Source organism: Phyllobates terribilis, unplaced genomic scaffold, assembly GCF_046119375.1.
Source record: "Phyllobates terribilis strain yellow unplaced genomic scaffold, ASM4611937v1 Scaffold_11__3_contigs__length_659146591, whole genome shotgun sequence".
Lineage (NCBI taxonomy): Eukaryota > Metazoa > Chordata > Amphibia > Anura > Dendrobatidae > Phyllobates > Phyllobates terribilis.
The window spans coordinates 507,519,443-507,663,621 of NW_027362771.1; the positions used below are offsets into that span (position 1 = coordinate 507,519,443).

General features: G+C 44.5%; 2 protein-coding genes, 2 long non-coding RNA genes and 1 other non-coding gene across 5 annotated transcripts in view; 2 read left to right on the forward strand and 3 right to left on the reverse strand.

The window, feature by feature from the left end:
• Positions 1–17,527: 17,527 nt before the first annotated feature.
• CUNH2orf42 (chromosome unknown C2orf42 homolog) lies at positions 17,528–42,977 on the reverse strand. The gene is made up of 9 exons (XM_073653591.1): positions 42,845–42,977; positions 39,604–40,436; positions 37,622–37,747; positions 36,430–36,522; positions 35,596–35,700; positions 33,285–33,392; positions 32,637–32,737; positions 23,227–23,386; positions 17,528–21,897 (listed from the first exon to the last, which is right to left on the reverse strand). The coding sequence occupies exons 2-9, from the start codon at positions 40,421–40,423 to the stop codon at positions 21,686–21,688; spliced, it is 1,725 nt and encodes a 574-aa protein (XP_073509692.1). The 5' UTR covers positions 40,424–40,436; positions 42,845–42,977; the 3' UTR covers positions 17,528–21,685.
• A 16,474-nt stretch (positions 42,978–59,451) lies between these two features.
• TIA1 (TIA1 cytotoxic granule associated RNA binding protein) lies at positions 59,452–83,854 on the reverse strand. Its single transcript, XM_073653592.1, has 13 exons — positions 83,589–83,854; positions 72,482–72,578; positions 70,274–70,372; positions 70,126–70,180; positions 69,760–69,792; positions 67,334–67,421; positions 66,384–66,459; positions 65,961–66,069; positions 65,575–65,670; positions 65,413–65,497; positions 64,374–64,497; positions 62,015–62,160; positions 59,452–59,702 (listed from the first exon to the last, which is right to left on the reverse strand). The coding sequence occupies exons 1-13, from the start codon at positions 83,837–83,839 to the stop codon at positions 59,576–59,578; spliced, it is 1,386 nt and encodes a 461-aa protein (XP_073509693.1). The 5' UTR covers positions 83,840–83,854; the 3' UTR covers positions 59,452–59,575.
• Positions 83,855–84,021: 167 nt separating this feature from the next.
• TRNAG-CCC (transfer RNA glycine (anticodon CCC)) lies at positions 84,022–84,092 on the reverse strand. Its single transcript has one exon. It is a non-coding gene; the product is annotated as a tRNA-Gly (tRNA).
• A 51,050-nt stretch (positions 84,093–135,142) lies between these two features.
• Positions 135,143–140,109, forward strand: LOC141165261 (uncharacterized). The gene is made up of 4 exons (XR_012251122.1): positions 135,143–135,271; positions 136,231–136,259; positions 138,100–138,144; positions 140,024–140,109. It is a non-coding gene; the product is annotated as an uncharacterized lncRNA (long non-coding RNA).
• A 1,909-nt stretch (positions 140,110–142,018) lies between these two features.
• Positions 142,019–144,179, forward strand: part of LOC141165262 (uncharacterized) — a 3,444-nt gene continuing 1,283 nt past the window's right edge. The window contains exons 1-2 of the long non-coding RNA XR_012251123.1: positions 142,019–142,106; positions 143,528–143,682. This is a non-coding gene — a long non-coding RNA (uncharacterized lncRNA). The remainder of the gene's footprint in view (positions 142,107–143,527; positions 143,683–144,179) is intronic.

The window sequence follows — 144,179 nt, forward strand, 5'->3', positions numbered from 1 at the left end:
CAAAAATCAATAGAACAAGTGATTCTAAGAAGATTTGTAATGTATTTTCAGACACTTCTTCCCCTCCCCCCTGCCTGCTGAACTCACCATTCGCTGTGAAACAGCAGCTTACATCCATCTTTCTAAGAGAAGAGGACTGCAGATGTCATGTGACACACCGCTCCGCTTTGCTGTATAATATCTTCCAACTTTTGTCTGTGAGCTAAAAAGTGAATGAAGAGCAGACATTCCCCTTTCTGTGCTGTGCGGTCTATGGGAGAGATGACTGCAGCTCGTCTCCTCCCCCCAGTAAACAATGGATTGCAAGTTACAGATAGAGGGAGAGGGAAAAACTAGCAAGAATGCAGGATATAAGTCACATAACGGCCAGAAATGGTGTTATTCATCATGTACACAGTCAGCCAGGCCGGTGTTAGGGACCGGCAAAAGGAAAGGCAAACTAGGCATTTTCCTAGGACCCCCACTCCTGAAGGGGCTGCTATGGAGCCCGTGAGTCAGGGGCTCACCCTCCCATCCCCGTATTCAACTGTATCGGCATCATAGATACCAATACAGTTGAAAGCAATGATGGAGGAGGGAGCGTCATGTGATGCTACCTCTCCCATCACTCCCCCCTGCGTCTGACGCAGCGGGCGCAATGATGTAACTTCATCGAGCGCCACGCTTTGTCAGGCAGTGAAGGCACTGAGGTGAGGAGACGCGCTGCAGAGACCAGAGCGGCGGAGGAAGGGTGAGTACTGTATTTTTTTTTTTTTAAGAACTGTGAGGGCTGCATTATACTATGTCGGGCTGCATTTTACTATGTTCGGGCTGTATTATACCCTATCAAAGACTATGGGGTGTGCATTATACTATATGTACTATATGAGGAGTGCATTATACTATATGGAAGACTATGGGATGTGTATTATACTGTATGGAGGACAATGGAAGTGTTTTATACTGTATGGAGGACAATGGGGAGTGCATTATATTATATGGAGGACTATGGGGTGTGCATTATACTATATGTACTATATGAGGAGTGCATTATACTATATGGAAGACTATGGGATGTGTTTTATACTGTATGGATGACAATGGGAGTGTATTATACTGTATGGAGGACAATGGGGAGTGCATTATATTATATGGAGGACTATGGGGAGTGCATTATACTATATGGAAGACTAGCAAACAAGCAAAATGCTGCCTATTCATGGGGTGATTGGATTGTTTATGGGGAGCAAAAATCATTGTTCTCAGCAGCACATCGCCGGTGAAAACTGCAGATCTGCTGCTGATAACACGATACTGTATGGGGACAGATTGATCCCCTAGCGATTGTTCTGTGCCCATCATTCTTCCTCAGCCGGTGTAAAGAGGCCGGGAAAGAAGAGCCGAACGACTTCAATATTGTCGATTAACGCTTGTTTAATGACCTGAACTCAGAACATATAAATGCAACCAAAATGTTTCTGTGTGATGGTGCAATATGTTAGCATATGGGACCCCACTTTAAAGTTTTGTCCAGAGGCCCACTTTGTCTAAAACTGACCCTGCATGCAAGACACCTCATTCTGAATAATTAGTTGAAAGCAGTGTTACCCTTTAAGCAATGGATATAATACTAGCATTTTTTAGAAGTTTAAAAAAAAAAAAAAAAAAATAGAAGACGCCCAGGCAGGTAGAATGGACATGTCACTTTTTTAATCGTTTTTTGTTTTTGAAAGCCCGAGGCATTTAAAAGACACTCCAAAGCCTGAACATCTGAATATTGGGTTTTTCCATAGAAATGAATAGAAAGATTCTTTTGAGTGTTTTGTAAGCACTTTTTCTTGCGTTTTTAGGAGTGGCCCATTTAAAAGACACTGGAAATAGATGCAGTGCGAACATACCCAAGTCCAGTGGGAGGCAGAGGAGATTAGTTGTAAAAGAATTCAAAGATTTACATTTTACTACCGATTTCAGATGAAACCGCCGCACTGGAAGACACTGCCCTAGGCACTGGACCTCCAGTACCAAGTGGATAATGTGGACCTGTATTTAACCATGAGGGTTATCAAGCACACTAAAATCAATTAAAAACCTCTAACTGCCATAATGAATAATTGATATTTTTCTTGTAAAGAGGCACACAGTGAAATAACTATGACGAACGCCATCTCTAGGGAGGTTTGTTAGGCAGCTGCAATAGTGGAGGAAATAGAGATTTTATTATTCTAGCAGTGTAGTAAACAGAAGTGCAGAGATGGGAGACATAAGAGGAATAGACAAAGACAAATATGGCGCGTCATCATTCTCCAGAGCCTCAAAATGAAGCAAGGTCACAGACCAGGAAAGGTCAAAGGAGAACAATCAATAAAACTCAAGAAGAAGACAGTAATGAGAATTCTGATCCAAAACGTACTACAAATATATTGGTTTCATTCATGGTAGACACTTAACAATATCTACACTTTATCTCGGTGATGGCCAGAAGAGCTCATATGGCACAGAAATGTTCCACTATGATGCAAGTGAATATAATTTATCAAAATAAAAGCAAATATTAGACCAAACTATGCGGAGTCAATGGTGGGGTTGAGAATTGGAAGATGTTTTGATGGCCATTGACATCACACTGTGTATGCCAGTTTCATTTGTAGGAACAGTCATGGCAAACCTGAAGGTGTCCCATTTGGATTTCATAGCTACAGCAATGAACAAAAGTCAGACATCCATGGCGTAGTATGGAGATACTAAATACAGTGTCACATAGAATATATAGAACACGTCATACTGTATATGCTGAAATGCAGCGGCTTGCGGCATTACTGTAATGGTCCAGGGGGTGTGCTCTAGCTGACCATTTACCTCTCCCTCAGGTGACTGATCACATGACTGTGACATCATCGCAGGTCCTGTGTGCACTAAAGGATATATAAATCCTGGTGGTTTGGAAACAGGGTGAAAGGTGTGAGGCCTGATCCCTATGTGTGGGACACCATTAGCCTGGAGAGGCTGGAAGAGAGAGGCCTGGTGAGGCCTGGTGAAGCCTGGAAGGCAGAGGCTGGATCTAGGATACTGTAACATACCTGGTGGCGTCCTTGCATAGTGGTCCATCTCCCACTGTGCAAGAGCGCGCACTTGATCTTCAGTCCAGAATGTCTCTCTGGCTTCCCTCCATGCTGTCTGTTTGTGTCTGTTTCTGCTGCTTAAGGGCGGCGCCCGATCACTTCCTGCTTTTTGTACCTGCTGTGGGTCACACCCCTTATGCGTCCTCAGCCTATTGCTGTCTGTCACCTGGTATATAACCCAGCTACTCCAATCAATCCCTGCCTGAGCATTGTGCTTCATTCAGTGTGTGCTTGCACTCTGAAGGTGCCAGGTCCCGTTCTGTGTTTCTCTTGTCTGCCTATCCTGGAGGCTGTATTTCCAGGCCTGTCTGAACACGCTCCTAGCCTGTTCCTCCCGCCTTCTAGGGGCCGATTACCTAGACCCGCTCCTGTATCTTGTCTGTCCTGTCTGAACACGCTCCTAGCCTGTTCCTCCCGCCTTCTAGGGGCCGATTACCTAGACCCGCTCCTGTATCTTGTCTGTCCTGTCTGAACACGCTCCTTGCCTGTTCGTCCCGCCTCTCTGGGGGCCGTATTCCCAGACCCGCTCCTGTATCCCGCTGCAGTGTCGGTCTCTTCCGTACACTCAGTTCCAGTCTGAACTCTCTCCTATCCTTTACCTGTTTTGCCTCTATGTCCGTTCCTTTCCTTTTTCTGCAGAGTCTGAACTTGTACCTAACTCCAGCTTGTTGTCTCTGTACTCCCGTTTGTGAGTTTGTGGTCCACTCGCTGCTTCACTGCGGGTGCCCTGTGGGTGTCTGGCTCTGCCTTTCCCTTCCTGTCTGTTCCGTGTGAACAGAGCCCTGTCCGTCCTGCTCTGACCCTTTTGCTCACTGCTCCGGCAGCCTTGCTCCGCTCTGACCCTTTTGCTCACTGCTCCGGCAGTCTTGCTCTGACTCCTTGCTCACCGCTTCAGGCGGTCTCGTCCTGCTCTGTTCTTGCTCACCGCTCCAGGCGGTCTCGTCCTGCCCTGCTCTTGCTCACCGCTCCAGGCGGTCTCGTCCTGCCCTGCTCTTGCTCACCGCTCCCGGCGGTCTCGTCCTGCCCTGCTCTTGCTCACCTCTCCAGGCGGTCTCGTCCTGCCCTGCTCTTGCTCACCGCTCCGGGCGGTCTCGTCCTGCCCTGCTCTTGCTCACCTCTCCAGGCGGTCTCGTCCTGCCCTGCTCTTGCTCACCACTCTGGGCGGTCTCGTCCTGCCCTGCTCTCGCTCACCTCTCTGGGCGGCCTCACTCTGCTGTGTTTGTCCACCACATCTGTGGTTCTGTTCCAGAGTCCCAGTGTGTACTGGGTCCTATCCCGCCTGTGTTCCTACCTGCTAGTGTCTTCCTGTCTGCACTCTAGCCGTGCTTGCCTGTACCCCCCTGCCTGCATACCCGCCTGCCTGCATACCAGTCGTGCCTGCCTATTCCCACCAGTCTGTGAGCCAGCCTAACCAGTCTGTTCCTGTATTCCCCTGTGTGGGTCAACAGCAGTGTCCGGGGTCTGTCCTGGAGTAGCACCTGGTCCCTCTGCTCGGTTCCTCCTTGGTGCACTGGCGTCGTATGCCGTCGTGCGACCCTGGTCGGATCGGGTGAATACCTAGTTATGCCCCTCCAGGCATTCACTCTCCGGCACGGTCCAGTGGAATCACACGCACACGCCGCTCAGCCCGGGCGTGTGCATTACAGATACCAGTAGCCTTTTGAAGGCACGTGGCTTGGAGACTAAGTCTGAGAAGCCTTAAAGCCCCTGCAGTGGCAGAACCGAGCTGAGCGAAGCAGCTAAAACCCTGCAAAGGTAAAAAGGCTGCTTGATGTGGACATTAATATTGTTACCTTGCTGAAGGCTGTATCTGGAGCCAAGTGGACATATCTGTCACTGGAAAGGCTCTTGGACATTATATGTGTAATATGTCGGCGAGCCACTGAGATGGACTCTGTTATGTGCAGTCTATGATGTGTAATAAACTGCTGGACTGTGAAATACCGGAAAGACGTTGCATGTGTGCTTTAACTGATCCGGTGAAGCGAGTACCCCCAGCGTGATGAATAGCGCTACCTCACAATGTGCAATGATCTCCCCTATGGAAATTATTTTTTTTTTTTAAAAGACTGTTCCCATAATGAGTTTTTACACTGCCTATCTTAACTTATCATGGGGTTTATAGAAACCCTAAACTAATCTATGGGATTTATAGAAATCTCATGCCCAATGTATTTTCTTTTATGCTGCGTAAACTTACCTGCGGTGGGTTTTTGAAGTCCGTAACATGCCAATTTCTCTTTCAAGTACTCTGAGTTTCATGTGCAGATTTTTTCCATAGAATTGCATTAGACGCAGAAAATCTGCAGGTAAGAAAGGCTTCGACGATATTAGTATGTTTTCATTGCGGAAACGCACTAAAACGCATGTAATCTGTACATGATGGAATGGATAAAGTTTTGGCAAAGCCAAATGCAAGGCGATATCAAAAACAAAGCTGTTTTATTTAAAACATGACATTGGATTGTTCATGATTATTGTACTTGTTTTTTAATATGTATACCCCTTCACGTGTAAAGCGCCATGGAATAAATGGCGTTACAATAGATAATAATAACACCAACAAGAGAAAAAAACACAAAGTAAAAATTGTGATAAAAACGAATGTAAAAAAAATGCATTAAAAAATGCAATGAAAAAAACCTCAGTTCATCAAATTTAGCTAATCGGTGTACAGTAGTGTTCAAAATAATAGTAGTCCAATATGACTAACCAGATTAATCACTGTTTTTGGTATAAATGATATTACCACATGTCAAACAATTTACCAGTTGGTGCAGTAAATTCTATGAAAACCATCAGACTCTGCATTCATGATCTGCAGGTTTTTGAGTCTGTGTATTTGAAGAATTAATTGAAAGGGGGTGTGTTCAAAATAATAGCAGTGTGGAGTTCAATTAGTGAGGTCAATCATTCTGGGAAGAAACAGGTGTGAATCAGGTGGCCGTTATTTAAGGGTGAAGCCAGCACATGTACAGGCATTTCTCCTTGAAAGCCTGAGAAATATGGGTCATTCGAGATTAAAAAGTTGATTGGAGATGGTAAAACTTATAAAGAAGTGCAGACAATGATAAGCTGTTCAGCTAAAATGATCTCCAATGCTTTACATTGGAAAGCAAAACCAGAGACGTGGAAGAAAACAGAAGACTACCATTCGAATGGATCAAAGAATAGCCAGAATGGCAAAGGCTCAGCCAATGATCAGCTCCAGGATGATCAAAGACAGTCCCAATTTACCTGTGAGTACTGTGACAGTTAGAAGACGCCTGTGTGAAGCTAATCTCTTAGCAAGAAATCCCCGCAAAGTCCCACTGTTAAAAAAAACCAAAAAAAAAAACATGTACTGAAGCGGATACAATTTGCCAAAGAACACATCAACTGGTCTAAAGAGAAATGGAGAAACATTTTGTAGACTAATGAAATTAAAATTGTTTTTGGGTCCAAGGACCACAGACAGTTCGTCAGATGACCCCAAAACTCTGCATTCAAGCCACAGTACACTCAGAAGACAGTGAAGCATGGTGGTGCAAGCATCATGATATGGGCATGTTTCTCTTACTATGGTGCCGGACCTATTCACTGCATACCAGGGATCATGGACCAGTTTGCATATATTAAAATACTTTAAGAGGTCATGTTGCCTTATGTTGAAGAGGATATGCCCTTGAAAATAGAATTAGTCCTTACCGGTAATTCGACAGCATTGGAGGATGTTGTCCACGCCCTATTAGGGGACAGGAACATAGAGAGATTAAAAGCCCCTCCCCACCATCAATCCCCAGTGTTTACCAAGATCACCTGGAAAAATGGTTACCTGACAGTTATGCAGAATCCAAAGGGAGGGAAATTTGTGCTGCCGTGGAAGGCTTCTAGAAACCAAATTACCGGTAAGGACTAATTCTATTTATTCAATACGCCTTCCACGACAGCATTGGAGGAATACCAACGATATTTTATTAGGGAGGGACAATAGCTTTTAGGACTTTCCTACCAAAGGCTAAATCCCTAATGGACGATAAGTCTAATCTATAATGTTTAGAAAATGTGTGAAGGGAAGACCACGTAGCTGCCCAGCAAATCTGCTCAGTAGAAGCGCCCGCTCTTTCGGCCCAAGAAGTTGATGTGGATCTGGTAGAGTGAGCTTTTAAGGCGATCGGTGGATCCAACTGTTGATTGACGTAGGCTTCCTCGATCGCTTTCTTAATCCAGTTTGCTATAGTGGATTTAGCTGCCTTCCTTCCCCTGTTATGCCCTGAGTGTTGTATGAATAGATTTTCATCCAATCTCCAACACTCAGTCTGTTGCAGATAATAAAGGACAGCTCTGCGGACATCTAAGAGATGGAACTCTGCTTCCTTTGAATTAGAAGGCTTCTGGCAGAAGGAGGGAAGGATGACCTCCTGGGAACGATGGAAATCTGTAACAACCTTTGGGAGAAAGGGAGGGTCCAAACGAAGAGTAATTCTATCTTCAGTCACAATCATGTAAGGTTCTCTGATGGAGAGAGCTTGCAGTTCTCCTACTCTCCGTGCTGAAGTGATGGCTACTAAAAAGGCAGTCTTAGGAGAGTCTGTATTGTGCTGGAGGATAGAGGCTCGAAGGGAGAGAGGGTTAGACCCCGGAGCACCACATTAAGATCCCAGGATGGGACATGGGATCGATTTTTTTTTTGGGTGAAGTCAGAGTGCCGAAGTTATGAATCTTTTGATCCATCTGTGAGAGGCCAAATCTTGGTCAAATATGGAACTTAGGGCTGAAATCTGTACCTTGAGTGTACTAGGTTTCAGACCCAACTCCAATCCATTCTGTAAAATCAAGGATCCGAGCAATGTTGGGGTGTGAGGTGTCAGGAATATCCAGGGCATACCATGATAGGATTTTTTCCATATTTTGCCGTATATAGCATTGGTTACTGGTTTCCTACTTTGGTGAAGAGTTCTTATAACCTTTTCAGAGAGACCTTTGGATTTTAAGATCTCGGCTTCAGTAACTAGGCTGCAAGGTTTAGCCACTGAGTATTTGGGTAAAATAAGTGACCTTGTGAGAGAAGGTTGTTGACCGGTGGAAGTATCACGGGACCGTCCAGGCAAAGTTCCGTGATGGCGCCGAACCAAGGTCTTTTGGGCCACAGAGGGGCCACTAGAATTGTTGCCACCCTCTCTAACCTGACTTTCTGGATAGTTCTTGCTATCAGTGGAATTGGAGGAAACGCATAGACCAGTTTGAAATGCCAGGGATGGGCTAATGCATCTAGATTCATGGCATTGTCTCTTCTGTCCAATGAAAAGAAGAGGGGAAGTTTTGCGTTTAGGCGACTGGCAAAGAGATCTACTTCGGGGAGACCTCACTTTGCTACCAGTGACTGGAATATTTGAGGATTCAAGCTCCACTCTCCTAGCTGAATGTCTTCCCTGCTTAGAAAGTCAGCTTGAATGTTGTTTGAGCCTTTCAGGTGAATTGCCGAAATTGACAGATGTTGTTCTGCCCAGTAAAATATTCGACTTGCGATTTGTTTCAGGCTGTCTACCCTTGTACCTCCCTGATGATGAAAGAAGGCGACTGTAGTCACATTGTCCAAGAGTATCTTGATGAGAGTACCCTGGATTAGGTTGACTGCTGCTCTGAGTGTTTTTTTCTACTGCCTTCAGCTCCCTGAAGTTGGAGGATCTGGCACTGATCTCGGGACTCCATCTGCTTTGAAAAGGAGTCTGGGCCACCATGGCATCCCATCCTCATATACTGGCGTCGGTAGTCACTGTGATTAGAGGGTCCTGGGTCCAAGAAATCCCCCTCCGAAGATTTTGGGTGCTTAACCACCAAGAAAGGGAAGCTTTTACCCGGCCAGGAGTCCTGGTCTGTTTGTTTAATGAGTCCCTTTGTCTGTTTCATGATTTTAGGATATGATCCTGGAGAGTCCTTGAGTGGGCCTGAGCCCATGATACTGACTGGATACAGGCCGTCATTGACCCCAATACAGACATTGCCGTTCTCAATGTTGGATTCTTCTGCTGTCTGAAATTTGAGATCTTGGTTCTGAGAGCTGTCTAATGCTCCAATGGAAGAAAGGACATTTGTCTGTTGGAGTCCAGTAAGACACCAAGGAACTTCTTCCTCGACGAAGGAAGGAGTTCCGACTTTCCAAGGTTCGGAACCCAACCTAATGAGCGGAGGGTTTTTAGAGTTATGGAGACATGAAGATTGAGAATCCCCACTGAAGGGGCGACGATCAGCATGTCGTCCAGGTATGGAATTATGCAGACCCCTTGTTTTCGGATGAATGCAATGACTTCCGCCATAATCTTTGTAAATACTCGAGGTGCTGAAGAGATGCCGAAGGGCAGTATGTTGTACTGGTAGTCTTCTGTTATGTTGTCCCTGGAAATCGCAAAGCGCAGGAACTTCCTGTGGGTCGGATGAATCGGCACGTGGAAGTATGCATCTTTTAGGTCTATGGTTGCCATGACATAATCCTTCCCTATTAGGGGAAGTTGACCTTATGGACTCCATCTTGAATCGCCTGTATTTGATGTAATGGTTTAGGGATTTCAGGTTGATTATGATGCGTGGGATGCCTGACTGTTTCTTTATTAGGAAAATTTTTGAGTAGTGACCTGTACCCTCCAAGCCAGGGGGTACCGGAGACACTGCTCCGGACTTTAGCAGGTTTTGTAAACCAACTGAGAGCAATTCCCAAGCCCCCCAGAGAGGGAAGAGACATGACCCTCAGGAACCGAGGGGGGCGACTCTCGAATTCCAATAGAAGAACCCTCTTGATAGTATTGAGGATCCACTGGCAGGAAGAAATTGCCTGCCACTGGGGAAAGAAATCCGAGAGACGCCCCCCTACACAGCCCAAGTCATTGCTTGTCCTGCTGGTGGTGCTGTTGCTGGGGAACAAGGATGTTAGGACCACCGCCGCCCTTAGGATAGCTCCAGCGATCAGACTTTCCCTTTCCCCTACATTGTGAAGGTCGAAAGGGACGTTTTTTAGGTTGTTTCTGTTCAGGAAGGGTTTTCTTCCTATCTGAGGCCTTCTCCAGGATATCATCCAGTGCTGGCCCGAATACATATTTCCCTTGAAATGGAATGGAACAGAGTTTAATCTTAGAGGTGACATCCCCACTCCATGTTTTGAGCCACAGCGCACGGCGGGCAGTATTGGATAGGACAGCTGCCCTAGCCGCGATCCGGACTGACTCATCCCAGGCGTCCGCTAAGAAGCCCGGGGCTTTTTGAAGGAGAGAGATGGAGTCTAGCAGGTCTGCCCTGGAGGTGCCCTGAGACAGATGTTCCTCTAGTTGGGCCAGCCACTTGAAGAGGGATCTGGCCACACAAGTCGATGAAATATTCGTCTTGAGAGAGGCAGAAGAGGTTTCCCATGATTTTTTAAGGCCACTTTCCATTTTTCGGTCTAATAGATCCTTCAATTGGGATGAATCCTCAAAGGGAAGTGAGGTTTTCCTCACTACCCTTGCCACCTTAGGGACGTCCCAATCAAATTCCTCACCTTCCAATGGAAATCTATGCTTTATTTCCGAAGGGGTGGTGAGACGATTTTCTGGGGGATTCCCATTCCTGTCGGATGAGATCTCTAATGACCTCATGAACAGGAAACCCAGTCTGCTTTTTTGATCTAAGGCCCCTAAACATTTCATCTTGAACGGAACAGGGGACCTCGACTTCCTCCAGCCCCATAGTGCCTCTAACTGCGTCCAGTAATTCTTCTAAGTTGTCCGAGGAAAAATAGTATCTTCCGGTTTCAACTTTTTTGGCAGGCCCTATGGATGCTATTTCATCCAAATCGTCAGAGGCAAAGCTACTAACATCAATAGAGACTACATCTGAGTCTAACTCTTGGATCTTCCTCTTCTTAGGGGGAGATGGCCTGGAGGAGTAGTAGACAGGCAGCGCAGCAAAAGAGGCTTGGACCTCCTGTCTAACTACTTGGACCTCCTGTTTAACAAGAGATCTAAGTTCCTCAATTAGAATAATTAAAGAAGAAAATCCCTCTCTATCTGTACAGGGCCGGCACAATTCCTTCTTATAAGATGAGGACTTTTTAGCGCAGATGCCACATCTACGGGGCTGGTCCTTATCCTTCTTAGAAGGGGGGCCTTGTCTTCCTAAGAAAGAGGAAGAGAAGGGGACCCATGTAACTAGAAGGAGGGGAAATCTAGTGTCATCTAAAGGAGAGGCTAAGATAACTCCTTAGTGACCACCCAGGTACTACTCACTGTAGCCGAGGACGGGCTGGGCTCTGCAGATGCAGGGATACTGGATCTGTCACCTTCCATGGTGGAGATAGCCTTACCTTTGGTGTCTTCAGGCGGGTTTTTATAGGGAAAAACCGTGCCTCCCAGCAAGGAACCTCAGTCCCCTCCCCCTTCCGGTCACTTTGAGGGCCACTCTGATTCGATGTGGGCCTTGCCGGCCCTGGGACGCACTCAATGTCAGCGTCCCGGCATGGAGCACACAGGCCGGAAGCAGGACCTGCGGTGACGTCACCCAGGTGCACGCGTGCCCAGACCGCGCCTGCTGGCTCTGGGAGCGTCCACACCGTGCGTCCCAGTGTGGAACGCACAGGCCGGAAGAGACAGGACCTGCGCTGACGTCACTTCCGGTGCGCGCGCCCAGAACACCGGCGGAAGGAGGAGATGCCGGGGAGCTGGAGCAGGCCCCCGGCATGAAAACCACCCGGCTTGCTTTACCCTCTATTGGGCGCAGGAAGCCTGAAATGGTCCCAATGGAAGCAGCATGGAGGGAGGAGGGAGCGCCCCGATCGACCACTGCCCGGCAACTATAGCCTGATACAATGCTGCCTGCTGGCCCAACAGCACTGCAGGACCTCTCCATGCCCCCAAGGGGGACAGGAAAACACTGGGGATTGATGGTGGGGAGGGACTTTTAACCTCTCTGTGTTCCTGTCCCCCGATAGGGCGTGGACAACATCCTCTAATGCTGTCGTGGAAGGCGTATTGAGAAATATTGGTTCCAGTCCAACAAAATTGATTTTATGGCGTGGCCAGACCAATCCCCAGACATTAATCCGATAGAACACTTGTGGGATGACATAAAAAATGCAGTTTCTGAGGCAAAGCCAACAAATGCCAAAGAATTGTGGGATGTAGTCAAAGCATCCTGGGCTGGAATAGCAGCTGACAACGGCTTGAAGTTGGTTGACTCTATGCAGCATAGATGTGAAGCAGTTCTAAAAAAAAATGTGGGTACACAACTAAATATTAGGTTAGTGATTCACAGGAATGCTAAATCCTTAAAAAAAAGAAAAAAAAAAAAAAAAGGAGTACGTATGGTGAGTTTGTGAAGACAAATGTAGATACTGCTATTTTTTAGAACAGTCCAATGCTAATTTTTTGTTATTTTCTGTAAAGTAGCTAAAATTATATACATTTCTCTTCCTGTTTTGAATTAGAAAAGAGCGTGCAATGTTCTCAATCATGTTTTTGAGCACATTGCTTTTATTTTGAACACTACTGTGGGTGCAGAAAATCTGGAGCATCAAAAACTCACCAAATACTGTATTCATCATGATAACATATCATTGGCTGGTGAGGAAACACTAAGGCTAAGTGCAGTATTGCGCGATACCACATTGTCATCTGACAAAAGTGCAGCATGCACGGCAGAACATGGCAAATAAAATCATCTTGGGGCTTTGACCTTATAATGCCAGGAAATTGTTTTTTTTTTTTTTTTATTGCAGCGCTGTTGTAGTTCTACTAATCCAAGTTCCCTGCTCCTAGACTTATACTTACCAGCCACCGTCTTTTTTATCGGCGCCGCTCAGGTCAGTCTCCAGCAGTTTATGACCTGCTGGATCGCTCCATGTTTGCTGGGCGATCTGAAATTCACAACTCAATGCAAGTCTGAGAGCCAGAACGAGGCCCTCAGACTTACACAGAGATTGTGACTGTTACCTCTGACTTCCGGCCAGTCAAAAGTTGCAGTGACAAGATGACGACGTGGGATCACAGTGGCGCTGGGAAAGCTAAAGACAGCGGCTGGTAAGTATATTGCTAGGGTCAGAGCACTTAGATTAGTAGCACCACTCCAGCAGTGAAATAAAAAAAAAAAAAATATGGAGTGGTGCTTTAAATATTACCCTCTTACATTCTAAATAGGGAAACAATACTAGCTGAGAAAATAAAATCTCTGTTAATTTTCTGTATTAGGGCGCATTCACATTGCGTTTTGTTACACACTCGGTGGCTTATGTTCAAAACCCCCCACAAAACAGGATTCGGACGTATGCCCGATGGGATCATAGCCTATAACGGTAATGACAGAATGAGTTCTGTTGTGCATCAGTTTTGGGCGTACATGCCAACTGGAGGTAGAAACTCAGATGCAGTCTACTACGTCTGGGTGTCCGCCTCCAGTAGGCGTATATGCCCAAAAATGATGCATGATAGTGCACACTTTCATTCTGTCGGCACCATTATAGTCTATAGCCCTGTCAGTGAATAGACCCAAATCTCATTTTGCAGGGGGGGGGGGGGGGGCGGTTGGACATAAGCCACAACGGGGCCACCGAGCATGTAACAAAACGCAATGTGAAAGCACATTTACCAATATGTAAACGGCTTTCAGGTTCTGATAAGAAATGATCCATATAGTATATTCAAACAGTCTGTGCATGGGAATTCCTGAGCACGAGGGGAGGGTGGAAAGCAGAGAGGGGAGTTTGAATATAATGAATGGTTCTGGCTGAGCAGCAATTGAAAGCAGCTTCTGAAGGAGCATGAACTGGGCATGTGGATGCAGCTATGGTATGTCTCCTTTAACACAAAGAATAGTATGAAGAGCCAAGTATGAAGATAGAAAATATTCATTTAATTTTTACCGATATTTAGAATGCAAAATGTGGAACACTGCAAGCCGCACAGCCAGGAATGCTCTGGAACGCCCCAAAACAGTCCACACTCCATCGTGGTTTTGCTACACTATTCCTCTTTTCTGATCTGGTAAAAGGGATTTAACCAGCAAAAATGGGAGGGTTGCGAAGTATGCCATTTCTAGAAACCACCGGAAGGGGGAATGAGAACCTCAGATATTTGGGTTATACACATTTCTGGCTGCACTACATGTAAGGCTGAGTTCACACGATGCGTATTTCATGTGTTTCCGCGGCGTTTTTGCAGTTGCGTAAACGCCACGGAAACGCATGAAAAACGCATGGTAGAAGGGAAGCAATGTTCCCCAATGGAAATCCGCATGTGCTGTGCCCATGATGCGGATTTTTCCGCAGCGTGAACGCTGCGGTCAAAAATCCGCAGCATGTCGATTAATTTTGCGGAAACGCGGCGATTTCGCCGCCATTGACTTGCATTAGAATGCGCCAATTCCGCAAGACCGCATCTGTACTTGCGCTATTGGCGCGTTCTAATGTGCGGATGGTACCCGGGTGTGGAGGAGAGGAGAGTCTCATCCACACCCAGGTACCATTAAAAAAGCTGTAAAAAAAGAATAAAATAAAAAATAAATGTATACTTACCTTCTGTCGGCCCGCGCAACGCTCCCGCTTGGTTCCCGGCACTTGCAGTGAGTTGTAGGACCTGCGCTGACGTCAGTCATGTGACGGGTCACGTGACGCTGACGTCGGCAGGTCTTTCAATTCAAAGTTGCCGGCAGCCGGGAACTTTGTAAAGCAGGACAGCGCGGGCCATCAGAGGTAAGTATAGACACTCTCTCGGGTCACACTATATAAATCCATGCTGTTTGCATGGATTTATACAGTGTGACCTAGTTGTCAAGCACTTTCCAGGTGATGCTAAAATCGCCTGGAAAGCGCTTGTCAATCTGCATGCGGAAACGCATGTGAATCTGCATGTGGATCCGCATGTATTCTGCAGGAAAAACGCATGCACAATCTGCATGTGTTTTTTCTGCCAGGGAGATGCAGAAATGATGCAGAAATTTTCTGCTTCATTTCTGCATCGTGTGCACATACCCTCACACATCCGCAGCTGCCTAAGGAGGGGTTGTTTTTGGTAACAATAGTAACATTTTGCTTTCACTCTGATGGGGAAGAAATGCAGATCACAGACCTGAGTGCTAATTGGCAATGGGTGATTCTACCAAAATTCGAATTTGGCAGATCGGCTTGAATTTGGTCGGTTAGTTTGATTCAAACTAATTCAATGCAAATTTAGTTTGCCATGTAAATTCACCTGTCCAGACCCCAAAGCATAATAAACAAAGGTGCTAAAGTATATAACACTTCTGCCCGGCCTCACCTGTTGCACCACTCAGCTTGCTCCAGTTCCAATCACTCTTGGGTGCCTCTGGTGCTGACTGTGAGTGCCAGAAGAGCTGGAAAGAGCTACTCTGCAGGACGAGTGAGGGCTGGGAAGAGGTATTATTTATTTTTTTACCCTTCTCAGCCATAAACGAATCCAGGAAAATAGTGGCCTGCTGTCGGACATATTGCTGAATTCGAATGAAGAAAATTGAAAAAAAAAATGTCCTCAAGTCCCAAAAATTTGTATTCTGGCAAATAGGATTTTCTTTGCAATATTAGATTCTCTACTAATAATTGGTGAATCTGGCCACATACATTTAATATCTGCAGGTCAAATGAGGGTGTCACAAGTATACAAGGTCACACCCTCTGGATTTAAATGAATATGTATAATAAAAATATCCAAGGGAAAGAACAGCAGAGAGCACCTAGGTCCCTCTTAATCTGGGATGCAATTGGCTTGGACCCACACAAATCACACATTCATGCCATATCTAATCTAAACTGCTCCAATGGACAGCCCCTTTAAGAATATAGTAAATGTTGAGGCATAGTACAATTATCCTGTCCGCTATGCTGCTCAGAGATAAAGGCTTGTGCCAGACGTGAAAGGAAATCTCATCTTTAATTTGTGTAACAGATCTCCGGGGATTGCAAGTGAGCGGAAATGAGCACTCAGAGGCCTGCTGTTCTGCTGCTTTGTTTCTTTATGGCGTCAATAAAAAGGTTCTAGAAATAACTTGTAATAAACCGAGCACAAAATGGAGCTGAGCGATCGTTCTAATTAAAAAAGACCTGACGACACCACTACACAGACCACAGGGGCAGAAAATGCTTATAGAAGAAAGCAGTAGGAAAACGTGCTGACCTCAGGATGGACAAGCAAGTGAGGAAATAGACAAAGTATCAAACAAATTATCATCACGTTTCAATCAGGGAGAAGCATGATCACCTGGTTCTTCTAATCCCTAAACTAAACCTATGAAGCTTTATTAAAGGGGTTGTCCAGGCTTGGGGCTCATGTGACTGACTGCAGCCTTGTGAATCTTCACAACATGCACAGTGCGTACTGTCAGGATTCTCCGATATCGGGAAGTCAAGTGACCAAAAGTATGCGATTTGCATATAGCCGTCCACATTCCGACTAGACGTGTCCAGCCTCACTCAGTTCTCTTGTATTGAGTGAGGCCGCACACATATAGTCAGCATGTGACCGCATGTATGCAAATCACATACTTGCGGTCACAGTCAGTGTGAGGATTCACAAGCCTTTAAGATGCTGGCGCACATGCAGTTGTTTTCCTTTGTGAAGCCGCTTTAGGAAAAAAGATGGCAATTTTGTTCGTGACGCAGCTTTGTTGGTGGTTTGTCGACGTTTCTGCAGCAGCTCCGCCACCCGCATCTTTTTTTTTTGCTATTTAAACTTTAACTAGTGAGCAAGAATAAGCATGCTACTTCTTTTAAAGCGAACCTGTCAGTAGGATTGTGCTAGGCAAACTACATACACTGTCAGGGGGGCGCCGTTATACTGATTAAAATGATACATTGGTTGATGACATCCGTCCTGTGGTTCTTTTTTAATCTTTACCTTCAGTTTGGAGATAATGATATGCTCGTGCTCTGGGGGAGCCTGTGGGGGGCGCTCTATCTGGTGCTCTGCTTACATATTCATCTGTATGCTCTTATGACCGCTCACTGTGCCTTCACTGACCTGCTTCCTATTTTACATAATGCATATACTATTGTGGGGTAAAAAAAACAAAACCTACATTCAGCAAAATGGCGTTGGCGCCCATGCATGCGCAGTAGCATCTATTGCTTGCCGATAGATGTTACTGCGCGAGTGCCGCCGGTGGCCCATATTGCTGCAGCCCAATTTTTTTTCCTCTAACAAATGGCGTTTGTGCAGTAGCATCTATCGACAAACAATAGATGCTACTGTGAGAACGCCATTTTGTTGGAGGAAAAAAAAATTTGGCTGCAGCATTATGGGCCACCGGCGGCACTTGCGCAGTGGCATCTATCTGCAAGCGATGGATGCTACTGCACAAGAGCGGGTGCCATTTTGCTGAATGTAATTATTATTATTATTATTTTTTTAAATACAACACAATAGTACATGCATTATGTAAAATAGGAAGCAGGTCAGTGAAGGATCAGCGAGCTGTCATAAGAGTATACAGATGAATATGTAAGCAGAGCACCAGATAGAGCGCCCCCCACAAGCATACATAGATGGGATTCATCACCCAAAACCAGGACTTCTCATTCTTTGTGGATATTTGGACACTTTTCAATGTACCCTCATTTTCCCGTCCTGAAGTGTGGGAGGTTCTGCCATCAGACCTCTCCTCGGCATTAGATAGGAAGGAATTGGTTTTTATTTTCTCAAACAGTTCAATATGGTGCAGAACATGGAGACAATCTTGCTCCTTAACTCCGAGTTTTCCACACAAGCTTTCCTCACATAGCGCTCTGGGTCTATGCAAAATGAAACTTATCCACGACGAGGATGATTCCACCAAACAATCAGACCCCACTGTTTCCTTAGGTCAGAGTGAGCTGACAAACTTTTTTTTTTTTTTTTTACTAGAGATAAAAGTGAAAATCATGTCTTCCACATAAACCGACCATTGCTGGTAGAAAGAAACTGCAAAATGTTCTCTCCCTGATATAGGTGTTATGTATCTCTCCATTTACTGGACTCATAGGTATATTTGATGGGATTGTCCATGTCTCCACCCCTTCTAGGTGATCTTCTCCTTGCATGAAGGCTTCTCCTGAGCGCTCTCTCTAAAGCAATGAAGGGTCTTTTTAATACGTTATTATTGGAGAGGTTCCCTAGATATAGGAAATCACACTCCATCCTTTCCATAATGGAGTTTGTAGAGCACTGAAATAACTAATCGATAATGACTTGTTATACAAGACTGGCATCTCCCCTCCCCATTGGCAAACTCCTCTCCACGTCGGGTTGCCAAGTATCATGACCCAATCCTGTGGCCTCATCCTGCTGGGTCATACAAACCGGCTCAGACAGATGGCATCCTGCCGCTACTTTGTACTGGGACTCCATTACTGTTCCAGTTCTGCTACATCTGCCACCACAGTTCCAGCTTCGCTACATTGGTTTCCACTTTAATAACTAAATCCAGGCTACAAAGAGTCTCCATTTCTACAGCTTAGTTGCTCAACTTTGCTACACCATCACATTGACATCCCCGACCAGCTCAACTTCAACAACTCATAATCTGCTGCACCAGCTCCATCTGTCCGTATTGCTGACAATCTACACCAAAGGCTGCGAGGCTCCAACTCAGCAGGCGAGACAGAAGACTGCTTTGCTTACTTCCCTGAAACATGGTATTACTAGATGTCTTTTCACTTCCAGCATGGAGTGCAGAGCAGTAGATCATAAAAGGGCGCTAGAAGCATCTATTAAGTTCCCCTCTCTCCTTTTTTTTTTTTGCTTCTGCTACTCACTTGTGACCACTTGCACTTCAGTTACAAGCATCCTAAGTATATTATAGTATGTACCTCAAGGACTGTTGTCTGACATTTCACTTGAAGGGTCTTTCATTTCCATTCAAAATGTTAATAAAAAAGCAATTTACCGCAACAAAATAATAAACATGTCTGCTTTCTTCCAGAAACAGCGCCATTCTAGTTCAAGGTATTTGTCTGGTATTGTAGTTCAGTCCTATTCACTTAAAAGGGGCTGATATGCAATAGCAGAAAATTAGGTAAGCTCACCGTTGTAGGAATCCACCATCGCATAGGTAAAAGAGATCCAGCAAGCTCCTCGGCGGCCATGTGCAAATAAATCCAGTAAAATCATGGCAGCTTTATTACATTTCCATTAACTCCTTCACGACATGTGCCGTACATGTATGACACTTGGCATCTCCCTTTGGAGCAAGCACCTTTCTGGGCACATGACAGCTGATCTGACAGCTGCAGGTGTTAACATGTTAAATGCTGCTGTCAATCGCTGACAGCGGCATTTAACATGGTCGCAGCAGAAGGATGTCACTGGTCCTGCTCATCGGCGTCCGTGTCACAGGACCGCGGGTCGCTGATGAGTTGGCATGATAACCCGGGGTCTGCAGGAGGAGATCCCTGTGTTGTCCTTGCCAGGATGCTATCAACGCCGCCCAGCACTCATACCAAGTGAGCAATTCTGCTACACACAGGTGATCTGACGATCGCAGCTTCTAGTCTCCCATGGAGACCATTGAAGAATGTAAAGAGTAAAAATAAAGTTTTTAAAAACATTAAAAAAAAATATAAACAGTTTACGTCACCCTTATTTTGTCCCATTCAAAATAAAACAAAAAAAATCAAATATGCACATATGTGGTATTTCTGAGTTCAGAATCGCCCGATCTATCAATATATAAAAATATTTAATCAGATCAGTAAACGGCGTAACGAGAAAAAAATCAAAACGCCAGAATTACTTTTTTTTTGTAGCTATAACATTGCAATAAAATGCAATAACAGGCGATCAAAATATCCGCACGGGTCTCGGAAAATGGTGGGTTTTTTTTAAAACAAAGTTTGGATTTTTTTTTTCACCACTTAAATAATCAAGAACCTATACATGTTTGGTATCTATGAACTCGTAATGACCTGGAGAATGATGATGACAGGTCAGTTTTACCATATAGTGAACATGGTAAAAAAAAAAAAAACAAACTGTGGAATTCACTGTTTTTTTTAAATTTCACCGCACTTGGAATTTGTTTCCTGTTTTCCAGCACACGATATGGTAAAACCAATGGTGTCGTTCAAAAATACAACTCGTCCCGCAAAAGACCAAGGCCTCACACAGCCAAAGTTATGGCTCTGGGAAGAAGAGGAGTAAAAAACAAAAAAGCAGAAACGGAAAAGGGCTGCGGTGTGAAGGGGTTAAAATCAGGTCACAAAACAGGACAGTGCTCTAGTGTTGATGCGTTTCATCTTTAGTAGTCTTAATCGTATGAAACGCGTCAACACTACAGCACTGTCCTGTTTGTGAACTGATTTTGCTGGAAATGTAATAAAGATGCCAAGATTTTTGTTATATTAGCTGATAAGCAATGCCGACATATACAAGCGGCACACACAACTTTTGCTTAGCACAATGACTATAAGCAGATCCCTGAAATAAAGCAAATAATAGGAACGAGATCTTAGGATTTTTGCTCATTTTAGTTTGTGTTTAAGATTCTCATTTTTAGTCTTCACAGGAAGTTTGTGCTCTTTTGTCCGATTAAGTTATCGGTTACAATTCTTCCGTCAGAATGATCAATCATCGCCTATGGTTGCCCGATATATTAACTATATACACTTGGAATAAAAAAAATAGAGTTTACACAGGCAGGCAGATAAAATAACAGAGGGGGAATCTATAAAAAGGTTGCACTGAAAGAAACACTTCATGGTGATCTTCTTTTGCCATTTTATATTCTTTATCAGAGGATGGTCCCTGTCAACCCTCTACCAATGTGGCCACTTTAAAGTACTGTTCCAGAGTAGCTTTTATTTTACTGCTGGAGTGGTGCTGCTAATCTAAGGCCGTGTCCCTACTGTCATACTTACCTGCCGCCGGGTACACCTTCTATCACCACCGCTCCTGTTGATCTCCAGCAGTTTGTGATCTGCTGGATGGCTCCAGTGTTTGCTGGATGAGCCGGAGGTCACTTGTCAATGCAAGTCTATGGGAGCCTCATCTGATCCTTAGACTTGCATTGAGTGCTTGTGAGCGTTACTTTGGACTTCCGGCCTGTGAAAACGTGCGGTCACAAGATGGCGCCGCGGGATCGGCACTGATAAAAGATGAAGGCAGTGGGGGGTAAGTTTTAGACTGGGTCAGGGACCTTAGATTAGAAGCACCACTCCAGTGCTGAAGGAAAAAAAAAAAAAAAAACACAATGCTGGAGTGGTGCTTTAAATGACAAGGCTCCTGTATCACGGCTATGGATGAAGGGGTCATAAAAACTTGAAAAATTAATTTTTCAAAAATTGATATTTAAAATACGGCTTCTCAACAAATTCATAGTGACGATCTGAACCCCATTTCAGTCCAGTCTTGTTTCCTCAAAACAATATTCTGTTTTATGAAGACAAGAAGGATGCTTGATTTAAATACACACAAAAGACAGTGTACCATAGCAGCAGATTACATTAAAAAAGAGAAACTCTGCATATTAAAGCAGGAGAAAAGTTCATGGTCCTGAATGTGTGTCCCTGGATGAAGCACTCCTCCTTTGGCAGCTCACTAAACAACAAACCAAGATGGCAGCTGCAGCGGCGTCATCCTGCTGCCCCCTACTGTACAGAATTACTAATCAAAGGTAATGGTGGTCAGAGGTGTGATCTCTAGGGTGTGCTCCAGGGTGTGGGGAGCGGGATCAGTGAATTCTGGCAACGGTCCGTTTCGATGGTGGCCATATTCAAATTTAATGCGCAGCTCTCCAATCTTGGACAGAGGAAGAATATCTGGGATCCACTCAATAGTGAATGGGGTGGGCTCCTTCTGGTCTGGGGACGTGTTACCTGCAAAATAAAGAGTGTTAAAGCCTAGGAATTACCCCTGTCAAGTAAACGTTTTTTTTTTTTTTTTTTAAGATTTAAAAAAATCCATTCTGACTCATTTTCACCAATTTGGCATTATAAAAAAATTAATTATACACAAATATTTCAATAGTTTATCAAATAGAAGTAAATAGGGGTCTTCTGACCCTCATCATAAGTCTGTCGTAGATTTCACCCATAAAGGTGAAATTTGCAGCAAATCCCTCATTAAAGTAACCGTCATTTCATAAATCAATAAAATACAAGAAAATAAAAAACTTTGTAATATATCTTATCAGAGAAATCTAATCCTTGCTCCTCCAGGATTGATCATTCATTCCCAAAATTCTCAATTCACAGGTAAAATCTGTATTCAGTGAAGACAATATGTTACATTACTGAGATAGGATCTTATCAGTAGCATCTGCCATCTCCTATATAAAGAGGAGGCGCTAGAGGCAGAGCCCCGCCCTTCTACCTAGATGGGAGGCGCTAGAGGCAGAGCCCCGCCCTTCTACCTAGATGGGAGGTGCTAGCGGCAGAGCCCCGCCCTTCTACCGAGATGGGAGGAGCCAGAGGCAGAGCCCCTCCCTTCTACATGGAATCTTATAAGCACCAACTGTCAAATCTCAATCTTGACAGAGAAAGAAGCAGATTTCTCAGATATATTATATAACATACAGTACAGACCAAAAGTTTGGACACACCTTCTCATTTAAAGATTTTTCTGTATTTTCATGACTTTGAAAATTGTACATTCACACTGAAGGCATCAAAACTATGAATTACCACATGTGGAATTATATACTTAACAAAAAAGTGTGAAACAACTGAAAATATGTCTTATATTCTAGGTTCTTCAAAGTAGCCACCTTTTGCTTTGATGACTGCTTTGCACATTCTTGGCATTCTCTTGATGAGCTTTTATTTATTTTTTTTATTTTACACTTTTTTTTATTTTATTTCCTCCGTATACTGTAGTATATACAGTATATAGTTCAAATATGAAGCTTCATAGGAGGACCAGGACAACAATGACCAGTGCTTTCAGTAGGCCCCCAGCTGCTATGGCAGCCCATCAGCACCACATGAATGTCACTGACCAGGATGGACAGTGCCATCTAAACGGTTAAACAGCAGTGCTAGATGTAGGTGTCGGCTGCAATGTATGGATCGGGCACAGCTCATACCAGCCGGCACTATATGGAGAGGGCACAGTTTCTGAGCCTTCTCCATACACCCACAGCCGAATCCCTAGGACGTACTATTACCTGCTGGGGTGTTAAAGGGTTAATTATTCATAAAACATACCAACTTTCAGGAAGGTTTTTAGTTCAAGAGGGCGTATAGGCTGTTTTTCCAGTCTGCCGTATGTTTCTGCTATGTTTTCCACTTCCACTTTCGGGCATTTAAATAAATCGAATGTCCCATCTCTGTTCTGGACAAAACTTCGGGTAATTTCTAGGGGCATCTGAGCAGGAGAAAAAAAAAATCCATTAGTGCTTTGTAGTGTTGAGCGAGTATGTTCTGTTAACCCTTTCGCCGAGTATGCTCGGGCCGAGCTCCGAGTATTTACAGCTGCTCGGTGATATGTTTGAATCTCTCCCGTGTGCATGATTTGCGACTGTTTGACAGTTTTATTACATGGGAGGAATGTGTAAGAAATAGACATTCCTCACATGTATTAAAACTATCAAACAGTCGCAAATCATGCACACGGGAGCGATTCAACCATATCACCGAGCAGCTGTAACTACTCGGAGCTCGGCCCGAGCATGCTCGGACAGAATATACTCGCTCAACCCTAGTGCTTTGTAATAATGTGGCACCCCTGCGGGGGATTACCACAAGATCCATAGGTGCAGGGAGAGATGTATACTTGGGCACACACAACACCTTCCACCCCAGGTCTGAGGGGAGGAGTCAGTTTCCAGGGAGACAGCAAAAGCGGCAGTTAGTCTAGAGAGGGATGAAGGAGGAGGGAGACAGAGAGAGCTGATGGCTGAGGACCAGTTAAGCCCTGAACTAGGAAACTGGTCTGTGTTGTGAAGCGCCCTAGAGAGAGGGACGGAGGCTAGAAGGAGAAAAAGAGATAAAACTATTATCCCTTTAGCTCACCCGAGATTGCTATTAATTCAGGAATAGCATAGAAAACCCAGACAGATCAGGAGGATTTACTCCCCCTGAAGAAGAAGGGGAAAGAGTTGCCAAACTTGACCAAGTATAGGACCAGGGGCCCAGAAAGAGAATTGGTAGCCCCAAGGAAAGGTCCTCATTGTCAGTTGTGGAGAAGGACCCCAAAGAAAGTAAAAGGTGGCAGGCTCAGCTTAAGGCAGGACTGATCCCAAACAACGCACACAGTGTTAGAGGAGGCCTCACAAATCTCCAGGGTGAATATCTCTACCTGCACCGAAAACCTGGTTACCCTCCTGAACTGTACCTGTTACCGGACATCAGTAAAAGAAAGGTACTGAAACAAAGTCTTAATGTGTGTGTGTGCCTACTTTGACATTACTGCCTATAGCGTTCGTACAAGCCGTATGCCGATCACCTCAGCAACCATACACAGCGCTGGTAACCGATTTTACCAGTTACCACAGGAGGCGTCAGGACAGAATACTCCCATCATCCTCACCCCCATCCCTTTACTAACGGTTCAGGGCACGGAACCGGGAACCGACCAACCGTGATCCCCACAGAAGTAACCCATCCATCCCGGTATCAGAGTACCCCTACCCCTGTCGACCGACTCAGTTTTCAGTTTGGCGTCACGAACAGGATACCTGTGTGCTTAAATTGGACTTTATTGAAAGTTTGTGTACTGTAAAACGGGCCGTCATTACTGCGTCATAGAGAAATTAAACTGCGTCACAGAGCGGAGAGAGTCGCGGGGGCGCGGCTAAAGGAGCGCGAGGATAGCCCCGCCGTTTTTTTTTTTTTTTAGTCACTAGTTACTGAAGGAGTTAATCGTAGCGGCTGGCAACAGTTAACAAGGGGGGCACCGTCATGAGTGAAGCAAACAATATCCAAGACCTTGAGGGAGGGGATGCCCAAGACACAGCAGCAGCCGGTTCCTCAGCTGGTGAAGTAGCCGCAGCATCTGGAGCGATGGCCCCGATAATGCCAATTGCCTTGCCGTATGTACCGGGGGCCAAATGGTTACCGACGTATGAAGGTAAACCCGGTACCTTAGCAGCTTTCAAACGTAAAATGTGTGCGGTGCTGGACATGTATGCAATGACAGGAAAGCAGCGAGCCTACGTTGTGCAGGGACAATTAATAGGTGCAGCGGAGCTAGAAGCTGAGACTTGGAGCGATGCTGATGGAGACTCTTATAGAAAATGTGTTTGATAAGCTCAAAGCTGCTTTTGAAAAACGTACACAGTCTGAACTAAGGATGCTATTCTACCAGTGCAAGTAGAGACAGCAAGATACCATCAGAGACTTTGCCCTACGTTTACAAATGGCACTCCGGTCCATAAAACAGGTAGATCCAGCAAGTGTGCAAGACGAAGATAAATTGCTTGCAGAACAGTTTATGAATGGGTTGAGATCAGACTTTCACCGTCAGCAGGTGCACATGTGGGTCCTACATCATCCAGATGTGGATTTTAATACCTTAAAGGACCGTGCTATAACTGTACTACGAGACCCATTAGCTGCAAAACCTGCAATCCCATCCTGGCAGGTTAATACCTCTCACATGAACTTAGAGCCTACCCCTAAAGACTCTGTAAAAGCGGTAGGACAAGCTGTCGCACCCGAATCTGCTGATGACCTACGTAATCAGGTGTTACAACTAACCAAAAACATGGACTACGTGTTAAAACTCTTGCAAGCCAGACTGGAGGCACAACCACCAAGCAAAATCCAGTTAGCTGAATCCCCTGAGGATGTTCCGTGGATGAGGAGAAAGCTCATGTCGCCCGTGCAGGGGACCAACGCACCATTACGACGCAGAGCCATGTCGCCCGTGGAGGGGGATCAACAAGTCGCCCGTTCAGGGGACCAACGCACCATTCCGACGCAGAGCCACCGAACACACGGATTCTTCAGGACAACCTGTTTGCCTTCGTTGCAACAAACCGGGCCACTTTGCAAGAGGATGTCGTTTAAACCCGAGATTCCTGGGTCCGCGGGCCAACCCCCAGGAATAAAACGGCAGGGCCCATATGACTGGCGTAGTCGGTATGTGGGAGGCCGCCCGTACCTCAACATTACGCTACAAGGAATCCCCCACATCAGCCCTATTGGACACTGGGTCACAAGTCACCACCATCCCACATATCCTTTACAAGCAATTTTGGTCTGATGCTGATCTTAGCCCCACAGACTCTAGTCTTGTCATTTTAGCAGCTAATGGTCAACCGCTGAATCAGGTGGGGTTTAGAGAAGTGACAATAAAGCTGGGGAGGGTGGAGTTGAGAGGCCAAGGGTTATGTGTGGTAGAAGATGACCCCAATAACAAATGTCCTTACATGGTGCTTGGTACTAATGTGATTGAAAACTGCCTTGAAGAAGTGATGTTTTTACTCCAACAGATTACAGAGACTGCTGGCATTGGGCGGAGGAGAGTCCTTGAAAGAGAAATCCGTGCCTTAATTCAAAAGCAACAGGTAAATCTGTCTGGGGGGGGATTGGCAGTGCGCGGGTAACAGACCCGTTTCCCATTGTATTACCACCAAACAGTGAAATGATGATATGGTGTCGAGCAGCTATGGGTATCAGAAGAAAGGAATACCAGGCAATTGTAGAACCGGTATATTCAGAGCATAGACCTACACTGCTGACAGCTAGAGGGGTGGTGGATGTACGCAAGGGAAGAGTACCAATCCATGTGTTGAATTGTGGTGAGGAAGAAGTGAAACTACCCCGGTATGCTACTGTAGCAAAGCTGTACACTGTCAGTAATAACAACATACAGACACTAGAGCCCTTGCCCCCGTCAAGTCAGGCGGAGGACAACAACCCCAAAGGACAGCTGGAGGAGTGGTGTCAGCAGTTGCACATAGGGACTGATGCCACTCCCGACCACCAGAAGCAAGGAGTTTACCAGGTAGTACAAGAGTTTAGCCAAGTATTCAGCAAGCATCCATTAGATTTTGGGAGGATAAAAGGGGTACGCCATCACATACCCACAGGAGATCATCCCCTGATTAAAGTGAGACATAGACCCATCCCACCAAACCACTACCAGTGTGCTAAACAGATGCTGCAGGACATGAAGGAGGCCGGGGTTATAAGAGATAGCTGTAGTCCTGGGGCGGCCCCCTTAGTCTTAGTCAGAAAAAAAGATGGCACTGTGAGGATGTGTGTGGATTACAGGGAGGTCAATAAGATCACTCACAAAGATGCTTACCCGTTACCCCGGCTAGAGGAGTCTCTTGCTGCATTAAAGACTGCTAAGTATTTCTCCACATTAGATCTCACTAGTGGGTATTGGCAGGTCTCCGCTGAGGAACAAGACCGGGAGAAAACAGCATTCACAACACCAATGGGCCTATGCGAATTCAATAACATGCCATTTGGGTTATGCAATGCACCGGGGACATTTCAGAGACTCATGGAGTGCTGCCTGGGACACCGGAATTTTGAGACGGTACTTTTATACCTGGATGACGTCATAGTGTATTCCAAAACCTACGAAGAACATCTGGAACACCTAGTGGAGGTATTTACAGCTCTAACAAAGTATGGAATGAAGCTCAAACCATCTAAATGTTACCTGCTAAAGCCAAAAGTCCAATACCTAGGGCAGGTGATCAGCGCGGATGGTGTAGCGCCAGATCCGGAAAAAGGGACAGCTATCCGAGACTGGCAGAGGCCGACCACCATCAGAGAGGTACGTCAGTTCTTAGGTTTGGTTGGGTATTACAGAAGATTTATTAAGGGCTACACGAAGATGGCAGCGCCCCTACAAGATCTTCTAGTAGGCCAAGCTAAGAAGAGAAGGTCTGCAGAGCCGCCGTTGGAATGGGGAAAGAAACAAGAAGACTCCTTCCAACAAATGAAACAGGCCCTGACCGGTGAGGAAATCTTGGCGTACCCAGATTATAACCTACCATTTGTCCTCTACACGGATGCAAGTAATGTAGGCCTGGGAGCAGTACTGTCCCAAATACAAGGAGGCAAGAAAAGAGTAATTGCCTATGCCAGTAGAAGACTTCGACCTACCGAGAGGAACCCGGAAAATTACAGTTCCTTTAAGTTGGAGTTCCTGGCCTTGGTCTGGGCAGTCACGGAGAGGTTCAAGCATTACTTAGCAGCTTCAAAATTTACCATCTTTACGGACAATAATCCGCTAACACACTTGGATACTGCAAAGCTTGGTGCATTGGAGCAGCGCTGGATGGCCCGGCTATCGAACTACGACTTTACCATCAAGTACCGAACAGGCCGTGGAAATGCAAATGCTGATGCCCTCTCCAGAAACCCTCAAGTACATTTGCAAGGGCTTGAAGAAGAAACAGATGACTTGGAGGAAATAGAACTTCCAGCTTTCCATAAAAGTAGAAAATGGAAAATGACAGAAACCCATATCTACCAGAACCGTCAGGATGTTGCACTAAACCCGCTGCCTCATTATGGATGGAAAGAAACCCAAGACAGCGATCCGGCAGTGAGCCTAGTGAAGAGGCTGGTAACCCAACTGGATTCCAAAATTGAGAAGAATGCTCCCCCAGAGGCCCAATACCTGTGGAAAGAAAGAAGCAGGTTATTTATCTATAAAAACCAATTGTGCAGACGGTATATCAATCCAAGGACACATGAAATGGTATGGCAAGTTGTGGTTCCAAGGAGAGACATCCAAATGGTATTGGAAGCGTACCATAACGGAGCAGGACACTTTGGATGGAGAAAACTGGAAATACTGTTACGTGAGAGGTTTTATTGGATTGGCATGAGGTCTTCCATAGAAAAATGGTGTAAAAATTGTGGCCCATGCTCATTAAGAGGAGATCGTAACAACCAGAAAGCACCACTCCAGCCTATCATAACCAAACAGCCCTTGGAACTAGTAGCCTTGGATCATGTCAAACTCACACCCAGTAGATCAGGCTATACTTATGCTTTTACCATGGTGGACCACTATTCCAGATTCCTAGTGGTAGCTCCTGTGAAGGACTTGCCAGCTCAGACAGCAGCAAGAACCTTTCAAGCTTATTTCTGCAGGCCACATGGATATCCAGAACAGGTATTGACAGATCAGGGTCCTGCCTTTGAAGCGGAAATATTTCAAGAGTTCTGTAGCTTGTATGGATGCAAGAAAATTCGTACCACGCCTTACCATCCCCAAACTAACGGAATGTGCGAAAAAATGAATCACGTGGTAATAGACTTGCTGAAGACTCTACCCTTGGAAGACAGAAACAGATGGCCAGAGAAATTACCAGATCTGATTGACATCTATAACAACATCCCAGTAAGCTCAACTAATTGTACCCCGGCATACTTGATGAGAGCAAGACCAGGAAAATTGCCAGTGGACTTTGAAATGGGCATTGTAGTTCCTGAGGAAGACCCCTCAAGTGCAGATTGGGATACTAGAAGAACAGAACAATACAAGAAAATACAGGAGTGTGTTGAGAAAAGTCTAGTAAAATCCAGAGAAAGACAAGAAACCAATTTCAATAAAAACGCACAAGGAATCCCGTTAACCCCCGGAGAATTGGTTTTGAAAAGGAAAAAGAGGACTTCATAAGCTAATCAATGGGAAGAAGAACCATACACTGTATTGCCATCCAATTTTGACAACCAGAAAACCTGTCTAATCAGCAAGGATAACGGAAAAACAACAGCAACAGTGTCCCGAGACCACTTAAAGAAGTGTCCTCAACCCTTACAACAAAAAGAATATATCCCTTGTCCCATACCAGAAGAAGAGACGCCAAGGACAATTAAGACAATCTTAGGAGAGTTACCCGCAGATTGGCCCCAAATAGAATGAGCATATTTAATTCCCATGTTGACATTCCCACAACCAGTAGAAGGATCAAGAGCAGAAGAACCACCTGCTGCAGTCAAGCTAGGGAATCCTGCAATCGGTGTACCTGCCATTCCCACGAGGGGAGTGGGATGACACTCCGGCATACCTGTGCTACGTAGACCAACACATGAGTCAGTAAGTAGTGTTCGCTCCACACCAGGCTTACGCACCAGTGGGATACCAGTTTTACGGAGGTCATCACGTATTAATTTTGGACACCCACCACTCAGATACAGGGAGTAAACCATAACAAAAGGGAAATGTAAATAGGTTCAAAAATGTAAATATGTAGTTAAAGTCAGTATATAGAAGGGTGACGAGTAGACCAAAACAGGTTACACCAGGTACAAAACATAAAAAAAGGGGTGAGTAGAGTTGGCGTAAGAAGCGGTCTAGGGAGAGCAAAATCTTGGCCAATAGGTGACCCCAGGGCCAAAGGGCCTACAGTGCTTATGACCGGGAGAGGCCCCTGCAGTACCTAGGACCCTTGCGCCGAGGCTCACGTAGTAAATGTTTTGTTGTGTATTGTGAATTATTAAGTCTATTTGAATCTTTAAGCCTACAGAGACTTTACCTGTTTGGACGTCTGAAACTTTTTGCAAATTTTTAAAAATGGACCGGTGGTGGCAAAAAGACTTTCCCTTTAACAGCCTGCAGCAAATGGACTAGCGTTGTATGGACTGGTTATCCATCTTTCCCATTATCCATGGTTTTTGTAAATTTTATTTTTGAGACTCTGTTCAAATTACAAATATAAATGTTAATGTTATGTTATCTTTGTTAAAAAAAAAAAAAGTTTCAGTCCCGGAAGACTGAAGTTAACTAGGGGGGAATGTGGCACCCCTGCAGGGGATTACCACAGGATCCATAGGTGCAGGGAGAGATGTACACTTGGGCACACACAACACCTTCCACCCCAGGTCTGAGGGGAGGAGTCTGTTTCCAGGGAGACAGCAAAGCGGCAGTTAGTCTTGAGAGGGGTGAAGGAGGAGGGAGACACAGAGAGCTGTTGGCTGAGGACCAGTTAAGCCCTGAACTAGGAAACAGGTCGGCGTTGTGAAGCGTCCTAGAGAGAGGGACGGAGGCTAGAAGGAGAAAGAAAGAGATAAAACTATTATCCCTTTAGCTCACCCGGACACCGGAGTCCGAGATTGCTATTAATTCAGGAATAGCATCGAAAACCCAGACAGATCAGGAGGATTTACTCCCCCTGAAGAAGGGGAAAGAGTTGCCAAACTTGACCAAGTATAGGACCAGGGGCCCAGAAAGACAATTGGTAGCCCCAAGGAAAGGTCCTCATTGTCAGTTGTGGAGAAGGACCCCAAAGAAAGTAAAAAGGTGGCAGGTTCAGCTTAAGGCAGGACTGATCCCAAACAAAGCGCACATTGTTAGAGGAGGCCTCACAAATCTCCAGGGTGAATATCTCTACCTGCACCGAAAACCTGGTTACCCTCCTGAACTGTACCTGTTACCGGACATCAGTAAAAGAAAGGTACTGAAACAAAGTCTTAATGTGTGTGTGTGCCTACTTTGACATAACTGCCTATAGCGTTCGTACAAGCCGTATGCCGATCACCTCAGCAACCATACACAGCGCTGGTAACCGATTTTACCAGTTACCACAGGAGGCGTCAGGACACAATTCTCCCATCATCCTGACCCCCATCCCTTTACGGACGGTTCAGGGCACGGAACCGGGAACCAACCAACCGTGATCCCCACAGAAGTAACCCATCCATCCCGGTATCAGACCACCCAAACGTACTCTTTTCACAAACATTTTGGTGTTGAAAGCCCATGAGCATGTCAGAATAATTAGCCAGCTTATAGCTGAACGTTCAACGCAAATGTAAACCTCGTCTGAATTAAGATTAAAAAGTGAATAAATGGTCACATTAGGGCCTATTTTTTTAAATTAAATGATATATAAAAAGGTAACTGGCCATGTATACTGCTCATAATAAAGTTACATGTGGTTCCAGCTTTGCAAGGAAGCACATTTTCTTGAAGTCATTTGTCTCATGCCAATCATTTAGAAAAAATACATAACACTTCTTTTTAATATCCGTTATTAGTGGGAGGTTACGTCGTCCCCTCATGCAGCTTTCTCCGTTTCATCTTTTTCTGCCAGGAAGATCTGTGTAATTGTTGAGAAATCTCTTAAGCCAGTAAGGGTCTGATCACAGGCGGCACGATATGACAGCTGATAGCTATGAACTCTTTGGTTTACAAAGGCAGATCAAAGCAAACTATGCAGCTCGGTAGCGCAAGGCCTGTTTACACAGGACGATGTGCTGCCGAGAACGATGATCTTTTATGTTGCATAAGATCATTTCACCCGATCAACAAGCATTTTGCTCATTCATTGAGTGATCTGCAGCCAGTTTCAATGGCAAGATTATCACGAAATGTGAGTTTTTAGCAATGATATTTCTCAATTATCATGCATTGTAAATTCTTAGTTGTAGGTAAGGAGGAGGGGGATGCAACTGCAGTTATAAATTATGTGTCTGTGGAACGGCATGCTGTCAGAATGGAGGGGCATAGAAGTGGGGATAGATTTATTGGGAGGAGCAAGTATGATTTCAGAAGAGCACAGCCGCTCATGAAGAGAGAAAATAGGGATGTTCACAAGAATGCAGGTAGATGAAATAAAGACCCCAAATCACAATGTCTACAGCGTCCCCAATGTCATAACTTAGGCAGCTGTAAAACAAAAGTCACAATTTCCTACCTCTGGTGTGTCAAAGATCTGTTTAACATGTAAAATGTTAGTGATGTGCCAGGTATACTTGGAGAAAGTTCCCAAAGGAAGGGCGTCTTTTCTTACGAAGGCTGAAAAATACAGAGATGCAATGCACCAGCTCAGACCATTCTTTATACAGCAGGTACTGCTAATTTACTCTTTATTATCCCCCTTTTTCAATCTGGAACTTCAAGTCACTTTTTCACATTTACAAATAAAACCTAAATTATTAAAATCTAAAAATCATTGTACACCCACATTCCGAAATTTATTTATGGGAAAGAAGACACCTGGCACGTTATAAAAAGGTCACACCCAGCACTTTACACCCTTTGCTGCAATTTTTATGGCCAAGTCACATTTCATATGTGGATTTCACCAAGTACATATCATCTCTGATTGGTAAGGGGAGAGGTGATAACATGAAGACAAGCTCCTGTACGACAACTGAGGCCCCTGAAGGCTATACAGTGGGAGACGTGACAGTAAAGGATTGCATCCTTATTCATGATCTCAACTGCAACTCAATTATTCCCTATCAGGTGCATCTGCAATGTTACAGTGAAATATACGGCTCTGTGCACATGAATAGGTATTGCAGCTGCGGTGTGATGCGTGCACATTACATGACAGTACCTGTAGTGCAGTTGGGAAGGCGCATCCTTACATTCCCCATGGACAATCTCTGTGACAGGGCATCAAAGAAAGATTGGGGAATGTGAAACACCAACGGCTCCGGTTTACCTAGGAGAATGATTAAATGAAGAGATTAATTCGTGCGTAGGGCGTAATCACCCACATAAAACACATCCGCCATAACCTCTATTATGGGCGGTTTATGAAAGCCTGTCACTGTGATGGACAGAAACTTATCAATGGACCCGACTGAAAAGGGTTTGTACGAATCCCATCATTTTGATGACAAGAACAAAGTGATTAAAATCTCAATGAGACCGACAACATATTCTTGTTGATGCACATGTGAACACAGCTTTTATATTAATTTATACACATAAAAGTAGTGAGCCTGGAAATACATATATTGGATATAAAAAAAGTCTACACACCCTTGTTAAAATGCCAAGTTTTTGTTTTGTGAACATCCTCTTCTAACTGGGGATGTGGCTGCGTTCAGAATTAGTCAGTCAATCACATTAACGTTCATGTTACATAGTGATCAGTACTTGGCTGCCATCATTTACAGTGATTCGGATTAATTCCATATAAAGTTTAGCTGTTCTAGGAGGATTTTCCTGACATTTTCTTAGTTGAATATTACAGCAAAAAACATGATACATAAACAGCTTACAACACAGCAAAGGGATCTCATTGTTGAACGTTATCAGTCAGGAGAAGGGTACAAAAACAATTTTCAATGTATTAGATATACAATGGAAACTGTGAAGTCATTTATCAAGAAGTGGTTTCAATTTGGCACAAGAATGATATCTTAAATTGGATGTCCCTCAAAAATGTATAAAAAGACAAGAAGAAAATTGTTCCAGGGGGCTGCTAAGAAGCCTAGAAAACATTAAAGGAGCTGATGGAAATTCTGGCAAGTACTGGTTGTGTACTGCATGTGACAGCAATCTTTATATGTCGGGCTTGTGGGGTTGGGTGGCAAGACGGAAGCCTTTTCTTACAGAGAAAAAAATCCAAGCCTGGCTATGTTTTGCCAAAGCCTACAACAAGTCTGCCAAAAGCAGGTGGGAAAATATGTTATGGTCTGATGAGACTAAGGTTGACATTTTTGGCCATAATTCCAAAAGGTATGTTTGGCGCAAAGCCAACACTGCGCAATCACCCGAAGAACACCATAATCACAGTGAAGGCAGCATTATACTTTGGGGCTGTTTTTCAGCATCTGGAACTTGGTGTTTAGTCAAGATGGAGGGAGGGAATAATAATCAGTTCCAAATATTAGTCAATTTTGCAACAAAACCTTCAGGTCTCTGCTAAAAAGCTGACAATGAAAAGGAACGACACTAAGCATACCCCCAAATCAATACAAGAATGTATTTACCAGGAGAAGATCACAGTTTTGGAATGGCCCAGATCTGCATCCAACTGAAAATCTAACAGACCTGGAGCTACAGCGAGGAAAAGTGGAGAAAGATTGCCAATTCCAGATGCTCCAAACTGATAGACTCCAACTCAAAAAGACTGAATGTTGCCATAAATTCAAAGGGTACGTCAATAAAATGTTAGTTCAAGGGATTATTTTTATTTTTCCACCCAAAAACATTTCAGTTTATTTTTCAATTGAATTGTACATATTATGGCTGACATCAAAGGTGGAAAAAGTTCTGAAATGATTCTTCTTGATAGGAATTTTTTTACATGACAAAAACCTGGCATTTTACCATGGGTGTGTAGACTTTTTATATCCATTGTAATGTTACTTCTATTGTACTGCTCTTAAAGGGCTTATTTTTCCAGATTAGTGTACGGTATCTGCTGCATAGACTACATATAATAAAATCACAACCATGTGTAGTGCAGACATTGATCAAGCAAAGGCTGGAAGTTTTCAGCTCTTAAACCTTGAGAATTTTAAAAGCAGCTCTAGATAATAATATAGGCTGTACGTTTGGACCATGTATAATGTATTTCCAACATTACTCCATGTTTTATGGATATTAATTCTATATATTAACTGGAGGTGTACATTGACGCTACCGGGAACCAGCTCAAAATCTGTAACAGAGCCCCACGTACCCTGTGCCATTTATAAGAAGGGTGTCTACTTATATTGCAGAGAGACCTTACATGAACAAGTGACTGGGTGAAACGGCTACCTCAACATCCCCTAAACTACGACCAAAATATCTGGAAAACGATGTTCAAAAGTGACCTTGTACATTGTTAAATTAATGTAATTATGCCCACACTCACCAATGAGAAATGGACTTGCCACATTTCTACCCATATGTATACTGCTACTTACCATCAAACTGGAAATGCATGGTCTGATGGATCCGCTCGGTCACACTGGCCAGCCAGTCTAGGAAGGTCAACGACACCTGGCTCTCGTTCATCAGCTGATTTGGCACTGAGAAAAGGATGGAAGGTATCATTAAGAGTTATACTGCTTAGTCTAAGTTCACACAAACATAAAAAGTTGTCAAAGTTTCACCCAGAAAAAAATGACACATTTGTGTGTATATGAAAAAATATATATATTATATATATTTTACACCCACACACATATTTCTGTAGATACACACACATAATATATATTACAACCATTAATATACATATATGTAGAGAGAATGAGAAATACAGAAATAGTTCTTTATGTAGACCCTCAGGATACATTATAGGAGGGAATGAATTAGGGGGTGCCCACATACCCACATCACGTGGAGTCCCCCCCCCCCCCCTCTAATCTAGTATTCTAGGTGTGGAGTGCTGGGACTTGTGTTTAATTAAAAAAAAATAAATGCCAGTTCCTCTTTAAGACAGAGCATCAATGTCTGACCGCAGGGCCGTGCACTTCACGGATTACCAGGTACAGCCCCAGACAGTGGCAGTGCCATGAATTACAGCCTAGTCGCAGTCACTTGTATAGGCCTGAGGTGCGGTACCAGGCAATGCCACTGCTAATGATCAGATCCGTGGCTGATACACAGCGGAGGACACCGGACTTATGGCTCCCCGAGTGCTCACACTTCCATACAGTGATACACACTATGACAAAAACAAAGACGTTCCACTCTATGGCTTTTAGTCATTTTCTTAGATTTTCTTTTTTTTTTAATGTTTTGCAATTTCAGATTACCGGGTCTCTTTGTAGCGGAGTTGATTGCTGGCTTTTTCGGAGTGGTCTTCTTCAGACTGGGCGTTACAGCATCCTGGACTAAAGAGTTTGCGCCTGACACAAAAAAATAAAATAGCAGCTGAATCTGAAAACATCATTGCTTTATTACCTAAATGGTAGAGAACTACTACTATATGTGTACATTAGGCATGTGCACAATTAGCCAACTGGTTTCTCTTCAAGTGGTTGTCCACTTAAAAGTTCAGCTTAATGTTAACCTAAATGCATGTATCTTAGGCTAAAAAAAGACTTCTTGAAATTGGACTTTTGCCTCCTATAGCCGTATTGTTGTCCATTGCTGGCTGTAGAATGAGTTAACTGAGAATCTGTTAGCAAGCTATTCCTGACACAGTGACTCAAGAAAACCCAATGGCAAAAAAAGTTCATGGATTCAAGTAAAACAAAAATGCCTTTAGAAAGTGGAAAACCCCTTTTTGGCTTCTCTATTTCGCGTTTATGTGGAAAGAAATTCCGTTCGTGTCCTAGTGAAGCACCGGCTCCTTTATCAAGCTATGAATATATAATTTTGCAAAGAGGGAGCCAGACTAGATTTTTCTGCTGCCCACAGTCCTGGCGGCATAAAACAGTTGACATGTTCCCCTTAATTTGATAACAAAATCCAGTAAGGGTCGCCAAAAGTATGGTTGCATCTCTTAGCAGTTTTGCAGATGTCAAAGCCTGAAGAGGTGACAAGAAGCATGCATATATACACAACAAGTCATTTTTACATTGCTGTGCATATGTTCACTATTTTTGGCACTTTTTTAGGGCTTTTTCAGATGGGTTGCAGGCATGATCTGCCTGAAAAACACATTGTGTGCACAAACCTGAATATCAAAACCTGAGCTCTTACGAGAGGCAATAGAAATATTCATTATTGCGATCCGGTCTATCATCCAGGCTTTGTGCTATTGTCTGCGGTTGATCCTGCGAAAAATTATACAGAAGTGATGCTAAGAGTGAGCACACACGTGGTTGGAGTGAAGGCTGGCTACATGATGTCGTCTCTCATTAGCCAGCAATAACACACCACTGGCTGTCATTTAATATTTGCATTTCATTTTGTTTTGCGCTGCTGGGTGAACCCGCTTATGCCCATGGCATCACATTGTACACAGATGACTTCTGTGACTGAGGTGTGCAGGATCTTTACCTGGAGACTCCTCATTTCTTGGCTTCTTGGGTTTGAGCAGTGGCGAGGATTCTTCATGTATCTGCACCACGGTCTCTACAGTGTCCATCTTACTGTCCGTCTCTAACACTGTGATCTCTTTAATTCCTGAGGATTTACAAGGAGGAAATAGTGAACAGTACAATTAATGTGGCCTGGGCTTCACAGTTATAGCTCAATCGTTAAAACTAGAGTCTATAGGGGAGCAATGAGTAGCACGCGACACGAAATATTTCACTGCACTTCAGCTTAAAGGGAAGGTCATAAAAAAAGGTTTTCAACAATAGATACATTAAAAGTATTAATGCTTTAATTTAAAAACTTACTATTTTTTTAATGGTATAAAATATGAAAATGTAAACAGTTTTTGATATTTTCATTTTTTAGAACTAGGGGGAGCAGCTGCTATAAAAACCTAGGGTACTGCTAGTGGTAAAGTAACCTGGAGACGTGGCCCTTACAGTGGCCACCAGACAGCAACGCTCCTGCACCGAGTAACATTCAAGTGAATCACATTTCTGCCACAAATGAAAAGACAGAATAAGATACTGCTGCACTTTACTGATGTCCGCTGCCCCTTCCTTGCTGGCATCAGTGATCAAATCATTCATGGACAGGGTATCTAAAAAAAATACCTATGGTGCAGAAATATCACTGTACATGACTTGTCTCAAGGTTGGCCCCTTTTTGAAGAGATAATGTGAAGCGTGGCTCAGTGGTTAGCACTGTTGCTTTGCAGCGCTGGGGTCCTGGGTTAAAATCCCATCAAGGACATTTGGAGTTTGTATGTTCTCCGCGTGTTTGTGTGGGTTTCCTCCAAGTTCTCCGGTTTTCGCCCACTCTCCAGAGACATACTGATAGGGAATATAGATTGTGAGTCCCAATGGGGACAGTGATAATATTGTCTGTAAAGTGCTGCAGAATTAATGGAGCTATATAAGCGAGTAAAATAAATCTGATTCGTACTGCCCAAACCACGAGCAACATGAAACAGACCCAAGCTTATACATTTTGTTCCGATAGGCTGTGTCGTTTCAGAGAAAACAATAATTTGAAAAGCTGTTGTGGACCATGTGTGTTGGATGACCAGGTCCCTGGTGGCTTCTCCCCACCCAACTACCCTAGCTGACATGTTTCTACTTACACACACATAGGGAGCGACAAAGGGAGCAGGGCAGGGAGGAGCCGCAGAAGACCTGCTTTGGACTAGTCATCCAAGACACACTGGGCCCGATTAAGAACGGTGTTGGTGAGGGGGTGTGCAGGAGTCAGACGCTCATTATCCATGAAGAAGTGCACCCCTCTACACAAATTTGGATCGTATGAGGAGTGACGTGCTCCACCATGTGCTACACCAGAAACCTTACTCCAGTCAGGGACTTGAGTGACATTTCTGTAGTACGTCATGAGTTAGATGTGCTGTGGCGTTACGCCTCCATCCTGCCCATTTTAGCGGAGCTGGGAGAAACTGGCATGAAAACGCCAAAAGTCAAACTTTGGGCACAACTCCGAGTGGAGTCTAAATTTTGCAACTTTTCGAAGCTTTTACACCAGAATGTAATATTATAGTAAGGCAGTAAATTTAATTGATCACAGGTTCCCCTAAAAGGACTAATTAAAAAAAGTAAAGAAACACAAAAAAATATAAAAAAAGTCTGGCTTCATAGGAGTTCAAGCATGGCAGACACACGACCTTCTAAAGGTCCCTGGCTGCCATATCAATCAATCAGCAGCCAGAGATCATGTTACGCAGGGTGCCGGTAGACACGAGGTGACAATGCTATTTAAGAGGTTAAACTGATGTGATCAGAGCTCGCTGTCAGGTGCTGGTGCACGGCCGACACATGCACTTCATGGAGCGGGCTCAACTCCTGAGCCTGCCGCCACATATAGTGATACCACTAACGAGTTACATGAATATGTCATCAATGTCCTTTATCCTAAACTAGCACTCTGTCCCTTACCTTCAGACATAATGTAGAAATATTCAGTGAATTCCTCAGTAAGGGTATCATCGCTGGCAAAAGCCCCCAGGCAGGTGTAGAAGTGCACACACTTCTCATTTTCACCCCTTGACGACGTGGCTTTTGTCGTTTTCTGGGTTTCACAGGAACAATGAAAAAGGTGGTTAGCTCCTTTCTGAGTGCCAGTTTTTTGTGTGAAGTACACATGGATGTAGCCAAGGCTGTTCTGTGGGCTAGGCTTGCACCGCACTACCAGGACAGATTTGTTCACCCTCTGAACCAATGGCCCCATGCACTCACTAGCGAGTACCCAAATATCCTGCTTAATTTCTGTTGGCATCTGCATAGCATTCAGCACAGAGCTTTTTAGTGGCAGCGGCTCAGCTTCAATATGGCAGGTCACCGCCTGCTTAATGTGCTGGCACTGATTCTCTACCACCCCTCGAACTGCTGCTTTGAGACAAGACGGCGCAAAACAGCGTCCAGAGCTGATCTGGGTAATGATTGTCCCCTCTGCAGTCTGTATGGTGGTCTCAGAAATACCCAGGACCACAAGGCATCTGTGATCAGGACCGCGGTCCCGTTGCCTCACGGAGAATATCTGCATATCAGATCCAGTAAGAAGCTTCACGGCATCTCGAGGAGGAGGCTTGTTGTTTCGACACCGGAAGACGGTGCCACAGCTCTTGTTCTTGCAGCTCAGGCCACGGGTCCCGTTGTAAGTACCACAGTGTGGGCATTTCCGAACACCTCGCAGGGTAGGTTTTCCCAGGTTAGAAAGGAAATCGGGGACTTTTGGTTTCCCAGGACTTGGCTCCATACTGATATATACCCTAAAATGACAAAATAATCACAATTAGATAATCCATTATTTCCTAAGATACTTGAAGAATGGATTGTGAACCCACTGTAAGGAAAAGGTCACTTTACTAAATGTAACAGCAGCTGCCAGAAACTTAATCCTATCCCAATATGTAGTAGGTGTAATAATAATAATATTAGCAAATACCTCCAATTAGAAATGTAGTATAGTTCTTCTGATTTGCTTAGTCTCTTTCCTTATGTGCAGGCATTGCAGGACATTAGGTATTCATGGTTACGACCACTAGCAACTAGCTAAATCATATCAGAGGTCTTAACCATAGATACCTAAGGTCCTGCAATGCCTGCACATGAGGAAAGAGACATAGTGAATCAGAAAAACTATACATTTCTAATTGGAGGTATTTGCTATAATTATTAATTATTATTATTACACCTACTACATATTAGGATAGGATCTTGGAGATGGAAATACCCCTTTAATGACGCCTTCTCTTGGGGCACAATAAAGTAACGACAGATTAGTCAATGTCAGCAGTATGTATCACTGAAATTAGCTTACCCATCCGGACTGCTTTAATACATCATTAAAGGTCTATTCCTATATTTAGAGGTTATCAACTTTCCATAAGATAAAGGATAATTTGCTGATCAGTGGGGAGGCCAACCATTGGGACCCTCACTGATGCCGAGTATGGAGGTCTGTAGAACCACTTCTGAAAGGATCGGTGGACTGACAAGCGCACGTCTGCTTCACTCTATGGAAGAGCTGGAAAAGACCAAGCGCTGGACTTATCCATCTCAGAGACCCTACAGATCAGCCATTAAGCACATATTCTGAGGATTTGTATGATGGGAATAACCCTTAAAGGATTCTCATATATTCATAACAAAGAAACTTTCCTGTACAGTTTGGTTCCCCTCATCCATATACATGCAAGGCACGGGGGGGGGTTATCCAATACTGCTTATCATAGGGGTTCAACCCACATCGATCCTGTTGCCAGCTTATTCTATTGGATGACCCGTTAGGGCACGTTTCTGGAAAACCCTGATCCTTTATAAAATATAGAGAACTATATGTATTCATTGAAAGCAGGGCGAATCCGCCATGTTATTAATCCATTTCCTATTGTGATAGTGGATCCTTCAAATATGTGATTGGTGCGGGCATCTGACCTCTAGGACCCCCACAATCCTAATAATAAAGGGGCTTTATCATTGGTAATACCCCATGTCCCGTTCAGTCGTCCCTGAACAGCATCACTCCTGCCCACACAACTCGGCTCCATAGACTTGGAGAGTATTGCAGACTGCACAGACCTGAAACCCCCTCTTCCTCAGGGTTAGTGGGGGTTTGGGCAGTTGGTCCCCCACTGATCATGATGATGTATCCATATGAGATGCCAATGCTTTGGTCTTAAAGGGAACCTTTCACCATAAATAACACTATTAACCTCCAGATATGTGCCCCTGACCCTGACTGACACTCCCTCTAAATTGGGGCCTGCTGTCAGTCAGGGCCGGGGGCGCGCTTAACCGCATATCTACAGGTTAATTGCGTTATTTCTGGTGACAGGTTCTTTTTAAGCTACAAGTCTGCAGTCACTATGTGGGGAGGGAGCATGACCTCAAGTGTGTGATTTATATACATGCGGTCACATGCCGACTAGATGAGTGCAGCCTTTCTCAATGAAAGTGTATTGAGCGAGGCCGGATACAGTCTAGTCTGAATGCAGCCGGAAGAATGCAAATCAAATGCTTCAGTCACATGACTGCTGGTCCCGGGGAATCCTCACAAGTCTGCAGTCAGAGTGACTGCAGACTTGTCGCCTAAGGCCTGAAGACCCCTTAAAGGTCAATTTTCACACAACCAATTTTTATGGTCCAGGTATGACCTGTGATGTCGGAGCCGGCCACCATCTCCTGACCCCAAAACAACGGCATCAGTGGTCTAGGAGGCTGCTGCGCTCCGGTCAGGAGACAGCCGGCTGGGATGGGTGTCGTGGTTCATTCTCGGAAGGTGAATGTTGGACATGTGAATCTGCCAGTATGACACTTCCATTTACACCGCGACCATTAGTTCTGGTTGAGCCACAAACAACAACCGCATTGTGTAACCCATAGCAACCATCACAACACTGCTCCAGCCCGGCTGGTGTCTATACTGCCTGCTCCTATTACCCGGGTCACTGAGCCATACTGTATACATAGGTGGTGCCTACAGGAGCCCACCAAGAACACAGAAGCCCCCTCCTCCTCCATACAGAAGCCCTAGGGCAGCAGCACCGGCTGACGTCACTTCCGGCCCCTGAGCCCGCTCCGCTGGTCCCGCACAGTGCCGTTATATATCACCCGCTATTGCCGCCTCCGTCCCACTACACCCCGGTGGTCCTTCTACCCCTATCCCTGCTCTTACCGCCGGCCGGGGGCCCCTCTGTGCTCTGCGGGGCCCTCGTCTTTCCTCGGACGCTGCTCCGGAGCTTCTTACAAACACAACGCAGTGAGCGCTGTAACAGAGGAAGTGATTGCACGGCGCTGGTCACGTGGAGAGCGACGTCACCGGGGGACGACGGGAAATGTAGTTCATTTCTACTCCGCTGTGCGGCTGCAGCTGCTGGGGAGGAAGGTCTTGTGCTACTACTGCTCCCAGCCAGCCCGGCTGCTGCACGTTGTAGTATTGGTGGAGTTTCTTCTTTGTCCACCCACATAGACATAGGAGGAGGGCTTGTCTTTTGTAGTTGTAGTTTTGAATGACTCCATTCATTTTAACACATAATGTACTGGAAAATAGAAAAAATAATCCCCCTTTGTGATGACAACTGTATAGTTTCTTAGATCCGACTTTCACCTTTGTGGTGACACAGGATATGCATTTTGTCAGGGATGACATTGGAGAGTTCACGCAGATCCCACCGCTGCCACCAGTTTGTCAGGGAGACACAAGTCTGCTGCCTCCAACAGTCAGGAGGATTACACGCTTGTCTGACTAGTGATGGACGAGGCCTCGGCTGCTTCCACTACCTGGCTGGTTATTGGGGGACTCACAGTGAGCGCATGGTATATACACCTCCAATTCCAACGCATGGAGAATAGGTACAGGTGCATCTCACAAAATTAGAATATCATCAAAAATTTACCGTATTTTTCAGACTGTAAGGCTATGTGCCCACGATGCAGAAACGCTCCGGATTTTTCCTGAGCGTTTCTGCATCTCCCTGGCAGAAAAAAAAGCATGCGGATTGTACATGCGGATTGTACATGCGTTTTCCTGCCAGGGACATGCGGAAGTGAAGCGTTCTTCACATGCATTTCCGCATGCGGTTGACAAGCGCTTTCCAAGCGATTTTAGCATCACTTGGAAAAGTGCTTGACAACTTGGTCACACTATATAAATCCATGCAACCGACTGGATGGGTTGCCATGTATACCAGGATAGGGGATCAAGGGGTGCCATAAATACCAGGAAGGGGGATCAAGAGGTGCCATGCATACCAGGATGGGGATGAGAGCCACATATACCAGGATGAGATGGGGGCCGCATATACCAGGAAGGAGGGCCATACATACCAGGATGGAGGATATTAACAGAATTGGGGGACATTACCCCAATACCAGTGTCAGCAGCAGAGCCCCTACCCCCATAATAGGGCATCATGACCACATTTTTTGCTTACATTTTTTTCTTATTTTCCTCTTCTAAAACCTAGGTGCGTCTTATGGTCCAGTGCGTCTTATAGTGCGGTCTGTTTTATAATCCGGAAAATACGGTAAGTTGTTTCAGTTCTTCAATACAAAAAGTGAAACTCATACAATACAGACCAAATTTTATTAAATTATTTTTTAATTTTTTTAAAAAAAAAACACATCAAGGAGAAGTGAACCAATGAAGGTACCTACAGTGCTAGTGGCAAATGTAACAAATCATTATTCTGTTTGACATGGCTCTCAAAGTAGGGGATCACATCACTAGAGCTAATATCAAGATTGTTGGAAGACCATTTCCGGTGACTACCTCTTGAAGCTCATCAAGAGAATGCCAAGAGTGTGCAAAGCAGTCATCAAAGCAAAAGGTGGCTACTTTGAAGGACCTAGAATATAAGACATATTTTCAGTTGTTTCACACTTTTTTGTTAAGTATATAATTCCATATTGTTAATTCATAGTTTTGGTGCCTTCAGTGTGAATGTACAATTTTCATAGTCACGAAAATACAGAAAAATCTTTAAATGAGAAGGTGTGTCCAAACTTTTGGTCTGTACTGTATATTATATAGAATCATTACATACAGAGTGATCTGTTTCAAGTGTTTATTTCTGTTAATGTTGATGATTATGGCTTACAGCCAATGAAAACACAAAAGTCATTATCTCATTAAATTAGAATACTATATAACAACAGCTTGAAAAATGTTTTTAAAATCCGGAATGTTGGCCTACTGAAATGTATGGTCAGTAAATGCACTCAATACTTGGTCGGGGCTCCTTTTGCATCAATTACTGCATCAATGCGGCGTGGCATGGAGGCGATGAGCCTGTGGCACTGCTGAGGTGTTATGGAAGCCCAGGTTGCTTTGATAGCAGCCTTCAGCTCGTCTGCATTGTTGGGTTTGGTGTCTCTCATCTTCCTCTTGACAATACCCCATAGATTCTCTATGGGGTTAAGGTCAGGTGAGTTTGCTGGCCAATCAAGCACAGTGATACTGTTGTTTTTAAACCAGGTATTGGTACTTTTGGCAGTGTGGACAGGGGCCAAGTCCTGCTGGAGAATGAAATTTCCATCTCCAAAAAGCAGAGGGAAGCATGAAGTGCTCTAAAATTCCCTGGTAGATGGCTGCGCTGACTTTGGTCTTGATAAAACACAGTGGACCTACACCAGCAGATGACATGGCTCCCCAAACCATCACTGATTGTGGAAACTTCACACTAGACCTCCAGCAGCTTGGATTGTGGCTTCTCCACTCTTCCTCCAGACTCTGGGACCTTGATTTCCAAATGAAAATTGGAACTCTGGGACCTTGTAGAGTGTGTCAATGACTGCCTTCTGGACATCTGTCAAGTCAGTAGTCTTCCCCATGATTGTGGAGCCTACTGAAACAGACTAAGGGACCTTTTTAAATGCTTAGGAAACCTTTGCAGTTGTTTTTTGTTAATTATTTTAATTTACCCTGATAATAACTTTTGTGTTTTCATTGGCTGTAAGCCATAATCATCAACAGATATAAACACTTGAATAGTGACTCTATATAATATATGAGTTTCACTTTTTGATGATATTCTAATTTAGTGAGATGCACCTGTATATACCCTGGTACGGTCACGGCCAACTCCAAAATGAACCACTACTAGCTGGCACCACCAGTTGTTTATACAGGCCGATTGGACGCCCATTACAGGTAGCGTATGGCTTCAGTGTTTTGCTTTTTTCTGCGCATTGGCTTCATGTTCCTATTGCGCAGGTGCAGCCACTTAGAAATACTGGGAGCGGAAGTACCAGTGACTCGCCGGCACCTGCGCAAAAGGAACATGAAACCAATGCCCAGAAAAAGCCTATACACTGAAGAGGAACAACAGGACTGCACAGGCGCGAGATTATAGGATTAAAACCCAAAGTCACAGGCACACAGTGATGCTGTGGAGGCGATTCACTTGATAATGAAGTACAGAGGCAGAGTTATCTCAGGCAGCATCCTCCCCAGAGTCTGGAAGAGGCCATTTATATAAAGTGATAAAAGATGATTTATCCACAACAAGGAATCTGATATGAGGCACACAGGCATCACTCTCCTCCACAGTCTATAACATATAAAATAGGAGGACACTTGAGTAATGTGGCAAAAGATAAATGTAATTTTATTTAGATACAAAATTCCAAAACATTAAAAACATGTAAAGGTTACAGTAGCAGGGGGATAAAGTGCAAAGTGCCAGAGACTGGGGAATACCGAGGGGAAACGGGCAAGTGTAAGGCTGTAAGTGTATATATACAGTCAGTAGAAACACAGGTGAGTCAATGTAAATATATGGATAATGAAGAAATTTGCAATACCAAGGAAAAGATGGCCCCCTATATCATGATAACCATCCCGCACTAAGCGGGTAACCTAATGTGAAAGTCACAGACGATGTAAATTGGCATACAGGGAGACTCAAATTGAACGTTGCATGTACACAAATTCCCCCATATTAGAGGAAAGGAGGAGATGTTAATAAAGTCACTATTCCATATGGCGCGTCAGCCTGATAACTCACCACGAAGAGACTGATTCAGAAAAGCCCACGACCCCAACAGGAAGTCCCCAGCAAGTGCGATGGGTGAAGACGCGCCCCGACGCGCATTTCGCCGTTCTTTCTCAAGAGGCGCCTTACACTTACAGCCTTACACTTGTCCGTCTCCCCTCAGTATTCCCCAGTCTCTGGCACTTTGCACTTTATCCCCCTGCTACTGTAACCTTTACATGTTTTTAATGTTTTGGAATTTTGTATCTAAATAAAATTACATTTATCTTTTGCAACATTACTCAAGTGTCCTCCCATTTTATATGTATCTATCTGAGTAGGCAATACGGACTTGGTGCCTGACACGAGGTCTAGGTATTATGGTCCGTCCAGTGTTGTACATTTGGCCATTTCTTTTCTCACAGTCTATAACATGTACAGTAGTGTTCAAAATAATAGTAGTCCAATATGACTAACCAGATTAATCACTGTTTTTGGTATAAATTATATTACCACATGTCAAAAAATTTACCAGTTGGTGCAGTAGATTCTAAGAAAACCATCAGACTCCGTATTCATGATCTGCATGTTTTTGAGTTTGTGTATTTGATTAATTAATTGAAAGGGGGTGTGTTCAAAATAATAGCAGTGTGGAGTTCAATTAGTGAGGTCAATCATTCTGTGAAGAAACAGGTGTGAATCAGGTGGCCCTTATTTAAGGGTGAAGCCAGCACATGTTGTACATGCATTTCTCCTTGAAAGCCTGAGAAATATGGGTCGTTCGAGACATTGTTCAGAAGAACAGCGTACTTTGATTAAAAAGTTGATTGGAAAGGGTAAACCTATAAAGGAGTGCAGACAATGATAGGCTGTTCAGCTAAAATGACCTCCAATACTTTAAAATGGAGAGCAAAACCAGAGAGACGTGGAAGGGAAGAAAATGGAAGACTACCATTCGAAATTCGAATGGACCGAAGAATAGTCAGAATGGCAAAGGCTCAGCCAATGATCAGCTCCAGGATGATCAAAGACTGTCTCAAGTTACCTGTGAGTACTGTGACAGTTAAAGACGCTTGTGTGAAGCTAATCTCTTAGCAATAAGTACTGAAGCAGATAAAATTTTCCAAAGAACATATTAACTGGCTTAAAGAGAAATTGAGAAACATTTTGTGGACTGATGAAATAAAATTGTTCATTTTGGGCCCAAGGGCCGCAGACAGTTCGTCAGACGACCCCCAAACTCTGCATTCAAGCCACAGTACATTTTGAAGGCAGTGAAGCATGGTGATGCAAGCATCATGATGTGGGCATGTTTCTCTTACTATGGTTCCGGACCTATTTACCGCATACCAGTGATCATGAACCAGTTTTCATTTAAAGAGGTCATGTTGCCTTACGCTAAAGAGGATATGCCCTTCAAATAGGTATTTCAACAAGACAACGACCCTAAACACACCAGTAAATAAGTAAAATCTTGGTCCCGGTCCAACAAAATTGATGTTATGGAGTGGCCAGCCCAATCCTCGGACCTTGATCTGATAGCATTTTTGATGTCACCACAAGTGTTCTGTTTCTGAGGCAAAGCCAACAAATGCTAATAAATTGTGGGATGTAGACAAGGCATCCTGGGCTTGAATAACAGTTGACAGGTGCCAGAAGTTGGTTGACTCTATGCAACATAGATGTGAAGCAGTTCTAAAAGACTGTGGGTATACAACTAAATATTAGGTTAGTGATTCACAGGAATGCTAAACACTCAAAAAAGAAGAGAATATATTGTGAGTTTGTAAAGACAAATGCAAAAACTGCTATTTTTTTAGAACAGCCCAATGTTCATATTTTGTTTTCTGTAAAGTAGTTAAAAATTATATACATTTCTCCATGTTTTGAATTAGAAAATGTTCCCAATGCATGGAAATAAAAACTAGTATAATGATTTTGTGCTTTACTCATGCTTTTGAACACACTGCTATTATATTGAACACTACTGTATTCCCATATTAATAGTTTAGATAGGTCAAACGTGGTGACAGATTCTCTTTAAATACCTCTGTCAGCGAATTATAGCGACATTAGAGCTTGTGTGCCCACATATGAGTTTTTGGCGCTGTGTATTTTCACTGTTTCAAAACGCAGCGTGTTACAGTTCCAGCAGAGTGGATGGGATTTATTGAAATCTGATGCCCTCTGTGCTTCTTTTTTGACGTGACGTAAAATGACCTGTGGTGCGTGTTTCATATCCGCTGCATGACAATTTTTCTTGCGGATTGTCATGGGTATGTCAAAGTGACAGGCAGTCGCCCTGCAGTTGGTTGCAGGAGATCTCTGCGTTTGGCATTACAGACATCTTCTTAGATGAGAGGCTGTTTTTAGGACCCAGCGGCTACCTCCCTCTGGCTAATTAGCTCTCTGGCCTGGATGTATAAATACCTGGTGTGTCTGAGAGGGAGGTGCTGGCTATATTCATTTCTACTTGTGAAGGCTTAGCAGGAGCAATACTTCATCCTCTTTGGAGATTGAGGCCGTGTACACATTTGGAGTCATCTAAAGCTAATCAGTCCCCCTGTTTGTCTACCCTTGTTGTCTATAGAGTTTAGTGGAGATCGACTAGTGCTCATCTCCTTCCATCCCTAGCCTTAGCCATACGCCATGGAAAGTTAGGACGAGGCACGCGTGTGGCGATTGGTGCAGAGCCAATATAGGGACGGTAGTTGAGACAAGGTGACACTAGACCAAACTAGGAGATCTCCACTTCCCCCTATCCCTAGAGTCTGGGCTCCCTTTCCCTCTGTGTTGCACTAAGTCTTTCCCACACCTGGCATGACAGAGATAATGTGGGGTCTTTGCACAGTGTGGGGGCGATCATACAGTGTTGGAGACATCAGTTTGGAGGCTACTTAGGGGTCAGTATACTGCGTGGGGGTACTATACAGTGAGGGGGAATTATACTGTGTATAAGAGAGCATCATACTGTGTAGAGGGGAGCTGTACATAGGGGGAGACGCAGGACATTATTAAATGTTAAGTGGGCACTTATTATAGCAGAACACAGGTTATTATGACTGTCAAAGGGGCACACAGAGGGCACTATTACTTTCTAGGGGGCAAAATGTGGGCACTGTTTTCCAGGACACCTACACACAGGATTATTATATTCCAGAGAGTTGTTTTACCATTTAGAGGGCACACAGTAGGTGCAGTAATAGGGACACGTACAACAACAGAGGCTCAGTCTTGAGGCATCAGCAGGATGAGGAGTTTTTTTGCAGGTTGGGAATAGATGGGGACGGTGCCTGAAATGTAAGGAGTCAAATGTGTCTAATTTGTGATCTCTGCGGACCTGAGACTCTGAGTCCTGGCTGGAGAAGTCGTTGTGTCGGTCTGGGCCAGATGGAAAAGTGAACAATTTAATGAGAAAGAACGTCAGCTGTAAGTTACTGTATATAACTGTACTGTAATCTCTTATATGTTCTGCAGGTACCTATCAATATGTGGTCACTATATACCAGTAATATCAGCGCTGGTCTTTGTATAGAGATTATTTTGAGTAACAGCGCGGTTATCTGCTGAGGTTCTCCTACATTCACTATCTTGGTGCGCCACCATAGTTGTAATCATAGTTACCTGGTTAGGAGCCCACTCAGAAGTTTCGCCTCTCCCCTTCCCCCCTGAACCAAAACCCTAGCTACGCCTCTAGATCCGGGGATGAATGCTATGTAGGCCTTGATATCGTCACAGAAATGGGCACACAGGATGTAAAGTCCCTTCTGTTCCTGCATCACAGGACTTAATTACTTTGACTCCACTACTCCCTAGACCTGTGAGATTGTGTCCTCCAAAAAAATCCTGCACAGATGGGGGTAAGAGAGAGGTCTCGGGTCTAGAGCCTGTGTTCACAGACTCTGATCATGTTAAGGGTGGGGGGTTAGAGCACATCCCTTGCAACATTTGATGAATTGCCAGAACAGGATTCCCCTCCGCCTCCCACAGACTGGATAAGGTACTTCAGTCACCTTCTAGAGAGGACTTTAAAACTCTAAGGCTGTGTGCCCACTATGCGTTTTTTAAGCGTTTCTGCAGGGGCAACTCTGCTGCAGAAACGCTTAAAAACGCTTGGTAGAAGGTCTGCCATGTTCCCCAATGATAATCCGCATGTGCTGTGCACACGCTGTGGAAATTTCCGCTGCAGATTATCATTGCGGAGAAATCCGCAGCACTACCAATTATTTTGAGGAAGCGCGGCATTTTTGCCGCCATTGACTTGCATTGGAACGCATGGAATGCGCATCACTGCCGGGTTTGGAGAAGAGGAGACTCTCCTCCGGACCCGGGTACCATAGTACCTGTAAAAAAAAAGGAATAAAATAAAAAATAAATATTATACTTACCTTCTGATGGCCCCCGGTGTCCTTGTCTTGGCTTGCCGGCAGCTCGCGTAGACTAAAAGGACCTGCGGTGACGTCATCTAGTCATGTGATGGGTCACGCGACCGCTGACGTTGGCAGGTCCTCCAGTCCATCGCGAGCTGCCGGCAAGCCAAGACAAGGACTCCGGGAGCCATCAGAAGGTAAGTATATATTTATTTTTTACCATTCTTTACGGTCACACTATATTAATCCATGCCGGTTGCATGTATTTATATAGTGTAACCAAGTTGACAAGCACTTTCCAAGTGATGCTAAAATCGCTTGGAAAACGCTTGACAACCCGCATGCGGAACTGCAAGTGAAGAACGCTTCACATCAGCATGTCCCTGGCAGGAAAAATGCATGTACAATCCGCATGTACAATCCGCATGCGTTTTTTCTGCCAGGGAGATGCAGAAACGCTCAAGAAAAAATCCGGAGCATTTCTGCATCGTGGGCACATAGTCTAATTACAGAAGTTAAAGAAACCTATCGTTCCGAAATTGCTTGTGTGGAACAGGACTTGCAGCACCTTACAGGTAGATTGGACACTCTGGAAGAGGACCATGATGTTACTAGGTCACATGTGACAGTTCTTCATTACTTAATAATATCTCAAAAGATATTGACGACCTTGAGAATAGGGGAAGTGCAATATAAGGATATGGGGTGTTCCAGAATAAGACTGCCAAGAAGACCTTAAGATCCTGCTACAAACAATCTTTAACTCCATTTTAGGGGACCCTTTTACTTCATCTATCAAATTTGACTAAGCTCACAGAGCACTGAAACTAAAAGGCTTCACACCCCTTCCACGGCCCATCATATTCTGTTTCCATGCGTTTGAACCTAAGGAGAGAATAATGATGACAGCCAGATCTCTGAAGTCTTTAACCCATATGGGTAATTAGATAGAACTATTTCCGGATCTTTCTCGCATAACCCTTCAGAAAGGAAGGTATCTTAAACCTCTATTGAAATCTCTGCAGGACCAGCAAATTCTCCACAGATCGGGATTCCCTTTTGCCCTAGCAGCACACAGAGATGGGATATTGGTGGCTTTATGCGGTCTAGATGATCTGCCCTATTTTTGTGAGAATCTGCCTCTGCCAAAAGTCCAGCATTGGACCGCCAGAAGCCCACCACCCCCAAGTTGGGAAAAAAGAAAGGAGACGCCGAATGGAGGGAGAAGTCTCCTCTAGAGTTTGCAATCCCAAAACTTGATTATGCTGAGATCCATGAGGGGTTTCCCTTTTTTCACAGACTGTTTAAATAGTTCTGGCCTGTACTAAAGCAGGTAATTATACTTAGTGTTTAAGTAGATGTATTATTATTTTAGTGCAGGTTGTATGCACTTCTTTTCTCTTTGACAATTTTTTTTTTAGTAATGGATGTTTGGTGGGAAGCTTTGTTAGCTTTCTGTTTAATCTAGAAAGTTTGCATTTCTGTGTTCCTCCTACAACTAAAATTTATTTGGGGATTTTCGATTTTGCTCTTTCCTGTTCTGAGAGCTATATAGCCAACACTTTATTATTACGATTGTTAAGTGAGTTTACTTAGTGCCACAGTACTAACCCCATTCAAGGATTTTTCCTGGGAATATTGTTAAATTTGTACAATTTTTTTGTTTTTATAGTTGTCTTTGTCTACCTCTCCCCCTCTTGTGTCTCTTATCCCCCTTTTTGACAGATCAATCTATTCCAATGAAAGAAGGTGTATGTATTGAGAAAAAGGACAAGCAAAGCCCTTATATAAACCGGTCTTGAGACTATGTGTACATACCAGCTCGGGTGCGCCGTTATAATATTCAAGATTCCTCTACCAATAGGTTATTATCATGGTGTGCGTGATATCTCTTAATGTAAGGGGTCTTAAATGCCATAGAAAAAGAAGACTTGCTCTGCAGGAGATGAGGGCCCAAAAGGCAGACATCGCCTTTCTCCAGGAGACCCAGTATGATAAAGGAATGGGAAATATAAGGGAAAGAAAAACATTAGGGCTATTTGGTGGCTAAAAGCGTTTGTGTAACTTGTCTATGGTCATGTGACTTTTTTTTGTTATTAGAACTACTTCCATTACAACTTATTGTGCACTGTGGTGTGTGACCGGCGATAGTCTTCACTGACAAGTCATTAGATTCGCCATGTCACCCTGGCCTTGCCTTATACAGTGCTGTGCAAATTAATTGGGACAAAGCCAAAAAAAACATATTTTTGAATATTTAATAATAAAATGTTATAATGCACTGTTACATACTAATTGTAGTAAGAAATATGTCCTCCTTTAGCATATATGAGATTTTCAATGTATTTTGGTACTGATTCTACCAAGTTTTTGCATAAATTCTTCAATTCTACATTATGGAACCACACTTGTATGGCACGGTTTATCATGCGTTCTTTGGTTGTACAGTCCATTTTGCCAAGACGTCTCTTCACAATGCTCCACAAATTTTCTATAGGATTTAAGTCTGGTGAATTGCCAGGCCAGTCCAGCACTTTTACTTTATTTTCTTCCAGGAATTTCTTCACACACTTGGAATTGTGGCATGGAGAAAAAGTACACTAAACCACTCCTCACAGAAACAAGCTCTCAACTGAAGCTGAGGGGGCAGCTAGCTGTTATTTTCTGACTAAAACCAGTCAAACCACATTTTGTTACTCACGGTTCTACACTCACACCTGTTCAAAAAAGTTAAAACTGGTTTGAATCACTGACTGGTAACCAGCTTACGATTTTACTTAAAAAATGCTTTGTCCCAATTAATTTGCACAGCACTGTACTTCACGCTGAATCCACTACGGACTTTGGCTCAAAAACAGCATCAAAATCTTGGATTTTTTTTTCAAACAAATGATCTTCATAGGAATAAGGCGGCTTAAACCATATCCAGAATTTTTTTTTTTTTTGTCCGCGAACGGAATCTCACGACTGCACAGGGTCATCGCCGGCTCGCAGTGGCGCACTTTGCTCTGCTGTACTGCAGGCAGAGCCTAACACCTAACTGTGCATGCGACGGCACGTCTTTCTGGCTCCAGCTTACCGGAAGCATTTCGCCCATATTGTTTTGTTTCCTGCCATCAGAAATGGCAGAAGACGAGTTTAATTCTGGCGTCAGAGAACAAAACAATATTGGCAAAATGGTTCCGGTAAGCAGGAGCCGGAAAGACGTGTGCCGGTGCATGTACTGTTAGGTTTAAGGCTAAGGGAACACCATCTGGCCCATCTTATCCAATCAAACAGAACAGCTACTAGAGCAGAATTTTTTGCGTTTAGGACTGTGTATCCGCAGACTGTTGAGAATGTCCATACCGACCTGTTTATCACCTACAATGGGCACGAGCATTGTAACTAGAGCAATGGAGGGTGGTGGCTCTAGAATTGAACATGTTAAAACTCCCCCAGTCTTTTCCTGGTAATGGCACAATTTAAAGTAAGGTCTTGGGCAATCATTTTCTGTTCTGAACAATTAAGAAACTCAATCTCAGTTGTTATGAGACAGACATTTTGCAGATCTCTCCGCTGCTCTCACACCCACGTTCGTGAGATCTGCTCGACAGCATATCTTTTTCTTCAAGAGTGAGAACAATCATTGCATTAATGGAAATATTCCCAAAATTTCCAGTAAAAGATAACGTTATGCTTAGTACAAGGCCTGAGATGGTGATGACATCATGTACCAGTACCACTGCACAATGACCTGTGATGGGCATACACGAGACAATGGTCATCTGAAATTGTGCAGATATCTAGTTGTCCACAATAAAAGTTGAGACGCTGAAAATTTCAATGATTTGGAAGTCTCTTACAGCCATATTCACAACAGAACACAGATCAGAAGATGAACTTTGGACAGTTTTTCAATTTCATTTGAAAAAATTAACTCATTTAGAAATTGATGGTATTAACACATCTCAAAAATCTGGGAATTGTGCATAATCCGGTCTTTTTTCCAGGTTAGTAAAGTTCTGGGAAGTGAGGAGACAATTGCTGGAGTTTTGGGAGAGGAATGTTGTCCCATTCTTGTCTGATGTAGGATTATAGCTGCTCAACTGTCCTGGGTTTTCTCATCCGGATTTTTCATTTTATGATGAATCAAATGCTTTCGATTGGCAGCCCGGCAGCTCAGTGGTTAGCACTGTAATCTTGCAGCACTGTGGTCCTGGGTTCAAATCCCAGCAATGACAACATCTGCAAGGAATTTCTATGTTCTCCCCGTGTTTATGAGGGTTTCCTCCCACACTCCAAAGTCACACTGAAAGGGAATTTAGATTGTGAGCCCCAATGGGGACAGTGATGATGTCTGTAAAGCGCTGTAGAGATCAGTGATGCTATATAACCAAATTAAATAAATATTGTGAAAGGTCTGGACTGCAGGCGGCCAGTTAATCACCTGAATCTTTCTTCTGAAAAGCCACGCTGTTATGGATGTTCCTTTCATGATGTGCAAGCTGACCATGCCCTAGACACTAATGCCACCTTATACCAGCAGAGATGCAGTCTTCTGATAGCAAGTTGGATGGTCCCTCTCCTCTAGAGTCCACAGGACACGACGGCCGCGGTTTCCATAATTTCACATTTTCACTCATCTGAATACAGTTTTCCATTTTGCTTCCGTTCTTTTTCTCCAGCGTGACATTGTTTCGCAATTTCTCCAGGTTGTTGAACCTCTGACCATGTTTGCTTCCTAGAGACTCTGCCTCTCGAACATGCTGTTATACAGTCACGTGACTGTTGAAAATTGACCTGCTGCTGCTTTTCATTGGCACCACTCACTTTTCCAGCCTTTTGTTACTCCTGTACCAACTTTTTTTGAGGTGTGTTCCTGACCTTAATTTGTAATTGAATTACATTTTTTCCAACGAAACAGAAAATGTCTAACTTTCTACTTCAGATACGTTGTATGTTATGTTGCGAAGAAAATACGGCTAACAAACTTCCAAATTATTGTATTCTTGTTTTCTTTACACTCAACATATCACCCAAATGTTTCTGGGAGTGGCGATATACTTGCCTGCAATTTTTTTTTTTTTTTTTACCCATTTAAAAAAAGGCGTAGGACAAAGCTGGCATTAGTCTGTCTCCTGCAGGACCACAGAATCTGGCAAGTTGAACTAAAAAAAAAAAAAAAAAAAAAGGCCCAAATCCTTCCATCACCCCCTCATCTGTCATTGGGGAGTCAAGAGCAATATTCAACCACTAGGGCCATCTTCATGAAGTTTCTGGAATGTGTCTTTAAGAAATCATTCCTCTCCTTTGGATTATAATCTTTAATCATATCCGCATTGAATGATATGTAATAGATTCTTGACAGCACAGATGCTATTTATGGGCTAACGCACCAATATATATTTTTTCCGGATTATTTTACCCAATAAACAAGCTTTTGCTTGTTCTTCAGGTGATGGCGTGGCCGGTTATTGTGAAATGCGCATTCCTTGGACTACGTGCTCACAATAATCAAGCAGTATAAATGCAGCTTAATTGAAATAACATTTATGACAGCTGTTTTTATTGTCTTATTGTGATGAAATAGGCAGGGCTTCATAGTAGACCATCATCACTCCAGCAATACTGAAGCATTACAATATATATAGCGCCAGTGATCAGCAGAGCACGAGGTCAAGCCCCTGCTAGGGAATAAAATAAAGTGAAAAAAAGAGATTTGGTGTTGCCTTATACTTAAAAGTCTAATCTATCAATTTAACCCATAAGGGAAATGCTGTAAAGGCAAAAAAAAAAAAAAAAAAAAATCAAGAGAAAAAGCAATCAAAAATATCCCATGTGCCCCAAAATGGTTGCAGTAAAGGCTAGTTTTGCACAAAAAAACAAGTCCTCACACAGCTCTATTAACAGAAAAAAAAAAAACTTGTGCATCTCAAAAAATGGCAGCAAAATAATAAATAAAAAGATTAAGGCTACATGCACACATTCAATATTTGCAGCATAAAAATCTGCTGTAAATATTGGTAAACAGTATAAAATACATGTATTTTTTCCATGCATTTTTATGGGTGAAAGCTGCAGCAAAAACAGTGACAGAATTGACTTGCTGCAGATTTAAATCTGCAAGGAAAAAATAAGCCACGTGTGAATGAGACTTCAGGAATCTCATTTACTTTGCTGGTATTACAAAATCCGTTGTGTTTTGTGACAAATTTGTGCAGAATGAACGCAGCGTGTGCACAAACCCTAACTTATCGCCTGGTAGAATCATGCTGACAGGTCATTCTATTGCATAAATGCGTTAAAAATAAAATCCCAAAAAACAAATGGCAGAATTACATTTTTTTTTTTATCTTCTTCACCATTTCACACACTTGAAATTTGGTTTCCTGCTTTACAGTAATATAGTAAAGCAAATGGTGTTACTCAAAACTACAACTCGACCTGCAGAAACGAGTCCTGATCTGGCTATTTTGATGGAAAAACAAAAAGTTATGGTTTTTGAAAAAAGGGGGAAGAAAAAACAAATTGGCTATATTCTAAAAGGAGGTAAGAACAGATCTTAAATGGGGTGTACACTATCTGGACAATCTCTTAAATGCTGTAGTCACCCAAAAGAAGAATAAAGAACAAAAAAACCCTTATATTGCTCTTTCGCATGCGCGCTGTTCCAGCGATGTTGGCGCCGAGTCTCCAGGCACAGACCTCTGGAGGTGCGAGTCCTGGAGCCCATTAGCGGGACACCACTTGTCACATGAGCGCTGCAGACCCAGCTTCACTGTGGGAAGTGAGTAGAAGTTTTTTTTTTTCTTTTTATATATCACTTGAGGATTGACAGCATTTAAGAAGGGGTTGTCCAACTGTGTGACAACCCCTTTAAGGCCTCACAGCAGCACAAAGTTTACCATGGAGCTTCTTACTATGGAGGCCACGTGCTTAAATAAAATATGTATCTGATCTATAAAGCTACAGAATGCAGGTGTAGGGATGTAAACCAGATCCAGAATACAACCATGTGCTTGAGCCTTAGAAGGGTATTCCCATCTCCAAGATCCTATCCCAATATGTAGTAGGTGTAATAACATTAGAAAATACCTCCAATTAGAAATGTGGTATAGTTCTTCTGATTTGCTATGTTGCTTACCCCATGTGCAGGGCAGTGCAGTAGCTTAGGTATCCATGGTTATGATCACTAACAGCTAACTCACTGTCACTATATGAATGGTCGTAACCATGGATACCTAAGCTACTGCAATGCCCTGCACATGGGGTAAGTGACATAGCGAATCAGAAGAACTATACTACATTTCTAATTGGAGATATTTGCTATTATTACACCTACTACATATTGGGATAGGATCTTCGAGATGGGAATACCCCTTTAATGCCAAGATTTGCCAGACCTACAAAATACTACTGATGTGTACCAATCAATGAATATTGACATTATGCCAGGTTTTTCCTCCAATCAAGAAAGATGCAACATAAACAAGATTAAGAATTTCACGTTTCGGGGCTTTGTTTTTTTTTGTTTTTTTTAAATCTTTTAATTACACAGGAATATAATACTTCCCGTCCGTTCCCAAATAAGTCTCGTTTAATCACCGAAGATAAAAATCCTTGAGAAATAAATCCGGTGAGGATTAATTCCTAGGCACCTTCTTGACAGAAAACAAACGAAAAAAAAACAACAAACAAACCAAAAAAAAACCCCATGGAATTAGAAATATCAGAGATATTGGTTTTCACATACAGGCTCAGATCATGTCACATTTTTTTTTTTGTTTTCCTAATGAAAAAGTTTTACACGTTCAAATCGGAGAGTGATCGAAGCCCTCGACTCATTCAGCAATTTTATAAAGGCAAAAAAAAAAAATATATAGGAACCTATTAAAAATGGTTGATATTCACATGAATGTAAACAAAAAGGGGACAAGATTGGCAGACAGTGTATACAATCTGAACAGTATGAAAGCAAATTTTTTCGAAGGCTTCATCTTAAGGACAAAAAAAAAAAAAAAGGAAGAAATGTAACCTTCACAAACACAGCGTCACAAATTTTGTACAGTTAGATTTATAATACATCTCAAATCATTCTAGGAATGCACGCTAAAACTGCACACTACTTCAGTGAAAGAAAAAAGAAAATAGACTTTGTGCAATTTGCTGCCCAAAATGGCAGTGATCCCTGCATTGTATTTTTTTTTTTTTTTTATTATTATTATTATTTCAAAAGGATCTTAACCCCTTTTAATCGCCAAAAGGTGTAGGCTAGCAAGGCTTGGCTGTTCTCCTCAAGAGAGACCGGGTTAAGTAACAGTTACATATAAAAAAAAAAATTAAAATAATGAAAAAAGGAAGGCAAAAATTGGCAAACATCCAGCATCTCTAGTATTTTTTTTTTTTGTAGTTTGTGTTGTTATCGGGTGGATGATAATGTCATGATTAAAAAAATGTTACTTTCTGTTGTTTTAATAAATATTCTGTTTCTGACATCTGCACTGACATGATTACAGAATGGTATCAAAGTAAACAACTGGGCCCGCAGCGGGCCGCCGGGTGCGTATGAAGTCCTTCCTCTCATTGCGTTTGGTATCCAGCCATACGATAGCCTGTTTGGTTTGTGATCAAGGTCCCATTCTGCCCGGGGGTAGGTTGCACGCCATAATTTGGTCCCATCCATGCTGTTGCGGATGACGGTGTTTGACTACAAACAAGAAAAGAGGTATTATATAAAGTGTAAGGTTAGAAGACATACTCACCTTCGTAGTAAAACCTCATGTATAAAACAAGAAGGTGTTTGATTTGCCTACAAAACCCAGATTATGAATGCAGAAAGGAATTTATCTGTTTGGTTGCGATTGATAAAAATGATGAGGTTTTTTAATATGAGGTCCAATGCACACAATGAGTTAACCTTTGTTTAGTCCAAGTGGGTGTTAGAGAGTTTTTACTGTGTGGGCGTGTACTTCTTCTCCCTGTATGACGCAGACCAATCATAAGTAGGCAGCAACACACTAGAGAAAGAACACGCCCCCACAATAGCTTCGGTTTCTCAGTGTGAGAGATGTAATGCAGGGCTGTGGAGTCAAGCCCATTTTGGTGGAGTTGCAGTCGGTATAAAATGGACCGACTCAGACAATATATAATAAATTGGGTACAGTAATTCAATGCAATTTGTGGGGAATATATTTTCATAAGAATTTGGGAACGTTATGAAATGTCCTATAAATGTCTGTCCTATTCCTGATCTAAGGGTCTAGACTTTTAGCGGAGATGAATCTGTGCTACAGTAAATTTAGCACTTAAAACATGAGCCATGTATGAGGGAGTCGGAGTCATGGAAATTGTGGAGTCGGAGGTTTGGCTTACCGACTCCACAGCCCTGATGTAATGATACAACTCTGATCTCTTGGTCTAACCTCTGCCATGATTAGAAAGTGCTGTAAGATAACAGCACAATATGTCTCATACCTTTCAAATAGGGATCCTTTAAGTAAAGGGACAGCACAGCTGAGTTTAGCTGTGCCAGATTACAAACCCTTATATCAGCTCTTTCTCTCATAGCATTGTCAGCTCTGCTGTACTGCATCTTCCTCAACTTTGACACATGGTAAGGTTTTTAAATATTAGACAGTGTAGGACCGTCCCGAACGCGTTCACCTTGTCGATGGAGGGACAGCTTATATACCATTTTTGATCAAAAGCAGTGCTACTAAAAACCCTATTTTATTTAAATGCACTTGCTTACTTATTTATTTACTTACAGCAGGGTTTTTGTTCATTTTGCTTCTTGTAGGTTTATCTTCCTCCACACTGCCTGACTAAAGACGAGTCACGCTTATGTCAGTTGCTCTCACAGCATCTTGTAATCGCTCTGCAGTGCTGCAGTGAGAGGAGAGTCGGGCGTCATTAAATCTCACACAGGAGTAGGTTGTGGTGTTCTCACTGTAAAGCGATTACAAGTCTCCCTTAGCATTACAATGCCATTCCAGCGATTACAAGTTTTCCCTTAGACAGAAGTGTGATGATGACATTCCAGACAGGCAGTGCTACTAGTGCACTTTATATTCATGCAGGAGGTTAGACCAGGAGATCAGGGCTGTATCATTACATCTCATACTGAGACACCTAATCTATTGTGGGAAAAGTGTTTTTTTTTTGTTTTTTTTTGCTGTGTTGCTGCCTGCTTATGATCGGTTAGCAGCATACAGGATGAAGAAGTACACGCCCCAGTGAACACCTTCTGACTAGGGCATGGTGAGCTTCTGAAGAAACACGTTATAACCAAATGTTTAACCAGTACAGCAGTGCTCTGTTCATCAGTAGAACCCCATATTAAGGAGAAGCAGCCTGTAAAAGCAGTGTTGCTGCCGCTCATATATATAGCAAAAGACCACTACATTATTGGATAGTAATATCCCTTTTAAAAAAAACTTCAATAAACCTTTTGAAAACAGTAGAAAACACCCACTTTAAACCTTTATTTGAGATGCATAGAACTTTAATTATTTCTATATATGCAAATATATATACATAGCCCAAGTCTGAACATAACTAAAAATCAGCTGAAATGGGCAGATTTGTCCCCTACATGACTAAGGGTTTGTGCATACGGCATCTTAAAGGCGGTCATTTTTCTTAAGCTGATTCCCCGGTGTATTTTCAGATTTTTTACAGTGTCTTTAACTCTACATTTTCTACAGGTATAAAAAGCGGGTGTCTTCAGCTTGTATGGATAGGTCAGTTCTTATAACGCCTTCAGGGTTTCTGAACATGACATAAGATGAACCATGTGCACAGAAATGTCATTTTGAAGTTGCTGTGTATTATTGTTCATGTTATGGGGCACTTTAGCAGCTCTCATTCAAGTGGATTCCAGGAGGAATCTGCCTGAAGAAGACGCCATGTGCATATAGCCTTAGTTGGCTGAGTGCTGGCCGCATGGAGCTGGATATCCCTGCAGGGCAGAGTAAATGCACAGCAGCCCTTTACAGTACCTATTACACCATCACTTACCTAAATCCCTGCTGATTCCACGCTTGGCCATAGACTCCATAAGCAGGCACCTGCCAACCATTGGGCATATACTGGCCTATTTGCTGGGTACCTCCATACCACTGCCCCCACTGTCCATAGGGAGGAGGAAAGCTAATTTGGCTTTGCTGGGGAAACAAAATAAAAGACCGTTAAAAAAAAAACAAACAAAAAAAAAAAACACACATGAGTAATGCGGAACACAGTAAATTAATATAAAAGGCACGTGCACACTATCATTATTTGGTCAGTATTTTACATCAGTATTTTTAAGCCAAAACCAGGAGTGGGTGTAATACCGAAGTGATGATGTGTTTCTATTATACTTTTCCTCTGATTGTTCCGCTCCTGATTTTCGCTTACAAATACTGAGGTAAAAACTGACCAAATACTAAACATGCCAACGTGGCCTAAGACTTGATGGTCTAGAAATGTGGATAATCTGTCATCCAAGAAAATCCGATTAAAGGGAATCTGTCAGTAGGATCAACCCTCCTAAGTCATTTATATGGGCATAAAATGCATAGGAAGCTGAATAAAATGGTACCTTGATATCTGTGATCTGATGTCTTATTCCAGAGAAATCCACATTTTTCTTATATGTAAATGAGCGGTTAAGATCTATGGGCCGGACACTGATGTCCATGAAAATCTGCCTCCAGATCTTATTAGATATAAAAGGAGAGCTACCAGTGTGAGACAAGTAACTAACACTGAACAGAAGAAATTAAATTTGTCTTCTTGCAAACACATTTGCTGCAGCTCTCACAGCTCTGCTGTATTGTAGCCCTTTCTGCCTGTGAGCTGGAGGCTGAGAGGAACCGGCAGATGTGTCAGGTATAATCACACACAGCTCTGCAGTGAGATCAGGAGAGCAGAGAGTAACCATTACATATCACACTGGTCATGTATAATAATCCCTGGAGGCAGAGTTATCTTCCAGGCATCATCCTCCCCAGAGCCTGGAAGACGTCATTTATATAAAGTTATAAAAGAGGATTTATCCACAACAACATCTGACATGAGGCACACAGGCATCACTCTCCTCAGCAGTCTATAACCTGTATGCCCATATTAATAGTTTAGATAGGTCAAATGTGCTGACAGACTAAGGCCACATTCAGTATTTGTAAGCCAAAACCAGGAGTGGGTAAAAAATGCAAAAGGAGCGAGCTATGTGGATAACGCAGGAGGCGTCCTCCATGACAATCAGAGCAGGAGGATCGAGATCAGCAGCCGGGAGGAGGGATAGACACCTCAGCAAGGACGCCTATCGGACTGGACCGGCAGGGTTTACATAGAGCGCGGGAGAATTTCAAAAGGTTTTTAGGGGAGTATACAGGGAAGGAGGGGAAGGGGGTTATATACAACTTTATGGAATACAGCACAGGCGCTGATTATGATGCTAGTCTTAGTTAAGACATGAAAAAAAACTGGTGACAGGTTCCCTTTAAAGGAATAAAATTTGTCAGGAGGGCCTCTTTAATACTCTATCAAAAAATGACAAATGAATGATAGGTGTGCTATCTATTGGCTAACCGGAGACATTTAGAAAATGTCAAAGCACTAAAACTGAGGTTGATCTTACAGATGAATGGTAGATTGGGGAGATGCCAGAAGTGCCCATGTGACTACGGGACAGTGCCCATGTAAGGCTACGTTCACAGGTCCAGTCACCATCAGTTAGATGGGATCCAGCAGCAATCTATGGGCAAAATTTGTGCAGACAACTTTTTGTCCAGCTAAAACAACTGATTTCAACTGGATCAGGGTTTTTTTTTTAACACTGAAGTGTATGGAAAATGGATCCACTAAATAGCCATCTGTTTTCTTCCATTTGTAGCAGACCTGGTTTTTGCTTACCGGACCTGATGACTGTAGAATGGATGGGTACTTGACAGTTCCCATTTCCTGTAATCATCTGAAACTGATCCATAGACTTCAATATTAAAAAAATGGATCCAATTTCAATCAGTTTTTTAGCCGGACAAAAAAAAGTTGTGTCTGAGACCTTTTTTTTTCCTGCCAAGATAGCACTGCTGCTGGTTCCGTTCTAACGGATGATTACTGGACATGTGAACTTGCCTTACAGGCCATAGTACGGGAGCAGGCCCGGGGGTCAGTGAGGTGGTCTTATCCATACTCCGGTCTTACTCTCACTGTCATTCCTAGATTTACATTTCAGGATCAACGTTTTTACATCTGTCGTACCGTGACCGGGTCCAAATAGGTGTTCACCCATCAGTGCGTAGTGTATGTCTGTATATGGTACTGTGCCATTTGTTATTTGTATACGGCTGTCACATAACTCTTAATGCGGCCTGAACTGACAAAATCTTACCTGTTGCACAGTATTCAGCATGTCGGGTGTCTCTTTGCCCCAGTAACATTTTACCACGTGACCTTCAATGGTGGTCCCATTCACACTCACTATAGCATGGGCTGCACTTTCATGAGCATTAAACCTATAAACACAAGATTTGCTTCATTACACCCAGTATTCAGTGTGACCAGCATGACAAAAGCAAAAAAAAACACAACCTAGGATTTTTTTTTTTTTTTTACTTGTGTTGGGCTTTGAAGAAGATTAAAGGGGTAGATTGGCCACACATCAGGTGGTGAGCGGGGCTGGTGCCCTCACATAGACATTTGCCGGCCTTTGTGGGCGAGCAGTGGGCATTGCGCCCTTGTCCCACTCTGATGCGTAGGACAGGGGTGCGCCAGCAGATATCTGCAGACCTGAAGTCATCGGCCCTGGTCATGTGTTAATAAGCAGCAGCAGATTACCACTTTGAAGGCCATTTTAAAATTGATGGTCTATTCTTCAACTAGGCAGACATTATTACATTACTGGGGGTTTGTCTGTTGGCTCCACCATATAGACTGTAATGGTGCCGGCAGAGCGAACGTGCACTCTGCCGTGCATTATTTTACACTCCCGAAAATTATGCACATCAGAGGGCATGTTCGCTCTGCCGGCACCATTACAGTCTATGGCACTGTCGGCGCATACGCCTGGATCCCATTTTGAGGGGGGGGTTCAGACATATACCCCGACACGACCAGTGAAAGCACCCCAGGTCGCAACAGTTTGTAGATTATACCTATGTAGGATAAACGGATATTCCCATGTGATTGTGTGTGTAGATTAACACCACCATTTAAGACGTGGACAGAGTATACCTCATCTTACCAGTCAAATTCAGAATGAAAAGGGTTTTTTTTGCCAATAAGCCATCAAAATATTAACAGACTTCCCAAATTTCCAATAATAACTTTTGTATCCTGCTATGGCAAGCGGCAAGAAACAGCAACTGAACTTATAAGTAAATGTAAAGTTTTGCTTTAATTTCAGCTTAAAAATAATGGTCTTAACTTACCGTACAAACGAGTACCCTTTATCTGGGAAGACACGGACTTCCATTATTTGGCCGAAAGGAGAGAAGGTCTGACGCATGAGTTGTTCTAGGATAGGGACATAAGGTTAGATGCATGAACCTTACACAGACCACATAAATCAGGAATAAATATATGGCGCCTACCTGATAACCCGGATGTGACCCCTCCACAGTACACGGTGCAGTTGCTTGGGCTGGACTGGTTCACCACTTCTTCATAGGACAACTGTTTAGTATTGGCTGAAAGGGAAGCAGGAAGTTTGTTTTTTTTGTACAGAATTAAAGGGAATCTGTCAGGTGATTCATGCTGCCCAAACCACAGGCAGCATGGATCACAGCCTGGCGTATTAATCTCTGAAATGACCCAGAAAGTACAATTTAAAGATCTGACCAGACTACAAAAAGCAAACCAGACTAGTTGTGCTCCGTTTCAGACCAGCTCCACAATGCTGGTACTGTAATAGGCCTGAGATTTTACACCTGGAAACATCCACGTCCTGTGCAACATGGGGACCGTCACATACACTTACATTCGTAGGTGCTCTTTGGAGCTGGTGGTTTTCTTGTGGCCCAGTTAGTTCTTATCTGTCGACCTCCAAGCCATTGCCCTCCCATTTGTGCAATGGCGTTTTCTGCATCCTGTGGACAAAATGGAAAACGGGGAGGTAATGTCTTTGTCTTTGCTATAGATGAGTGAACCCGAAAGTCTTCTGCAATGTTAGGAGTTGTGGGAGAGGCAGGGGGGCGCAGAGAGGCAGGGGGGCGCAGAGAGGCAGGGGGGCGCACAAGCTCAGGTTCCCATTCTTTTCAATGGAATTTTGGTACAGTTCTGGTAGCCAAACCGAACTTGGGAATAAAGGTAGAGTACCAGAACTTTCATGGGTCCGCTCATCCCTAGTCTTTACAGCTCATGGCAAGACAACTGGATACAAATGAGAAAAATGAAAACGTACCCATTTATTGAAGAAGGACACAAAGCCGTAGCCTTTAGATTTTCCTGTTGTCATGTCCTTTACCACCCGCGCATCTCTGAAATAAAAAACACCTTTTGTTTAATGAGGAAATCAAGACTAGAGAAACATATAGAGATAAAGGGAAGCAAAATCACAACAGACCACACAGTGCCCCCGAAATTACTCTTCCATCTTTTATAACGTAGCCAAAGAAGGAAGTGTCGGCAAATGAAAAATCGTAAAGCGGTCCTCTTAATTCTCTGTGGAAGCTGAGACTAAAAGCTTCTAACTAAAGCAAGAGGAGGGGGATCAATGACACGTAATCAGGTGTACATGCAAATCAACCAGGTCTAAGGACACACGGACACACACTACAGCTGCTCCCACTCACAACATGGCTACTTCCACATCAAGCATGGGCTCAAGCAAGCGGCTGAAAATCGGCTCTTTTATCCTAAGCCTAGCTTGTACACCTCCGGAGTCACATGACTTCTATTTTAACTCTTTCAGTGCAGAAGAGACCTGCAACAATGGTGCTCTGCAGACCACCCCAAGCTGTGAAAAAGTTAAACCATGCAATTTTCATCCTGGTCATCGCAAACACATTCTAAAATTACTCAATGGAAATAATAAAACGGAAAATAGGAAAAATGATATATATATATATATATATGTATGTAAAAAAAATAGGAATTAAAAAAAAGGGCATACGTGGCCTGTTAACTGAATTCTCAGGTCAATGCGTTAACCCCCTTTTTGGTCTGTGGCCAGCTGTAAATTTTGAGAAATTAAATATTAAAAGCCAGTTAACAGTAAGAAAAGAAAAAAATGCAATAGTGAAGATTATTTGTAAGAGAGGTTCGGAGAACGCAGTATGTAAGCTAGAGGAGATGCAGGTTACACAGTAAAGGCGGAAGAGGCTGGATTGGGGTTTTGGTTTTTTTACTTACGATATTCTCCCAAAAGGTCCAAAGGCAGCTTTTATGTCATCGGTGGTTATCTCGGGGCTCAAATCACCAACAAAAACATGGAAATGATCTTGTTGGGAGAAGGAGATGGGAACAGGGTGAAAGGGGAAAACAACAATTTCACATTTACAAGTCTGACAAATGACACAATCTATTCAGCTGATCGCTCATTAGCTGCAGTAACACTACAATGTGACAGCAGGAAAACCGGCAAAAATAAAGAGATTAGCCCCAAACCAGATACCAGTGCTATCACATCTTACTAACCATAGCCCCAATACAAGTGGTTATAAGAGATAGGAGAGGGAAAGGCTAGAAAGGACCAGAAGTACAGGCCTGTGCTACGCAGTGGCAGAGCCATGCTCTGCTATAGAGCTCTGCAGGAGGATGAAGGGTCATGGATTATAGGGCAAGGGTTGGTAGACTAAAAGCCATGTCAAAAGTAAAAGTGCTGCAAGTGCCGTAATGAAGGAGGCCAATGTTATGATGGCTGCACCTCGGAGCAGAAGGAATGACCATGGTGGCAGATTACTACTCTCACCATTCTCTCGGCAGCTGAGCATTACCATCTACAGTGCTGACAAGTCAGATGCTGAGGATTGCCACAGCCAAAGAGATGGGGTGGTTTACTGCCTGTTAGATCTTCCCAAGGCTACTAACCAGCAGCTCACTGGTCTGATAAAGGGAAAGCACTTTACAAAACTCGTAGTGTAGGGGTTAGACTTGGCACCCCCCCCCCCCCCCCATGTACAGATGCCATACATCCAGCCACTGAAACAGTGTATGGAGGGCAAGATCACCTCCCTGTCACAGTTTAGTGGCCGCAGATCGGTTCCGATTCTCTTTAAAACGAGCTGATCTGCAGAACGTGGCAGCGGCCACTGAACAGTGAGAGAGCTGTGGTCTTCTGCTCCATACATCTCTTACAAGTGGCCGGAGGTGAGAGACTGCTCTGGGAATGCTGGGTGTTACCCCCTAGGTCATAGCTGATCAAGTACATAAAAACATTGCTAAGTTTTTATGATCTACCCAATAAATATAACATTTAAGGGGAATCTGTCAGCGGGTTTTTACTATGTAATCTGAGGACAACATGAAGTAGGGGTTAAAACACTGAATTCAAGGATGTGTCACTTATCAGGCGGTGTGCTGTTTACTTACAGTGAAGGTTTTATCACTAGGTCATTACCGTTGCTGTGACTAGTGCCAAGCTGTCCAACTCCGCCCCCTCCTGTGATAAGCAGCTGTCAATAGACTATGTATATACAGATGGGCAGGGTTAGCTTTCTCAGCTCTGCTGCACTGTATATCTAAGAACTCTGATAGTGTACTGGGTGCAGCAGTTGTGATACTAAGTGATACATTGCTGGAATCAGGATCCCTTATCCTACATTATGCTGCTCACAGATGAGGTAGCAAAAACCTGGTGAAATTCCCTTTAAAGTAGCACTCCCAATACTTTTTTTTCTTAACTAAACCAGTGTAAATGTGTATGTAATGTAGTATAAGTGTGTTATATACTCATCAATCACAGTTTTCCCCGGTCCACTTCTATTCTGTCTGGCCGGCTTCACTGTGATCTATGTGCGAGTCAGAAGTCACTTTTACAACGACTCCTCGTTCTGTGAACCGCAAGTCAGAATAAAAGAGGAGGAGGAACAGCGCTGGAAACCAGTGATTGGTGACTATAATAACACACTTACGCTACATTACACACATTTTCAAAGGTTTAGCTAGGAATAAGTTATTGGCAGTGCTTAATTAAAGGTGTTAAATGCCCTTTAAGCTAATTTTTCCTACATAGTAACTGAGGTATGTACAGCGTCCTGGGATTAAGAGAACTTTGTAATAAGTCATTTACCGTATCTCCTTAATACATCGAAATTGCTCCAAAGGCAGCGCTTAATTTTAGGCAAACCCCCAGGACATGATCATCTTTCCCCTGTGTCTTGCGGTAACGTGAAATCCGCTTTTTACTGACAGCCTTTGTGGGGAATGAAAGCTCATACACCGCAGATAATCAATATTGCCCAAAATATAATTATGAAGTTTAGAATCAGCATGAAAATACCTTCTGCTTCAAGGACAGGCTTTTTTTATTAATTTGGAATTGCGCCTCCTGGCTCCTTACAGCACCCCATAGCCTCAATAGGTTAGAGGTGCACGTTAACACCTGCCCTGTCAATAGACGCTCCAGAGCTGCGCTGTAATATGGCACTATAGGAGGTAAACTAGGGTTGCAGGACTTGCTGGGTTTACTCTATGATCCCGCTGCTGCCAAAGTAACTGAAAAGAAAGTAAGCAGCTCGGGTGGGTGATGGCAGAAGAGAGGAGAGTAAAGGAAGAGCCTGACTTTTGCTGGTCACCCGAAAAAGACTGAATTTTTATCTGTAAGAAGACACAATTACCTTGAGAACGCAGTGTGCTGACAACGGAACTACCTGATGACAAAGATTAGATTTGTTCTTAAATATATTATAGCACAAACACGGCAAAACAAGTCATCTACGGCAGCGTTTCTCAACCCTCTTGTTTTCTACCAAATGCCTCCATTCTGTTCCTGTCTTTTTTTTTTTTCTTTCAATGCATGTTAATGAAGCTAGGAAAGACGACCCAGGACTTCTCCTAGATACAGTACTACAATGCGTGGGTTGAGAAACGCTGATCTAATCATTATCAAAGTTTTGATCTAATAAATGACAGTTCTTCGATAGTTACTTTTACTTGTTACGTTAATAATGTACGCCAGGTAGAAGAGGCGGAGGGGAACTTACTGTTTGAGTCTTTCTTCTGGCTGCTAGGAGTGGTTGCCCAGTTGACCTTGACTTCCTATGGGAATGAGATGAAGACAGAAAATATGGATCATCAGAAAATAACTCATCTGTAGCAGACATGGCAGAAATATTATAGATATGAGTGTACCTTGCCCATTATTTTGCGGCCGTTCATAGCAGCTAGAGATGCAGCAGCATGGCGGTGTTCAAAGAACTCCACAAAACAGTAAGGGTCGTTACCAGCAGTCTATAGAATAATGAAAAAAGTTAGAAGCAGAAACCATAGAAAACTACAGGGTTCACACAGCGGCATAGTGCACGATTAAAGGGGCTCACCAGGACTTAGCTGTCATGAATATCAGCTGTGGGGGGACGGACCCCAGCATCACAGCTACTGCGGTGGCTGCTTGTACACGGCGCGGGGCCCTATACTAAGTAGTGGGCATTTTCAGGCCGACAGTTCAGTCGCCATTGAAGTGAAAGGAATTGGTCGTCATTAAAAAAGAAGCTGTAGTATTTAACTGCTCTTCAGACGTAATGCACCATACCCATATAACAAAGATGGCCAAAATATCGACCAATACCTCATATATTATTATATACATTTTAGCACTTTTTTATTCCAGAGTGCAGCCAAGCCCATCAGTGCTGGCATTGTAAACTAGGGTGTCTATTATCATGGGGTGCACTTAGATAGATTAGGCGGGCCGTCCGGTACTAATAGTATTGGCGTAACTAATAGGCTGTAAGCTGGATACGGTGCAATACCCAGGTGTGAACAGTGCACTATACAAGCCACTTTGTGTGCAATTCTAATACTAAGCAAATCACCCCCTCCATTAAATGGTATGTTGTGAGTGATTGTCTCATCAGGATTTTACGCCTGTATAGCTGCCATCTTTGTTACATGGGTTTGCTGCACCCTGGTAGTGCATTAGGTCTGAAGAACTGAGCAGGTAAATACTGCTCCTTTTTTGCGGTGTTTTTTTCTTGAATCTTGTGGGAATTTTAATTATTATTGCGGCTTTGCTTTTTGTGGAATTGGTCGTCAATGTCTAAGTTCTTGACTGATTCTGTAAGGAGAGCCTACCATAAACTTCCAGCATCAGTGTAAGATCCAGCACGACAACTATACTAGTAAATATAACTGTATCAAGATTAACAACGGTCCCCAACCTCGTATGCCCCCAATTTTCTGGAGGCTCGAAGTGTAAGACATGATCCTTTTCAGATGGTGAACAGGAAACGATCAGGACTGTGTGGAGAGCTCCCCGCGGAGTACAGAGGGCTCCTTGATCAGTAACCCAGAGCGGAGGCTCGCTATAGGAGTACTATGAGAGCGACTGTATGTGGCCACTAATCTTAGAGCTCACAGCGCGGAGCGTCACTGAAAAACGTGGCAAATAATGAACTCACTTAAAATAAAGAAAACAAAATGTCAATTTGGCCCAAAAACCAATGTTGGGGAGTGAGACTTTTTGGTCATGTGTTTTCCCCTGGACGAGTTGTGCACGTTGATACCCATGTAATCTGCTGTACGTGGATCCACAGAGGGAGCCACTGTCCATACACTGCTGGTCCCCTGCCCTTAGCTTCGGTATCTACTCTCAGTTTGCTTTTACTACAAAAAACGTTATTGCTTTGTTCTCAACTTGTCTTCAGGCGTGCACCTATCCCCAGCCTCCTGCTTGCCACGTGAGAGTCGCTCCTGAATGACTGACAGCTCAGGCCAGCGCATGCTTGAGCCTTGCTCTCAGATGCTATATGTTGCATTGTATTGTTTTTAATGTCTGTACTTAATTGTAAAGTGCTGCTGAATATGTTGGCGCTATATAAATAAAAAAATATTATTATTAGGGGAGCAGTGAAGCCGGCTGGACCCAGAGAAGGACTTACAACAGAAAAGAGCTCATTAGCACTGTGCTCCTTGCCTAGGAAACACGCAACCTCTGATGAACAGCAGAGGTGGCCGGTAACCAAGGCAACGAGCAGTGAACAATAAAATAATAAATCCTTATGTTTTTGAGAACACCGGATTAGTAAACAGTAAAGTTGCTTGTTTTCAAAATTTAGCCCAATTATGATGCTGGTAAATCCACTTTTATATCTTTTTGCTGCTCTAATCAAAGCCAGCACTACTGGAGCAGCATGTGAGGGATCTCTATGGTGGAATAGCAGGAAACATTTACTGCACTTCATGTCTCCAGCGTGTGTTGCAATCAGTCAATGTAAACTCCATTGCCCAATAGACAAACACTGTATTATCACTCTTGCTTTAAGCAGGTTCCTGAGAAATGATTATTCTTGAGGAGATATTCTGGTGTAAACAGCGTGTCCTGTACGCTCATCTACTCACATCCATAATCATCTTGCAGCTTTTGCACTGACCAATCTGGCTGAACACTTGAAGAATCAGAGCCTCGGTAACATCCCTAGACAGGTTCCCCACGTAGCTAGAATAGAAAAAAAGGAAAATTACCCACAAAGAACAACAAACCATACAACGAGCAGTCATGTAATAATACAGAGGCTGAAATCCCTGTACATAAGCATACAATGCTCAGACCGGTGGAGGCCGGGCCGCACCCCGCAGAGCTGGGATATAGGGTTGCTCAGGACACGTAATATTCTCAGGGCTGGGACAGTATACATCATATTTACTTTGTGTGCAATAAAAGTGTGATTGGCTAACCAGAAATTATTACTATCATGTGTGTTGGTCTTTATAAAACTCAAAACATCGACACCGTTACTGTTTCCATCACAGATGGATCTAAAACACATTAGATATGCACGATCAGACAATATAATCCCATAGTATGACAGCATAAAGCACAAAATATCATGCTGAAAGAAAATCCCTTTACAAGATCAAGAAGTATTGTTAAAGGGAACCAGTCATGTAAAAAAAAACGCTATAAGCCTGCAGATATGGGGTTAATCTGCAGGTAATAGCGTTCTGAAACTGCCCAGCACTGAGAGCCCCACTGCCAGGAGGAGATGAACTTTATTCCCCCTGGCAACCTCGGGGCTTCACTCAGAGGGGTACAGCTGATGCGGCCTCAGTCACCCCTCAGTGCATAATGTGGTGGTGGCTGTGACCATGCCCCAGCACTGACAGACAGCCAGCTCTGCACTGATGCACTGCTGAGCCGGCTGTCAGTCAGGGCCGGGAGCTCCATCACAGCCACCGCTCACTATGTACTGAGCGGTGACTGAAGCCATGCTGGCCGCACCCCTATGACTGAAAGCCCAAGGCTGTCAGGAGGAATAAAGTTAATTTCCTCCAGGCAGTGGGGATCTCGAGCAGATGCTGGGCAGCTTCAGAACGCCATTACCTGCAGATTAACCCCATATCTGCAGGTTAAGTGTTTTTTTTACATGACCAGTTCCCTTTAAAATACCATACCCCAACATGATGTACCATAACTGCGGCGATGAACAACGTGCAAAACAAAAAGATTAAAGGGAAAGTGTAAACGGAAAGTTACAGTGCCTATTATTTAAGGGGGTCATCTGGCATTTTATATTGATGACCTCTCCTTAGGATAGGTTATCTATATCAGATGTATGGTGGTGCGACCCCCGACCCCCACCGATCAGCTATTCTCGGTGCCACTGGCAACCAAAAGGGGTTGGTTGTGGAGTGGAACTACAGCTCCGTCATCTGACTAGTGGCCACAGCGGGGCGCCCTAGTGCACATTATCGGGGCCACAGCGGGGCGCCCTAGTGCACATTAGCGGGGCCACAGCGGGGCGCCCTAGTGCACATTAGCGGGGCCACAGCGGGGCGCCCTAGTGCACATTAGCGGGGCCACAGCGGGGCGCCCTAGTGCACATTAGCGGGGCCACAGCGGGGGCGCTCTAGTGCACATTATTGGGTCTTCAGCTGCTCTGCTCCTAGAACAGGTTGGTGGATTTGAAAAAGAAAAAAAAAATCAGAATTCTCAGAACACTGGGAATAAAATAAGAGCACAGACTGCCCACTTTTGACCTGGTGAACGGCCCCCCTTTACATTTTTTTTCTAATTATGGCAATGTTTTTAGTTTCCATATCACAATCTGGATTAAAACATGGAAAATATAAATCTTGCAAATTTCACACTGACCGCGGAGACCATTTTAGACTAACTTCCTGTTACAGGAAATCCAAACTTATGTTACCAGCAATGGACGGACTCTGATCCGGTCTTTTGTATTGAAGCTTCTAATGAGCGTGTGCAAATCTCATTGTGGAAGGTGGGGAGCAGTGACATCGCCTACTGTGATTGTTGGCTGCTGTGATATCAGCTTTGTACAACAGTGCTACCAGTCATTGTAATCCTACCTCTGATGGCAAGGAAACTGCTGAAAACTCTGGCTATGTGCACACAGTGCGTTTTTGGTGCGTTGTGCATTTTTTTTATCAGAGCAGAAATGAGCCAAAAATGCATTGTGAAAAAAAGGTGTGTGCATTAGATTTCCGAAATTTCATAGACTTTGCTGGTACTGTAAAACACAGCTGAAAAACTGCATAAAAAAGCAGCAAAAACAAAACAAACGCAAAGTGTGAACACAGCCTTATAGTACCAGAAAAGTGAATGAGATTTCCGAAGTCTTAGGCACATGCTGCTTATTTGCTCCTTGCAGATTTGAACTTTTAAAGATTTTTTTTTTCCCTTCATAAATGCAGAATGTCAGTTCTTAGCATTTCTGCTGTGTTTTTTTACCCATGAATGGGGAAACAAACGTAAAAACGCAGCATCTTTCCGGCCAACAGTTAGGTTTTTGCAGTAGAAAAACACTAAGGCTATGTTCACACTTGGCGTTTCTGTGTTTTCTTCTATCAGCCAAAACCTTCACTCTTGGTAGTAAAAAAGCAGGTAATAAAACACAGTAGGCAGATTACATGTCTGATTTGTCTACAGTACATGTTCATAAAGTTACGGTAGCTTTATTCACCAAAACACTGCAAAAATGGAGCACAAAGGTTATGATGTTTTTACACTATCTCATTTTTTTCTATGGGTGAAAAAACCCTCTGAAAGTCTTGACCTGCTGCAGATTTACAGAAACGCTGCAGTGCCCAAATTCAGTCAGAAGACATCATGTGTGTGCATATTTCTAAAATCTCAGAGCTTTTGCTGGTAACGTAAAAAACAGTTTATTTTCTGCAGAAAAAAACACCACGTGTGAACTTAGCCTTATAGTCCTAAGGCTATGTGCCCACAATGCAGAAATGCTCCGAATTTTTCCTGAGCGTTTCTGCATCTCCCTGGCAGAAAAAACGCATGCGGATTGTGCATGCGGATTGTGCATGCGGATTGTGCATGCGGATTGTACATGCGTTTTTCCTGCCAGGGACATGCTAATGTGAAGCGTTCTTCACATGCATTTCCGCATGCGGGTTGACAAGCGCTTTCCAAGCGATTTTAGCATCACTTGGAAAGTGCTTGACAACTTGGTCACACTATATAAATCCATGCAACCGGCATGGATTTATATAGTGTGACCGAAAGAATGGTAAAAAATAAATCTATACTTACCTTCTGATGGCCCCCGGTGTCTTGCTTCCCTCCGTTCTCCCTTGCCGGCAGCTCGTGGTACACTGAAGGACCTGCCGACGTCAGCATCGCGTGACCCGTCATATGACTATGACATCAGCGCAGGTCCTTCATTCCATCGCGATCTGCCGGCATGAGAGGACGAGCGCACCGCGGGCCATCAGAAGGTAGGTATAACATTTTTTATTTTATTCTTTTTTTTACAGTTTCTATGGTACCCAGGTCCGGAGGAGAGTCTCCTCTCCTCTAGACCTGGGTACCATCCGCACATTGGAACGAGTGGAATGCGCATCTACATATACAGTGATGTGGATTACATGCGTTCTAATGCGAGTCAATGGCGGCGAAAACGCAGCGCTTCCGCAAAATAATTGGTAGTGCTGCGTTTTTTTCCGCAATGATAATCCGCAGCGTAAAATTCCGCAGCACGTATACAGCACACAGGATTATCATTGGGGGACATGGCAGACCTTCTACCATGCGTTTTTGCCGCTGCGGAAACGCTTAAAAAACGCATCGTGGGCACACAGCCTTATAGTCCTACGGGTATGTGCACAATGTGCGTTTTCCGCTAGGTAATCCGTGTGCCAGATAATGCAATGACAATCCTGAAGTTTCCTGACAGGATAGTCATTGCGTTTAAATCTGCAGCATGTCAATTCTTTGCGCATTTCTGCAGCGTTTTTCACCCATAGACTTGAATTGAGTCAGTCAAATCGGCATAAAAAAAATAAATATAAAAAAAGTCTAAAAATATTTGCGGATTTGACTGACTCAATTCATGTCAATAGTCAAAAACGCACAAAGAATTGCCCGTGGAAGACTACTCCTCCCATAATCCGACGGCCGCTCCCACTGACAATAGCAGGATCAGGCGCGGCTGAAGAGAGATGTCTCCTCAGCCGGCATCTGTGCACTGTGTGGGGAAAAAAAGTATATATATAAAAAAACACATTCTCACCTGTACCCCAAGTGTCCCACGGCGATCTGATCACCCAAAAATACACTGACGGGAGCGTGATCGCTCCCAGCAGTGTATAGCGCTGAGTTGCCGCACTGAGGTCACTGGAGTTCAAACAGCTGAAGATCAGCTGAGAGCTCCGGTAACCTCACTTACGGCATCAGTGCTGTGTGAGAATTTTCCCACACAACATGAGGCAGTAAGTGAGGTCACCGGCGCTCTCAGCTAATTGAACTCCAGTGACCTCAGTCCTGCACCACAGCGTTATACACTGACCGGATTGATTACACTCCTGTCAGTGTATACAGTGCTGTGTTCTACAACAGTGACATCAGGGATTGCTGATGTGACTGCTGTAGTGCTGAAGTGACCTGGATTGTCGTGGGACACTGTGGATTACGTCATCACGGCGGACAGGTGAGGGATATTGTTTATTTTTTATTTTTGGTTTCTTACAGGAGACTAGGGCATCAAGGATTGGGATTTAGGTGAGTATACAGTGTTTTTTATTTGTAAATAAAAGATTAAAACCGTGTGGACTTTTATTTAAAATAAAAGACTTTATTCTGGCAGTGCCTTTATTTTAAAAACTTCAAAAACCTTACTACGGGGTTAGTAATGGCGGAATCCTTCATTACTAACCTGGGCTTCATGTCAGCTGCCAATACAAGGCTGACATGGACCCCAACCCTATTACCCCATTTGCCACCACACCAGGGCAAGTGGGAAAGTGGGGAGGCTAAGCGCCAGATTTGGCGCATCTTATGGATGGGCCAGTTCTGAGGCCGCGGAGGATTGATATTATTAGCCTCGGAGGGGGCTAGTATCCATGGACCCTTCCCTGGCTATTAATATCAGCTCACAGCTGTCTGCCTAGCCTTTGCTGGTTAGATTTTTCTCTGGGGTCCCCCTGTAATCTAGCCAGTAAAGGCTAAGCAAACAGCTGTGAGCTGTTATTAATAGCCAGGGAACATTTTTGGCTAATGGCCCCTTCCCTGGCTACTAATATCAGCTCCCAGTGGTCGGCTTTCCCTCTACTGGTTATGAAAAGGACGCGAAAGCCCATGCCATTTTTTTAAATTTTAGGCTATGTACCCACGATCCAGAAGTAGCAGCACTTTTGGACAGCATATTTTTACTGTGTTCTACTGAATGCAGATAAATCCACATGAATGCGGATTTATCGCATTCAATACATTCTAGTGGTCAAATTTCTGTTGCGGAGACTAGCGACTCCACAAGTGAATTTCACATGCTGCGGTCCTGAAAGACACGCCACATGTCAGTGTCTGTGAGTGATTTGCAGCCTCTGATGCACGCATAGTGGACATGGGATTTCTAGAAATCCCATCCACTATGCTGTAACATCTGGCCACTGCATAAACACCCAGCATTTCCTGATCATGGGCACATACCCAAACTCACCCGTAGCATGTCAAATTCTGTAGCGGAGACTCTAGTCTCCGCTGCAGATTTTGACCGATTGAAATATCATTATATGCGGTGGATCGCATGTATTCACAAAATAAGTGTGGCATTAGAACACTGACAAAATATGCTGAGTCCAAAGCGCTGTTAGTTGTTGATTGTGGGGATGTAGGGGCTAACAAAACTGCCAGGGAACATGGTGGCCTAATGGGCCCTTCCTAGGCTAAAAATAGCAACTCTCAGCTGCCCCAGAAATAACATGAATGGGAATTAATGCTAATGCAATTAGGGTTTACGGGATTAAGTGTCGCTGACACCAAGCCATTTGTTTAGTGACGAAGAGGTGTCAACCAAACACCCTCATTACTAAACAAAGATTTTTTTCAAGCAGTGTGTTTATTTCAAAACCTCTACTATGGGGTGTCTTATTGACGCCTCTTCATTACTAACCTGGGCTTCATGTCAGCTGCCAATACAAGGCTGACATCAACCCCAACCCTATTACGCCACCGCACCAGGGCAAGTGGGAGGTGCGAGGCTAAATGCCAGAATTGGCGCATCTTACGGATGCACCATTTCTAGGGCCGCTTAGGGCTGATATTCTTAGCTTCGGAGGGGGCCAGTATCCATTGCTCCTTTCCTGGCTATTAATATCAGCTCACAGCTGTCTGTTTACCCTTTGCTGGTTAGATTTTTCTCTGGGGTCCCCCAGTAATCTAGCCAGTAAACGCTAAGCAAACAGCTGTGAACTGTTATTAATAGCCAGGGAACATCTTTGGCTTATGGCTCCTTCCCTAGCTAGTAATATTAGCCCCCAGAGGTCGGCTTTCCCTCTACTGGTTATGAAAATGACATGGGAGCCCACACCTTTTTCATTTAATTCATTTATAAAGAAAACCCATGCCCACTGTACTTGTTTTTGACGCTGCTTAAACTTACCCACAGCATGTCAATTTCTGTAGCAGAGACGCTAGTGTCCGCTGCAGATTTCGTCCGATTGCAACGCCATTACATGCAGTGGATCTGCATGTACGGACAAAACAAGTGCAGTATTAGATCGCAGTGTTTTGGACGCAGCGAAAATACGCTGCGTCCAAAGTGCTGCTGGTTGGTGATCGTGGGGGCTGTGAGCTGTTATTACTAGCTAGGTAACATGCTGGCCTAATGGCCCCTTCCTAGGCTAAAAGCAGCAGCCCTCAGCTGCCCCAGAAATGACACTTCATATTTGAATGGGATTAGTTGTCACTGACACCAAATCCTTGGTTTAGTGATGAAGAGGTATGAACCAGACACCCTCATTACTAAACCTGGAAGTAAAGAGTTAACTAAACAGACATTCTTTAATCATTTAGCAACCAATATACTCACCCCAGGTCCGACGGTAATCTAAGGGTTTAATAATAATAATCTTTATTTTTATATAGCGCTAACATATTCCGCAGCGCTTTACATACATTATCGTCGCTGTCCCCATCGGGGCTCACAATCTAAATTTCCTATCAGTATGTCTTTGGAGTGTGGGAGGAAACCGGAGAACCCGGAGGAAACCCACGCAAACACGGGGAGAACATACAAACTCCTTGCAGATGTTGTTCTTGGTGGGATTTAAACCCAGGACCCCAGCGCTGCAAGGCTGCAGTGATAACCACTGCGCCACCATGCCGCCCAGATTGGATTGGAAGAAGTGGGACCCCAAGCGATTGGGAATTTATTCCATATCCTGAGGATTGGGGATAACTTTCAAACTTGGCACAACCCTTAATATGGGGTTAATCAGTTTGCTACTATTTGCCAGTTTCCTGGCAGAATAGGGACAACAATGTGGTTTTCCTACTAAAGGCCTGATTCATTAATGAATTTGCACCTGTTTTACGTCATCTTTAGTGTTTTGCGCCTTTTTTTCTTTTTACGCCATACTCATCGTTTCATTTTTCGCCTTTTTTAAAGTCACTTTTTAGTGTGCTCATTTCCGTTGTATTTTAGGTCGCCTCTGTGGGAGGGGTTTAGGGTTTTTAGCAGATTCATCTATTGCGACTTTTTGAAAAGTCACAAAATTAGGCACAAATGCACTCCAGTCTCCCCCACCCCATCCAGGAGTGAGTTTATGTACTTCTGAAACTTTGTTGCAAACTTTACCTCAATTTAGAGGAACATGCAACTTTTTAGGTTAAAATTTTGCAACACAGGTTAACAAAGCACATTTTTTTGGCAAAATTCTTGCACTGCATGAGCAATTTTGATTAATTTGGTGCAAAACACATTTTTGACTACCACAAGAGAAGAAAAAAAAAAGTGACTGGAAATGAGAAATCGGCCCAATGAGTTGCATTTTGTAGGCATAAAAAAACACAAGTTTTTGCCCAGAAACAACATCTGTATATAACCTTAGAAATACTTTGCGTTAATGCTGCTGGAGAAGGAGTCCCCATGTTTCACTCTCCTATTACTGTAGGAAATTCTGTTTTATTCCATTCTGACAAGGGTCCGCTAGGCGGTGCTTCAGCTGAGAAGCGTCCTGAGACTTGCCCATGAAGCCCTTCCCCTCTGGTCTGGATTGAGAGCTCTGGGGTTCCCCTGCAACCGGGCTCTGTATACCTGGAAGATACAGGAGGATGCCAAGCTGTCATTCAAGACCAGAGGGGGAGGGTGTAATGGGCAAAACTCCAGGCACTTCCTGGCATGATGGTGGCCCAGCAGGGGCAGAAGAGAATCTCATTTTCTCCATTCTGACAGCACAACAAACTGCAACGTAAGAATGTTTGGAGAGTAACTAAACTGAAATATTGTGTGATATGTAGTAGCCCCTCCTGCCCTGTTAATTGATGAAGGTCCAAGATCAGGGAACCCCAATATTCACCGACACCAAGGGTAGGAAACACTCAGCTTATCCTTCAGCGAGCCAGAGATGTATGTGGCCTCTTGGGCCATGTTTACAGTTTGGTTTTTTTTCAAGTGTTCTATAACCATGAGAATTTCAAGTGGAAACTGCTTCAGTAGAGGCTTCTTATTTGGGACATTTTTGGACAAGTTTTTCTTTTCCATAAAAGGGGTTGTCCAAAATGTTTTGTCCTGATAAAATAAAAAAAAGCTTATACTCACCTCCCGTGCTGGCGCCGTTCACGCGGTGTCAGCTCTCGCGGTCCCGGGGCTTCAGTGCTGCTGTTGTGACACCAGCAGCCAATCAGCGCTGGTGTCACTGTCCTCGCCTTCGGGCAAATAGAACATGAAGAGGAAGTCTGGCTGCAGCTAATCTCTGACTTCCTCTTCATGGTCAATTCGACAGGAGGCGAGGTCAGTGACGCCAGCGCTGATTGGGCGCCAGGGTCACAACAACAGCACGGGAGCCCCGGGAAGAGCGAGTGCCGACACTGCGGGAACGGCAAGGGAGCATAAGGTTTATTATTTTATGGGGGTCAAGCGAGGGGGATGAACAGGGGTTGTTCAAGTAGTGGACACCTTCTTTAAAGAAGTTGTCCACTACTTGAACAACTCCTTCTCATACCCCAGGTTTGGCCCCAATAAAATAATAAAGCTTATACTCCCCTCCCGTACTGGCGCCATTCCAGTGGTGTCGGCACTCATGTTCCCAGGGCTCCCGTTCGGTTGTTTGGGAGCCAGAGCTCATGTGTCACAACAACTGGACGAGAGCCCTGGGATCACAAGTGCTGACACCGCAGGAACGGCACAGGCACGGGAGGAGAGAATAAGCTTTTTTTTTTATTATTTTATCGACGCCAAACACTTATCAAGAAGGGGTTGACCTAAGTGTGGACAAGCCCTTCAAAGAGGTATTCCCATCTCCAAGATCCTATTCCCAACCTGTAATAGATGTAATGATAATAATATTAGCAGATACCTCCAGTTAGAAACGTGGTAGTTTTTAAGATTCGCTATGTGGCTTACCCTATGTGCAGGGCACTGCAGTAGCTTAGGTATCTATGGTTATGACCACTGAGAGCTGTCACTATATGAGCAAAGCTACTGCACTGCCCTGCACATGGCGTAAGCGACAAAGTGAATCAGAAGAACTATACTACATTTCTAATTGGAGGTATCTGCTAATATTACTACACCTACTACATTTTGGGTCAGGATCTTGGAGATATGAATACCTATTTAAGCAGATTTGAAGTATTTTGTTTCCTGCAGCCTTCTGACCGCTCCGTGCCTACTTTGAAGCAGATTCCATCAGGAGGCATTTCACAGAAGTTTCTCTAAACCTCATGAAAAAGAGAAAAAAAAAAGTTCATGAACCACAAAAAGGATTTTTCACATAAATGAATAGAAAGCGTTTCCACACAATTGCTGAAGAAAAAACAGACCCAAAAATTCAGTGTGAACATAGCCTAAGAGCAGTTTTACACATCTTAGTACGGACGCTGGGGCTCCTCACTTGACCTCAGTAGCCATCTTTGAAGCTAGTGAGGTCGGACTCAGACCCCGCAATCTGTACATCGCCGTCCGTACTTGAACACACGGGTGCGAGAGCGGCCAACGACTTTCTACTGAGCCTGATCTGCACTCTGCTAACCCAAAAATATTTCATAGTGAAGTTACCCTTTAAACTTGCTGTCACTGTGTGGGAACAATTTGATAAGAAAAAAAAAATGTGTGGACAGACTATGAGAATCACAGGAGGGATAACAGGAGGAAGATGGATGACACACGTGTAGATTTACAAGGGGAAATCACAGAAAACAGTGAACAGAGGATGGAACAATGAAACACACGGGGATTTCCATCCTCTCCGCCATCAGTGTTTGATCTGTGGGTACAGCGCCCATCGGTGAGGTGTCAGCACTACTATTACATGAAAAATACAAGGTATAAGGCGACCATGGCCCTTTCCTTCTAGGTAACGTGTGATCTGATGCCACGGACAGGACGTCCTGACCACATCCTCCTGTGAGCGCTACAGCATCTAACAGACGAAGCCTGGAGCATCAGCCACAACACCCAATCACGGCCTAGCTTACATCCTCTACACACAGGTTACACAATGAAAGCGGCGATCCAATTGGTCGCTTTATATCACATATGCTCTGCACAACAGCCAATCACGGCCTAGCTTACATCCTCTACACATGGGTTACACAATGAAAGCGGCGTTCTAATTGGTCGTTTTATATCACATATGCTCTGCACAACAGCCAATCACGACTCAGCTTCTATCCTTCGCATACCGGCCACACAATGAAAGCAGCGATACTATTGGTCGCTTTATGTCACATATGCTCTGCACAACAGCCAATCACGGCCTAACTTACATCCTCCGCACACCGGTCACACAATGAAAGCAGCAATCCAATTGGTCGCTTTATATCACATATGCTCTGCACAACAGCCAATCACGGCCTAACTAACATCCTCCGCACACCGGTCACACAATGAAAGCGGCGATCCTATTGGTGGCTCTCTATCACATATGTTCTATCTACATGCGCCCCCGCAGCCGTTGTCAGTGGCCAGGACAGCGCATTCGGGCCCAGGTCACATCGGGTAAAAGTGGCGCTGAGGCCTGAGTAACTCACAGGGTCCTGGGCATCTCGTCCTCCATGGCTCCAGGCTCCGGGTCCCCCTCTGCTCTAAGGGACCCGGCGGGAAAGTAAACCTTGTGGGTTAAGTCCGAGCTGGACCGATGAATGTCGGCGGCAATAAAGGACACCGGACGCCGTTGTCTGCCGCTTTGTGTAGCCGCTCTCCACTGCCTCTCACCGCCCCGGCCTGGAACAATGCAAGAGAAACCGTCACCACAAGATGGCGGCGGAGGAGAGCGGCGCATGCGCGGAGCAAGGACCCCGGAAAAGGCTGTCCCTGTGAACGCCTCCTTGTTTGTAATAATGTATAGTATACAAAACAGATGTAAATAACGGGCGACGCCAGATACACGGACGTACGGGACTACACGGGGGCTGCGGTGTAATGCCCGAGCTAAAATACACGAGGAGAGGGACAAAAATGAAGTGCGCCGCCCGGGAATCGAACCCGGGTCGCAAGAATGGGAATCTTGCATGATACCACTACACCAGCGGCGCGGCCGGGGCAGCGGGGTCTGGGCAGCGGGGTCTGGGCAGCAGGGTCTGGGCAGCAGGGTCTGGGCAGCAGGGTCTGGGCAGCAGGGTCTGGGCTGCCAGTGATTGCACACTGCTCTGGGGGGCTGCACAGGTGTCCTAAAAGGATCCAATGGCGCCATTTATACACATGGGCTTTACTATCAGTCAGCGCTTGGCTTCTTTGTCTTAAAGGGGTTGTCCATGGATGACTGGTGAGGGGCCGCCCATCCACCTGCATACACCACCTGTGAGGCTGCGCTGAGCTAGGCTTTTCCTGGCCGCCCCATAGGGAATGAATGGCGCAGTGGTCGGAAATGTCACGGCTGCGTCTCCACGTTAAGGCCTCATTCACATGTCAGGTTTCCATTTTTTCCTGATAGCACTCGTACCTGTGACAGTCTATGGGGCTCATGCTCAGTTGTTTCCTCAGACCGAGTGGTACATTTTAAAAAACAGGCATTTTGTATTTTGATCTGAGAGTCTGATCAAGATCGGCAAAGACAAATCTATGGGTCGTGAAAAAAAGGCCACGTTCACACGTTCAGTATTTGGTCAGTATTTGTAAACCAAAACCAGGAGTGGGTGATAAATCCAGAAGTGGTGACGTGTTTCTATTATACTTTTCCTCTGATTGTTCCACTCCTGGTTTTGGCTTATAAATACTGATGGAAAATACTGACCAAATACTGAATGTGTCCTTAGAAAGGAGAAGGTGGAGAAACCTTTTTTCTCTCTCCACATATGAGAAAAAAATGACACTCTGCCCAAACTATGATCAAACTAATTCAGTCCATCTTTCTCTGACGTCTGAGTGAGGCCTTACATGGATAATAGTGCCCCCATTCTGCCAATCAGTGCGGCTCCAGCAGTCGGACCCCCAGTGATCAGTAAGTTATCACCTGTACTGTGGATAGCTGACAACTTTTTTCACTGGACAACCCCTTTAAAGGGAATCTGTCACCCCCCTGGGAGAAATCAGACCTCTACTATTGTCATACAGGTTATAGAAAAGTAAATCTATACCTAACTGTATGGCCCATATGCTGTATATATGCCCTTGACCTGCAAGACAAGGAAAACAGCTTTTATTATACTCTCCTGGGGGGGCTGTCGGGTCTGAGGGATGTTGCTCGTCTTGTTCCGGCGCCTCCTTTCTTTCGATGCCGTCCTCCTTCTTGCTTCATGTGGATGACACATCTTACGTCATCCACACAGTCTCCCTGACATCACACTCCTGCGCAGGTGTGCTTCTCTGCCTATTGAGAGCAGTCAAAGTACTGCGGTGCGTAGGTGCCGGGAAATGTCAAAGAGCCTCGGCGCATACGCACTAGAGTACTTTGCGCTGCCCTAGTCTGATCAGAGGAGTACCCCTGCGCAGGAGCTCGTTGCCGGGGAACACTGTGTGGATGACATAGGACGTGTTTTTTCTATGCAAAAAAAACAAATCCAAGCTTCTCCTACCAATTAAACAGTAAAGACGGCCATCACTTGGATAACACATGGATGGCTTCCGAGTGCTATCCATTTTTTTTATGAACCCATTCATTAAATGTGCAATTTTGATCCTATAATTAAAAGACATTTAGCGCCATGATTCTGATTTTTTGTTTGAGAACAGAGAACAAGAGAGATGTAAATTATTCAGCTATGTAAATACAGTACAGACCAAAAGTTTGGACACACCTTCTCATTTAAAGATTTCTCTTCATTTTCATGACTATGAAAATTGTACATTCACACTGAAGGCATCAAAACTATGAATTAACACATGTGGAATTATATACTTAACAAAAAAGTGTGAAACAACTGAAAATATGTCTTATATTCTAGGTTCTTCAAGGTAGCCACCTTTTGCTTTGATTACTGCTTTGCACACTCTTGGCATTCTCTTGATGAGCTTCAAGAGGTAGTCACTGGAAATGGTTTTCACTTCACAGGTGTGCCCTGTCAGGTTTAATAAGTGGGATTTCTTGCCTTATAAATGGGGTTGGGACCATCAGTTGTGTTGTGCAGAAGTCAGGTGGATACACAGCTGATAGTCCTACTGAATAGACTGTTAGAATTTGTATTATGGCAAGAAAAAAGCAGCTAAGTAAATAAAAACGAGTGGCCATCATTACTTTAAGAAATGAACGTCAGTCAGTCCGAAAAATTGGGAAAACTTTGAAAATGTCCCCAAGTGCAGTTGCAAAAACCATCAAGCGCTAAAAGAAACTGGCACACATGAGGACCGCCCCAGGAAAGGAAGACCAAGAGTCACCTCTGCTTCTGAGGATAAGTTTATCCAAGTCACCAACCTCAGAAATCGCAGGTTAACAGCAGCTCAGATTAGAGACCAGGTCAATACCACACAGAGTTCTAGCAGCAGACACATCTCTACAACAACTGTTAAGAGGAGACTTTGTGCAGCAGGCCTTCATGGTAAAATAGCTGCTAGGAAACCACTGTTAAGGACAGGCAACAAGCAGAAGAGACTTGTTTGGGCTAAAGAACACAAGCAATGGACATTAGACCAGTGGAAATCTGAGCTTTGGTCTGATGAGTCCAAATTTGAGATCTTTGGTTCCAACCACCGTGTCTTTGTGCGACGCAGAAAAGGTGAACGGATGGACTCTACATGCCTGGTTCCCACCGTGAAGCATGGAGGAGGAGGTGTGATGGTGTGGGGGTGCTTTGCTGGTGACACTGTTGGGGATTTATTCAAAATTGAAGGCATACTGAACCAGCATGGCTACCACAGCATCTTGCAGCGGCATGCTATTCCATCCGGTTTGCGTTTAGTTGGACCATCATTTATTTTTCAACATGACAATGACCCCAAACACACCTCCAGGATGTGTAAGGGCTATTTGACCAAGAAGGAGAGTGATGGGGTGCTACGCCAGATGACCTGGCCTCCACAGTCACCAGACCTGAACCCAATCGAGATGGTTTGAGGTGAGCTGGACCGCAGAGTGAAAGCAAAAGGGCCAACAAGTGCTAAGCATCTCTGGGAACTCCTTCAAGATTGTTGGAAGACCATTTCTGGTGACTACCTCTTGAAGCTCATCAAGAGAATGCCAAGAGTGTACAAAGCAGTCATCAAAGCAAAAGGTGGCTACTTTGAAGAACCTAGAATATAAGACATATTTTCAGTTGTTTCACACTTTTTTGTTAAGTATATAATTCCACATGTGGTAACTCATAGTTTTGATGCCTTCAGTGTGAATGTACAATTTTCAAAGTCATGAAAATACAGAAAAATCTTTAAATGAGAAGGTGTGTCCAAACTTTTGGTCTGTACTGTATGTCTAACTGGATAGTAGAGAGTAATATATAACTATTAACTGTTTACATACAGTACAGACCAAAAGTTTGGACACACCTCATTTAAAGATTTTTCTGTATTTTCATGACTATGAAAATTGTACATTCACACTGAAGGCATCAAAACTATGAATTAACTATGAATTAACTATGAATTGTCCCTGTCACTTGCCGTGACTACCTGCCCTTCTACCCAGAGACTGTCCCTGTCACTTGCCGTGACTACCTGCCCTTCTACCCAGAGACTGTCCCTGTCACTTGCCGTGACTACCTGCCCGTCTTCTCTGGGAGCCACCCGCTTCCTTACAAGGACCGCCCCCTTGTATATTTGCTCAGAGGTTTCACCTCCCAGACCCGTTACAGTTTGCTCGGGCCATGGAACCCGGTAGCACCCAAGCTCCCTCGCTCTCGGACCTATGTCATGAACTTTCCCGTTAGAGGTCCCAACAGGAGTCCATCCTGAGTCACCTGCGTGGTGTTAACTCCCGCCTGGACACATTGACTACCTCTTCGGGAGCTGCCTCCACTCGCACACTTACTACCCCGGCACCGCCGCAGCCCATCAACACCATGGCATCTCTTCCCGGTCCCTGCCTCTCCGCCCCTCCTCGTTTTGGCGGAGATCCCAGCCAGGCACGGGGCTTCATTAACCAGTGCACTCTGCACTTCGAACTGTTGACACACCAGTTTTCCAGCGACCGAGCCAGAGTAGCCTTCATCATGTCCCATCTCACGGGAGAGGCACTGGCTTGGCTAAATCTTCTATGGGAGAGAGGAGACCCCCTGGTGTCCAACCTGCCAGCCTTTCTCACGGCCTTCCGGAAAGTCTTCGACGAACCAGGACGGAAGACCTCATCCGCATCATCTCTGCTACGCCTCCGTCAAGGAAATCTCTCCGTGGGCCAATACGCCATACGGTTCCGTACCCTTGCTTCGGAGCTGGCCTGGGATAACGACGCCCTGGTGTCTGTCTTTTGGGAGGGTCTGTCCGGCCGTATTAAAGATGAACTCGCCGGTCGGGACATTCCTACCACTCTCGACGACTTAATAACACTTGCCACCCGGATTGACATCCGGTTCCAGGAGCGCGCCAAAGAGGTCACCCGTGAGAGGAGGTTTCCACGTCTAGCCCCTACCTTTCAGAAACCTGTCCCTTCTCCTGCTACTCCCCAGGCGCACTCACCCGAGCCTATGCAGGTCGACCAGACCAAGATGGTCAAAACCCGTCAAGAGTTACGCCGTGCCGAGGGGAGCTGCTTCTACTGTGGCAGTAAGGAGCACCGGATCCGTTCCTGCCCGGAGAGGTCGGGAAACGCCTGTGTCTAGGATCGCTCAGAGAGGTCGTCCTAGACAAGAGTAAACCCTCTCCATCTCTGTTGCTGTCGGTCTCTATCATCTGCGGGGAGAACCGTTATTTTGAACTAGCCCAACTTGACTCTGGAGCTGCCGGAAATCTCATTTCTCAGTCTCTGGTAGAGAAATACCGCATTCCCACCAAACCTCTAGCTGTACCCTTATCTGTCGCTGCCGTGGATGGGGGCCTCTTACCACATCCCATCCAACTCATCACCGAATCCATAACCCTGCAGGTGGGAATGCTGCACTCTGAGAGCATCTTCTTTCATGTTCTGCCTGGACTCTCTCACGCCCTCTTACTAGGCCTACCTTGGCTTCAGAGACATGCACCCGTGCTTGATTGGCAGACCGGAGAAGTCCTTCGCTGGGGACAGGACTGCCATAAGACTTGTTTAGTTCCCATCCATCCTGTCCGTCCTTCTCCTACTCCAGCCAATCTACCTGGTCTTCCGGCTCCTCATTGGTCGTATGCGGACGTTTTTAATAAAAAGGAGGCAGAGACATTACCCCCTCATAGACCATACGACTGCCCAATCGACCTGATGCCCGGCGCTACTCCTCCCCGTGGGCGCATTTACCCTTTGTCCGCTGCTGAGACCCGATCCATGTCAGAATATATTGAGGAGAATCTGGCCCGGGGATTCATCCGGAAATCTACTTCCCCGGCGGGAGCAGGCTTCTTCTTCGTCAAAAAGAAGGACGGCTCACTCCGTCCCTGTATAGACTATAGAGGCCTTAACCAGATCACGGTGAAGAAAAAATACCCCCTTCCGCTCATTCCGGAATTATTTGACCGTCTGAGGGGGGCTAGAATCTTCACCAAGCTGGACCTCCGTGGGGCGTATAACCTGGTCCGTATCCGTCAGGGGGATGAATGGAAGACGGCATTCAACACCCGGGACGGCCACTATGAATACCTGGTAATGCCCTTCGGTCTCTGTAACGCTCCCGTCGTCTTTCAAGAGTTGGTCAATGACATCTTCCGGGACCTTCTCTACTCCTGCGTAGTGGTGTACCTGGACGACATCTTGGTCTTCTCTCCGGATCTCCCCACACACCGGAGGGATGTTCGTCAGGTTCTGCTCAGGCAGAACCACCTCTACGCTAAATATGAGAAGTGCCTCTTTGAGCAGACCTCGCTTCCGTTTCTGGGCTACATAATCTCTCAGACCGGCCTACAAATGGATCCTGAGAAACTGTCTGCCATCCAGAAGTGGCCCCGACCAGAGGGGTTGAAAGCTATTCAGCGGTTCCTGGGTTTCGCCAACTACTACCGCCTCTTCATTCCGCACTTCTCTTCCCGGGCTGCCCCAATCTCTGCGCTCACCCGTAAGGGCACTAATCCCAGAGAATGGCCGCCCGAAGCAGAGGAAGCCTTTCTTTCCTTAAAACAGGCTTTCTCTTCCGCCCCGGTGCTGCATCGTCGGGACGGCAACAAACAATTCTTCCTGGAAGTTGACGCCTCCTCCTCTGGAGCCGGAGCGGTACTTACCCAAAAGTTGCCTTCCGGAAGAATGGTAACTTGCGGCTTCTTCTCCAAACTCTTCTCCTCTTCTGAGCGCAATTATTCTATAGGAGATCGAGAGTTATTGGCCATTAAGCTGGCACTGGAGGAGTGGCATTACCTGCTCGAGGGGGCTCTTCACCCGGTAATTATTTACACGGACCACAAGAACTTGGCTTACCTCCAGAGCGCCCAGAGACTTAACCCCCGCCAAGCCCGGTGGTCCTTGTTTTTTGCCCGCTTTGATTTCGTTCTTCATTTTCGCCCGGCAGACAAAAACATCAAAGCTGACGCCTTGTCCCGATCCTTCCTGGTGTCTGATCTAGAGGAGGAACCGAAGCACATCATTGATCCCGCCAGAGTAATGCAGGTGGCTCCCGTGAATCTAAATCGTCTCCCTCCCGGTAAGACGTTCGTAACAGTACCTGATCGGAAGAAGGTCCTACTCTGGGGTCACTCGTCTAAGCTAGCTGGCCACGCCGGTCAGAAAAAGACCCTCCAGCTTATTACCCGGCATTACTGGTGGCCTACCCTGCACAAGGATGTAATAGACTTTGTTTTAGCCTGTGTGTCCTGCGCCCGCAACAAAGTTCCGAGACACCTGCCAGCCGGTCGCCTCCTTCCTCTTCCAGTACCTGCTGCCCCGTGGCAGCATATAGCTATGGACTTTATAACGGATCTCCCTGTCTCTGCCGGTTGTACGGTCATTTGTGTGGTCGCTGACCGCTTTTCCAAGATGGCGCACTTCATTCCCCTGTCGGGTCTCCCATCTGCACCCGAACTAGCTAAAGACTTTATCCGCCACATCTTCCGTCTCCATGGCCTGCCCCTCCACATCGTGTCGGATCCTGGGGTTCAGTTCACCTCACGCTTCTGGAGAGCCACATGTAAGCTGCTTGACGTCACCCTGGACTTCTCCTCCGCTTACCACCCACAGTCCAATGGTCAAGTGGAGCGGATCAATCAGATTCTGACCAGTTACCTCCGGCACTTCGTTAATGCCCACCATTCGGACTGGGTGGATCTCCTACCATGGGCCGAATTCTCTTACAATAATCACGAGAGCGAATCTTCTTCCAAATCCACGTTTTTTGTAGTCTTCGGTCAGCATCCTCGGATCCCATTTCCCGTCTCCACCTCGGTGGACAATCCGGCTGCGGAATCTCTCATTAGCGAATTCTCCTCCATTTGGGAGAGTACCCGATCCGCACTCCTTCAGTCGTCCGAGCGGATGAAAAAACACGCTGACAAAAAACGCCTGGATCCTCCACAATTCCGTCCTGGAGATAAAGTCTGGCTCTCGTCCAAGTATGTCCGGCTCAAGATTCCCTCCTACAAGTTAGGGCCTCGGTTCATCGGCCCACTGGAAGTTACCAAACAAATCAATCCGGTGGCCTATAAATTGAAACTCCCGGCCAACTTACGGATCCCTAACTCCTTCCATGTAACTCTCCTCAAACCCGTGGTACTTAACTCTTTTTCCAAGTCTACAGGTACGCCCCCTGCTCCGGTTTCCGCTGAGAACGAGTTTGAGGTAGAGAACATTCTGGCCACCAAAAGGGTAAGAGGAAAATCCTTTTTTCTGGTAGATTGGAAGGGGTTTGGTCGTGAGGAGAGAACGTGGGAGCCCCGGGAGAACATCCATGCCCCTCTCATCCTTGATAAATTTCTCTCTGGCCTAAAAAAGGGGGGGCCTAAAGGGGGGGGTACTGTAGCGTCGGCGTCCCTGCCTCCTGCTAGGCAGGGACGCTGTTCCCCTTACCTCTCCGCTCCGTGCCCGGCGTCTTCCTCCCGCTCTGCTGGCAGCGCGCGCTGCTTCCCGGCCACGGTGCTTAGGGCGCGCGCGCGCTCCCCCTCTCTTAAAGGGGCCGCGCGCGCCGTCCTAAGGAGTCCCCGGCCAATGGCCGGAGGACTTCACCATATATAAGGCACCTCCTCCAAAATGGAGGTGCCCGAGCAATGTTGTTGCAAAGCCTTCACTCTGCTTCAGCCCTCAGGTCCCGTTACCAGTTACCTGCCAGTCACCTGCCAGATTAGCCTGCGGTCCGACGGTCTGCCTTCCGACACCTGTCAGTCTGTCTATGGACCAGCCTGCCCGCTCACCTGGGAGCGCTCACCTGCTACCTGCCTGCTAGCCTACCTGGAGGCTCTGCCGTCACTTGCCGTGACCACCTGCCATTCCAGAGACTCTTGCCCGCTCACCTGGGAGCGCTCACCTGCTACCTGCCTGCTAGCCTACCTGGAGGCTCTACCGTCACTTGCCGTGACCACCTGCCTGTCCAGAGACTCTTGCCCGCTCACCTGGGAGCGTCCACCTGCTACCTGTCTGCTAGTCTACCTGGAGGCTCTGCCGTCACTTGCCGTGACCACCTGCCTGTCCAGAGACTCTTGCCCGCTCACCGTGACTACCTGCCCGTCTTCCCTGGGAGCCACCCGCTTCCTTACAAGGACCGCCCCCTTGTATAGTTGCTCAGAGGTTCCACCTCCCAGACCCGTTACACATCTCATTCTGTATTGTTTTTCCCAAATAATGTGCATGAATCTCTTTGTCCCGGATTTTCCGAATGTGCTCACACATGACGGGATCGAACATAGCCAAATACTCCACAAATTTCAAAAAGTTCCCATTATTAGATGCAAACAATGCATCATTTGATCCACGGAACGCTAAGTTTTGCGTACCTAGTACCCTCACTAGAGCTATCAACCTTTCTAAAATTTGATGCCAGTATTTTTCTTGCTCTTCAATTTTGCGTAAGTGTTCTTCGTCAATGGTCTTGTTCATCTTAAGTCTATTTTCGAGTTCCTTCCATTTTTGAAAGCTAATCATGTGATCTTTGCTTTTTTCGTGGCTGGCTAAAATAGCAGATATGTTTTTCCAGTCATTTACACCATCAGTACCTAAGGCTGAGCGTTTGATGATTCCTTGTTGAAGTGATGAGTCTGGAAAAAACGTGCAGCAAAAACAAAAAACTGAATTTTTCTGAATAGAATACGTTAGCCAATTGCGGTCAAGACTTTCACCATTGAGAAGACGACGTTTATAGTGAACATTTTCTACGATTAGTGTCCAAAGGAAAATCGAAATCTTTAACTTGTGTGGGGCCGAGTTTTACTACATCTAGGCGTAAGTCATCATTGATTACGGTCCACGTAGCGGGATCGTCCGAATAGTCTTTGCGTAGTATTTCTATAGATGTACCAGCATCCATGTCAGTACTGGTACTTTGATCAGATCTACCACCAGATATTGATGGTTGTAGTTTACTATTTTCAGCATGAGAAACAAATTTTATTTCCACATTCGATATTTCCGAGGCAACAGAAGCCTGTTGTTCCAACGTTTGGAATTCCGCGTTTTCATTTCTATTGCTTAGATATTTTAAAAATTACCCTTTGATTTTTGAAAGTGATTTCTCCTCCTCAGCTTTTCTTTTTTACGGTTCTGAAACCCCGAAAGTTTTTTCTTCTTATCAGCCATGACTCGTTACAACACACAGCATTTACCTAAAAGTTAACGCGCCGATTAAAATTGTTATCTGAACATTATATAATAAGATTTTACTTTTAAGACAAAAAACACAAATTTCTTTAACAATTTCCAATGTTTCCAATATTTTTGAAAATCAAAACAATATACCTACCTCGCAGCAGGGCCGGCCTTAGGGTATATGGCTCCCTGTGCGAAATCCCTCTTGGCGCCCCCCCCCAAAGAAAAAAAATTAAACTCATGTAGGTGAAAACAACAAGTGCATTTTTTATTAATCAAATGATCAAGTAATAACAAGCAACAAAAGTTGAAAAGTTTTAAAGCCGCCACCACGATAAGGTAGACTCTTCTGGCAGGGCCCTACTCTAACCTATTAAAATTTTCTTAAAATATCCAATACTCTTTTTAGATATATTTTTATTTAGTTTTCTTTAAGGGAATGTGTCATATACATTTTTTTTTAAAAATGACCAATAATACCACATACAGGGAATACTGCCACACCATGACCAGACCACATATTACCACAACATAGTGACCGAATAATACCACACAGAAGGGGGAAAAACTGCCACACCATGACCAGACCACATATTACCACCACATTACTAATATTACCACCACATTACTAATATTACCATAAGTGTCATTATGCACGGGAGCTCTATACATGGTATGTATAATGTAAGTGTCCAGGTAATCTAGTGATCACCAGTGACATTATACACAGGAGCTCTGTATATAGTGTCAGTGTACAGGTAATACAGTGATCATCAGTGACATTATACACAGGAGCTCTGTATATAGTGTCAGTGTACAGGTAATACAGTGATCACCAGTGACATTATACACAGGAGCCCGGTACATAGTATATAGTGTAAGTGTACATGTAATACACTGACTCACTGGTGACGTCTCTAGGTGAAGTCCTTCAGCTACGCTTTTCTCCTTCATCCAGCACAGACCGCCATTACGTCTTCCAGCCAGGACTCGTCTCTGCATAAAATAACACAGTTATCTAGAGCACATTCCCCAACTTCTACATTACGCAGCTGAATACAGACGTGTATCCACCATCAATATATGGTTAGTTATTATACAACCTACCATTCCAAATATAAATTGTAATCCACCACGGTGCCCCCATTAACTGTAAATAGGCACTTAATATATAATTTAATTAGAACCTCTACTCTTTCCGCCAATTTGTTACCAGTTACACTCCTGCATCCGCAACGCCCCCTACTCTATACTTCCTGCTCCCCGCATTCATTATTTACATGCACCCCCTGCCCCAATTCATTATATCATGTCCTGCTCTCCCCACCCCATCATCATTTACTGTCCCCCACCCCACATTCATTATGTGCAGCTCATTATCCCCCTACTCCCAATTCCCCCATGTGCAGCTCATTTTCTCCCAATTCCCCCATGTGCAGCTCTCACCCCCCCATGTGCACATCTCTCATCCCCCTCCCCCACATGTGCCCCTCTCTCATCCCCCTCCCCCACATGTGCACCTCTCTCATCCCACTCCCCCACATGTGCACCTCTCTCATCCCCCTCCCCCACATGTGCACCTCTCTCATCCCCCTCCCCCACATGTGCACCTCTCTCATCCCCCCCATGTGCACATCTCTCATCCCCCTCCCCCACATGTGCACCTCTCTCATCCCCCTCCCCCACATGTGCACCTCTCTCATCCCCCTCCCCCACATGTGCACACCTCTCATCCCCCTCCCCCACATGTGCACCTCTCTCATCCCCCTCCCCCACATGTGCACCTCTCTCATTCCCCTCCCCCACATGTGCACCTCCCATTCCCCCCACTCCTAGTAAATTGTATTTAAAAAAAAAAAAAAACTTGTTATACTTACCCCCATGCGATCCCTGCAGAATCCTCGTCCAAATCGATGACACCAGGTTCTCCTGACTTCCGGTCATGTGACGGTGCCGTCACATGACCGGAAGTCAGAGAAATCATGACAGAGATGTTCCGGCCCCGGCGCTTAGCATGGGGCCGGGGGCCCCATGAGGAGAGAGACACACAAGAGGGGGGCCCCCAAGGGGGCCCCTACCGGCCGGGCCCCATACTGGAGTCAGGGCAGTCATGCCCTGATGGCGGCCCTGCTGGAGGCTGAAGGGGCCCCCTCTCCCTCGGGGCCCCCGTTCAATGAACCGGCTGCACGGGCGGTAGTTCCGCCCCTGTGTGTGAGGAGGAGAGAGTGCAGCGCGCCCGGGTCCCGGCCGGACATTTCAGAGCAGAGAGGGGGCGCCGGCGCCTGAGCACAGAAGAAACGCTGGGCGCTCCCTCTCTGCTCTTCCATAAGAAAAATACCGACGGGGAGGGAGCCAGCGCAGCGCCCCCCTTCACTCTCAAGTTTGAGGCGCCCTGTGCAGTTGCACAGCTGGCACGCCCCAAAGGCCGGCCCTGCCTCGCAGCACCTAACACTTTAGAACCTAGGCCAAAAATTTATTAAAAACCTCCTATTTTCTATTTGCATTCATGAAACCTCATGGAACAATGAATCTATAGAATATACAAAATAACAGCAATGGCTCACATGATAAAGCATGCAAACAGTAGAGACATACCTCGAAAATATTATAATCGCGCCCGCCGATATGCAAAAAACGTAGATACTATCTCCCTTGCCTTAGCTGGCCTGACTGGCAGTCCAGGCAGTCTACGCCAATGCGTCAAAACAGACTCCTCCCACTAGCCGCATCGACTGCTGATGACATCTATCAATATAATCGCCAACTAGTACCTAGTATCTAAAGTCCAAATTACGTATAAATATGCCATATGGTACACCTACCTTTTAAGTATACGTATTTTTTTTTCTCGGGAGCCCCCTTAGTGTAGTGTGTGCATTTTTGGTTGTTTGCTTTGCTTTGCCAACATTTGAAAACTTATGAGCAAAATAAACGCGCGGGATCAAACACCTGTCAGCAGACGATGCAAACGACTCACGTCCGTAGTTTAGCGCCTCCTTTCCGTGCGTAAATTGAAGCTCAACGGTTTTTCTTTTAAATTTATGGTAAAAAAATTTATGTACATTTTTCTTTCCATCCCTAAAACTTTTTGCCTTTTGAAAAGATTTTTTATAATTTTTTCTATTTTTTCTTTAGCGCCCCCTTAGGGTCGGCGCCCTAGGCGGCCGCCTAGTTCGCCTATACGTTCGGGCCGGCCCTGCTTCCAGCAGGATAATGACCCCAAACAAACTTCAAAAAGCACGCAGAAATAGATGGAAACAAAGCACTAGAGAGTTCTGAAGTGGCCAGCAATGAGTCCAGAACTAAATCCCATTGAACACCCGTGGAGAGATCTTAAAATTGCTGTTGGGGAAAGTCACCCTTCAAATATGAGAGACCTGGAGCAGTTTGCAAAAGAAGAGTGGGCCAAAATTCCAGTTGAGAGATGTAAGAAGCTCGTTTATGGTTATAGGAAGTGATTGATTGCAGTTATTTGTTCCAAAGGATGCACAACCACATGTTAAGTTGAGGGTGCCAACAATTTTGTCCGGACATTTTTGGGGTTTTATGTGAAATTATGTCCAATTTGCCTTTTTTTTTCCTTTTTTTTGTGTTGTTACAAGACACACAAAGGAAATAAACATGTGTATAACAAAACGTGTAATTGTAATAATTTTCTGGGAGAAATACTTCATTTTCTGGAACAATTTCAAGGGTGCTAACACTTTCGACCATGACTGTATATATATGTTTGTATATATATATATAAAATAGTGAGCAGCTTCCAAGTGAAGCCACCTGAAGAAAGGTAGGTTAGGTCGCCTCTTTTAATCGCTTGGTATCTTTTGGAAATGTGAAGCTGTTAAAAGAAGCTCAAAAGACTGAACATAAGAACAGCAAGTCGTTTTTACATTGCAATGCAGATGTTCATTATCTTTAATGGGGTTATCGGGGACTTTAGTTATTTTTTCTTATGGGGCTAAGAACTTATAGGCAGGTAGTTGCTAAATGCCTGTCTGTTCTGTCCAGCAACGATCTTATCCGGTTCTAGAGGTGACTCTTCTTACATCATTTCAGCACCTTCTCTTCCACTCTGCTCTGTCGAAGGGTCGTCACTGCCGACGTAATGCTGACCGACAGCATTAAAGTACCACTACATTACAATTTGAACAAAATGTGTATGAGGCCTTCCTTTATGTAACATACCTGGCGGCGTCCTTGCATAGTGGTCCATCTCCCACTGTGCAAGAGCGCACACTTGATCTCCAGTCCAGTCTGCTAGCCTGGCTTCCCTCCATGCTGTCTGCTTGCCTCTGTTTCTGCTGCTTAAGGGCGGCGCCCGATCACTTCCTGCTTCTTGTAGCTGCTGCAGGCACACCCCTTGTGCGTCCTCAGCCTATTGCTGTCTGTCACCTGGTATTTATTGCTCCTCCCTGGAATCGATGCCTGAGCATTGTGTTCTGTCAGTTGGCTTCTGTCACTGACGTGCCAGGTCCTGTCTATGTTTCCTGTCTTGCGGTATCAGTTCCCGTGTCTGAACTGTGTCCTGTCTGAACTATCTTCTAGTCTGTTGTCTTCTGCCTATCCTGGAGGCTGTATTTCCAGGCCAGTGTGAACACGCTCCTAGCCTGTTCTTTCCGCCTTCTAGGGGCCGCATACCTAGACCCGTTCCTGTATCTTGCTGCTGTGTCTGTTCTTGTCTGAATACTCTCCTAGCCTGTTACCTGTTTTTCTCTATGTCCATACCTTCCCTTTTCCTGCAGAATCTGATCCCGTACCTAACTCCTACTCGTTGTCCCTGTACTCCCGTTTGTGAGTTTGTGGCCCACTCGCTACTTCATTGCAAGTATCCTGTGTGTACCTAGTTCTGCCTTTCCCTTCCAGTCTGTTCAGTGTGAACAGAGCCCTGTCCCCTCTGCTCTCCCTTTGCTCGCTGCTCCGGCAGTCTCGCTCTGCTCTGACCCTTTGCTCGCTGCTCCGGCAGTCTCGCTCTGCTCTGACCCTTTGCTCGCTGCTCCGGCAGTCTCGCTCTGCTCTGACCCTTTGCTCTCTGCTCCGGCAGTCTCGCTCTGCTCTGACCCTTTGCTCGCTGCTCCGGAAGTCTCGCTCTGCTCTGACCCTTTGCTCGCTGCTCCGGCAGTCTCGCTCTGCTCTGACCCTTTGCTCGCTGCTCCGGCAGTCTCGCTCTGCTCTGCCCTTTGCTTGCTGCTCCGGCAGTATCGCTATGGTCTGACCCTTTGCTCGCTGCTTCGGCAGTCTCGTCCTGCTCCTCTCTCGCTCACCGCTCCAGGCGGCCTTGTCCTGCTCTTCTCTCGCTCACTGCTCCAGGCGGTCTCATCTTGTTCTGCTCTTGCTCGCCGCTCTGGGCGGCCTCGCTCTGGGTCCTATCCACTCGGTGCTCCAACCTGTCGTACCTGCCAGTACCTCCCTGCCTGCATACCAGTCGTGCTTGCCAGCATCCGCCAGTCTGCATACCAGCCGTGTCTGCCTATGCCCAGCAGTCTGTGTGCCAGCCTAGCCTGCCTGTTCCTGTATTCCCCTGTGTGGGTCAACAGCCGTGTCCGGGGTCTGTCCTGGAGTAGCACCTGGTCCCTCTGCTCGGTTCCTCCTTGGTGCACTGGCGTCGTATGCCGTCGTGCGACCCTGGTCGGATCGGGTGGATACTTAGTTACTCCCCTCCAGGCATTCACTCTCCGGCACGGTCCAGTGGAATCACTACATATACACGCACACGCCACTCAGCCCGGGCGTGTGCATTACACTTTATGTCTAATACAGGGTATATCTGAGTCCCTCTTCCATCTAATTTTTGGCAGTTCTTGCTTCCTTCATAAATAACACTGAAATTTCCAATTTTTTAATAAAAACTTCAGTTTTGGTTTGCTTAAATTATTTTTCAAATCCTTTTTAAAATTTGCCGTATATGCAAGTCATTATATAGGAAAGAATGTTTCTTAACATTTTTTTTCTGTAAACTCCAACTTCTCTTAGATTTTGAATGTTTTATTGTCAGTCCTTAAAGTGGAGTAAAAGTGTGACATTATTGTTCTCAGCAGGGATCTGGGAGTCTGAGATGCTTCCAGGGGTCTTCCCCATGCTGTTCTCCTTCCATTCAGTACTTTTTCGATCCATTTCAACATTTTCACTGTCCCCAGACCTCCTTGTAGGGTCTGCCGGAAAAATGCTCGGATTTCCCATTGACTCCCATTATACTCCGTGGTAGATTAACTCACTTGGCACCTTTCAGAGGTAGACACAGGAACATTTTCGTCTGCTGGTTTATTTCAATACCGCATAAACCACGGAAGGTTTCACAAAACAAACATGGCCTTGCTGACATAACGGCAAAACAAAATATAAAGCATGCATGATTCGCCCTCTCAGGTTGCAATACATGTCAGTTCCTACTGAAGTTCCACATAGGAGACTTCCTGGTTTCCAAACACACAACAGAAAAAAATCTCAATGGCTGGAGATTATACTTCCCGAGCCACACCCTTGAGGTGGCTAAATGAGTATCCAAGTATTAGGAATTGCTCAGTTCGAGCAACGAGCACCCGAGCATTTTCGTGCTCACTCTTTCCTAGTGTTCACATTTTGCCCCTATATATTTGCCCTTGTGGGCTTACAGTCTACCAGATAATGGGGAACGAGACAGTAGGTTGGGGGGGGTTGCGGCAGCTCCGATGGTGGTGAGGTGGCAGGGGGGGTTATTGCAGGCTGTAGTGAGGTGGCAGCAGGGTCAGTGCAGGCTGTAAGTTTTACTTGAAGAGATGCGTTTTCAAGTTCTGTCTGAAAGAGCTTGGATGTGCGGTTTGACGGACTGGGCAGATTCGAGGGTTACTCCGAGGCAGCTAACTTGCGGTACAGGGGAAAGCATGATATAATTTATGGTGATAGACAGATCAGGTAGGGGAGTTAGGGGAGATGGAGGCAAGATGAGGAGTTCAGTTTTGTCCACATTAAGTTTAGGAAGCCTGATAAGAAGAAGGAGGATATAGCTAATAGATACTTAGGGATTTTGGACAGCAGAGAGGTGACGTCTCGGCCAGAGAGGTAGATCTGAGTATCATCAGCGTATAGATGGTACTGGAAGCCATGTGACTTTATGAGGTGTCCCAGGCCAAAGGTATAGATTGAAAAGAGTAAGGTCCCAGATCAGAGCCTTGAGGGACACCAACAAAGAAAGGACGGGATGAGGAGATAGTGTAAGAGTGGGAGATGCTAAATGAGACGTTGAAGAGGTACAATATGAGGAGATCCAAGGGAGGACAAAGTCTTTGATGCCAAGTGAAGAGAGCATTTGTAGTAGGAAGGAGTAGTTTACTGTGTCAGAGGACAGGACTAGAAGGAGGAGTATAGGGAGTTAGCTTTGGCAGTAAATCGTTATTAATTTTACTCAGGGAGTTTCGGTGGAGTGGTCGGGATAAAAGCCAGATTGTAGGCTGTCAAAGAGTGGGATAGATGAGAGATGGGAGGAAAGTTCAGCATGGACATGCTGTTCGTGGAGTTTGGAGGTGAACAGGAGCAACGATATGGGGCGATAGCTGAACGTAGAGGATGGGTTGAGTGGTGGCTTTAGGATAGGTGTGATTGTATCATGTTTGAAAGCAGAAGGAAAAGTACCAGAGGTTAGCGATAGGTTGAAAAGATGGGTTAGGGCTGGGATAAGCATGTCGGTAAGGTTGAGGAGGAAGTGGGATGGGGTCAAGTGCACAAGTGGTGAGGTGCGATTTGGAGAGGAGATGAGTGAGCTCTCCTTCAGTGATGGTGGGGATGAAGGTTATGGGGGAGGAGCAGTGGTCTTTTATATATAAGGGTTATGGTGGATGGGCAGTAAAGACTTGCTTTGTTTGGTCAGCCTTATTTTTGAAATGTGTGGCGAAGCCTTCTGCAGATATGAGAGAGGTCGGAGGGGGCAGTGGAGGGCGGAAGAGGGAGTTAAAAGTGTTGAATAACTGGGGTAGGGGTTGTGGGACAAAAAGATACAAGGGTTGTGAAATAGACCTGTTTAGCAGAGGTGAGGGCCGAATTGAATGTGAAAGTTGCTGTTTTGAATGTGTTGAAGTCTTCTTGAGAGTGTGTTTTCTTCCAACACCGCTCCACAACCCTGGACCTTTGCTGAAGCTTCTTAGTGACATTATTGTTCCAGGGTTGTCTATTGATTCATCGCACTCTGCCACACACGAGAGGGGCGTCCACATCAATAGCTGATGCCAGTGTGGTGTTGTAGAAAACAGTGACACTGTCTGTGTCGTGGAGTGAAGATATGGGAGGACAGCAGTAGAAGAGAGTCAGAGAGCGTGTGAATGTCTAGATGTGTGAGGTTTCTGCGGGGCTGTGCTAGTTTCTGAACACGGGGGCAGGGTAGGAGGACAGAGATGAGAAAGTGAGTAGATGGTCAGATAAAGGGAGAGGTGAGGCTGTGAGATTAGACAGGGAGCAGAAGCAGGTGAAGATAAGGTCTAATGTATGTCCGTCTGTGTGGGTGGCTGCGGAGGACCACTGAGTAAGACCAAAGGATGAAGCAAGAAACAGGAGCTTGGAGGCTGCATGCTGGTCGGTGTCAGTGTTGATGTTGAAGTTACCCATGATGATGGTGGGAATGTCAGCAGAGAGAAAGTGTAGAAGCCAGGTGGAGAAGGGGTCAAAAAAGGCAGTGGCCGGGCCAGGGGGGGTCGGTATATGATGGCCACTTGGAGGTTTAATGGAGAATAGATACGAGGGAGAATTAATCAACTGTAGAGGTCCAGGATTGGGGAATATTCCCAGCAGTGTGGAGAAATTTCTTCTCCCTGTGTCTCAGGAGATCATCTATGTCACTTTTTTTTCTTCTTTACCATCTTGTGTAGCTGTAGACAACTGGCTGAAGCAGGAGCCTCCCCCCTCTGCCATGTTTGCAGCAGGAGCCTCCCCCATGCTATGTTTGCAGCAGGAGCCTCCCCCCATGCTATGTTTGCTGCAGGAGTCTCCCCCCTCTGCCATGTTTGCAGCAGGGGCCTCCCCCCTTTGCCATATTTGTAGCAGGAGCCTCCCCCTTTGCCATGTTTGCAGCAGGAGCCTCCCTCCTTTGTCATGTTTGCAGCAGGAGACTCCCCCCTTTGCTATGTTTGCAGCAGGAGTCTCTACCTTCAACCATGTTTGCAGCAGGACAAATGATTGCTGGGCCCATCCCCAAGGGGCAAGGCTTCAGCCTCTCACCTGCTGAAGACTGAAGATGGAGATGATTAGCAGGGGATTAACCCCTTTGTTTTCTGTAGGATTCACCTCTATTGACAGCTTGACTGGTTATTATGTATGTGATTTGTATACTGGCGGTCATGTGCTAACTAGAAACTTTTCCTGATTCTCTCAATCTTCGGTTGAAATAAGCAGATGAGAAGAAAATTGGTTGGTGACGGCAACTATGCACATCCCATACTTGTGGCTATATGACGACTGTTAAAGCTGGCAATAGAGGGGAATCCTGGCTATGTACACGTTGTGACAAAGTCATTGGTAAAGTACTGGAGCGGAGATATGTTTCCCTGAGTCTATTAGCTTCTGTGAATTAAAACCATTAAGTTTCCTCCAGCATGTTATGTGCAAGGAGAGGGTTAAGTCACCATTTGTAAAGGGCGTGTGTTTATGAGAACAACCATAGAGCAAGCAGGAGTTTTTTCTCCATATCTCCACCCCAGGGTTTGGTCTGGGGTTTAAATACTCGGCCTGCTGAGGCATTCAGTGTTCAGTAGGTCTGGAGAGGGGAACTCCAGATCTGTTTGTGTGGAGCTATCCTGAACCATGTGGTCACTGCTTTCTGATTCTTCTATCCTTTAGTATACAGGCCCCGAGAGAATAAGACACAAGACAGGTAGAATGTGTCAACAGACTCTAACTTTATTACAAAGCATAGGGTTTATATACACCCTGGAGGCAGAAACGGATTTACCATATATGGTCCGATCATACAATTTAGCTGTGCAAACAAAAGCTGGTTTCTCTTCTTGTGACGCCTAGGTTTGTAGTTGAAACATTTAATCAGACACATTTAATCAGACACATTTAATCAGACACTTCTGATGACTAGCAAGGACACGTTAGTTTCTATTGATACAAGGAAGGAATATTTAGTTGTTGTTTTTGACCTAAGGTTACCGTCAGACTTATATAGCATAGATGGGGTCTTTGAACTTGAGGGACCTCATCTTCTGCTATAACATTCCGTCCTTTTGTTCCTTCATTTATCAATATGAATTTCTATATTTTCTTTTTTTCTTTTAGTACAACGTTGAATACACATTAGAAAAAGCTTAAAAACCAAATAAACCGCAAGACACATTTAGCAAAACCTGAAAAAATAGAATTATTGGCCAAAGTATCTGAGCAGTTCACCCAAAAGTTTATCTCTTCCCATGAGACTGGAACAGCGAGAAAGGGTATGCTAGTGGACGTCACAGGGGCATGTGTACATATCCAACAATTAGCAATAGTCTGGTTTTGCTCCTTTAGTCCATCGATTAGAGCAAGATGGTGTTTAATGAATCTATTGTCATCTCCATCTGTGGTGCCTAGCGTAGTCCATGCACCTGTGGTCGCAAGGATGCAGGTAAGTATAAACAATGTCTTCATTCTTTGTCCGCTGGGTCTCCTAGTATCTTTTTGCAATGGGACGCGTGGATCCAGGCCTCTTTTCCCTCTAGCTTAATGGCTGTGCTTGTGGTCAGCAGAACTTGAAAGGGTCCGTCAAACCGTGGATCTAGGCTTTTCCTCACATGTCTTTTTATAACCACCCAGTCTCAAGGTTGCAGCGTATGGCTGCTAGAGTCTTGATCTGGATCTGGAAGAGAACTGAAAACATTATCATGTATTTGCTTGATCTTTTTGTGTAAAGCCCTCACGTAGGAACTTAGCACATGGTTGTTCATTTCTAATGCTTGCGGATAGAAACACCCTAGGCTGGGTACGTTGCCAAACAATATCTCATATGGAGAGAGTCCAGTCTTTTTATTGGGCGTGTATCTTACTGAAAACAGAGCAAGCGGTAAACAATCCGGCCATGGTTTTCCTGTCTCAGCCATGGCTTTCTGAATTTTTAATTTCAATGTCCCATTCAGTCTTTCCACTTTACCACTACTTTGTGGGTGATATGGGGTATGGAATGCTTGTTGAATTCCTAGAGCTGACATGACTTCATTCATTATTTCACCCGTGAAGTGTGTACCTCTGTCACTCTCAATTACCTCTGGTACCCCATACCTGCAGACCACCTCCGCAAGCAGTTTCTTTGCGGTTGCCGCAGCCGTGGCTTTGGCAATCGGGAAAGCCTCTGGCCATCCTGAGAACAAATCAGTACAGACCAACACATATTCCCATGATCCTGACTTCGGCAGCTGAATATAATCAATTTGCAGTCTCTGGAATGGATAGAGGGGCTGGGGGGGGTGTTTGGGTGGTGTTTTAACTACTCTACCCTGATTATGTGTAGCACATATCATGCACCCTTTTATCAGTCATTCAATACAGGTGGAGAATCCTGGTGCCACCCAATATTTCTGCATCACATTCATCACAGCCGTTTTAGATTGGTGTACCGGCCAATGTAGCATCTGGGCAGCGGCTGGGTATAGTGCCCTTGGAAGGCATCGTCGTGTCCCTTTCCCCCATACCCCATTTGCTTCATTCAGGCATGCACCTTCCTTCAACCACTTATCAACCTCCTCCTTCAGAGCCTGAGCCTGCATTTGGGATAAGATGTCCTCCGACACAAAGGGGTTTTTAGGGGCACTTAACTGACGTACTGCTGACCCTTGTAGCAGCTTGTAAGCTGCTGTTTTTGCTGCTGCATCTGCCATCGCATTACCTCTGCTTACCTGGTCGGTGCGTCTGGTATGTGCTCTTACCTTTATGACAGCTACTTGTTTGGGTAATTGTAGCGCATCAATTAACTGCTGGACCGCATCAGCATTCTTTATGGGGTGTCCTGCTGCCGTCAGGAAACCTCTTGATTTCCATATTGGACCAAAATCATGCGCTATACCAATGCGTACCTAGAATCCGTGTAAATGTTAACAACACTACCTTCTGCTAATTTACAGGCCTCGGTTAGGGCCCTAAGTTCGGCCTCTTGAGCCGATTGGTGTGGGAGCATTGGTTCTGCCTTGATTACTGCATTGAGGGAGACAACTGCATATCCAGTATGGAAAGTACCTGAATCGTCCTGATGACGGGATCCATCTACAAAAAATTCAAAATCTGCATTTTCTAATTCATGTTCAAACACAGTAGGTAAACCTGCCGTTTCTTGTGCCATCATTTGTACACAGTCATGAGGAACATCCTCTCTTGGATCTTCCTTAAAAAGCACAGTACTTGACCCCTCCTTCAGATCCGAGAGAGGTAACAAAGTTGCTGGGTTCAGAGTAGTACACCTCTGTAAAGAAACATTGGGAGGCATTAACAGTGCACATTGTAACCTGAGATGACGTGCTGCTGAGAGGTGAGTGGGTTGCACTTGATTCAATATAGTGTAGACATCATGAGGTGTTAGCACGGTGAGCGGATGATCTAGAACAATGTCTGCGGATTTATGGAGTAGCAGTCCAACAGCATGCAGAGCACGTACACAGGATGGTGCACCTCTGGCTACCGCATCCAATCTGCCACTAAAATAGGCAACAGGTCTCTGATTGTCACCATGTAATTGAGTTAAAACTCCTGCTGCATGTCCAGCTTGCTCGTGAAGGTACAGAGTAAATGGGAGCTCATAATTAGGTGTACCCAAAGCTGGAGCGGCCAAAATACGGTTTTTGAGAGAATAAAAACAGCCTATTGCCTCTGGTGTTAGTACAAAAGGTGTTGGGGTAAGACAGTCATAGAGGGGCTGCATTAAAACAGAGACGGCATGAATCCACTGTCTGCAATAGGAAACAAGTCCAAGAGAAGTTCTGAGGGCTGCAACATTAATGGGGACGGTGAATGCCTGTACTGCTAGTTTACGTGCATTTGTCAAATAGCGGGCTCCTGGTGTAATGCAATGTCCCAAAAAGGTGACTGAAGATTTACAAAACTGAAGCTTATCTTTCGATGCCTTGCAGCCAGCGTGATAGAGAAACAACATAAGTGATACAGTTGCGTTATAACATTGTTTCCTGGAGGGGGCACAAATGAGCAGGTCATCGACATATTGCAGAACAACGATATGTGGTTCTGACCATCCCTCCAGTATTTCCTGCAGACTTGCAGTGTACATTGTGGGTGAATTCTGGGCACCCTGTGGCAACACTGTCCATGTATATTGACTGCCCTGGAACGTGAAAGCAAACAGGTACTGGCAGTCAGGATGTAATGGTACACTGAAAAATGCATTTGCCAAATCGACCACTGAAAAACAAAGAGAGTTAGAAGGTATCTGTGACAGAAGAGTATGCGGGTTGGGCACAACTGGTGTTAGAAATTCTGTGGCTTTGTTAACCAACCGGAGGTCATGGACCATTCTATATGCGGCTGGTTGTCCTGGCACGCTCTTTTTCTTTACTGGGAACAGGGGAGTGTTGCACGGGGACTGGATTTTGACTAGGACTCCCCTGTGTAGTAATTTTTGGACTTGCTGGGCTATGGCATTCTCCTGAGCCGAGCTAAGGGGATACTGCTTCTGTTGAGGCAAGATGGCTCCTGGTTTTAGATTCACCATTACTGGTTGAACTCTTAACCTACCAACATCTGTGTTATCTGAGGCCCAAAAGTCGTAGGGTACAGCCTGCTCCAATATCATGGGAAAATCGTTTGTCTCTTCTATGCTGGCAATATCTAGTGACATAATTTTACAAAGGGTGCTTGGTTTTAAACCTGGGGTCATGGTGACGGTGCCATCAGGATGATATTTGATATGTGCTTGTAATTGAGACAATACATCGTTTCCCAAAAGGTTACATTGGCCTCGGGGTGATACCATGAGCTGGCTATGTACAGTAGCTCCTTGAAATTGCAGGGGAATTTTTTTAGTGACAGGGAGCAGGACAGATGGGGAATTGAAAGGGGTGGCAATGACATGATGTGAAAAATCAGTGTCAGTGTATGGCCAATCACCTCGCGTAATTACTGAATTATCGGCCCCCGTATCTACTTGGAAATTGATTTCATGTCCCGCTGGTAGGTTCACCTGCACTATACAACTGGGAGTTGGGGGTAAGGAGATGAGGGGGTTCATGTGCAAGCTACCCTCATCCTATGGGGGCGTTGTTTGGTTGGCTGGAGGACCCGTACTCTGAGCATCTGGATACGGGTTGGTCCTACAGTCCTTTCTAAAATGTCCTGGCTTTCCACATCCGTAACATAGTCTCTGTCCCCCTCCTGCAGTCCGTCCTCTGCCTCTGTTGTTTCTGGGGGTCGTCTCTACTATGTGTATTCTGGCAGCTCTCTTTGCCTGTATTATGTCATGCTGTGCCCCCTGAGCTATTCTGGCCAAATCCTCTGCCTTCACTGATCTCCACTCTGGTCTACTTGCTTTTACCTTTTCTGCAATCTCTTCTTTAGTCCGTTCATGAAAGCACTTGCTAATACCCTCTCACTAGTCTTATTTTCAGGAAAGATCCCCATTTCCGACCAAGTCTTCCTCAAAGCCCAAAAGTAGTCTTTGGGGTCCTCTTCCTTACCCTGAACTCGGTCTTCTAGTGTAACCTGCCTTTCTCCCTGCCTGTCTTTACATGCTTTTACTAATGCTGTTGTGAACAGGACTCCGGCCACTGCATTATTGGGTTCTGCGTTTACGGGTCCGGTCCTATTGTCATACTGTTAGAACTCTCCTGTTAGTTTTTTTTTAGTTTGCTGGTCACATGACCATTTTTGCCTATTTAATCCGGCTCCGCCCTCCTGGTCTTGCTGGACTTCATTGTATTTACTACTCTTGAGCTAGCTTGGTGCTCTGTTGCCGTTCTCTGTTAGTTTTGCTAGGTCTTCTGACCTCTATGCTTTTTGTTGTGTGTTTGTCTTTGACTGCTACTATTTCTGCTAGGAGGTGTCCAACTTATCCCAGTCCCTAGTTCTTGTAGGGATCCCTCCCTCACATCTATAGGTCTTCGTTCAGACTAGCCGAGGACTTTAGCGGGTCTGATCGCAGGATCAGGTTCCCCGTTACATCGTAGGGATCTAGTTTAGTTCTATTGTAGGGACAGTTCTCCTGTCTTTCCTTAGTCCCTGTAGCAGATCATAACAGTAAGTCCAGCCCTAAAAGAAAAAAAAAAAAAAATTTTCTCTAAGGAAAGACCTCCAGTTTTCCATCATGGTCTCGGTTCAAGATTTGGCTCAACGCTTGCAGGGACTCTCTCTGGAGGTGGCCAAGCTCCAACAACACGTGAGTAGCTGTTCTGGAGCACATTTTGTGGAACCAAAGGTACGTCTGCCTGATTTATTTTTTGGCGAACAACAAGATTTTTTTTCTTTTAAAAATGCTTGTTTATTGTATTTTCGTTTGAGACCCGGATCCTCTGGTGATGAATCACAGCGCATAGGGTTCATAATGTCACTTTTGCGCAAAGATCCTCAGGGATGGGCCTTCTCTCTCCAACCTAGTGATCCGTGCTTTAGATCAGTGGATAGTTTTTTTTCTGCTTTGGGTTTGTTATATGATGATCCTGATTGTGTCTTATCTGCTGAGTCTGAATTGAGACGTTTGAGGCAGGGATCAGGTAATGTGGAAAAATATTGTTCTCACTTCCGTCAGTGGTCTGCCCAGGTGGGGTGGAACGATTCAGCTTTGAAAAGCTTGTTTCTTGCAGGGCTAGGTGAAAGGGTTAAGGATTTACTGATTGCTTATCCCACATCGGGAAACTTGCAGGAGGCTATGCAATTAGCTATACGGGTGGACAGGAGACTGCGTGCAAGAGTTAATGAGAGCAAATCCTCTGCTATGTCAGCTCCGAGTCTTGTGAGGGTCTGTGCTGACAATGGAGAGCCGATGGAGATTGGGGCGATGGCACCCCGCTCTCAGGAAAAAGATCGCAGGCTTTCTGAAGGCTTGTGCTTCTATTGCGGAAATTCTGGTCATTTTATTAAGAACTGTGTGCTTCGTTTGAAGAAAGAAAAAAAAATGGTCAGTTATGCCCGTATTGCCTGTTTAAATTCTAAGGGAGTATTCCTATCTGCCACTACTGCTGCTCAGGATGAATTAATTGAATTTCGGGTATTTGTGGATTGTGGTTCTACTCTGAATGTGATTGATGGGGGATTCTTGGAAAAACTTAGATTAGAACCTAAAACTTTGTCATCCCCTATTGCTGTGGTTTCTGTTGATGGCTCTCCCTTGAAGAGTGTTACTCATAAGGTCTGTGAATTTCCCCTCACTATTAATGGTATTCACCAAGAAAATTTGGATTTGGTGGTATTGGATAATTTGCCTTCTCCGGTAATATTGGGGTTACCCTGGTTAAAATTGCACAATCCTGTACTGGATTGGTCTACCAATGAAATTAAGTCCTGGAGCCCTAAGTGTTATGACAAGTGTTGTAACGGACGTATTGCTGCTGTGGATAAAGGGGAATTGCCTGTACCTATTCAGGATTTTTGGAGAGTTTTTTCTGAGGAGGAGTCACAAATTTTGCCTCCCCATAGAGACTATGATTGTACCATTGAATTTGTCCCTGGAGCGACTCTTCCTAAAAGTCGTTTATTTAATCTTACTATTCCTGAGAGAAAGGCTTTGGAGGAATACATACAGACAAGCTTGGCCGCCGGTCACATTAGGCCTTCCAAGTCTCCTGTGGCTGTTGGATTTTTTTTTGTAAAAAAAAAAGATGGCGGTTTACGTCCTTGTCTGGACTTTCGTGAGATTAATAAAATTACTGTACGCAATCCTTACCCACTGCCACTGATTCCTGATTTATTTAACCAGTTAGTGGGGGCCAAGTGGTTCTCTAAAATTGATCTCCGGGGGGCATACAATTTGTTGCGCATGAAGGAGGGTGATGAATGGAAGACTGCTTTTAACACTCCTGTGGGTCATTTTGAGAATCTGGTGATGCCTTTTGGTCTTACCAATGCTCCAGCATTTTTTCAGAATCTTATTAATGACATCCTTAGACCTTTAATCGGCAAAAATGTGGTTGTGTATTTGGATGACATTCTGATTTATTCGCCTGATCTGGAGTCTCATTGGTGGAGCGTACGTGAGGTATTACAGTTATTAATGGACAATTCGCTTTTTGCTAAGCTGGAGAAATGTGAGTTCGCTGTACAGAGAATTAGTTTTTTGGGCTACATTATCTCCAGTGAAGGTTTTGAGATGGACTCGGTTAAAGTTCAAGCTGTGCAGGAATGGCCTAGGCCTATTGGTTTGAAATCGATACAGAGGTTTTTGGGTTTCGCCAATTATTACAGAAAATTCATAAAAAAATTTCTATTATTGTCAAACCGCTGACCGATCTCACCAGGAAAGGTGCTAATGCGGTTCAGTGGACTTCTGAGGCCATTGAAGCTTTTGTGTTTCTAAAGGAGAGGTTCACCTCTGCTCCCATCCTTATGCAGCCTGATGTGACTAAGCCGTTTTTGGTTGAGGTTGATGCTTCTTCGGTGGGGGTCGGTGCGGTGTTGTCTCAGGAAAACAAGGATGGAGTACATCCCTGTGCCTTTTTTTAAAAAAAATTTTCTGAGACTGAACTTAATTACGATATTGGTAATCGGGAATTGCTGGCGATTAAACTCGCATTTGAACACTGGCGTCACCTCTTGGAAGGTGCTGAATTTCCCATTCAGGTTTTCACTGATCATAAAAATCTGATCTATCTTGATGCTGCCAAGCGCTTGAATGCCCGTCAGGCTAGGTGGGCACTTTTTTTCTCGCGGTTTAATTTTTTATTTACTTACATCCCGGGTACCAAGAATGTTAAAGCGGATGCTTTGTCTCGCAGCTTTTCTCCCATGGTCGGTGTTGAGGAGGAAGAGGAGAGCATTTTACAAGAAGGTGTTGTGATTGCTGCTTTGGACTCCATTTTGGAGGATGAGATTCTTAAAGCTCAGGAGAATGCCCCATCTAACACTCCCCATGGGAGGTTGTTTGTGCCTAGGACCTTTAGGAGAGATTTGTTTGTTGAGTGTCATGAGTCTCGGTTGGCAGGTCATCCAGGAATTTCTGAGACCAAGAGACTTGTGGGTCGCAGTTTTTGGTGGCCTGGATGGCAGAAGGAAGTCATTAAGTGGGTGCACCAATGTACTGTGTGTGCTAGATCCAAGTCTTCGCATGCTCCTGCTGCGGGGTTGCTTTGCCCTCTGGAGGTTCCTAGTGCACCTTGGACACATCTGGCTATGGACTTTATTACTGACCTTCCCCCCTCTGAAGGTTTCACGGTCATCTGGGTGGTCGTGGACCGTTTTAGCAAGATGTGTCACTTGGTTCCCTTCATCAAACTGCCTTGCGCTAAGACACTCGCTAAGGCCTTTGTCAAGGAAATTGTCAGACTACATGGTGTTCCTACTGACATTGTTTCTGATAGGGGACCTCAGTTCGTGGCTCGTTTTTGGCGTGCCTTTTGTGACAGGTTGGGAGTTCATTTGTCGTTTTCATCTGGATATCATCCTGAGTCTAATGGCCAGACAGAAAGGAAGAACCAGGATGTTGAGCAGTTCTTGCGTTGTTTTGTGGCAGACAATCAAGAGGGGTGGTCTGAGTTTCTGCCACTTGCTGAATTTGCTCTTAACAACCATACATCCTCTTCTGCTGGGTGTTCGCCTTTTTTTTGTTGTTCTGGGAGACATCCGTCTTTTGGGTCATTCTCCAAATTGGTTTCGGCTGTGCCTGAGGAGGAGAGTTTTTCCGGTGATTTGGAGAGAGTTTGGACGGATGTGCGTGGTAATCTTCAGGAGGCTAACAAAAAATCTAAGAGGTACTTTGATAGGAAACGGCAAGAGGTTTTGTTTGCTGTTGGTGACATGGTTTGGTTGTCCTCTAAGAATCTGCGATTGAGGATTCCTTCTAAAAAATTGGGTCCCAAGTTCGTAGGGCCCTTTAAGGTGCTTCAGATAGTTAACCAATCTGCTGTTAGGTTGGAGGTTCCTACGTCCTGGAAGATTAACCCGGTGTTTCATGTTTCTCTGTTGAAAAAAGCTGATGTGTCTGATGGTGACGCCTCTGCCACTGTTCCTCCGGTGGTGGAGGACGGGGAATATGAAATTTCCCGCATCCTAAATTCTAGACGGTATAGAGGGAGTTTGCAGTATCTCGTCGCTTGGAAGGGATTCGGACCTGAGGATAACTCATGGGTGAGGGCGGATGATGTTTCTGCTTCCAGACTTGTCAGAGCGTTTCACAGGAGGTTTCCTGGTAAGCCTGGGCCTAGGGCATCCGGAGGATCCTCTTAGAAGAGGGGGTACTGTTAGAACTCTCCTGTTAGGTTTTTTTTAGTTTGCTGGTCACATGACCATTTTTGCCTATTTAATCCAGCTCCGCCCTCCTGGTCTTGCTGGACTTCATTGTATTTACTACTCTTGAGCTAGCTTGGTGCTCTGTTGCCGTTCTCTGTTAGTTTTGCTAGGTCTTCTGACCTCTATGCTTTTTGTTGTGTGTTTGTCTTTGACTGCTACTATTTCTGCTAGGAGGTGTCCAACTTATCCCAGTCCCTAGTTCTTGTAGGGATCCCTCCCTCACATCTATAGGTCTTCGTTCAGACTAGCCGAGGACTTTAGCGGGTCTGATCGCAGGATCAGGTTCCCCGTTACATCGTAGGGATCTAGTTTAGTTCTATTGTAGGGACAGTTCTCCTGTCTTTCCTTAGTCCCTGTAGCAGATCATAACACATACTGCTTGTACGTTTCGTCTGTCAACCTATCGTAGCGGGCTTCATCTGCCAATTTTCCCTTAATTACCCCTTGTAAATCCAACCTAGTTGCATTGTACGTATCCTGTATGGTTCTTATCATTCTGGCAAAACCCATCGGGGACTGGGACGGATCTGGCAACTGGGAAATCAACGCCAATTGTTCTGAGGGACTCCATGGTCTATACATTAACATTGTACGGGCTTCTTGACCTGGAACAACTGCGTCCCCTACTGCTGCTGCTGCTGCACCCGGTGCTCCTGGCACAACTACCGTCCTCATTGGGAATAGTCTAGCTGGGTGGGGTCTTGGTCCTCTGCATGCTACACAGATATCTACAGTCAAGTGATTCTGCTGTCCACATCTGGGGCAAACCCAGCAATTGGGTTCCTGGGAATTCTGGTACTGGGGTGTGGGTGACGTCGGGGGCAGATAGGGAAAAAAATCTGTCATTCCGGTTTTTGTCAGTCTGTAACATCCGTTTCCTAATTCTTCAATTCTTCCTTCAAAATGAGCACATGCATTCATCCATACATCCACTGTCCCTAACAGACCCTTATCTTTCAGCCATTCATGATAGGAGTTAAAGAAGGATTTCCATTTCTCTCCGTTCATCTCTCTATTTTCATTCATTCCCGCCTTACACAATATTTTGTCAATTCCAATCAGTGCCTGTTTCCCTTCTCTGCGTACTACTAAGTCTTTGGCTGTAATGCCTTCTTTGGCATTTTGGTTCCCCATTTTTTCTGTTCTCCTCACTCAGAGTAGACTCCTCAGTCACTTCGACAATGGGCCACAAAGATTTCTGAACCACACCACTACTTGCCCTCCAGGACTTATACGCCAACCAGAAAAACAGACCAAAAACACCGATCCCGAGACACACCCACAACACAATCATTGGATCCATACTGTCATTCTTAAGTTTTTCCAAAGGATAGAAGGCAGGACTGACAATTTATCTGAGGGGATTCTACTGGTTCAAAGGGACCTGAGCCAGACAACAATCTGTGAATTACCTGGGAGCCGACCGCTCGGGGGTGAGGGAGTCTCTTCTATGTAGTGATATAATTTAGGTAGAATATAACAGTTATTCTTACCTCAGCACTGTATATATCACCAACAGAGAGCTTCGCTCGTCCCACGTCTCGGACCGGTCTAGCACCCCTGGGCAGATTAACTCAGGTCCCTGTTCGAGGTGCCAGCTGTGGTCACTGCTTTCTGATTCTTCTATCCTTTATTATACAGGCCCGGAGAGAATAAGACACAAGACAGGTAGTATGTGTCAACAGACTCTAACTTTATTACAAAGCATAGGGTTTATATACACCCTGGAGGCAGAAACGGATTTACCATATATGGTCTGATCATACAATTTAGCTGTGCAAACAAAAGCTGGTTTCTGTTCTTGTGACGCCTAGGTTTGTAGTTGAAACATTTAATCAGACACATTTAATCAGACACATTTAATCAGATACTTCTGATGACTAGCAAGGACACGTTAGTTTCTATTGATACAAGGAAGGAACATTTAGTTGTTGTTTTTGACCTAAGGTTACCGTCAGACTTATATAGCATAGATGGGGTCTTTGAACTTGAGGGACCTCATCTTCTGCTATAACAACCACATGGAGTTGCTGAACTCTAAGCAGGCGGATCCCTGCTACCACAAAGACTGTGCTTTTGTGTTACCATTTTGCTTTGTTCTCCTGTTTTGCCCAAAGGGCTGTGTTTCCTTTTATGGATTCATTGTTGGTTTATACTGCATTTTAATAAACCGACCAGAAGTTTTAAAGAGACAGCGTACCTGTGTCTACCTCCGTGTGCAGCTGAGTGAGCGATCTACCACAGGTGGCGATAGAAGTGCGGGCAAGATCCCCAGGAGCCACATGTAGCAGCGGAGGACAAACCGCATGTTCTGGGTAAATTCATATAGACAAAAATGACGTAAACGAACATATTCTATTCAAGAAGCTGTTAAATTTATTAGTACATATTAGTAAAAAGACAAGATATTCATTAGAAAAGTAGCACAAATACATAAATAATAAGCCATAACAAGGATGCCGGCGCTGACACAACTACACAACAAATAAATATATATAGCAGATAGAAAAATATGTATGTATGTATATATATAAATATATAGGTCGCAAACCTCAACCCACCCATACAATACAAGCACAAAGCTAGAGCTATAAATGTAAAAGTGCACAGTGCACATCCAAACAGAGAATATGATGGAAGTAGGTGTAGGTATAAATATATAACTCACATGTCCCCATCCCAACTATGAGTATATATACTAAGGCATCAAACTTTCCAACTACCAGTAGAGAAACAAAAAGGCTTTAAAATAAGCCCTAAGATGCATGAAGACGGCTCCAAGAGGTCAGGTTTGTTAGACACCTAAGGTCCTACATAATAGTTAAGTGGGGATAGAGCATTACTCACTTATTGTAATGTTATGTCAGCGCAGGCGTCCTCAACCCTACGCGCGTTTCGGCACTGTGCCTTCTTCTGGGGGTTGTACTAAGTCTAAGACCGGTATTCCTTAAATATTAACCAATGACCAATAAATGAGGACAAGACAAACCGCAACTACACGAGTGGCCAATCAGGCACCATAATGCAAACACATTGGGTCACGTGTGCCTCTATGACAATGCTCCCATCCAGGAAGTGGGTAACGTGGCCCCTTCACTGAGAGACCTATCCCACGTGGTATGGAAACACACCCCCCAGATCGCGTGATTGGGGATTCCTCTAACTCACAGGGGCATGGAAAAACGCCTCTCGCACTACGTAGTCGCAGAAACACATCTCCCAGGTCACGTGAGCGGGAAAGCCTCTCAAGTAACAAAAGTAGATGAGCCACCCCTCTGCAGCCCATAGATAAAGGCCGCACACAACGAATCACATGGACAGGAATCTCTACAGCATCACAGCCAGTAATGTATGAAAATTGTACATTCACACTGAAGGCATCAAAACTATGAATTAACACATGTGGAATTATATAATTAACAAAAAAGTGTGAAACAACTGAAAATATGTCTTATATTCTAGGTTCTTCAAAGTAGCCACCTTTGGCTTTGATGACTGCTTTGCACACTCTTGGCATTCTCTTGATGAGCTTCAAGAGGTAGTCACCGGAAATGGTTTTCACTTCACAGGTGTGCCCTGTCAGGTTTAATAAGTGGGATTTCTTGCCTTATAAATGGGGTTGGGACCATCAGTTGTGGTGTGCAGAAGTCTGGTGGATACGCAGCTGATAGTCCTCAGTCCTCGGCTAGTTTTGGGAAGGGGAATGGCTGCTCTCAGTCCTCAGCCAGGTAACTTGGGGAAGGGGACAACTTTAACAGGTAACAGTCCCATAACAGTCCCAACGGGGACCACACTCAAATTTGAAACAGTCCCATGTACCCTGTCGGGTAACTATACACAATGGTATGCTACTGTTCACTGGTAGCGATACCCTCCATATGCGCCTTGTTCCTCATAGTGGTGGTCTTCAGACCCGTCCGGGTCCTCTTGATCATCAGGTGCTGAGTAGTGTTGCTCTTCCTCCTCTGCTACTCTGTGGACATGGAGGGCGTACCACCCCTTTACGCCTTGGTGTCGGGTGTAGGACGCCACGTCTCCAGGATACAAATCCCGTCCACGATGACCCTCCCGCAGGTGGCTCTCCACATGCCTTCGGGTCACGAACACATCACTGATCATGTCCGGGTCCCTGATGAAACCCCAGCCATGCTCCATTTGAAATTTTACAACAGTCCCGGTGGCTCGGGGACCGCGGGCAGCTCGGGGGTCTCCCTGGGTTCTCATCTTCTGCTCCGCACTTTGAACTTTTAACTTCTCCTGCTTTACGCGCCGCTCCCGTTGCTCCCTTTCAAACATCGCCAACTGCTGGCGGCTAGATTCCCGTCGGAGGGCTGCGGCCGCCCGCGTTTCCTGTATGAACCCGATCAGGTTCTCTCCGGTCGGGTCCCACTCATACTGGGCGTCTTCAACCCAGAGCTGGGAGACTTCCAGAGGCTCCGGAGCAGGTATGAGGGGCTCAGGTGGTACTCCGGCCTCCGCGTACTGGCCTCTCCTCCGCCGAGAATTAACCCACCCGGGCGGCCAGATAAAGGGTTCTCCATCTGGACCCGTATGTTGGGCGAACAGGTCCGCGCCCAGAGGTGGTATCGTAGAGGTCGGGGGCGCGGGCGGGATAGCGGCGCCCGGAGGTACTCGGCCTTGCGACCAGGCCTGCCGTGGACGTCTTCTGATCGCGCCCGGGGTCAGAGGGCACGGCGCAGGGCTGGGCTCGCCGGCGGTGTCGGCGGCCTGGGGACCGGTTGGTAGCGGTGGAGGCGCGGTGACAGTGACGGTTCCCTGGGCTTCGGGCTCCGCAACAGGATGCAGGGGCAGGTTGACGGCCACATGACTCAGGGTAAGGACGCCTCCGTTACCTGCTTCCGCTGCTGCGGCCTCCTCCGCAGCGTCGTCCTCGGCCTCCGATTTGTTCTCACCGCCCTCGGAGGCAGGCGTGCTGCTGGGTGGTTGCAGCGTCCCTTGCGGCTGGGTTACGGCCCGCCGGGCCATCTCCTCCTTCCACCCGGCGATGACGTCCCGCTGCGCCCGGACCATCCTCCGGTCCAGCTCCTCCAGCGCAGTCCGCATGAACTCCGGGTCCTCTTTGGGGAGCTGTGCTATCAGTTCCATGAGGCTGCATGTGGGCTCGGCCGGCAGTAGGCCACGCGCCAGGGTGCTGGAGCTGGTTCCTGTCTCCATCTCCGGGTGCGGCCTGGTGAGACTGATCCAAACCACACCCGGCCCCACAGTTTTCTTCTCTTTCCGCCCCCATTGGGGGTGGTCTTGGGGCAATCTGCTGACAATCACTTTCAGGGGCAGCCCCCCCACCTTGATGGACATCTCTACAGCCGCACTCATGGCTGTTGGGGGTGGGCTCCTTCTTTGGCGCCATTCTGGGACCTGGCCTATGATGGAAGGTGGCTTCCTGTTGTCTTTTGGCGCGCACATTATGGCGTCCGTTCTTCTGGGGCGGGCGCCATCTTTAATACAGTGAAACAGTCTCTTTTCAGGCACTCAATACCCGTTTGTGGCGGGTTGGTCACAATCCTGCCGACTACGCCAAAAGCTGTCTCGCCCTCTGGGCCGTGGGGTACCCGGAACCGGGCCTTCTGGTGTACGGTGCTGAGGGGGGGTAGTAGTGGCAACCCGGTCCCGTGGCTCAGGGTGGTCAGACCAAATTGTGGCAGTCTATTTATATGGTTTGCAATGTCCGACTACGCCACCCGTGGATTGCGGTCAGAGTGAACCGCCGCTGCAGAGCAGACCGCTAAGGCTGGTGTTGTGGGTGCAGCAGGAAATAGTATAACTCCCCACGGGAGGAGTGTAGCCTCAGGGCAGTGAGCGTAGATGGTGGAGGTTGTGGTGCAGGGCGTCCCAGTACCGTTAGTGCTGGCGCGGTAAGAAACACAGAGACAACGTGTTGCAGTCCAGGGTCTTTTACTCACAGTTGATATCCAAGTCACTTCCGCCGGTAATGACTGCCCAAGCCGTGCTGCGTCCACCAGGTGAGGGGCTCGGTCAACCCTCAGGCAATTCAGGAGTATGGCACAGGACTCCCTTCTATCCTTTCTCTGGCTCATGCCCCACCAGTGACCAAACTTCTGTCCAGCTGCCGCGGATCTATGCGGGCAAACGTGGGCCCCGTTTCCCGCTATCCTATATGGTGCCTTCCTAGCAGGTTTGGCGGGGGGGTCACACCAATAGATGATCACGACCTCCGGTCTTTGGTTGAGGGATTATTTACCTCCACCAACTTGGGATCCGGTACCCTTATTCTACCTGACCCTTCACCCGATATCCCGTGGGTTCTTAGGGTCCCTTCTGCCTTCTTGTTTCTGAGCCTTTCTACTTCTCTGTCTCTTCTCCTTCTTTCCTGTTCCTTCTTCTCCCCCTTCCCTCGGCCTCTTCTCCAGGCCTACTTCTCCTTCCTTCCTCCTTTCTGGCCCCGGCCTTTTCTCTAGGCCTGCCTCTGAGCAGAGCTCCTACAGAGCCTCTGCTCCCTGTCACTTCTCCACTGAATTTCTCCCAGAACTAAGATGGTGCCCACCTTTTATACCTCCTCCTCTGTGTGTGAGCTCAGGTGACCAGCACCCAATGAGCTCTTACCTATGCTCAGAACCCAACCCCTATCTGCTCCTACACCACTGGGTTTTCCTCCCCCCTCCCCACTTCAGCCAGGGACATAATCAGATGTGCCTGCATATATATATATATATATATATATATATATATAAATGGAAGCACCGTAGAGCTGTCCCCCGGAAATGGGGTGTGTGTGGTGTATGCAGCTAACTGAGCCCTGGTCCATACTCCATCCTTACCTGGGAGTGGAATACCACACCTCTGGTTGAGGTGCAGTACCCCTGTAGCAACCGAACACTCGGGGCGCTACATGGCCATGGTGTCCCAACGCGCGTTTCACCTAGCTTCGTCAGGGGGCATGCGCGTTTCACCCTAGCTTCATCAGGGGCATGTACATTTAACCCTAGCTTTGTCAGGGAGCATGTGCGTTTCACTCTAGCTTTATCATTGTGAACGGAGCCTAAATGGTTATTACTCACCTAATATTCAAGTATATGAGACGATATCCATTATCCTCAGCACTGCTTGTATCATAATCTACATTTTTTGTGTTTGTAATGCTGTATATGTAAAAACTGGTTACTAAAGAATGTATGTCTGTAAAACAGGAGCGGGTCCCTAAATATAAATGTTACATGTAAAATGTGATATATTATGTCTTAATGTGCATGTAGTACATCCTCACGGATGATGGAGGATGGCGATGCTGTGAGCTGTGTTGATCGGATCTCTGACATGTTGAAGGGCAACATCGCTTACTGATGGGAAAGAAGTCAGACAGTGATCAGACACTGTGGACAGTCAGATCATACTGTGTATGAGGAATATGAAAAGTGTTCCATTCCTTTTAGAGTGTAATCTATTAAGTGAATCTGTGTATCAGACTGCAAAAAATAATAAAGATTGCTGATACAATATTGTGTGTTTTATTAATATTGGTAATAATGAATAAACAGGCACTTTATTTAAATATGAATCAAAGCAAGGCTTTCAGGTCAGAGCAGGCAAGCAACTGCAGAATAACTGGTGCATTGCATGCTGGGAAGTGAGGTAAAGGAAGTTTCTGCACTTATAGTGCTGGCAGGATGCTGCTGAAGACGAACCATCCACTCAAAAGAAGTTGATGGCAAGTTACAAAAGATGAGAATCTGAACCGTTCCTGGACATATTAGACTGTTATGTGCGCGAAAAGCAGTGTTCATTTCTGGGGGATGAGGTCAGAAGGACCAGGCATTTCTATAGTTTTTTTTGCAAAAGGACCGGTTCACTTTTAACACTTTCCAACAGGGCGATTTTCAGGTTTTGCTCTTATACTTTTTCTTCCCCTTTTTCCAAGAGCCTTGACTTTTTTATTTTTCTATTAATCGAGGCCGTACGAGGAATTGTTTTTTGTGAGGCGAGTTGTAGTGTGAATGACTTCATTCATTTTAACATACAAGGTGCTGGAAACAGAGAAGAATTCCAAGTGCAGTGAGATTGTGAGAGAATCGCAATTCCACCATTGTGTTTTCAGTTTTGTTTTTATGCTGTTCATTGTGTGGTGAAAATGACCTGACAATAAGATTCTACAGCTCAGTACAATTACAGCCATACCAAACTTGTAAAGTTTTTTTTTTTTAATTTATTTAAATTAAATAAAAATATTGGAATTTATAAAAAACAAAAAAAAATAGCTTTGTGTTGCTATTTTCTGCGACTTGTAATTTTTTAGTTTTCTGTTAATGGACCTCTATTAGGGCTTGTTTTGGGTTTTTTTTTAGCGTGGCAAGCTGACTTTTTCAATGATATCATTTTGGGGGAATTAAAACTTTATGATCGCTTTTATTGCATTTTTGAAAGGAGATGTGGCGACCAAAACAACCCCAGCAATTATTGGAGTTTCAAGTTTTTAAAACCTTTCTTGTGATGGACCTGGAAATGCTGCAGATCGTGGCTCCACGGTTCACACCGGATGCTTAGGAAAGCAATAGAATTGGATAATAGTGCATTCAAAGACTCAAAGGTGTTGCAACTTGGCTGGATACATTTGGCTGGATACAGAATGCACGAAACGCGTTTCGGAGTATACTTTCTCTTCTTCCTCAATAGTAAATAATAAAAAAAAAATATCACAAAAGAACATTTCATAAGAAAAGTAAACTAAAGGAAAAATAATGCAATGTAGTGATTAAAACATAAATAAAATAAAATTGTCTGTCTTTAAGGCCGAAACCAATTGTGTCCATAGGGAGTTAGAAGACCATTCCATGTATAGTGCATTGGTTGCAGGTGATAGCCGGTTATGAGGTCACGGAATGTTGTGATGGTGATATATGAGCAACTGCCAAGCAGAACTCCTCTGAGGGTTACAGTTAGTGGAGTGTAAGTAGCCTTATATTAGCTCCTGATTTATGTCCAATCATATCCCTTGTGTCTGTGACTCTCGCTTATCATTTCCCTCATTCTCTAATAATATCTCAACTCTTGTTTAGCTAATGAGCAAAATGTGTCATCTACCCAACCGGCCTTCTGTCTTTGTAACCACCTACACATGGGTACAATACATCATTATGTATGGATTAAGTATAATTAGGAATATAGAAATAACTGTTAGAAATCTTCATCCATTACTGTATTAATCACAATTACATAATATTTGGAAGGTATAAGGGGTAAAGTTTCTCCTTGAGGAGAGTGCCAAGTTGATGTAGGGAGACTTATAGGCAATGTAATGCTCCCTAGGAAATTAAATATGAAAGTAGTCTGTTCAGAGGAAGAGGACAGGAGCTCTAGTGTCACCTATTGGACATAACTTTTCACTGATGAGAAGCAAAAAACCCAAAACACTTGTCTGCAAATAAAGTTTCTGGTTTCGGTTTCTATCCTAAGTCATGTGACAAGGTCATATTGACTTTTAGAATTGTTATCTCCAGTGGGTGGCACTAGAGGTACTGTCCTCTTCCTCTCTAAAGAAGCTATATGCTTGATATTTAGATAATTACTGTGAAGACCCGGGGTCTTCCGTGGGCGTAGCGCTACTCAGACAACACAGGGTGAGGGTAAAACTGCATGGCAATACTTTATTGAACCACAAAGCGGACAATAAACACGTAGAACAGTCCCAGCAAATACCCAAGATGGTACAACATTGCACAGCTGTCCTGAAGGATGTCTCTCATTCTCCTTGTAAAGTCTTTCAGATACTCCTTGATTCTGTGTGTCAAGTCTGACTGCTACAAAAACACATGTCCCTTCTGCTTCTCTGGGCTCAGCCCCCTGAATGGCAGAAGTGCTCTCACCCCCCGCCCCCCCAAAGCTAAGTATGCATTAGTGGAGGTATCTTTCTCAGGTCGACCGCATCACCTGGGTCCGCATGTGAGACACCCTGTGGTGAAGGCTCCGCCAGATCTTCTTTCAACACTTACACAATGGGCCTAGACGATTTTTGAACAATGGTTAGAGGTTACAAGTTAAATTAGTGTACATAAACTGACGAGCAAGCAGAACATTAATAAAACACAGCCAACAATCTCTAATAAAACACAATAAGGTATTTCTCTTTGATTAATAAGCAAAACCTACAAAAGACAAAAATATATCTCATACCCTACCATCATTATATATAAATGTAAAGCAAAGTTGCATAATAAATATAGGGTACTTAGTGAACTATTTTTGATCAAAAAAAGTATACAAGCCGTCCCACCAGCGGCAAGGTGACCCTAAATTGGGACGGTACCTATACTGCCTATATTAAAAACCTTACTGTATATCAAAGTTGAAGTAATGCATATAAAAGGGTAGACAAATAGGACCGGGTCCCAACTCCAGACCACCCAGGCCCGTGGTAAGCTACATATATACTAATCAGCTCAACAAAGGGGATGCCACACCCTTAAATTGCACAGAATGCAAACAAGACAAAAAACCAAGCAATGTGAACTGAGGTCTAAGATGGTAGACATGCAAGAAATAGGAGCATGTTCACACTAGCAAAAAGAAGCAAAACCTACAAAAGACAAAAATATATCTCATACCCTACCATCATTATATATAAATGTAAAGCAAAGTTGCATAATAAATATAGGGTACTTAGTGAACTATTTTTGATCAAAAAAAGTATACAAGCCGTCCCACCAGCGGCAAGGTGACCCTAAATTGGGACGGTACCTATACTGCCTATATTAAAAACCTTACTGTATATCAAAGTTGAAGTAATGCATATAAAAGGGTAGACAAATAGGACCGGGTCCCAACTCCAGACCACCCAGGCCCGTGGTAAGCTACATATATACTAATCAGCTCAACAAAGGGGATGCCACACCCTTAAATTGCACAGAATGCAAACAAGACAAAAAACCAAGCAATGTGAACTGAGGTCTAAGATGGTAGACATGCAAGAAATAGGAGCATGTTCACACTAGCAAAAAGAAGCAAAACCTACAAAAGACAAAAATATATCTCATACCCTACCATCATTATATATAAATGTAAAGCAAAGTTGCATAATAAATATAGGGTACTTAGTGAACTATTTTTGATCAAAGAAAGTATACAAGCCGTCCCACCAGCGGCAAGGTGACCCTAAATTGGGACGGTACCTATACTGCCTATATTAAAAACCTTACTGTATATCAAAGTTGAAGTAATGCATATAAAAGGGTAGACAAATAGGACCGGGTCCCAACTCCAGACCACCCAGGCCCGTGGTAAGCTACATATATACTAATCAGCTCAACAAAGGGGATGCCACACCCTTAAATTGCACAGAATGCAAACAAGACAAAAAACCAAGCAATGTGAACTGAGGTCTAAGATGGTAGACATGCAAGAAATAGGAGCATGTTCACACTAGCAAAAAGAAGCAAAACCTACAAAAGACAAAAATATATCTCATACCCTACCATCATTATATATAAATGTAAAGCAAAGTTGCATAATAAATATAGGGTACTTAGTGAACTATTTTTGATCAAAAAAAGTATACAAGCCGTCCCACCAGCGGCAAGGTGACCCTAAATTGGGACGGTACCTATACTGCCTATATTAAAAACCTTACTGTATATCAAAGTTGAAGTAATGCATATAAAAGGGTAGACAAATAGGACCGGGTCCCAACTCCAGACCACCCAGGCCCGTGGTAAGCTACATATATACTAATCAGCTCAACAAAGGGGATGCCACACCCTTAAATTGCACAGAATGCAAACAAGACAAAAAACCAAGCAATGTGAACTGAGGTCTAAGATGGTAGACATGCAAGAAATAGGAGCATGTTCACACTAGCAAAAAGAAGCAAAACCTACAAAAGACAAAAATATATCTCATACCCTACCATCATTATATATAAATGTAAAGCAAAGTTGCATAATAAATATAGGGTACTTAGTGAACTATTTTTGATCAAAAAAAGTATACAAGCCGTCCCACCAGCATTTACATTTATATATAATGATGGTAGGGTATGAGATATATTTTTGTCTTTTGTAGGTTTTGCTTCTTTTTGCTAGTGTGAACATGCTCCTATTTCTTGCATGTCTACCATCTTAGACCTCAGTTCACATTGCTTGGTTTTTTGTCTTGTTTGCATTCTGTGCAATTTAAGGGTGTGGCATCCCCTTTGTTGAGCTGATTAGTATATATATAGCTTACCACGGGCCTGGGTGGTCTGGAGTTGGGACCCGGTCCTATTTGTCTACCCTTTTATATGCATTACTTCAACTTTGATATACAGTAAGGTTTTTAATATAGGCAGTATAGGTACCGTCCCAATTTAGGGTCACCTTGCCGCTGGTGGGACGGCTTGTATACTTTTTTTGATCAAAAATAGTTCACTAAGTACCCTATATTTATTATGCAACTTTGCTTTACATTTATATATAATGATGGTAGGGTATGAGATATATTTTTGTCTTTTGTAGGTTTTGCTTCTTTTTGCTAGTGTGAACATGCTCCTATTTCTTGCATGTCTACCATCTTAGACCTCAGTTCACATTGCTTGGTTTTTTGTCTTGTTTGCATTCTGTGCAATTTAAGGGTGTGGCATCCCCTTTGTTGAGCTGATTAGTATATATGTAGCTTACCACGGGCCTGGGTGGTCTGGAGTTGGGACCCGGTCCTATTTGTCTACCCTTTTATATGCATTACTTCAACTTTGATATACAGTAAGGTTTTTAATATAGGCAGTATAGGTACCGTCCCAATTTAGGGTCACCTTGCTGCTGGTGGGACGGCTTGTATACTTTTTTTGATCAAAAATAGTTCACTAAGTACCCTATATTTATTATGCAACTTTGCTTTACATTTATATATAATGATGGTAGGGTATGAGATATATTTTTGTCTTTTGTAGGTTTTGCTTCTTTTTGCTAGTGTGAACATGCTCCTATTTCTTGCATGTCTACCATCTTAGACCTCAGTTCACATTGCTTGGTTTTTTGTCTTGTTTGCATTCTGTGCAATTTAAGGGTGTGGCATCCCCTTTGTTGAGCTGATTAGTATATATGTAGCTTACCACGGGCCTGGGTGGTCTGGAGTTGGGACCCGGTCCTATTTGTCTACCCTTTTATATGCATTACTTCAACTTTGATATACAGTAAGGTTTTTAATATAGGCAGTATAGGTACCGTCCCAATTTAGGGTCACCTTGCCGCTGGTGGGACGGCTTGTATACTTTCTTTGATCAAAAATAGTTCACTAAGTACCCTATATTTATTATGCAACTTTGCTTTACATTTATATATAATGATGGTAGGGTATGAGATATATTTTTGTCTTTTGTAGGTTTTGCTTCTTTTTGCTAGTGTGAACATGCTCCTATTTCTTGCATGTCTACCATCTTAGACCTCAGTTCACATTGCTTGGTTTTTTGTCTTGTTTGCATTCTGTGCAATTTAAGGGTGTGGCATCCCCTTTGTTGAGCTGATTAGTATATATGTAGCTTACCACGGGCCTGGGTGGTCTGGAGTTGGGACCCGGTCCTATTTGTCTACCCTTTTATATGCATTACTTCAACTTTGATATACAGTAAGGTTTTTAATATAGGCAGTATAGGTACCGTCCCAATTTAGGGTCACCTTGCCGCTGGTGGGACGGCTTGTATACTTTTTTTGATCAAAAATAGTTCACTAAGTACCCTATATTTATTATGCAACTTTGCTTTACATTTATATATAATGATGGTAGGGTATGAGATATATTTTTGTCTTTTGTAGGTTTTGCTTCTTTTTGCTAGTGTGAACATGCTCCTATTTCTTGCATGTCTACCATCTTAGACCTCAGTTCACATTGCTTGGTTTTTTGTCTTGTTTGCATTCTGTGCAATTTAAGGGTGTGGCATCCCCTTTGTTGAGCTGATTAGTATATATGTAGCTTACCACGGGCCTGGGTGGTCTGGAGTTGGGACCCGGTCCTATTTGTCTACCCTTTTATATGCATTACTTCAACTTTGATATACAGTAAGGTTTTTAATATAGGCAGTATAGGTACCGTCCCAATTTAGGGTCACCTTGCCGCTGGTGGGACGGCTTGTATACTTTTTTTGATCAAAAATAGTTCACTAAGTACCCTATATTTATTATGCAACTTTGCTTTACATTTATATATAATGATGGTAGGGTATGAGATATATTTTTGTCTTTTGTAGGTTTTGCTTCTTTTTGCTAGTGTGAACATGCTCCTATTTCTTGCATGTCTACCATCTTAGACCTCAGTTCACATTGCTTGGTTTTTTGTCTTGTTTGCATTCTGTGCAATTTAAGGGTGTGGCATCCCCTTTGTTGAGCTGATTAGTATATATGTAGCTTACCACGGGCCTGGGTGGTCTGGAGTTGGGACCCGGTCCTATTTGTCTACCCTTTTATATGCATTACTTCAACTTTGATATACAGTAAGGTTTTTAATATAGGCAGTATAGGTACCGTCCCAATTTAGGGTCACCTTGCCGCTGGTGGGACGGCTTGTATACTTTTTTTGATCAAAAATAGTTCACTAAGTACCCTATATTTATTATGCAACTTTGCTTTACATTTATATATAATGATGGTAGGGTATGAGATATATTTTTGTCTTTTGTAGGTTTTGCTTCTTTTTGCTAGTGTGAACATGCTCCTATTTCTTGCATGTCTACCATCTTAGACCTCAGTTCACATTGCTTGTTTTTTTGTCTTGTTTACATTCTGTGCAATTTAAGGGTGTGGCATCCCCTTTGTTGAGCTGATTAGTATATATGTAGCTTACCACGGGCCTGGGTGGTCTGGAGTTGGGACCCGGTCCTATTTGTCTACCCTTTTATATGCATTACTTCAACTTTGATATACAGTAAGGTTTTTAATATAGGCAGTATAGGTACCGTCCCAATTTAGGGTCACCTTGCCGCTGGTGGGACGGCTTGTATACTTTTTTTGATCAAAAATAGTTCACTAAGTACCCTATATTTATTATGCAACTTTGCTTTACATTTATATATAATGATGATAGGGTATGAGATATATTTTTGTCTTTTGTAGGTTTTGCTTCTTTTTGCTAGTGTGAACATGCTCCTATTTCTTGCATGTCTACCATCTTAGACCTCAGTTCACATTGCTTGGTTTTTTTTTTTTCTTTGATTAATAAATCTAATCGTCGGGCTAATTAAGATTTTAAGTTGTATCGTCACATTGTTCCCCCAATCTTAATTAGCCAGACATGATAGGATCCCAATCCTCCTTCTCCACTTATTGGAGACAGTCCATCAGCATGTCTTTAAGCACAGACAGGAATGTAAGAGGTCTCACCTTCATGAGAACAAAACTTTGCATTATTCAGTTTCCTCAGAGCATATTCCATGTCTTCCTTGCAAATAAACTCCACTTGTAATTGATGAAAACAGACTGGTATCCATTGCATCCACACACACCATCCTCAGCATCCTGTGGTTCCTGAATTAAATCCGATGAGTGTCAGTGGCCTGGTATTCAATCCGTTGAAGCTAGCACAGCTCCTGTAGTTGCGCTGTAGTTGCTGTTATCTTGTTGCTGTTGTATATTCTCTCCGGTCCTCCTCCCAAGGATGGGCTGGTGGGGTTGGGCATGGTAGCATCCGAAACCCATTGTGTATGCCTCACCTATGGTCTGCTGGGTCTGTATACATGCCTCCCTAGTTGTGGAGCCCTTTTGATGGTGTGCTAACACCAGTCCCCTTGCTGCTCCCCCAACTCTGCTGGGCTGAGTAGTATCCCACTGCTGCCACCAATATGTGAAGACCCGGGGTCTTCCGTGGGTGTAACGCTACTCAGACAACACAGGGTGAGGGTAAAACAGCGTGGCAATACTTTATTGAACCACAAAGCAAACCATAAACACGTAGAACAGTCCCAGCAAATACCCAAGATGGTACAACATTAGACAGTCTCACCCTTCCGCTCCGCCCGCATGGGATAGAACAGCTGCGACTATGGAGATTTCCAGGGCCGACTACCTCAACCAGTGGCCCCCCGCTTCTCGTGGGCCCCCACAGAGAGCAGGTGGCGGCAAGCTTAGGAAGCTAGCAGTCCATCGAGGTACAAGACCAGGAGACGCAAGGGTCCCAAACTGGCCTCTCCAAGAGTTTCCATGGGGCCAGATGAACGGTTGGTCCCAATCTGGCTTCTCCGAGCGTCTCCGTGGGTTGCAGACGACCGATGGGTTCCTCCTGGCAACCCCAAACAACATATCCAGGGGGCCAGGTGACTTCTTCGTTCCAACCTAGTCTCCCCAAAATGTATCCATGTCTCTCTGATGGTTAATGGAGCAGATCCGTATCTTTCCAGTCAGGGCCGTACCCTTAGGCTAGAATCATAGAATTCAAATCTGTGTCTCTTTGCGTAATGCCATGCAATCCATCAGCTGTCTTGAAGGATGTCTCTCATTCTCCTTGTAAAATCTTTCAGATGCTCCTTGATTCTATGTCCCAAGTCTGACTGCTACAAAAACACATGTCCCTTCTGCTTCTCTGGGCTCAGCCCCCTGAATGGCAGAACTGCTCTCACCCTCCCCCCCAAAGATAAGTGTGCATTAGAGGAGGCATCTTTCTCAGGTCGACTGCATCATCTGGGTCTACATGTGAGACACCCTGTGGTGAAGGCTCCGCCGGATCTTCTTTCAACACTTACACAATGGACCTACACTATTTTTGAACAATGGTTAGAGGCTCGTGAGATACTAATGAGATTAGTGGAATGCTGGACACTTTACAAGTTAAATTAGTGTACATAAACTGACGATTAAGCAGAACATTAATAAAACACAGCCAGCAATCTCTAATGAAATACAATAAGGTATTTCTCTTCGATTAACAAATCTAATCGTCTGGCTAATTAAGATTTTAAGTTGTATCGTCACAATTACATTGATATCTTTTGTATAAGGTTTTGGGTTAAGGTAAGGAATTTAAGAGGGTTATGCAAAATTTGAAAAATTATGTCTCGTTTGTTCAAAAAACAGCACCACACCTGTCTGTAGGTTGTGTCTGGTATACCAGCTCAGCTCTATTCATTACTATGTGTCACGGGTGTGTCAGATGTGACATACAGTCGCCCTGCAGTTGGTTGCAGAAGATCTCTTTGTTTGGCATTACAGACACCTTCCTAAATCTGTCTCACGCTAGGGCCCATCGGCTACCTCCCTCCTGCTCTAATTGACACCCAGGTCTGAGTGTATAAAAAATTTCACTTTGCAGCAGGGAGGGGCCGGTGATACTCACAAGTTTCCCTGTGAATGCTTGGAGCTCTCAGACTGATAACTTTCTCTGTGGTGCTAGAAGGACGTTTTGAGTTATCTCTCTGAAGTCTGCTAAAGCTAAGTTACTTTCCCCCGTGTTTGTCTCCCTTGTTGTCTTTAGTTGTTAGTGGGGATCGACTAGTGTTCACCCCCCATTCCCTATCCATGGCTAAGTGTTAGGGAAATACAGGGTCTAGGTTCCTGTGCGGCGATTGGTGAGGAACCAATATAGGGACTGTTAGGGTAGACAGGGTGATATTAGATCAGCCTAGGAGGTCTCTACTTCGCCCTTTCCTTGGAGTCTGGGCTCCCTTCCCCTCTTCCCTTTGTGTTGCACTTAGTCTTTCCCACACCTTGCGTGACATTATGGAGCTGAGTTGCAGTACCACACACAACCTGTGGATAGGTGTGGCGCTGTTTTTGGAAGAAGCAGTTATGTTTTTCTAATCCTGTACAATCCTTTAAAGGACCATTTGATGTAAACATTGTTACCAGGCACCTGGCTTTTCCATGTTTGCATAATTTTTTTGCGATGGCCATCATTGTTTATGATCATTATCATATTATCCTGTATGCATATTGCCTATGATGCTAAGAGATCATTCATATCTATATACATTTTTTCTGAGTATCTTGGTCCCACATGTAGGTTGCTGCTTACATTGATATATTTATGTTTCATTACCCAGGGATGTATTATACCATTTGTTGTTTTTTTTAAGAGTTTTTAACTCCATTGTCCTTGTGCTCAAAAAACTTTTTGTATTACTTACTGTTATACCATGTGTGCACATCTTGATGCAGTGATTTTCTTTGACTCTTATATGGTTCCTTCTCTTCACATGATGTTGCACCCTATAGTATCAATTTCATATTAGTAGTGTGCCCGCTCCCTTCTCTCTGACACATTTGATGTAAACTGGACTGGTTGCAGGTTTTTGGCACTTGCTACTTTTGTTACTGGTGATTAGTAATTCATAAATGCGATGATGTCACACAGTGACATCACGGTAACTGCCGAGTGGACACTCACTAGTGTAAGTAAACTTTGTATTAGTCTATTTTTATGTATTTTATTCTGTTCTGTTACTTTCTTCTTTATCTATAGGTATTAACACCCTGTAATGTCAGGATATCTCTTCCCCCCTTATAGATTTACACTGCTCAAAAAAATAAAGGGAACACTCAAATAACACATCCTAGATCTGAATGAATGAAATATTCTCATTGAATACTTTGTTCTGTACAAAGTTGAATGTGCTGACAGCAAAATCACACAAAAATTATCAATGGAAATGAAATTTATTAACCAATAGAGGCCTGGATTTGGAGTCACCCCCAAAATTAAAGTGGAAAAACACACTACAGGCTGATACAACTTTGATGTAATGTCCTTAAAACAAGTCAAAATGAGGCTCAGTATTGTGTGTGGCCTCCACGTGCCTGTATGACCTCCCTACAATGCCTGGGCATGCTCCTGATGAGGTTGCGGATGGTCTCCTGTGGGATCACCTCCCAGACCTGGACTAAAGCATCCGCCAACTCCTGGACAGTCTGTGGTGCAACGTGACGTTGGTGGATGGAGCAAGGCATGATGTCCCAGATGTGTTCAATCGGATTCAGGTCTGGGGAATGGGCAGGCCAGTCCATAGCTTCAATGCCTTCATCTTGCAGGACCTGCTGACACACTCCAGCCACATGAGGTCTGGCATTGTCCTGCATTAGGAGGAACCCAAGTCCAACCGCACCAGCATATGGTCTCACAAGGGGTCTGAGGATCTCATCTCGGTACCTAATGGCAGTCAGGCTACCTCTGGCGAGCACATGGAGGGCTGTGCGGCCCTCCAAAGAAATGCCACCCCATACCATTACTGACCCACTGCCAAACCGGTCATGCTGAAGGATGTTGCAGGCAGCAGATCGCTCTCCACGGCATCTCCAGACTCTGTCACATCTGTCACTTGTGCTCAGTGTGAACCTGCTTTCATCTGTGAAGAGCACAGGGCGCCAGTGGCGACTTTGCCAATCCGGGTGTTCTGTGGCAAATGCAAAGCGTCCTGCACGGTGTTGGGCTGTGAGCACAACCCCCATCTGTGGACGGCGGGCCCTCATACCACCCTCATGGAGTCGGTTTCTAACCATTTGTGCAGACACATGCACATTTGTGGCTTGCTGGAGGTTATTTTGCAGGGCTCTGGCAGTGCTCCTCCTGTTCCTCCTTGCACAAAGGCAGAGGTAGCGGTCCTGCTGCTGGGTTGTTGCCCTCCTACGGCCCCCACCACGTCTCCTAGTATACTGGCCTGTCTCCTGGTAGCGCCTCCAGCCTCTGGACACTACGCTGACAGACACAGCAAACCTTCTTGCCACAGCTCGCATTGATGTGCCATCCTGGATGAGCTGCACTACCTGAGCAACTTCTGTGGGTTGTAGAGTCCGTCTCATGCTATCACGAGTGTGAAAGCACAACCAACATTCAAAAGTAACCAAAACATCAGCCAGAAAGCATTGGTACTGAGATGTGGTCTGTGGTCCCCACCTGCAGAACCACTCCTTTATTGAGGGTGTCTTGATAATTGCCAATAATTTCAATCTATTGTCTATTCCATGTGCACAACAGCATGTGAAATGGATTGTCAATCAGTGTTGCTTTAGTGGACAGTTTGATTTCACAGAAGTTTGATTTACTTGGAGTTATATTCTGTTGTTTAAGTGTTCCCTTTATTTTTTTGAGCAGTGTATATTCCCTTATTTAACAGTGAACCTTTATTTAGTTAATGAGCTGAGGTGTCAGTAACCGACTGTTCCCCCTTCAATTCTTCATAAATATCAAAACAGGAATAAAATTTGATATCTGCTATAATTTTTATTTTTCTCCCAATCATTTTAGGGTTTTATTGTTTGAGAGAGAGTTATTAGAGAAGATAAAAAAGTAAATGCTTACTTATTCTACGGGTATGAAAAGCAAGGCCCAGCAGAATAGTTATAATATGCAACAGAAACTGTTGTAAAAGGGGCAAACTCCTCCCGAAGTCCGGTGTTTGGGGTTATGTTTGAAGGGGCTGCCATGTTGGTTTGCAGAGACATTACTGATTTAAGTGTCCCAGTTTTGGTTACTGTAATATTGATAAGTACAGTGGGGAAAATAAGTATTTAGTCAGCCACCAATTGTGCAAGTTTTCCCACTTAAAAAGATGAGAGAGGCCTGTAATTGACAGAGACAAAATGAGAAAACAAATCCTGAAAATCACATTGTCTGATTTGGAAGGAATTTTTTTTCAAATTTTGGTGGAAAATAAGTATTTGGTCACCTACAAACAAGCAAGATTTCAGGCTCTCACAGACCTGTAACTTCTTCTTTAAGAGGCTACTCTGTCCTCCACTCATTACCTGTAGTACTGGCACCTGTTTGAACTTGTTATCAGTATAAAAGACACCTGTCCACAACCTCAAACAGTCACACTCCAAAGTCCACTATGGTGAAAACCAAAGAGCTGTCAAAGGACACCAGAAACAAAATTATAGCCCTGCTCCAGGCTGGCAAGACTGAATCTGCAATAGGCAAGCAGCTTGGTGTGAAGAAATCAACTGTGGGAGCAATACTTAGAAAATGGAAGACATACAAGACCACTGATAATCTCCCTCGATCTGGGGCTCCACACAAGATCTCACCTTGTGGCGTCAAAATGATCTCGAGAACGGTGAGCAAAAATCCCACAAACGCACGGGGGGACCTAGTGAATGACCTGCAGAGAGCTGGGACCAATGTTACACAGGCTACCATCAGTATCACACTAGGTTTGTTACCGCCAGGGACTCAGATCCTGCAGTGCCAGACGTGTCCCCCTGCTTAAGCCATTACATGTCTAGGCCCGCCTGAAGTTTGCTAGAGAGCATTTGGATGATCCAGAAGACTATTGGGAGAATGTCATATGGTCAGATGAAACCAAAGTAGAACTGTTTGGTAGAAACACAACTCGTCGTGTTTGGAGGAGAAAGCATGATGAGTTGCATCCAAAAAACACCATACCTACTGTGAAGCATGGGGGTGGCAACCTCATGATTTGGGGCTGTTTCTCTGCCGATGGACCAGGACGACTGATCCGTGTACATGAAAGAATGAATGGGGCCATGTATCGTGAGATTTTGAGTGCAAACCTCCTTCCATCAGCAAGGGCATTGAAGATGAAACGTGGCTGGGTCTTTCAGCATGACCTTGATCCCAACCACACCGCCAGGGCAACGAAGGAGTGGCTTCGTAAGAAGCATTTCAAGATTTGATGATCTTCTTTTATCAGCTATGGAGCAGATGCCATCAATTCTCATTGTCTTCCTTACTCTTTAACAGGAGGAAGGTAGCAGAGGAGAAGGAGGAAAGTAGCAGAGGAGGAAGGTAGCAGAGGAGAAGGAGGAAAGTAGCAGAGGAGGAGGAGGAAGGTAGCAGAGGAGAAGGCGGAAAGTAGCAGAGGAGAATGAGGAAGGTAACAGAGGAGAAAGAGGAAGGTAGCAGAGGGGGAGGAGGAATATCTGGGTGAGATGTATGTATCTGATATAACTGGGATTATTGATTCTCCCATATTCTCCCTGTAATAATACACAGAGATGTCTGCACTGGTTATATTAAGGATCTATAGTATCATTGATCATCCTACCATTTTGGTAAATGTCTATGTGTAATATTATTCATTGTTTTTTCTTGGCTTTTTCTTTAACAGATTGATACAGAAAATGGAAAACGCAAAGCAAAGATTGAGTATTTATCTTATTACATCTTCCTACCACATTCATATAGGAGAAGTATGAGTGTCAATAAGGGGAGGACTCCACAATGATGGTATCATGGCATTACCGCTCTCACTCCTGGGTATTTACAATGTTTCCATAGGAAGGATAAGATTGCTTTCAATAATAGAGAATTTAGACCCTATTGAATTCTACATACTATTGCTCATCCCTTTCCCCTATAAGATAACAATGGGATCATGAACAAATTACGGTAATTCCAAAAGTGTACCTGGACTCCTGACCGACCAAATGTTGACTTAGAGCCCTAGATTAAAGGACAATCATACTGTGCAGTACAATTTATGTGAGCTGTATAGATTCTGGAGGTGATGTCCATGCTGTTATCTCAGAGACAGGTTATATAGATAATATTTCTTTAGTCTTTATATTAGCCAATGTGTTAAAGGGGTGGTCCGAAATACAAAGTGATTTCATTCTAAATCCCTATCGGTTTAAATGTCAAAATCGAAACTATTTTCTAATATACTTTAATTTTAAATTCCAAATCCTTCCCCAAATACACTATCCAATCTATCTAACAGCTATTCTTTTTTTGCACTTTCTTTTTGATGACACTGGCATGCTGAGGTACTCAAAGGTATCATCATCAGGGGGCATAAGCTGTGGTCACTGCTGCAGCCTCTGCCCTTTCCCTGAAAAGCAAAGCGTCTGCAGTGACCTTCATTTCAGAGGCTGGGCTAGTCCCTGCGCGATGCAATAAGACAGTGCGCTCTCTCTCTGGCTCAGATCAGTAGTAATGAGCCGGCAACAGAGCAGAGTTCACTGTCAGTTCGCCTTGTACGACGACTAATCGGATTGCAGAGACGAGCACCGGCCCCCACAAGTTAGTCAATTGCAGAGACGGCGTTGGTCTCTGCACGCTGGGAATTCGTTTTACAATGCACACTGACAGTGCGCTCTGCTCTGTTGCCAGTGAGAGAGCGCACTGCCTTTGTGTGCATAATGACAAATAACTTTATCTGTAGACTTCCTAAGTATCAATTCTTCTAACCAGAACTGTATTTTTTTCATGTTAAGATCTCATGGCCCAATGAGGAGTTACTGCCGTAAGTAATTGGTGTAATCATGGTCCACGACTTTCAATGTTTGTAGTCCTCAGTTAGTTTTCACTATGAGACATAGATGCAATCAGAGGTGTAACTTGAACTATTTGGGCCTCAATACAAAATATGTAACAGGGCCCCTCACCTACCATAAAGCATTTGTAATAGTGATGAATATATAGTACAGACCAAAAGTTTGGACACACCTTCTCATTTAAAGATTTTTCTGTATTTTCTTGACTATGAAAATTGGACATTCACACTGAAGGCATCAAAACTATGAATTAACACATGTGCAATTATATACTTAACAAAAAAGTGTGAAACAACTGAAAATATGTCTTATATTCTAGGTTCTTCAAAGTAGCCACCTTTTGCTTTGATGACTGCTTTGCACACTCTTGGCATTCTATTGATGAGCTTCAAGAGGTAGTCACCGGAAATGGTTTTCACTTCACAGGTGTGCCCTGTCAGGTTTAATAAGTGGGATTTCTTGCCTTATAAATGGGGTTGGGACCATCAGTTGTGTTGTGCAGAAGTCTGGTGGATACACAGCTGACAGTCCTACTGAATAGACTGTTAGAATTTGTATTATGGCAAGAAAAAAGCAGCTAAGTAAAGAAAAACGAGTGGCCATCATTACTTTAAGAAATGAAGGTCAGTCAGTCTGAAAAATTGGGCAAACTTTGAAAGTGTCCCCAAGTGCAGTTGCAAAAACCATCAAGCGCTACAAAGAAACTGGCTCACATGAGGAGCGCCCCAGGAAAGGAAGACCAAGAGTCACCTCTGCTTCTGAGGATAAGTTTATCCGAGTCACCAGCCTCAGAAATCGCAGGTTAACAGCAGCTCAGATTAGAGACCAGGTCAATGCCACACAGAGTTCTAGCAGCAGACTCATCTCTTCAACAACTGGTAAGAGGAGACCTTGTGCAGCAGGCCTTCATGGTAAAATAGCTGCTAGGAAACCACTGCTAAGGACAAGCAACAAGCAGAAGAGACTTGTTTGGGCTAAAGAACACAAGGAATGGACAGTAGACCAGTGGAAATCTGTGCTTTGGTCTGATGAGTCCAAATTTGAGCTCTTTGGTTCCAACCACCGTGTCTTTGTGCGATGCAGAAAAGGTGAACGGATGGACTCTACATGCCTGGCTCCCACCGTGAAGCATGGAGGAGGAGGTGTGATGGTGTGGGGTTGCTTTGCTGGTGACACTGTTGGGGATTTATTCAAAATTGAAGGCATACTGAACCAGCTTGGCTACCACAGCATCTTGCAGCGGCATGCTATTCCTTCCGGTTTGCGTTTTGTTGGACCATCATTTATTTATCAACAGGACAATGACCACAAACACACCTCCAGGCTGTGTAACGGTTATTTGACCAAGACGGAGAGTGATGGGGTGCTACGCCAGATGACCTGGCCTCCACAGTCACCAGACCTGAACCCAATTGAGATGGTTTGGGGTGAGCTGGACCGCAGAGTGAAGGCAAAAGGGCCAACAAGTGCAAAACATCTCTGAGAACTCCTTCAAGATTGTTGGAAGACCATTTCCGGTGACTACCTCTTGAAGCTCATCAAGAGAATGTGTCCAAACTTTTGGTCTGTACTGTATATGTGGCAGATGAGAGTGTCCCAATGCCACTACTCGCTCTACACTCTCTGTAGCTATATGTAAATATTAATCTTGGATACCATAAAACTATTTTTTCCTAATTACTCCACACAGTTATGCCCCTGAATGCTACCATATGTCATTGCATCTATTAATGAGACACTATATAGATGATACTTTCTGTAGATTTCTCAAGTATCACACAGTTTCTAACAAAAGCTCAATTTTTATAGGCCGATTAGACCAGTTAAAGCCTGGGCGAGCATGGAATCCATCAAGTAAGCTATTACAACTTTCATTGCTGCATTTGCATTAATGGAACCCATAGACAAGAATTGTCGAAATCCTGGAAAAAATGAATATATATTTTTTATATTTTCTAAATTCATCAGTAAAATCTCCTCTGTTTATGAATGGTGTATGTATCTATTTATCTTCACTAGAGTGGGTTAATTGCTTTGATTACAGTTTATCTCTTCCCAGGTTTTTCCAAAATCACAGTAAAAACACTGTAATTATGCATTGACTTTGGAAAACCATTGCAAATAATGCACCATGATTGTAATGCGTGGACCCCCTTTTACCCCACATTTATAAAGAGTTATGCTATGTCTTCGATAGTGAGGAAAAGACAGGAAAAGAAGACACAAAAGTGATAGAGATAAGAGCGGAAGACAACAGAGAGGAGAACATCGGACTGGGAGTAGAGAGATAGTGAGATATACAGATATTATAGGGTGTATACGACTGTAGATGTTTAATAGTAACTGATGAATGACAGGTTATGGGTAGAGATTGAAGAAGGTTCAGACTGGGCTTCGTAGGAGATCACACACAGTAGACACAAAGGCCTCCAGTAGACGCCTTGCTGCAATGGCAACCAATCGGCACCCAACGATCGCCTTGCGTGGGAGGCCGATGGCCATACAAAGTGACAGCCGCCGTGTTAAAGTGAATCAGTTACTGTTGGGTGCCAGCTATGTAACAGCCATCACCGGTGCTTCAGGAAGCAGACTCAACTCCTGAGCCTGCTCCATACAGAGATAGTGCGTCCTCATTAAGGGGTTAACCTTCATTCAGCATATCCTACCCCAGTCTTCATATAACCCTGTGTCCTCTGGATGTCAACGTAGATTATATATGATTTATATGACTTATTGTTTGCGAAGAAAACTGGAGAGAGGAAGAACGAGAGGAAACAACTATGGAGAGGGAGAATTGGAGTGTGAGTAGGTAAGTGGAGAGTGTGAGACCACAGATATAATGGATGATTATATACATACAATATAGATGGTACAATATTATATACTTATAGTTATGGCACTTTCCATTGTGTAATACAAAACCCGGCTGCATATACATAATGATAATTAATGGAGGCAAAAACAAAAGAGTAGTGAGGTCAGATCCTTTATTCCTGAGCAGTTCAGTACCGTCTATAATGTTGTTCTCCATTTCTATCCCTCCATTCTATCAAATTGCTTGCAGGCATGTGACATCAGGGAGGGGCCTAGAACTAATTAGGACCTTTGCAGGTCCCCTTCATCTTCCTCTCCAGCACTGATCAGTGCCGGGCAGGAGAGGGAGACTTCTGTAGCGCTGTCCTGCACTGATCAGTGTCAGGCAGCTCTCTCCTGCACTGATCAGTGTCGGGCAGCTCTCTCCTGCACTGATCAGTGTCGGGCAGCTCTCTCCTACGCTGATCAGTGTCGGGCAGGAGAGGGAGACTTGTGCAGCTCTCTTCCTGCACCGGCCTCTCTCTCCCTGCCCCACCTCTCAGGCCAACTTGATTACTAGCCCCATTGCAGTCCCTATGGCTGACACGGCTGTAATTCTGCCCCTGTAAAATGGTCAATGAATGTCAAATGGTGAGAAAGGAGATAATGAACAAAGGGTCACAAAAGGAGCAATAAATGAGTTACTATTGAAGATGCAATGTTCCAGGGATGGGATGGGACACCTACTGAAAATGTGCAGAATTGTACACGGTGTGTTTTTTTTTGCTGTGTTTTCTGAATTAATTTATAAAAACACTACATCAAATAATGACCATGATTGTATTGTATGAACCCACTTAAACACTCCACATGATGGAGCTATTACAAGAATTGTCATTTATGAGAGCACTACTGCATCAAGTCTGTGTTATGTGTCCAGTAGTGAGGAAGAGGAAGAAGAAGTGGTCATGAATGTAATAACACTAGAGATAGGGGAGGAAGATGGTGTCACAGATAACACCGGACTGTAAGTAGAGAGACTGTAACATATACAGATTATAATAAAAATTGTATACAATTGTAGGTACTGTAATAGTAAATGGGGAATGACTTGTTATCACTGGGTAGAGACTGAGGAGGATATAACACATGGCTGTACATATCCCTGGCAGACAACGTGAGAAATCGATGAGTGTCAGCTTCATCTCCTCCGCTGATCAGCGTCGGGCAGGAAGAGGGAGACTCCTGTGTCTCTTACTGCACAAGTCTCTCTCTCCCTACCCGGCTTCTCTGACACTGTAGCAGTCGCTATAGTTGACATGTCATAGTCTTGCCCCTCTAAATGGGTCAGTGAATGTCATTTGTAAAGGAGATAATGGACAAAAGGTCAGAAAAGGAGCAACAAATGTCAAATGGTCACAGATATCAGTGCCTTCTAAGTGCCACTTGCTCCTTTAAGGCCCCGACACACATAGCGACGCTACAGCGATCCCGACAACGATACGACCTGTCAGGGATTGTTGCTGCGTCGCTATGTGGTCGCTGGTGAGCTGTCAAACAGGCAGGCTCACAAGCGATCAGGGGAGCAGCGAGGTTACTGCTCACCGTAGCAGAGTGGTAACCATGATAAACAGTGGGTTACTAAGTGCGCGTGTGCCCCTAGTAACCCGCTGCTTATCATGGTTACCAGCCTGATCGCTGCTCCCGCTGGTCACACACAGCGATGTGTGCTGACCAACGGGAGAGCAACGACCAAAAAATGGTCCAGGACATTTTGCAGCGATCAGCGACCTCACAGCAGGGGCCTGATCGCTGCAAAGTGTCTCACATAGCGACATCGCTAGTGAGATCGCTGTTGCGTCACCAAAACCGTGACTCAGCAGCGATCTCGCTAGCGATCTCGCTATGTGAGACGGGGGCTTTAGTGCCCTTCTGGATTCCCATTTCCAATTTATTGCTCAAACAGCTCCCTACTCTCACAGAAAAGCACTAAAAAGGGAGAATGAATGGCAAGTGGGCATTAAAGGAGGCACTGAATTCTGTGCCAGTGTGCCATTTATTGCCCCTTTTAGTTATGCCATGCATTTTTAGCCAGGGCCCGGTTGCCCTCATTTAATCATCTAAAGCTAAAATGAATCAGTAAAGATTTGTACTTATTGCGCCTCTCTGCCCCGGTGCCGGAGAAGGAGAAGGCTGCTGTAGTCTTACGTCCTGACTCCAGTCACCAGATACAGACCGGCATGATGTCATCATTGTGCTATATTTTGCTGAATTCATTTATAAAAACACTGCAAAAAAACCACCATGATTGTATTGAATGAACCCAAACACTCCACATAAAGAGCGATACAAGAATGGTCATTTATCAGACAGTTACTGCATCAAGTCTATGTTATGTGTGCAGCAGTGAGGAAGAGGAGGGAGAAGTAATTATAAATGATATAACACCAGAAATAGGGGAGGAAGATGGTGGCAAAGAGAACAGCAGAGTGTGAGTAGAGAGATGGAGACATATACAGACATCATAGATTGTATGTGATTGTAGATATTTTAATAGTAAATGGGAAATGACTTGTTCTCACTGGGTAGAGACTGATGAGGATATAACACATGGCTGTACATATCCCTGGGTATCAGAAGCTGATGGAGGTTAATGATTACAGGGGCCCCTACACCAGGATTGTAGTAAACACAATTTTTGGAGCCCCTGTTCTTGCCTAATCTGTCCCGCCTCTCCAATGTGGCAGTGGAACACTAAGTTTTTCCAAATTCATTTATTAAATGCTTTTTTTCTGTAATAATTTTGGAAAGTCACTGCAAGAAATCCCCATGATTGCATTGTAAGAACTTACGCTATCACTCGCTTATAAAGGATTAATTACTATAATGATCATTTAAGAGACAGTTACTGCATCAAGTCTATGTCATGTGTTCAGCAGTGAGGAAGAGGAGGGAGAAGTGGGCATGGAGGATATAACACCAAAGATAACAGAGGAAGATGGCGACAGAGATAACACCGGACTGTAAGTAGAGAGACAGTGGCATATACAGATATTATGGGATGTATACGATTGTAGATGTTTAGTAGTAGCTGATGAATGACTTGTTATCACTGGGTAGAGATGGAGGAACATATAAAACATGGCTGTACATATACACGACTGTAGTTCTGCCTCAGTAAAGGGGTCAATGAATGTCAGTTGGGGAGAAATAGGGTAATGAACAGAAGTTCACAGAAGGATCCATAAATGGAATAAGGTCACAGAAATCAGTGCCTCCTATGTGCCCCGTTTGGCCCTTTAGTGCCCTACTGGATGACAATTTCCAGTTTATTGCTCATATAGCACCCAAATGGCACAGAGGAGCATCACAGAGAATCTGTCAGTAGGATCAACCTTCCTAAGCCGTCCATATTGGCGGATCCAAGGATCCAACATCTGCTTATTTGTAAACCATAATCACTTTCATCCTGCTGGGTGGCAAAAAAAAAAATTGCAAATATTTTTGTCAGAATTTTGCAGCGTTCACAACAAAAATTTGTGATTTGTCCGAATGTGTGAATGTGCCCTAAGTGTGCTGCCATGTATTGACCCATTCATTGCTCAGGCCCTTCCATAAAATAAATAAGGTAATCCGGCTTGTACAATTTTTGATTTGTTCAGTGGATATAGGATTTCTGTATATTGTGCTGATCGAGTTACATGGAGTCTAAAGGGGGTTCCCCATAAACAACATATCCCCTATCCATAGGATATGTTTTAGATTTATGATCTTTCAGGGGCCGTCCACTCGGACTGTCACTAATCAGACCAGGTTTCCCCAAATTTTTCAGTATGAATGAAGCTTTGCTGAGCATGTGCAACCACTTACTGTCTATAGGAGTGGTGGTCGCACATGCTCAGTAATGCTTCCTTAAAACAGGTAATTTTGAGATCCCTGTCTTTGTGATTGGTGGGGGTCCTAGAAAATCGATGTCTATCTATCCTGTGAACAAGTGATACATGTTGTTTTCAGGACAAGTTCAAAATTCTGCTGGTTTCCTGATACCAGTATGGAAACTGGCATTAAAAGGGTATTCCACAGTAAGTGATGGCTTCTTGCTAGGTCATCACTTAATGATGACTGGTTGTCTGACCGCTGGGACCCCCACCAATTCTAAGATTGAAGGGGGCGCAGCGCTACATCCTCTTCAAGGGTGGGTCCGAAGATCGGATAACAGGCGATATCACGACAAGCCCTTACAGGAATGGGATCAATTCCTGATATGGGATCGTGGGTTTATGAGGACAGTTTAGTTCAGGAAAAGGACATCTACTAGTCAGGGACAAGTCGTGATTATGACTGTAAAACAGGAAAAAAATTATAAAACTGCATTGTGTAAATGACAAGAAAACCCATAACTCAAATTCCCATTAATTTGTCTTTTTTCCGGTTTCTTGTGCAGAAAGGGTTTGATGTTTTTTTGCATCCATGATTTTCAACACTCTGGATCTGATGGAAAACAAAACTTTCTTGAAAAAACTAAAGTTTGGCACTGGAGATGGCAATTTGCAATATTACTTATTCAACTGGAGATGCCCAGCTATGGAGTCTGAAAAGGTGCGAATATACCTACAATGGACAGGAACATCTCACCCAGAAGCTGAGATACAGGGAGATGTTTAATGGGATCCTCGCACTGTAGAATTGCCTTAATTGTCCCCATCTTGTTGCTGAATTTTAGGAGACATAAGGTCACAATTTTTTGTTTTCCAGGGTTGAGGAACTCCAAAAAATATTTTGTTTTCCTGAAAGCATTTATTTCACCTCAACCTCCTCTTCACATACTGACATCAGATAATTAGAATTATACGTTTGGGAAGAAGAGACAGGGCTTTATCTCTGGCTGGGCGATAATTAAAGGGGATGTCCCACCGTTAAATCAGTATTTTTAACTATCTAGTTAAGAATCACATTAATTTGCATTGTATAGTGCCACCTGGTGTTGAAAGTGTATGGCAATGTGCACGTCCACCTACTGAGCTGAGTGTTGGTGGTCACACATGCTCAGTCACTCTCCCCACAGCTTGGTGACTGCTTGTCAGGGAAGGAGCAGA

Coding starts and splice junctions, on each gene's coding strand:
- CUNH2orf42 (XM_073653591.1), bottom strand. CDS start 40,423: ATGGAGCCAAGTCCTGGGAAACCAAAAGTCCCCGATTTCCTTTCTAAC. Junction 33,393..35,595: donor CATGCATTTCCAGTTTGATG/GTAAGTAGCAGT, acceptor TCATTCTCCTAG/GTAAACCGGAGCCGTTGGTG. Junction 32,738..33,284: donor CCTTCCCAACTGCACTACAG/GTACTGTCATGT, acceptor TGTATTTTTCAG/CCTTCGTAAGAAAAGACGCC.
- TIA1 (XM_073653592.1), bottom strand. CDS start 83,839: ATGCGCCGCTCTCCTCCGCCGCCATCTTGTGGTGACGGTTTCTCTTGC. Junction 70,181..70,273: donor GCCGCAAAATAATGGGCAAG/GTACACTCATAT, acceptor TCATTCCCATAG/GAAGTCAAGGTCAACTGGGC. Junction 62,161..64,373: donor TGCTGAATACTGTGCAACAG/GTAAGATTTTGT, acceptor TTGTTTCCCCAG/CAAAGCCAAATTAGCTTTCC.